This window comes from Oryctolagus cuniculus, chromosome 1 (assembly GCF_964237555.1).
Source record: "Oryctolagus cuniculus chromosome 1, mOryCun1.1, whole genome shotgun sequence".
Classification (NCBI taxonomy): Eukaryota; Metazoa; Chordata; class Mammalia; order Lagomorpha; family Leporidae; genus Oryctolagus; species Oryctolagus cuniculus.
In genome coordinates, this window is record NC_091432.1 from 45,751,780 (window position 1) to 45,873,675 (window position 121,896).

At 46.0% G+C, this 121,896-nt stretch overlaps 1 protein-coding gene and 1 pseudogene across 2 annotated transcripts; both read right to left on the minus strand.

Moving 5' to 3' along the window:
- Positions 1–8,319: 8,319 nt before the first annotated feature.
- Positions 8,320–98,414, minus strand: SLC6A5 (solute carrier family 6 member 5). Of its 2 annotated transcripts, XM_017345563.3 has the most exons (16): positions 68,472–68,947; positions 66,549–67,082; positions 63,880–64,018; positions 61,147–61,278; positions 60,676–60,849; positions 52,245–52,386; positions 50,162–50,294; positions 44,426–44,560; positions 41,715–41,818; positions 37,492–37,616; positions 29,878–29,990; positions 29,013–29,144; positions 27,101–27,200; positions 17,692–17,792; positions 13,519–13,686; positions 8,320–11,333 (listed from the first exon to the last, which is right to left on the minus strand). In XM_017345563.3, the coding sequence occupies exons 1-16, from the start codon at positions 68,472–68,474 to the stop codon at positions 11,178–11,180; spliced, it is 2,391 nt and encodes a 796-aa protein (XP_017201052.2). In that variant the 5' UTR covers positions 68,475–68,947; the 3' UTR covers positions 8,320–11,177. The 2 variants fall into 2 exon arrangements, with proteins under 2 accessions (XP_017201052.2, XP_051680972.1); XM_051825012.2 differs by lacking the exons at positions 63,880–64,018; positions 66,549–67,082; positions 68,472–68,947 and adding exons at positions 78,633–78,697; positions 97,950–98,414.
- Positions 98,415–100,584: 2,170 nt separating this feature from the next.
- Positions 100,585–101,798, minus strand: LOC103351720 (transketolase pseudogene; annotated as a pseudogene).
- Between the last annotated feature and the right edge of the window lie 20,098 nt (positions 101,799–121,896).

The window sequence follows — 121,896 nt, forward strand, 5'->3', positions numbered from 1 at the left end:
AATGCAGCTCTTGTCTTCACAGTTCAATATGGCTGTTTGTACACCAGCCATTAAATCCACATTCCAGAAAGAAAAATGTGCAAGACAATGAAGGGGCGAAGAAGAACATGCCTAGGAATTCACATATCAATTCCACTTATATTTGGGCAAAACCTAGTTACATGGCCGTTCCTTATGTATCCATTAGCTACTGCTGTATAACAAACCACTAAATTTCACTGGCATGCAACATTAAGCATTTTTTTTTCATATATCTTCAGGTGGGCTGGTGTTCAGTTCACCCAGGCTGGTCTCAGATTGCCACTTGAGCTTCAGGCTCCAGTAATGAGATGGGTCCTACTTCTCACTTCAGGTCTGACTTTCAATTGACTGTCTCTGTTCCATGTTCCTTTCAGTTTCCTTGGGCCAGTTGACTAGCCAGGACAAGTTATTCTTGTGGCACAAAGAGGCACCAAAGAGCAAATGGAAATAGATGAGGCCTTTTCAAATCCAGGCTCAATATTGGCACATTGCCACGTCTGCTCATGGGCTACTGGCCAAAGCACAAATGCATGGCAAAGTCCGAAGTCAAGAAACAAGTAGTACAATCCATCCATGATAAAAACACAGCAAGGGTGTGATTCAGTGTAGGGTAAAGAAACAGAACCAAGGCTAGCTACAAAACCTGGCTCCTAGGGAGTATAGAAAAGTCATATTTTGGCTGAGTGGCCTAAATTCAGACAATTACCAGACTCCTCTACACTTCCTCATCTTGTTTTATCTTTGTAAAATACTGAACTGGCCTGGTTCAAGTTCCACCATAATTCTTACCCTCACTTCAAGACCATGGTTATAGAATTAAGAAGAACTCACCAAAAGGCAAGAAAATAGAGGGGTGCACATGGAGACTGTCATGGCTATGCTTCCCAGTGTGCTCTACTTTTGAGCAGGCAGGGCAGGATGGTATTTTAAAATATGGTATACCTCAGGGGCCAGTTCTGTGGCATAGGGGGTAAAACCACCACCTGCGGTGCCAGCATCCCATCTGGGCACTGTTTGAGTCCTGGCAGCTCCATTTCCGATCCAGCTCTCTGCTATGGCCTGGGAAAGCAGTAGAAGACGGCCCAAGTCCTTGGGCCCCTGCACCCACATGGAGACCTGGAGGAAGCTCCTGGGTCCTGGTTTTCAACTGGCACAGCTCCAGCCCTTGTGGCCATCTGGGGAGTGAACCAGTGGATGGAAGGCCTCTCTTTGTATGTGTGTGTGTCTCTCTCTCTGCCTCTGCCTCTCTGAAACTCTGCCTTTCAAATAAACAAATAAATCTTTAAAAAAAAAATATGGTCTATCTCAAAGTCAACACAGATCAAATTCATGCAACCTTAGGAACCTCTCTCTGTGCACCCCTCCAGAACACCAGCGGTGAGTGCCACAGGAAACGGAAATGGCAGGCATCTGGAGGCAATTCATGAAAATAAATATCCTTCACAAAGAATCCCAGAATTCCTCAGCTTGTTTCCTGACCAAAAAAGAGGAGGAGCCAAGATAAGAGATAAAAATATCTAGGTTGTTCTAAGCCCATTTCCAAGACTGCAAGTGCCCCAGCACCTCTCCTGCACTCCCAGACTGCCGTGACCTAGCAACTGGCATGACAATACCTGGCAGAGCACTGTCTTCAGGACAGTGCTCCTGCCTCACAGCCAAATCTGTGCCTACAGATTAGTATCATCTCCATACTGACTGCTTCAGTTTAAAGTTGAACCCCCGATGGTGCCAGGCACAGGAATCAGAGATGATCCCATGTCACAAGACCCTTTGTTGTGTGACCTGGTGTCTTGGTTTCTGAGAGCTGATTTCGTACACTATCACACCACTGTTCTTGCCTCACATCTCTCCCTACTCTGATCCATCGTGATGCTGCAATTGAGTTAATTTTCCAAATACACAAATCAGACTCTCAGGGTAAATATCCCACATTTATGGAAGGTGTTGCTATTTAGAAAACAATTGCATCTACAAATTTTAATTCAATCTCATAGCAGCTTTGTGAGATGACTATAATGATTCCAATTTTACAAATGAGAAAACTGAGATTGCATTAATAAGGGAAACAGCTGATACTCAAACCCCAGACAGTGCTTTGTCTCTGGCATCACAGCGGCCTCTTTCAGGAAATGCCAGCCCGCTCCTCAGCGGCCTCCCATGCTCCCAATGGCCTGCTGGCAACCGTCTTGGACACTCGAGCCCTAAATGACATTTTCTGCCTCAGTTCTTGCTTTCTATCAGCACATGCTGCACTTCCCAAATCTGTCCACCATTTATTCTTTAAGTGGTCGTCTTACAATCACACTGTCACTTACTTGTTTGCACCCACCTAGAAAGATCATGCAGCCACCCTTCTGATGGTCAAACTCTCCCCACACACCAGTACCCCACTTCTTGTTTTAAAAATTTATTTATTTATTTGAAAGGCAGCTACACATAGGCAGAGACTTAGAGAAAGAGAGAGAGAGAGGTCCTCCATCCACTGATTCACTCCCCAGATGACTGCAACGGTTGGAGCTGGGCCAACAAAGCCAGGAGCCACGAGCTTCTTCTGAATCTCCCACGTGGGTGCAGGGGCCCAAGGAATTGGGCCAACTTCTACTGCTTTCCCAGGCCATACCAGAGAGCTGGATCAGAAGTGGAGCAGCCATGACCTGAATTGGCGCATATATGGAATGCTGACACAGCAGGTGGCGGCCCCACTGGCTATGCCACAGCGCCGGCCCCCCTGCTTCTTGAAGAACCAGTCAGAATCCCTCTAGTCAGAAAATTTCCTCCTATTCTCCCCCTCAATATGGTCCTGTCCTAAATGCTTTTGTGGCACTTGATAGTTCCCATAATGTACTGTGGCAATGTGTGTGTGTGTGTGTGTGTGTGTGTGTTAAATTCCAATCCATAGGGTGTAACCTGGAGGGAGAGGCCTAGTCTTATTCATATTTTCTTGTACATTATAACCCTGATCTCTGTTCCTTGTATAAGGCCAATACTCAATATTTGTCTATTCAATTTTTAAAATGTATGTGTAGTATCTACTATGTGCCAATAAATTGTTAGATATTAGAAATAATTAAGATATTGAGTACAGAGTGAATATAAATAAATGAGACTATGAATCAATGAATGATGAAAATTTGTGCCTTTTCTACTCCTGTATGTGTCCATAGGAGGAGGTATCCTCAAAAATGGGACAGAGATGGTTTAAATGACTTGGAATCTCAAAATTCCCATAAATTACAAAAAGAAAGCAAGGGCCCAAAGCACACACTGTCTCTGCTTCACATAGTAGAATGAGTTGATCATAGAAGTAAATCCAGCTTCTGTTAGGTTGAACCATGGTAAAGGCCTGAGAGGTATTTTCTCTTGTGAAGGACCCCACCATGAACTGGACAGCAACTGTTCGTCCCACTTGCATGGCTTTGTAAATCCAATTACCACAAAGCAGGCGGGCATGGAAGAATCTGTGTCTCAGATATACAAGAAGTGACCTTGGAGTTCTGTGCAACGTGAGACTCTGAGTCTCTGGCTGCAGCAGAAACACCTAGAGAAAGGGGGCAAGAAACATGAACAAAGGCAGAGAACAACCCAAGGGAGCAGGAGGTGAGTTGGGTAAGAAAATAGCAGCAAAGCCCAAGGGGAGGACAACTGCCAAGCAAATGCAGAGAAGATGAAAGATCAGACGGAGCAATCCAGGACAGTTCTCAGCATGCGCACCACCTGAGTTCCGGCCAGACCGGTTCCTGCACTGCTTCTTTCCACCAGCCCAAAGTAGATTGGACCTGCTCTGGATGAATGAACTCTAAGCTTCCCACATTTGTTCTTACCTTCTTTAGGGAAAGACTATGTTTAAATGTTATTAAAATACAACAGAGCATTTCCAGCTGAAATCCCATGATATCTGGAATATGCATTGAAACACTCTGGTTAACATACCACTTGGGACACCTGCATCCCACAGCAAAGTGCCTGGGTTCGAGTCCCGGCTCTGCTCCTGATCCCAGCTTCCTGCTATTGAACACCTAGAATGTAACAGGTGATAGATCAAGTGCTTTGGTCCCTTTCACCTACATTGGGGCCCTAGATTGAGTTCCCAGCTCCTGACTTCCACTTAACCTAGCACTGGCTGCTCTGTTGCAGGCATCTGCATAGTGAACCAGCAAATAGACTTCTCTCTTTCTCTCTCTTTACTTTTTTTTAAAAGATTTATTTGTTTACTTGAAACTCAGAGTTACAGAGAGGCAGAGGCAGAGAGAGAGGTCTTCCATCCACTAGTTCACTCCCCAGATGGCTGCAACGCCAGGAGCTGTGTCAATCTGGAGCCAGGAGCCAGGAGCTTCTAGGTCTCCCACACAGGTGCAGGGATCCAAGGACTTGGGCCATCATCTACTGCTTTCCCAAGCCATAGCAGAGAGCTGGATCGAAAGTGGAGCAGCAGGGGATTGAACCAGCGTCCATATGGGATGCTGGCATTGCAGGCGGCAGCTTTACCCACTATGCTACAGCACCAGCCCCTTCTCTCTCTCTTAAATAACAACATTTTTATAGAACTTTTAAAAGATTTATTTATTTATTTGATAGGTAAAGTGAGAGAGAGAGAGAGAGAGAATTTTCCATTCACTGATTAACTCCCCAAATGCCCACGATAACCCAAGCTGGACCAGGTCAAAGCCAGGAGCCAGGACCTTCTTCTGAGTCTCCCACATGGGTGGCAGGGCCCAGGGATTTGGGCCATCTTCAGCTGCTTTTCCCAGGCCATTAGCAGGGAGCCCGTGTGGGATGGCAGCGCTGCGGGCCATAGCTTAACAATGCTACACCATAGCGCCAGTTCCAACAACCTTTTCTTAAATTCATTTATTTATTTGAAAGCCAGAGTTACATAGAGGCAGAGGCAAAGAAAGAGAGAGGTCTTCCATTCGCTAGTTCACTCCCCAGATAGCTGCAATAGCTGGAACTGTGCCTATCTGAAGCCAGGAGTCAGGAGTTTCCTCCGGGTCTCCCACACAGGTGCAGGGGCCCAAGGACTTGGGTCATCTTCCACTGCTATCCCAGGCCATAGCAGAGAGCTGTATCGGAAGTGGAGCAGCCAGGACTCAAACCAGTGCCCATACGGGATGCCAGCACTGCAAGTGGTGGCTTCACCCACTACACCACAGTGCTGACCCTTTAACAACTATCTTTAATATAATATTTCAAGGTTGAGAGAGGGATAAATGAAATAAACTTGGATATAAGTTGTTAATTGTTGAAACTGAGTGATGTGAACAGTTCACCATTCTATTCTCTCCAACTTAGGCATGTGTGAGAATTTTCAAAATAAAGAGTTACAAGACACAAGGAGCAAGTGAATATCAGGAATGAACTAGAGGGTGATGACCCACACCAAACTCTGATCCCACAGAGCCCTCTTATTATCCTTACAAGACAACAATTACTGGCAAGATAAGACCTTAAACTGAGTTTGGTATTTGCTGCTCTATGTACACACTGAAATGTAGATTTATGGAGCCAGCATTGTGGCATAGCGGGAAAAGCTACCAGCTGCTAGTCCAGCTTCCCATATGGGTGCTCATTCAAATCTCAGCTACTCCACTTCTGATCCAGCTCCCTGCTAATGGCCTGAGAAAAGCCATAGAAGACGGCCCAAGTATTTGGACCCCAATAACCATGTGGAAGATCTTGATGAAGCTCCTGGCTCCTGACTTTGGCCTTGCCCAACCCTGGCTGTTGCGGTCATCTGAGGAGTGAACCAGCAGATGGAAGAACTCAGTCTCCCCCTTTCTCTCTCTGTAACTCTAGCTTTCAAATAAATAAGTCAATCTTTATTTTTAAAAATGCAGTATTATGATCAATCCTGAGTGTGTGTGTAAACCTCTCTACCATCTATCTTTCCCATGCTAGATCTGGACCACCCTCTTGGCATGCGGCTTTTGGCATCAGCTTGTGAAGGGATTTGTTTTCCACCGACAGTGATCCACATCAGCCTCCTAGCACTGAAGCTGGTGATGGAGGCAGAGCATGAGTGTGTCATGCCTTCATCTGAGGAGAACAGAGTCAAGTTTCTGAGTTGACCTGACCAGACAGGAGAGATGGTGACACAAGACCTCCGCACCCCATCTCTGGGCAGACAGCACAGGATTCCAGCCACTGAAAAGTAGACAGGAGTGACATTTACTCATTTGTTTGTTTAATCTGGGTGGTCTTCCTACTGGGCTCTGAGTTTCTTGATATCAGGATTGTTTTAGCCTGGGGCCTTGCACACTACAGAAGATACACAAAAGTCTGCCTAACTGAAGAAGATCAAAATCCGAGAAATAATCATGAAAACACACACAAGGAATTAACTTGCTCAGTCTGTCTGTTCAGACTTCAGACCTCCGCATTCATGCGCACTCTCTTCCTCTTGCTCTCTCTCTCCCTCTTCTTCCCTGCCCCTGGTCTCTTTCTCCCTCCCCACTACGGGGGATAGTAAATAATTCATCAAACAATAGTGCGTTCTGATATTTAAGAATATAACAATTTAATTGATATTTGTTTCCACAGCAGCACAATATCTCATTTTCCCAGGAGGGCAATTTTCCATAGCTGTTCCAAGTTCCTCACAATAAAATAGATCAATCCTGGGCATACCTGAAGGCCATTGTTAAGAAAGAAAGATGGTGGGTAATGGATTTGTAGCAGACACAATACTGTAATCATTATATTTTAAACACTGACATTTATTTAGGGTTTTGTGAACTCAGACATTATTAGGATAAATTCTAATTTATATCAGTATATAATAGGCAAATATATAATACAATAAATTGCATTTATACACATAAATACAAAATTTGAGGTAGGGCCTCAAGAATAATGACTTCTTAAATGAATAATGCACAGGATATAATATGTACTCTATAAGATATATATACGGGTATTATTTATAACATAATATATATTCTTCATGTACAATTAATGAAAAAATATAAGGGCCTGATTAGGGAGCACATCTTTATTCATGGGCAACAGTGCCCACGTAAGATGCCTGCATTTAGGACATCAGCCAAGTATACAATTTAAGAATTAACCTATTCCTTGATAGGTCCATAGTAAAGTGCAAAAAAAGACCAACAAATGACACACAAAGCAGTTCTTAGACAATTACTAAGTATCATCCTAACAATAAATACACCTGTAAGGCAAATGGTTACCTGAAGATGTATTTAACCCATGGCAAGCAAATCAAACCACTGCTTCCTTCTCAGAGGTGATAAATATCCAACCTGAAAGACCTTTCTCTTCAGCTGCAGCCTGCTCAGAAGCGATCTTTCTGGAAAACTGAAGCAAAATCTACGAAACATTGGAAGCTTCCCTTTCACAAATTTTAGGGCTACTTCCCGGGGAAACGAGTACCAAGACTAAGTCACCCGCCTTTGCTCCCTGCATTGAAGTGGTCTGCATGGAGTCTCCACAGTGACATAGAGGAAGTGCTCACTTGTTGGCCTCTGTCTTTTGTTGCTGCAGGATAACTCACCACGAAGCATGTCCCAACATGAGTCACCAGTCTCAAAGAAGCAGGCAGGAAACCCAAGTCCAGGGCCAAGAGCAGTGGTACGATCTTGCCATCACACATGTGGAGCAACAGTTATTGTGCTGGCCTCTGGGAAGAGGACCACAACCAATTGACAAGAGAACAAAGAAGAAAGAAAAGTCTTAATTTAAGGCATGGGAAAATCACGGTGACAGATGGAGCACAGGAACCTCTGCAGTACAGGTAGATAAGAACAAAACCTTAAAGGAAAAAAACTCCAGTGCAATGTTAGCATAAAGACAACCCAAGTCTCATCCATTTAAAGGTCATGGTATTCCATTCTTTTTAAAGTGCTGCTGAAATATAAGTCAATTACATTTCTTACACAGTAAACACACATTGGAAATTTCAAAGACACAGAGGTCGGTCGTTGAGATTTTGCATTGACCACAGATTTCATGCAGTACATAAATACAAAGGGAAAAGAAACAGTAGCTACTACAAAGAACCAGAACTGGACACATTGGTATACAACAAACACAGCCCAAAAGAGATCAAAATGTACTGATACACAAGACAAACATTTGCATAAGAAGCCACAACAGTCGTTAAGAAATATACACTTTTTTTCACCTTTAAGGATATTACAGGGTTACTGTTTTTTCACATATGGCTTTTTTTTCTCTGAATGGGTTTCCAGCATTTGTTGGTATCATGAAATAATCTCGCTAGTGGAAAATGTCCCACCATTCAGCACAGAAAACCAATGGAAGTCTTTCCTAAGCAACACGTTGTTTTTGTTTTTGTTTCTTGGTATGAAGGGAAACTTGGGTGGCAGTTTATGACAATACTACTTGTTTCATTTTTATTCATGCATTTTTCCTCCCCACTGACTGTGCATTTTAATTGCATGGAAGCAATCCATCTGGTTGAATACATCTCAGCTCTCAGCGTCCTGGTCAAGCCCAACAGAGCTGTGCACAGGAGATAGATGATGACTAGAAATAGCTGAGATACTGAACACACCCATGCCATGGAAAGCCACAAAGTTAAACTTGGCTATAGAAGTGGACAAAACGAAATTTTCAAGGTAACTGTTTCCAGGGCAGCTCAGAACCTTTCACCTGAGCATGACACTTCAAGAAAATGTTATAGAAAATTTAGAAATTCTTGAGAAAATGAAAAAAATATCCCATTGCTCAGGGAGCAGCTCCTGAGCCTGCCTGCCTTAGATAAAACCTAATTAACACACATGTGGCTGTCCCCACATATGAAACGGACGAGTCTGAGAGGGGGTCTCCATTCTCACCAGTAAGTTAACTTTCACTGTGTACAAAACAAACCTGACAATGTCCATGGGGATTCCCCCGCTTCTTTTCATCAGTACAGCAATGATTAGCAGAAATTTGATTGGCATCCAGCATCAGACTTGAGTTTTAGCCAAGAGGTAAGAGAAAAGCCAAAAACCATTCATTGTGACACAAATTTATCAGTCCCATGAGAGATTGCTAATAGATTTAAGCTCATTTCTTCAACCTTCAAATTGAAAAGGCTGCCAATAATTTTTAAGCCTTACTTATTCCTCCCCACCTCTCTCACTCCACCTGATACCCAATCTAGAGGTTCACTTTTGCTACCACTCTGTGACATCTGCTACAGTAATGGGGATTTCTCATCAGCATGGCTTTCTTGCGGAAATCAGTGTAAATGGCCGACAGGTTGTGACAGCAAACACTGGACTGGTGAGATAGATTCTAGAAAGTTCTAGATTTGGAAACAGGGAAAGAAGGAGAACAAACACAAAGTACAGACAACAGATGTGACAACCTGACATTCAAAATCCATCTTTGCTTCCCTTCCTAAAAGCTTCGACAGGCTACTCTTGAAGACTGGAAGCTCACATCGGTGTTGGCAAGTGGCGATGATGTTTAGTCTAGAAAAGGAAGAGCTCAGTAAAATGAGTCAATGCTTTTCTTACAAATGAAGTCATTTTGTAAAAATGTTACATTAAAGCCTTTTGTTGGGTTTCATAGCTGTTGAACAGGATGAAAATGTCACATCAATATAGGATATTTGAACTTAAAACTTTGCCTGAGACCCTGTAATATGAAGACAAATGGATAAGAAAATGATTGAAATGGTTTCCCCTACAGGAAACACTTTTAGGCTTGGATAGTATTACTGTAAGTAAAAAGAAATCCAGACTACTCTATTCTAAAGTCACCATCTCTACAGTGATTCATAAGATATTTATAAGGACAGAAAACACCACTACTAGTAAACACTACATGAACATATATCACATTTTTAAAATTTCATATATGCATGTTCAGGCTACAGGAAGATAATAAAGGTTACAGCTTTGCCACTCTCTGCAGACATAGGATTTACTCTCATTAGGCTGCAGTTACAGTGAGGACTGTGAATAGGGAACTCTTAAAATTGAATTGGCTAAATGTAGTCTTAAAGGCTATAGTCTTAATTGGCTCACTCACTACTCTACTTACCTAAGCTGTATTTATCAGAAATCTCTGTAAACACAGTGACCTAAAATGTACTGCCAGAGCAGTGAATATTGCGGTTGCTTTCTCCTACGCTCTGCAATTCTTTGATTTCTCTATAACCACAATTGGCATTTACTGTGAATGAAAAAGTTAAGAGTAAAAATTGAGAAGTTACCTCTGTCTTTTAAGAGTTTGTGTCCTACATATAAAATATATACACAGAACCAGGGTTAGCCTTGTTTTCCCAGAGGTTGGAAGATAGGTCTACAGTTTATAGAAAGACATTAAGAGGAGAAGAAACACAAGGCCATGACATTGAACCACTGTGTTCAATGACATGTAGAAACTTGAATGGAGTTCTACTCTGAACATACAAAATCAGGCACAAATTATAAGATGGCTTCTTACACAGAAGAAAATAACCAAAAGGACTCACAAATGTGGCTATTCAACAACAACAAAAAGACAACTGATGGGAGAGAACCCTCAGTTCTCACAGACTTGCAGTGTGCAGAGAGTAAAGCATCTGAATTCATGGTACACTTGAGGCAGTCGGTCCAAATGAAGGAAACAGGTCCCAGTTGTGACTGGGAATATGAATTCAACCATTAAGTGGTTGCTGGATCTGCCAGCCTTGTCTTACATCCAAAACATTTTCTGACTTTTGCTAGCCCACTAAACATACCCTGTCCTGAACTTTTAGTGTCTGAGCAAAAATCCCTACTTTATTCTGCTCAGTTCTACAATGCTGTTGGTTCCAAAGGAATAGTCTTATAGTTCTGTCATTCTATGTGTGCCTTCCTAGCACCCCCCAAAGACAAGACAACACACAGTGGATGCTTCTCTGTTGGTCAAACTACACGTGCCTCTCAGGGCTCTTCTAGTTGATCTGTTCCTGTAGGGTGAAGCACATGCCTAGGAGACCAGCCCTATCAGAAATGCCACCATGGACACAAGCAGACTGCACTCCAAGTGATCTGTCTAGCTCTTCACTGTAGCATGCAACACTAGGTCCTACTTTCCTAGGTAACCACTGTCATGCATGGATGTGAACTGAGATGTAGAGAGAACGAAGAAAAATGGGATGTTAGGGGAAGGCAGAAAAGAAAACCAGGATGGAGTCTGCGCTATCCCACACCGTCGGACTAGCACTGGGTGCCTAGTTCCAAATCTTTCACTGGCAGTTTGAGTCCCAGAGAAGACGTTCCCAAGGGGTCGATCATGTTCTTGTAACGCTCCCCACGGTGTTGAGCTAAGAATGGGCCCCAGTCCGGCTGTGGTGAACACACCAACTTCAGCCTCTGCAAAGAAGTCAAAGACACACATGGTCACAGCAGCAGTGCACCTCCCTCCTGTGCAGACCACCCACCCACCCCTTGAGCTAAGAGGCCCCCTACCAAGAAAGGCAATTAGGATGATCAGCCCCCATTAATTAAGTAGGCCAGACAGATTAAAGAAGAGATGCAGTTTGGTTCACTTGAAATTATTTACCTCACCCTGCAAGCAATATTACAATTGCTCCATGTTTGCCTTGCACAAAATTAATAGAGGATAAAGGGCCCAGATTTTAATTACACAGTTTCCCCCTCCAAATGAAGAGAATCCACAAGCTTCTGTATCCACTGCCAAGTGCAAGGCATAAGAGACATGTGCTCAATTACTTGTTCTGTAGTCTCAACAGTGGGTCGCTACATCAAAATAATTGGATTTTTGTTTAGCATATTTCTCAAATGTATATAAATGACCAGAAAAGAAACTCTCAACCCCAAAGATACATGGCCAAATGTAAGCAAAGACTTTAATTATCTGTTGACAAAAATATATGCTTCTGACTTGGTTCAGCAGTGTGGGTTCTTGCAGGAGAGCTAAAAATAATGGGGATGCCTCTGCCCTTCAACTGAAATTCTTATGGAAAACATAATTTCATCGGAATGTTTTCTAGAAAAAGGAAAAAAACATATTTCTGACTGTATAAGAGGGAACAATTACATGTTTATTACCTATGAAAGTGAAGCGGCTTCTTATAGCTGTTAGTTTAATCTCCCCTCAATCATCAGTGTGCCACCCTTGTGTCTCAAATCAACTATAATAAATTTCTACAGCCAACTCATCAGCTTAGGGAGTCTCAGCCTAGGATTACAGTAGCTGAGGTTATCACAGGTTCTGTTCAGAGGGAAGGAGATTTCTGGGTCAGTTGGTGGGGAGGTTTTCCTAGGTTGGGACTGAAGCATCCCTGGGGGTGATTAGGGCCTCAGTTAGTTCACTTCAAGTGGACAATGAACAGAACTTCCTGAGAGTGAAACCTGGAGAATGGTTTCAGTGAAAGAACACTGTGTTACCTCCCCTTACCAACTCCATTGCATCCTTAATCCAGCAAAAACAAAGCTACCTCCCCTCCAAGTGCACCTTTGTGCTGTGCACCTACTCGTGGGCCTCACCCCCACCCTGCTTCTCCTCTCCTTCGCCTGGCTACCCAACAGCAAAGCCTACACAGCTGTACTCCTGTCCTCTGTCTCAGCAGGCATTTCTTTATCTTCTAGACCACTGCTTCTCAAACTTGTGTGTACGTCAGCATCACCTGGAAGATAGTTAAGCTACATGAGGGTCCTACTTCCCCAAGATTGTGGGTCAATGCAAAAAGCTTGGAGCTTAAAAACCTATATTTAAAGAAAAGGTCCCAGATAAAATGACATATTGTCCCTGATCCAAACCCTGCGTAGCTCTTTTTTCATCCAACATGTCATTCCCCTGCACCTTAAAGACAGAGGCTGGGGCTGACCAATTTCTCGCACACCTAAGCAAGTGACTTCTTATAAACACCAGAAGCCTGGACCCTCGTCCATGGTAACTGGATAAATGGTGGTCTCCCTCCCATCCACTCTGAAGTGAAGCGGGGGGGGGGGGGGGGGGGGCCCTTTGCATTCAAAATGGGGCCAGCCAGGGGTAGATTGGGCAAGACAAGTTCTCACCTCACATCGACAAAGCCCTGGCACTCATGACATTCCAGGGCCACAGTGACATTTTAATCAGCTTGATCCCTCAGCCATCCCTAACACAGGCTTCCACAACAGAGGGGAGTCGTGATTTCAAACTGAATATAAGAGGTGTCTGGGAGGGAGAAGCCTTGGACAGAGAGGAATTTCAAGAAAGTGGGAATCTGATGTGTGGTTAAAAACGAAGCACCAGGCTTTGAACTGTGGATGAGGGGAGAGGAGGAGAAACTCCCGGAAAGAGGACACACTGATCATTGATTCCCCAGAGCTGTCACTGCACTGAGGAATAGCATAATAATAGCCCAGCCTCAGACTGGCTGAGCCCCTCCATTAGAGAAACAATACATAATAAAAATAGGTTTAATAGAAACTGTGGCAACTGTAATCACTTAATCACCAAGTCTCCCTCTCGAATAAGTTTACTGAATATTTTGTCTTTTAATGCACACAGCTTTTAGGGGCTCTCCCTTGGGAGAGGAGCTGACAGAATTACCTCAATAAATCTGCCAGGAGCCAGATGCATTTTTATCACAAACATAATTGGGATCCAGATAACAGAACAGGCGAGCATCAGCCATCCAAGTACCATGGACCAGTTCGGGTAGCGGTAAGAGCCGTAGGTCATGGGTTCCCACTGGTAAAAGCTGAAGCAAAGGATAAACTGGGAAGAAAAGAGAAATACACGTGTTAGGCCATGAAGGGAATTATTCACTCACTCAATGGGCACGTACTGCACCTGTGTTATTATTCTAACATTTTACACTCATGTTGACCTCAAAAAAAGTTTTCCAGATGAAGACACTGAATTGCAAAGAGATGAAGATGACGCACACTTAGCTGCTGACCCTGCATTTACAATCCCACAGGAACTGAGCAAGGTGCACAGGTCTGTGTGCATGCAGAGAAGGCGAGGTGAAAGGATGTGCAACCAAGTAATGAACAGGAGGGGGTGGGAGGGTGTTTTTAAGGAGTTGTGTGTACTTTCTATAGTGGATAATCAAACGTGTCTATAAGATACAGACCCACAGTATTTATTTTCATTTTTTTAACAATGAATCCATTTTGCTTTCTTCTTGAATGGGGAATGGCCCACATCCAGGAACTACTTCTCCAGCTGGCTGAGTGAGAGCCAGAGTGGTCCCCAAGCAGTGACAGAGCCAGGAGCTCAGTCCTATAATTAGCTGTGGGACAAAGATAGTGGATGCACAGCGCCGCCCACCACCCTTGCCCCCAACTGACTCAAGGTGAACAAGGATCATTACCAATCATGAGCCAAGAACCAGAGCCAGCAGGCTGACCTCGGCTTCACCACTTTCTCAGTGGATGGGACTCACATGTCAGGCTTATCTACTATACAATGGGTAGATTCACATCCTGTAAACAACACCAGGTTTCTGGACACAACAGCCTTGCATTTACTCGAAAGTCTCCCCATTTCTCCTATCACTGCACACTCTGGCTGGCAGTGACTGTGAGAACTCGGATGAGTTGGCCAGTGCAGCTGAAGAGAAACAAGGTTTGCTGATGACAGAGGCACCTGGGAAGATGCCACAAGGGCCTCCATGCCAGCCAAGCTTCCAGGGGACATTTCCATGAGCAAATTGTGTGGCTGCCTGAACTCCTTGTGCCTGTGACAGCTTTAGCTTAGAATAATTTACACCCCAGGGCTGGCCCTGTGGTGTACCCCATAGAGCTGTCGCCTGCAGCACCAGCACCCCAACTGGGTGTCGGTTCTAGTCCCAGCTACTCCACTTCTGATCCAGCTCTCTGCTAATGTCCCTGAGAAAGCAGTGGAAGATGGCCCAAGTGCTTAGGCCCCTGCACCCACATGGGAGACCTGGGAGAAGCTCCTGGCTTTGGATTGGAGCCCTGCTCCAGCCATTGCAGCCATTTGGGGAGTGAAAAAGCAGATGAAAGAACTGTGTCTCCTCTCTCTGTAAACTCTGCCTTTCAAATAAATAAATAAATCTTTTAAAAAAGAGAATAATTCACACCCCTGCATCCCTTTCCCCTCCCCATTTCTCTCATCCTGTCTTAAACTATAAAATAACTGCCCAAAAATGAATGGATTGAATTACATCAGGAGAGATAATCCAGAAGTGTCTTTGGAAAAGCATGAAGCACTATACAAATGGAAGGCATCTATATTTTTACTGCAAAGCCCGGGCTGCTGGGCCAAGTCATGATTTCAATGCAACAATAATTCAATATATTGATTCAAAGCAATATAAGCCTGAAGACAACTATTGAAAAAAAAAATGTTCCCATGGAAAGAGATGTCTACCGAGGGCCCCCTTTTAAACATTTGCCCCTAGAGTTATAAGCCTTATTAACCAGTCTATTGGAAGTATGGCCTAATGTAATTACGGCAAGCTGCTCCATTTCATTTACTATATAAATAGCAATACATCTGCTTATGTGTGTGCATAACTCAGTAACGTGATCTGACTGTGTATACAATAATTGCATGGAGAATATTTATAGCTCTATAAATCCACACAGGCACATATAAAAATGATCAATTTTATTTTAGGGGCTCTGAAGTAATTTAAACTCATAATCTTAACCTATTCCAGCACATCACAAAAATACATTTTACAGAAGGGCAAATGGCAAAAAGTAAGTGTTGGACTTGGTCCTTTGATGCCCATTTCCAGTCACACAAATATCATACTAACCTTCTCAGTGCAACTTGTTCTGTGCCATAAATTTCCCTCTGCCAGGTCGGCTTTGATAAAACCCTCTCATGGGCCCAATCAACAGAGATAATAATTTGCCACTGAAGCAGGTGCACCCTGACCATTTGTTGATGACAGCCAAAGAAAAGTCTGTGAACTCAGTGGTTCATAACAATGGAATTGGCCGGTTTTGATCACCCCTAGCTCCTGAACAATGCAGAAAGGGAATGCAGTTCAGGATATGTTCTACAACTTCTACACAACTACCTGATGTGACATATATAATCTAAGTCAATGAAAGCACAGCAGAAGGGTGAAGCCTGGACAGCCCCAGATTCAAATTTTGGCTCTGCCACCTACAAGCCTTGTGGCCTTGGGCAAGTTCCTTCACCTTTACAAGCCTCAGCGCACACATCTGTAAAATGGGGGGAAGAATTATCCACCAGGCAGCGTGGTCCTAAACTTGAGAGACAACAGTCACAAAAAGTGCCTGCCTCATGGCACCACTCAACAAACAGTAGTGCTGATTATCACTAGTGATAGGACTCTCTAAAACAGGATAAAATTCTTCCACACTTAGTCTCTTCTAGGACAGGAAGAAAAGAAGGTAGAATCTAGAATTCATTCTAGCTTTGATTTCAGACAAGCATAAATCATGTGTAGCAGTAACTGGGATTAAATGAAAGGTGAGGCAGAGATGGGGACCGTTCCAGGTCAGTCTCTGCTAACAGAACGTCTCTTCCCACCAATTGGCTAAATCCGAATTCTTCGTAAACATTTCAGCCTTGAACTGAGTAGACCGGTGCTTATCTTCATCCTTTTCAAAAACGCTCATGCCCCAAATCTAGTGAGGCTTCTCAGACAAATTGCAGCCTCTACAATTAGGGATCCAGCTGCTGTTGGAAATGCAGCGGCAGATCAATGAAGAATGGTTTATCTGTCTGAACCTCTAGCTTCTCATAAAGAAACTGAGCCATTTTGATTAAAATTATTTCTATGACTGTTTTTAAAAACAAGAAGAGAATACAGTTTTTCTTTGAAATTGTACTTTCACCCTGTCTTCCTTTAGCAAAGCTGGTACCAGGTAGCAAAACAGGGGTGTTAATCTGGTTTCTAGTGCCACCTACTGGGTCCATCAGGAATTACTGTCACCTTCCTCCAGCCTTGCCAACATGATACCCACAAACCAGAAGGCATGAGAGGAAGGCAAGATCCTCATCAATTACTGTGCTTGAAGGGGGAGAGGGGTAAAACTAGCAGCTTTTGGCACAATGATAAAGGAAGCAAGATGTGATTTTAAGTCCCTGTGCGGGTCTACTGGCACATGAAAGGCTCCAGTTGTTAAAAAGATGAATGACAGGTGCTCCTAAAATGTCATCATCACTCTTGAGAATAACAAGATAGTTCTCAAAAGCAATAAAAATGAATACTAAATGTCCAATTAATTTAATATTAGTTGCTGAGTCCCTAGATTGAGTAGTGTTTAAGAGCATGGGTTCTGGAGTTCTGGAGTGCCTGAGCTCAAATCCAGGCTGCTGCTAATCATTAGGGGTGTGACAGCAGCAAGCCACAAAATCCCTGGGCTTCAGTTTCCTCATTGGTACAGTGGAGATGGTCGCAATGCCAGCCTTGCAGAGCTGCTGTGAAAGAGCCATGAGGGGACACACAAACACACTACAAACAGGCCGGCAATGTGGTCAGCACACGAGAACCATGGGCTGATTTTTCCCCATTTTCAGTACATGAGACAGACAGATACAATAGAAACACTCCAAAGACCTATGTGTGAGTCCCAGCTCTGCATCTGGCCAGCTAGACACCGTTCAGCAAATCATTTCTGTTCTCTGAACCTGTTTCTTCATCTGAAAGACAAAAACAATACTCACCCCCACCTACCTCCCCAGCTCACATTCACGCACACACTGTGTTCAAATGTAAAGCATACACATCCCAGGTGTTATGTGCACAAGAAAGCATGCTTTCCTTACGGTCAGAATTGTTGGAGTTACAAACGCCCAGCAGACTTTCCAGAAAATGTTGGGCTGGAATCCAATCATCATCTCTATATCCTCACAAAATCTTTGCAAGCCTGCAAAGAGACAAGCAGAGTATGAGATGAAGTGGCAGGGGCTGAGGGCAGGGCAGGGGGCAGGCTCTAAAACTCCTCATTCAAGCGCCATTGGCCAGGGATGGCCCCAGCCTGGTGTCAACACGACCCCTATTATGCAGGAACCCATCAGACAAATGACTTGCTGCCAGGAAGAGTAGGGCAAATTGAACATTTAAATAGTTATTAAATACTCTCTGCAGTGAGGTTCAGAAATGTCAGCCTGTGGTGACATCTAAAAAGCTCAGTTCCAGCCAAACCCCTTGTGTGAACTCTGCTGCAGCCTGGCATATTCACAGACACAGCTGTCTTCTGACATGGACTCACACGCTTAGAGACAGCTCTGCAAAACCAGTAAAGATGGAGGTCAACACTCTTTGAGATGCAATGGTTTTGAACATCATCTTGTCTCGATTGTTAAGGAACAGTATTTTTTTCCCTTTATACTATTTGTTGAACTCTTTCCTTAGTGTAGGATTAACCTTATGAGCATAAAGTTAACTGAAGATAGGTCTCTGTAAAAAAATAAGAATGGGAATAGGAGAGGGAGGACATAGAAGGGAGGGGGTATGGGCAAGAGGTAGGGGAAGATGGGAAGAATCACTATGTTCCTAAATTTGTACATATGAAATGCATGAAGTTTGGAAACTTTAAATAACATTTTTTTAAAAAAAGGTGAAAAAGAGGAGGTCACAGCAGAGAATATTACAAAGTCCTTGTGACACAGAGCAAGAGCCACTGTACATTGGTGTCTCCCAAAGACACTCTTCAGTGAGTCCATTGATCTCCACTTCACGTAAGATAACAATGGCAGGCAAAAATGAGCATAAATTCCAAGTGTGCACTGCACACTTTTTGGAACTCAAAGGATGATAGTATTCGAGGACACTCATCAAGTCACTAAAGTAAAATGCAGAGGAGATAGTTACGTAGCTACCATTCCTGCACTCAGTTCATCTAGGGAGGTCTGGAAACCTCTCTTTGAAAGGAAAGGAGGAATGCTTTAGAGCCAGGCAGCTTTTGTATTCTTTCCTGAGCTTATCAGAAGTGTGGCCTTCTCAGAATGATGGGATATCGACCCCTTAAGTCCAAGCTCCTTTGTAGTCAGCAGTTCTGAGTTAAACACAGACTCAGCTTAAATTTTCATCATTCCTTCATGCTCTGAGTGGTTAATGTGAAAAGTGGCACCCTGCCGGTCCAGGGGGTCTGAGGTGCCTCCAGGGAAAGCTGCCATTCCTCTGACAGCTCCTCTATTGCACACATCCTCAGGCTTTCTGTCTACACCTGGGCCTTTTGCTCCTCTTGCTCCTCCCATTCTCTGGCTCTCTCAGCCCCTTGGGTTTCTGGGTTTTTTGCTCTTTGACCCACGAGCAGCAGGTATATTCATTCCTTAGGTGCTCCTCGTCATGCCTTCAGTTGCCACCTCTGACCTTTCTGCTCTCGCCTCCTTGTCCACCTCCACCTGAGAAGTGGCCCTTCACCACCCCCACCCGGGTCCAGACGATCTGTCTCCTGGTCCTGTGTTCTCATGTGGAAGTGGGGAAGGATGGATGCAATGTGAAAAGACAATCTCATACAGAGTAAGACTCAGAGATTGTGGTATTCCCGCCAGGAAGGAGAATAAACAATTCAGTCCTTTAAAAAAAAAAATGGCCCTGTAAAGGTTCTATACATTGACCCTGGTGCTCATTTTTTGGGAAGTGAAAACTCATAGAGCTGTGTACTCCAGACACGTGCTTCTTGTAGAAAAAAAGGAAGCCCTAGGACCCTGCTGGCTGGAATGTAAATCAATGCACCATCATGGGAAATAGAATGGAGATGCCTTGAAAAACTAAAAATAGTTACCTTATGACACAGCAATCCCATTGGGTATGTATCCAAAGGATTTGAAATCAATATTTCCAAGGGATAATCTATACTCCCATGTTTATTGCAGCATTATTCATAATGGCCAAGTTAAGGAGTCAATCTAAGCAGTCACCAATTGATGAACAATAAAGAAAATATGGATTTATACACAATGAATGCTATACTTAGCTTTATAAGAGGGAAATCATGTCGCCTGCAACAACATTGATGGACCTGGAGGGCGTTATGCTAAGTGAAATGCTAAGCACAGAAATGACAAATCCTGCATGTGCTCTCTTATGTGTGGAATCTTAAAAAGTCACTCAGAAAAGCAGAGGGCAGAATGGCAGTCCCAGAGGCTGGGGAGTGGGAGCACAGGTGAAGCTGGGCAGAGGGTGGAATGTTGCAGTTAGGCAGGAGAAATAAACAGCAAGTATTTGAGGTGATAGATACACTAAATAGCTTAATTTAGTCATTCTACATTCTATACATCCATTGTAGCATCATTGTATACATATATATACACACATACACATTTATAATCTTTCACTATCCAATACAAATTTATAATAAAAAGACATATGCTCCTTGTGTATATGTTAAGCCTCAATTTTAAAATTCACCTTGAAAATTCACTCAGCCACTGCTATCAAAATAAAGGATCCTGAGAACCTTCATGGGCCTCAGCTCCTGACATTGGCTTCTACTTCCTCCAAGCTCAGTGCAAGAGCATCAGCCAAGTCTCATTACTATGCACCTCCAGACCACCTCAACGACATCATAGAGAACAGTCAAGATTCATAGCCACAGCAGTATTGTGGCACAGTGGGTAACGCCTACGCTTGCCGAACCAGCATCCCATATGGGAGTGCCAGTTGAGTCCCGGCTGCTCCACTTCCAATCCAGCTCCCTGCTAAAGTGTCTGGGTAGACAACAGAAGATGGCCCAAGTGTCTGGAACCCTGCCACTCACAAAGAAGACCAAGGTGGCGTTCCAGGCTCCTGGCTGTTGCAGCCATTTGGGGAGTGTATCAGTGGATGGAAGAGCTCTCTCTTGCTCGCACTCTCTGCTGCATGCTGTTTTTCAAATAAATAAGTAAACAAACAATTTTTTAAAAAGACTCAGTAGCCTGTGCTGGGAATAAGTCATAGATTCACTAAGGACTTTTCTCAGCTCACTCTAAAATTTCTCTGCGGCGGGCATTGTGGCATAGTAGGTTAGGCCTCTGCCTGATGAGCCAGCACCCCATTTGGGCACCAATTCCTGTCCCACTGTTCCTCTTCCAATCCAGCTCACTGCTATGGCCTGGGAAAGCAGCAGAAGATGGCCCAAGTGATTGGGCCCCTGCACCCACATGGGAGATCCAGAAGAAGTTCCTCACTTCAGATCAGCCCAGCTCCAGCCATTGTGGCCATTTGGGGAGTGAACCAGTGGATGGAAGACCTTCCTCTCTGTCTTTCCCTCTCTGTGTGTCTGTAACTCATAAATAAATAAATAAAATATTTTTAAAAATTAGAACATTTCTCAGGCTACAACTCTAATTTAATTCTATTAGTGGTCAGTCACAGATGTGCAGTGAAAACAGCATAGCACCAGAAGTTAGGATGCAAGAGTTAAACCCTGTTCTGCCTCTAACTCCCTGGGTGATCTCAGGTAAAGTGTTCTCCCTGAGCCTTTATTGGTTTATTGGGGCTGCTGAGCCATATGAGCTCCACGAACGGTCCCAGAGAAATGAATCCATGACATAAGCAGGTTCCCAGTTGGTTCTCTGGGTCTACAAGCAAGAACTGCATGCTTTGAGCAGGAGACTTCCCCATCTTTCCATTGTTTTCCTTGTGTTTTTTTTTTTTCCTTTAGTATCTTATCAAATACTTTCAAATGAATGACCTCTGGAAATTGCATTGCCTGGGGCATAAGTTAGGAGCCCAAACCAAAGAAATAGAAGTCAGTGGCCAGCATCCCATATGGGCACTGATTCAAGTCCTGGATGCTCCTCTTCTGATCCACCACCCTGCTTATGGCCTGGGAAAGCAGTAGAAAATGGCCCAAGTCCTTGGGTCCCTGCACCCACGTGGGAGATCTGGAAGAAGCTCCTGGCTCCTGGCTTTGGATGGTCCCAGCTCTGGCCATTTGCAGCCATTTGAGGAGTGAACCAGTGCATGGGAGATCTCTCTCTCTCTCTCTCTCTCTCTCTCTCTCTGCCTCTGCCTCTGCCTCTGCCTCTCCTTCTCTGTAACTTTGACTTTCAAATAAATAAATAAATAAATCTTAAAAAAAATAGAAGTCAAAGCCGACTCCCTTAAAAACATATCAAAACAATGAGAACAGGCCTCAGTTCTTTTTTAAAAAAGGAAATCTAAGAACTTCCGTTATCAGGATCAATCTTGTTGTCAAGCTGTTCCTCTCCACCAAGCCAACTACAAGACACAGGAGTGTCTAGGTTGACTGGGGGCACTGATATGATAGGACTCAAGGTCAGACCTGGTGAATCCACAGAGACAGGCTCCACTATGAGAAGAGGGATCACATTCTAAGTGCCAACCTTCCCCAGAACAATGAGCTGGACCTCCAGATTTGGGAAGGTATGGATGGCACACATTCAGTTTCCAGCAAGAGCCAGCCTAAATCAGATGAGAAGTCCTGGGATTCACTATGAAAAGACTTGGCTTACAGGGCCAGTTCAGGCTCTGCAAAGTCATCTCCCTCCCTGGACCTTACACAAAGTCTCAGGGCACAGGTCTCTGCCTAGATAGGCTCCAGATCCTATTACTGCTGTGTGTGTTTCGCCAACTTGCAGGTTGGTCCTGTAGATGCACCTCAGAAGCACCAGGTGGGAGCCACTGGGCAACCCTCCTGCTCCCTGAGTTCTCCAATCCCTTGAGTCTCTAGCCTGCTCCAGCTCCCAGTCAGCCCCAGCCTTGCAATTCCCCAGCTCACCTCCAAGTCACCCTCTGAGTCCCTTCCTAGTCAATGGTTATTATCCCTGGCTTTTGTTGACATGGCTTCCCTTGCCTGTTCTGTGCTTTCCACTGATCCAAACCCTTCTTGTGTCCAATGCCTAATTTATGAGAAAAGAAATGTTCAGGGAGTTTTGAGCATGTGCAAGAGACTTGCCTATTTTATGACCTTTAGATTGGAGAAGTAAGACAGCAAGACGTGAGGCCCCAAATAGGATCTGAACATCTGCATCTCAAAGACTAGTCTGAACAAGAAGAAAAACAGCAAGGTAAGGGAAAGACTAAAATGGTGAACGCATGGCTACTCTGCTAGACGCAACAAACACATCTGAGTCTCAGAAAACAGCCTGCGACAATCCCCATATAGCCAGCTGATCCTGAATTAGGCATTCAAGGACTTGCTTCAACCAACCAATCACTGTGCCCGGGCAACTTTGGCTGTTTCCTTTGCAAATCACATGCTTGCCCTTGGTCTGGACATAGTCCTTATAGAGACTGCTCTCCCTCCTTGTGTGTCCAGCCAGGGCTTGCATCCTGGCCATGTGAGCAGTGAAGACACACAGGGTCCCGTGCTCAGAAGAGAAACCAGACTTAATGCTCTCTGGCCATCAACTCGAAATTCTTAATCATTTTTTAACAAGGGACTCAACATTTTCATTTTGTTCTAAATCCTATAAAGTATGTCTCCAATTCTGTATGTACCTATTTACAAGTAAATCACCAAGTTATTCTTTTATATTTCATGTAAAGGCCAGTCCCTGAGAGCCAGATCCTCTGTGTAGACAGGTTTTCCTGCTTTTGGTTGGCAATCAACTCAGTTTAACAAACCCTAGATCTGAGTGTCTGTCTCCTTTATACATTTTTATCTTTGAGATGCCACCTTCTTGAGATTTTCCTAACTACCTTGGCTCTCCTTATCTGTGAGCTGCAAAAGGGCTTATAGCCAGGGATACACAGCTTAGCACTGACCTTCTTCTCTGTGTTTTAAATGTGTTTGCTCTTCCTTGGTAGCCACTTGGCAAGCTCTGTGGCTGCAGGAAAACAATCCTACCATCTGCACATCCTGGTAAGTGGTGTTTAGCTCACATAGCAATGGCTTTCACATGATGGAATATGTCTGTCTTGAGCTCTTGTTGCCTATCTTGCTCACTAAACCCAGCAAAGATTTTTAAATCAAAAAAAAATAAAACAAAATAAACAAAAACTGCCCCCCCCAGAACCCTACAAATTCAAGCTTAATTTTTCCATCAGGAGTACACAGGGCATAAAGTAAGCACTTAATAAATTATTGTCCATTTACTTACACATGTTCATATGTGTGTGTTATAAAAGGTCTCCAAAAAGTTCATGGAAAATGTATACTATGAAAAAGTTATGCATAGAATGAAACATTTTTTTGTACCAAAATACATTTACCTTTTAGTTCCATCTTCCACAAACTGTTTAAAGCACCCTTGTAGGGATGGAGTGGAGCTTCTTACTCCTAATATTTAGTGAGCTGGGAAACTCTACACCCAGAAAAGGGAGAAAAAAAAAAAAAGTAAAAATGGAACTCAGGAATAGGGGTCATGGAGGAAAAAGTAAGCCTGAATATATAGAATTCTGCAGGAACCTTTTGTTTTCTTGCTTGCTTTGCTTTTCTATTTTGTTTTATACCTATGAAAACTTGCCAAGTTCAGCCAGCAGGATGACAAGAACTGGAGACAGACATACGCCATCAAGTAAAGCCATCGCCTGGTGTCCCAAGGATGTGGAGGTCATCTAGGGAGTGGGAGATGAAACAAGCAGCTGCCTGAACTGGAAAATACAGCAAGACCACATCACATAGCAAGATCTTGGGGAAACGTGCAACACAAAGCCAGGAAGTTAGCCAGCAGGAGAGTTCAGTGGTGGCTGTACAATCTCACATTTTCCCCAGCCAGAAGGCCCCTGCATTGGCTCCCAGGGAAAGGAAAATCACTTTTTCAAAGTGACTCTGCCTAGGAAAAATGTGTCCTAAAGGAATTTCTCCTGCACTACAGTGACCCCCACTTTTAAACCTACATGCCTCAAACCCAGCTATTGACCTTTGGGACATGCTGACCTGAGAACCTCAATCTGCTATTTCAGTCTACTGGTAAACTTGAAACTGTACCCAACCCATTGCAAATGTTTGAATGACATCATCTAGAATCTACAGATTATTAGAAACAAGAAGAAAACACAATCCATTTGCTTCTTTATATATTCAAGAAGGTAACACACAAAATCAATCAGGTTCATTTTCATTCTTCACAGGTTCAAAGTTGTCTTTAACCAACTTTACACTGGTTTGGGGCAACATCAACTCAATAAAGAATGGACTGTCCTCTGGGGTATAATTTACATATCTGTCTAAGCTTTTCTTTTCCTTTGTAGCAACTATGTTAGCTTAGCTCAACTATTTCTTCCTGAGATCTACTTAGAATTCCAGCCAGATTCAACTCAGAGTTTCAAACTCACATCTGACACTGCAGAAGTCAAGTTCAACCTGGGCCCCTCACAGAGTCAGACGGATGATTCCAGAGGCTGGCCCAACACCAGCATTCCTAGAGACCAAATTTTCTGGACAGTCTCAGGAAGATTAGAATAGCCCAGGTAGTGAAGCACTCAAGATTTATTTTTTCCTTTAAAAAAGAGACATCTACTACTGGATTTACATGGCGGAGCAGTAATAGAGAAGCTTTTTAAGTTTTAAAAATAGAAATGTTTAAAAAGCTTCTGTATTAATGACCTTTTAAACCACAGCGGACAGCCCTGTTTTACAGCAAAGAACTGTGCAAATATATCTTTCGTGGCAATCAGCAGTTAGGACAGAAGTAACAGAGGAGATAAATGATAACAGCTACCTGTGTTTGGGCCAGTGTGAAAAAGAAGCACATCCCTCACTTTGTGCCAATATACCATCTGCAGACCTCAGCTTCCATGTGAGCCCAGCAGGGGCTGAGTTTTTCTTAGAGACTGCTCCTTGCCTCTCCTTGCAAGGCCTTGGGTACCTGGGCAGGAAGTTAAGACTCGCTGTGGTGGATTTCTGCCGTTCTCTGCTCAGGTAGAAAGTACTTTGAAGCCTCACTCTTACTCTGACATCAGCTCTTCAGTCGCAACATCACCGCAGGGTCCAGGCTCTTACCAGCCAACAGTGCTGACAGCTTGGTCTTTGATCTCAATAGGGAATCTGGCATGGCTGGCCACTCCTCTTGCCAGGAACTAAACTCTCCCTCCAACAGGAATGTGATCTCCAACCTGATACAAATTCCTCTTTCACAAACACTCAAAAATGACTATGGTATTTTGCTGCTTCTGGGTGCTCAAGTTTTCACAGGTGATTTCCTTCTTACACCATGATTCCTGCCAATTACCTTCCACTTTCATGAGGTTTCCAGGAAAGCAAGAAGCCATTGTGAATATGTTGAGTGAGAGGCTAACAACCACACTGGAGTCAAGACATGTGTATCAAGGATACCTGGCAGTCAGGGTAAGCTTTGTTGGCCCCAAGTTTAAATGAAAGAGCTTTGAAGATCCCTCTGGCCTGAACCTTCTTTTGGGTTCCAGATATTGCATGAATTTGCCACTCTAATATTCTGAATTCCAAGGGATAGTCCACATTCCTTTTTAGCATAGAGCATGTTGCTATCTCTTTTGTGTTTGAAGTTCAGTTAGATCACCTGAATTGGAAATGTTCACTTCTCTGATATTTGCTATGGTGGTCCTTAGACTCAGCACAGTCCTGAGCAGACCTCAAGATACAAAGAAGTCAGAAGTGCCTTAAATCCAGTAAGGTTCCCCTGTGCTGAATGGTAGGGCATACTAGGGGCCAGGAACTCCCCTGGTAAACCTCATCACAAACACATCTGCACAGTGGGCAAAGATGGCATCACCATTCCTGGTGTACTTGAAAATGGACCTGCTGATTATAGGACGCAAGTTGCTATAGTGAAGGTAGGAAGATTAACTTGTAAGGGAACTGGAAGTTTATTACTGAGAAAATCTGAGATTGAGATATTATATCACAGGTTTCCTTAGTGATAATAAAGTTTCCTAAGCATCTGTGAGCCAAGTGGTTTCTGTTACACTCTACACCCAAAGACCAGGTGCAAAGGAACCCCTCACCTCAGGCGACATGGAACTGCAGCTATGAAGACCATGAAGCCACTTCAGGTAGCCTTCTTCCCCGCCTCCTCCCTCCCCCGGCCACTGTCCACAGGCATTACCTGTCCCCAAGACAGACCCAACCCGAAGGTGTGCCACTAGGACTTTCTCGTATTCACCATCAGCCTCTTGTCCCTGCGTCGAATCTGGACAAGAGTCCTGAGACAAACTTGGAAGTCCAAGTGCAGCTCTCTCGTGCTTCCTAAGTCACTGCAGTGAAATTCCCTCAGTGTCTCATTAAAATGGGAAATCTGCTTCCCATGAAACTGTTACCAACGTGAAAGTTCTACTCAGCAGCAGCCATGGAGACTCCCTTACCGTACACATAGGAGATTCCCACGAGCTCAAAAATGGCGATGATGACGAGTGCGTAGGAGGCAGCATAGGTGTCCACAAGCTGAAACATGTAAATTCCACCCTAGCGAGAGGGAGAAACAACCAGCAGCACGTGACCCTGGATGCTCAACAGGTACACAGGTGCACTGGGTGGGAAAAAGTACTTCTACATTCTGCAGCACAATCAGCTAACTGTGAATGACAACAATTAGTTGCACTTCCAAATAGCTAGTGGAGAGGATTTTGAAAGTTGCCATAAAGGGACTGGCATTGTAGTGTAGCAGGTTAAGCCACTGCCTATGACACCAACATCTCATATGGGCGCCGGTTCAAGACTGACTGTACCACTTCCGATCCAGCTCCCTGCTAATGCACCTGGGAAGGCAGGGGAGGATGGCCCAAGTACTTGGGCCCTGCACCCACACCGGAGACCCAGAGAAGGTTTCGGGCTCCTGGCTTCAGCCTGGCTCTCTTGCTCTCTCTCTCTCTCCTCCTTCCCTGCCTGTCTCTCTCTGTGTAACTCTGCCTTTCAAATAAATTAAAAATTTTTTAAACACAGGAGAGGCAGAGAGAGAGGTCTTCCATTCACTGGTTCACTCCCCAAATGGCCTCAACAGCTGGAGCTGTGCCAATCCGAAGCCAGGAGCTTCTTCCGGGTCTCCAACACGGGTGCAGGGGCCCAAGGATTTGGGCCATCTTCTACCGCTTTCCCAGGCCATAGTAGAGAGCTGGATAGGAAGTGGAGCAGCCAGGACTTGAACTGGTGCCCATATGGAATGCTGGCTTAACCTGCTACACTACAGTGCCAGCCCCTAAATTTAAATTTTTTAAAAAGTTTCCACATAAAGAAACAACAGAAGTTTGAGATGATGGCTATGCCAATTAACCTAATCTGATCATTACACATCATATGTGTGTGTGTGTCACACTGAACCCCATAAATTTGTATTTTGTATGAATTAAATATTTTTAAATGAAGCAAACAACAAAGCAGCTCCAACAAAAGCCCTGGAGCTGGGCTTGTCTTCCCACTCCAAACAGCCAATCCTCCCATGTCAACAAGACTCAGGTGCAAACAGGAGCCAAAGGGTCTCCTGTGCTGTCAACAGCAGCAACCTACACCTGGTCCTTGTCATGTTAGCAAAGCAGCCTTTGACAGATTCTGAATTAATCAATAGGACAAACACAAAAGTGATTTAACATCTTATTCTTCTAAGGCAAAAGTCGACATCAGAAGATGTATATCTGAAAGCAACCAGGTTTCTTTGTATCCCTTTAAAGAAGGGGAAATTCACCCATGTGTCTGCATTTAACTGACTTTTATATGACCTTTAAATATGTCTGGACATTCCCCACACATCCCCATGTATCTCTACCTTACGTTGTAAGTCTCCCTACAATAGATGAGGCTTAGAGGCCATCTCAGTCCAGTCCCTCATTTTACAGATGAAGAAACCATGACCCAGAGTGGTGACTAGCTGAAGGTCACAGAGAAAACAATGTATATACTAAGAGAGTGAACATTCGATTTACCAAGTCACTTAGGACTAGCAGGAACTCAAGTGGCCTAGACATATGTGGCAAGTAATCACCTGGGAATCTGTCTGGTTAGTTCACTTGGACTTTAACAGTTTCCACATGCTTAAAGTAGGACACATCTGCCTTGTTGGCTCGGGAAGACTACAACTCAATTATGAAGTTGCTAGAAGCATCTACCAGTAGCCAGCTGACATAGTTCCCTCTGTGGTCAAAATCCCTAATGAACTGGTGTCATGCACGTGGAAATGACAGTGATCTGTTGACATTATGAGTTCTGGGAACTAAGGGTAAAGGACAGACGGCCATGCGCCTCCCACCCGCTCCCACTCCCACCTGCACGCAGTAGGCAGCTTACCTGTGTGATCATTGGAAAGCCCATGATGAAGAAACAAATACAACAGCCCAGCGTAAAGACTGGCTTGTGTGTGCGCAGGTACTTGGGGAACTCGTCGGAGATGGAAGTCACTATGGTCTCAATGGTGGCAAACTGGAATGATGTCAGGAAACAGACCGCTGAGTCAAACAGTCCCACCCAGGAGGCAGGAGAAATCCCTTTACTTGTCCCCCCATGGAAAGCTGTATTTGTATTTGACTTTGAGGTTAGAGTGACATTGCCAGGATGGGTCTGAACTGCCTCCCAGTGATCCAACCCAAGCAGGATGTGAGCTTTAGAAACGGTACTGCCAGTCCCCAGAGACGGCACTCATGTTCCTCCATCAAGACATTTTAAGCTTCACTTTGTATTCATGAGATGTAAATTCCTCCCCTCCCGTTTACCTCACATTTGATCTTCTACTTCAGGAAAAGCCTTCTTTACACCCAACGACTAAACTCTGCGCACCTGTCAGCATGATTTGTGGTAGTGTCAGCTCCACAGCAATTTCCCTCAAATTGACTTCATATTATTCTGCCTTATCCAGCCCCAAAGAAGTTGCTTTGCAAAAATGACACCAAAGCAGAAAGCACTAAACCATGACCCAAAGAACACGAGGGAAGGACAGAGAGCATGGCTCCTCTGCTCCATCTCACGAGCCCCCAGAAATGCAAGGTTATCCCGAGTCCTAGGCATGACACTCATCATCCCAGCACCACTCAGGGGAAATGTGGAAATGTTCAGTTACCGCTAAGCCCACCCTTATGCTGCATGCTGGACCCAGGACCCAGGGAAGGAAGTCTTCAGAAGAGTCCTGGGACAGGGATTGAGGGGGAGAGGGGCTCACCATAGTGTCAAGTCCAAGAGTGAGGAGCATCAGGAAAAAGATGATGGCCCAGAATGGAGAGAGGGGCAGCCTGGTTAGGGCCTCTGGGTAAACCACAAATGCAATGCCTGGCCCTGGAAGGGATGAGACAAGAGTTTGCAGACAAGCTCAGGTCAAGGCCTCTCTTCCCAGAGCCCACAAAGCCTTCACTGCCCTGAGTTTCCAGGTTATCACATGGTCTATGTTGCTTCCACTGTTTGTTAGTTTTTTTCCTTATCTCCACTCATTTCCCCAATCAGATCTTCAGCTCTGTGAAGGGAAAGGCCAGAAGAATCAGGTCTACACCTAGAGTAACTTAGAAGAAAGGCACAGAACTAGTGTCAAAACAGACTCAGCACCAACTCAACTCAACTCAGGCCAGGCTGCACCCTGTGCTAATATGAGAAGCTCCATTTTTTATTGGATGAGCTGAGGGAGAACAGAATTCCCCTCCAGAGCAGTGGTTCTCGGCCAAGGTTAACTTTGGCGCCCAGGGATAATTGGCACTGCCTGCAGACATTCTGATCTGCAAAGCTGGGGCAGGGTTGTGTGGTTGCTGGTGCCCAGTGAGTAGAGCCCAGGGCCAATAGTAAACACCCAACAGTGCCTCTCAAAGCAAAGAATGATCCAGAATGTCAACAGTGTGGAGGCTGAGAACCTCTGCTCTAAGGGTGAGAAGACCAGAACGGCATTATGCCTCCCCGTCCTCCTCCTACTCAGCTCTCCAGGAGAAGCCAGTCACACCAAACACGGATCTCCTCAACACTTCCAGGATCTCACCCTGCTTGCTAAACATAAAGCTGTATCAGTCCCCTGGTAATTAGTTGGGTGAGAAAGGGCAAACATGGTGGGAGGTTAAGATGGCTTAAGCCCCAAGAGTCAGACGGATCTGGCCTAAATTCAGACTTCATTAGCTACCAGCTGTGCAACCCTAGATGCGCTGTTTAATTTTGGTAGGCCTCGATTTTGCCCCTCTGTCCAATGGAGATTACATCATTCTTTACCATGTGGTTAGGAGAAAGACGTGAGAAAACACAGGTGAAACACTGAGTCCTGTGCCTCGCATACCATCAGCTCCCACAGAACGTTGGCTTTTATTGTGAGTGGACTTGGATGTTGGAGGTTGGAGCCAGGTTTTCCTAAGGTATATGGCATGTTGTCTTGGTAGGGGCTTCAGAGCTGCAGGTGTCTCTGGTATGAGCCAGCCACTCCAACCTGCCTCACAGCCTCACAGGGAAGGCTGCTACAACCAAAGATGATTAAAGGTGGCAGTTGTGAATTTCCTTATAAGTAGACAACTAAATGGTAATGGGCAGAGACAAGTGAATGCGGGCACAAGGGTAATCCACAGCTGGTGCACGTGTGGAAACCAGAAATCTCGGCACCTGGAGCTTTCATGACTCAAGCATAACAGCACCTTTTAAAACCTGAATTCATCAGGCTGTTAGTTCCTAATGCTGCCTGGGGCCTTGGGGTATTTAAAATGTAAAGCCTAGAATTCCTAAGATGCCCCTGCTTTTGCATTTATTGAACGGAGTGTAGAGACAGCTTCTGAAGGTTCCCTATGTGAGCCATAAAGAGAAAAGTCTGTACTAAACCACAGTTCGAATGGGTCTCCAATGCAGGACAACAAGAAAGCCGGTTCAGAGTTCTGGCGAGAGTCGGGCCCATAAAGCTGACAGGAAGGTCTTGAATGGCTAATACCAGAGGACCGCAGCTGCTCACTTTAACTGCAACTGACACTTCGGGCTTTTTTGCTTTTTTAGAGAAGAGTAATTTCAAAATATTTTGCCTGCTTCGATTTTAGCCGCCTCCCTCAAGTGCCCAGGTGGAAGTATCATTTCAAGCTATGTTACAGCTGACTCTGCCTTAGCCAAGGAGGCTGGGGAGTCAAATCATCAGCGAATAATACTGTGGAATATTGAAAAGAATACGTGGCCTGTCTGATGGAAGCCAACTCCCGTCTCTTCTCCCACTGGGAGGCAGCACAGTCCAGGGCTAGAGTACAGGCTCCATTCCCCAACAAACTGCCTCCTACTAGCTATGGGACTATAGGTGAGTCACTTGTTCTCTTTGGCAAACCTTAGCTTCCTTATGCCTGCAACAGGGGTAATAACAGGTACCTACATTCCTGGAATTCCTATGAGAATTAAGTGTGCTAGTGCAAGTAAAGGGCTTAGAGTGTGCCTGGACCTACTAGGAACCATTATCACTCCTTCCATGCGAGAGCTCCACATGTCAGCAATGTGGGCAGGGCCACCAGAGTGTCCATAGTGAGGGCCTCCCCTATGCTATACACCATTAAAGACATGGCAAGGGGCTCTGGTGAATGCAATATGTAGGTGGGGCAGCCACTCTGCTGAGATACCTATTACAAATGGGATGAGTTCTCTGAGAATACTTGACCTGAATTCCTGTGCTTTGGGGAAGAACAGTTGGGATCCAGGTGATTGGTGGCTGCAAGGAGGTAGGCGGTTGGTCTTGATAGAAAGTGTTCATTTTGCTCTGCTCTGCTCTAACTATTAGGGTGCAAGGGAACCAGGGCAGTACTCCCTAGTGGCCTGATTCATTGAGTTACCAACCTGTACCTTGGAACTCTAAATAACAAACACACATTTGTGTTGATATACCCCTGATCTAAGCCACTCCACCTGCTATTAGAAAAGCAACTTTCCCAAGAAGTCATCACCTACACCAACAGCTTGAAGTGTTTCCCCTATGTTTTCTTCTAGCAAGTCCATACTTTTCAGTCTTTCATTTAGGTCTTTGATCTATCTTGAGTTGATTTGTTTTAAAGATTTATTTATTTATTTGAAAGTCAGAGTTACACAGAGAGAGGAGAGGCAGAGAGAGAGAGAGAGGTCTTCCACCCGCTGGTTCACTCCCCAGATGGCCGCAATGGCCAGAGCTGTGCCAATCCGAAGCCAGAAGCTTCTTCCGGGTCTCCCACGTGGGTGCAGGGGCCAAAGGACTTGGGCCACCTTCTACTGCTTTCCCAGGTCACAGCAGAGAGCTGGGTTGGAAGAGGAGCAGCCGGGACTAGAACCAGCGCCCATATGGGATGCCAGTGCTTCAGCCCAGGGCGTTAACCTGCTGCGCCACAGCGCCAGCCCCTTGAGTTGATTTTTGTAAATGGAGAGAAGTAGGGATCTAATTTCATTCTTCTACATATTTACATCCAGTTTTACCAGAACCATTATTGAAAAGACTATCCTTTCCCCAATGTATGTTCTTGGCATCTTTGCCAAAATTCAGTTGGCTCTAAAATACATGGGTTAATTTCTGGGCTCTCTATTCTGTTCTATTGATGAATGTGCTGTTTTTTATGCCAGTACCATGGGTTTGGGTTTTTTTTTATTTTTTTTTTTTTATTTTTTTGACAGGTAGAGTGGACAGTGAGAGAGAGAGAGAGACAGAGAGAAAGGCCTTCCTTTTCCATTGGTTCACCCCCCAATGGCTGCCATGGCCGGCACACCACGCAGCTCCGAAACCAGGAGCCAGGTGCTTCTCCTGGTCTCCCATGCAGGCGCAGGGCCCAAGCACTTGGGCCATCCTCCACTGCACTCCTGGGCCACAGCAGAGAGCTGGAATGGAAGAGGAGCAACCGGGACAGAATTCGGCGCCCCGACCGGGGCTAGAACCCAGGGTGCCAACGCCACAGGCAGAGGATTAGCCTATTGAGCTGCGGCGCTGGCCACCATGGTTTAATTACTATAGCTTTGTAATAGGGAAAATCAGGTGAGGGATGTATGGGAATTTTTGTATTACCAGCTCAAAATTTTTGTTCTGTAAATTTAAATGTTATTCAGCTGTTATTGTATCTCAGTATATTTTTGTGTTCAGTATATTTTGTACTACTACTTCACAATTTTGTTTCATAAATCTAAAACTGAAATGTTATTCTGAAAAAAAATTTTAAATAAAGAAAAACATCTTTTTAAGGCTTCAGATCAAGTTTTGAAAATGAGCCAGTGATCTACAGATAGCAATACAGACGTTTGGGAAATAGTTCTGAAGACAGATTTCCCAGGAAGCTGCATTTCTGGAGCAGATCTGTGAGAACACCTCTCCTTCCCCAGGCCTACTGTAAAATCAGAGGACAGCTAGCTGCATCTCCAATCCTACCTCAGCCCCTACAAACTCTGATATGGCCAACGGTTGGGGCAATAATTCTGACAGAAATGCTTCCCTAGAAGGAGTGGCACACTAAATAGAACAGGCATAGGTCATGAAATAGAACCTCTTTTTGACTAAAGGTCAAACTTTAATTACCAACGTTGGGTCATCAAAATGTACTGTACGTCTGGGGTGGGCATTTTGTAGTCTAAGTACTTGGGATGCCCTCCTCCCATATGGGAGTACCTGCGTCCAAGTCCTGGCTCTACTTTTGCCTCCAACTTTCTGCTAATGTAGACCCTGAGGGACAGCAGGTGTTGGCTCAAGTACTCAGGACCCTGGCACCCAAGGGGAGACCTGGGTTGAGCCCTGGCTGCTTTGGGCATTTGGAAAGTAAACCAGCAGATGAACAATCTCTGTCTCTCCACCTCAATATCTACTCCCTCTCTCTGTCTCTCTCTTTTTGCTTGCTGTGTGTCTCTGTCTCTTTGCCTTTAAATTAAAAAAATTAAATGTAATGTACTATATGATTATGTGTTAATGTTGCAAGGAGGAGATGGGCCTGGGATTTAATGCAAGCCTGACCCCAAATCTCTATCCTGTATTCTGCAGAGCCTCTATTAGACAGAAAGAAACAAGACTATGAAGCTCATATAAGAACATACATGGGGCCAGCGCTGTGGCACAGCAGGTTAATGCCCTGGCCTGCAGTGCTGGCATCCCATATGGGCACCGGTTCAAGACCCAGCTGCCCTACTTCCAATCCAGCTCTTTGCTACAGCCTGGGAAAGCAGCAAAAGATGGCCTAAGTCCTTGGGCCCCTGCACCCACATGGGAGACCAGGAAAAAAATCCTGGCTCCTGGCTTCAGATCAGCGCAGCTCCAGCAGTTGTGGCCAATTGGAGAGTGAACCAGCAGATTAAAGACTCTCTCTCTCTCTCTCTCTCTCTCTCTCTGCCTCTCCTCTGTGTAACTCTGATTTTCAAATAAATAAATAAATATTTTTTAAAAATGTGTGTTAAGTAAAAACTCTGGATTTAAAAAACTTAAAAAAAAAAAAGAAAAAGAAAAAGGGGCCAGCACTGTGGTGTAGTGGGTAAAGCCGCCACCTTCGGTGCTGGCATCCCATATGGGCGCCAGTTCAAGACCTGGCTGTTCCACTTCCAATCCAGCTGTCTACTATGGCCTGGGAGAGCTGTAGAGGATGGTCCAAGTCCTTGGGCCCCTGCACCCACGTGGGAGACCCGGAAGAAGCTCCTGGCTCCTGGCTTTGGATCTGCACAGCTCTGGCCATTGCGGCCATCTGGGGAATGAACCAGCAGGTAGACGACCCCCCCCCCCCTTCTCTCTCTTTGCCTCTCCTCTCTCCATGTAACTCTGACTTTCAAGCAAAATAAATAAATCTTTTTAAAAAAAAAAAAAAAAAAAGAACATACGTGAGGGGTGGGCATTGTGGCACAGTGGGTTAAGAAGCAGCTGTATCACCTGAATCCCACCTCAGATTGCCAGTTCAAGTTCCAGCTACTTTGCTTTTGATCCAGCTTCCTGCTAATGCATCCTGGGAGGTAGGGAATGATGGCTCAGAAACTTGGGCCTCTGCCACCCACAATGGAGACCTCTGGATAGGGTTCCAGGCTCCTGGCTTCAGCCTGGTCCAGCCCTGGCCTTTCAAATATATGAAATATAGACAAGCATTTATTTTTTAAAAAAGGAATATATGTGAGTTTAGATGAGCAAGAGAACCTTTCCCCAGGTTCTACAAGGTCTCCTGGACCAGGCTGTCTCTCCTTGGGGAAAGAAGCCTAGTGTCCCTGTGCCAAGGCCAATATTAAGCAGTTAGAACCTGTGAGGTATCCTCTTCTGTTAAATCAAAGAAAGAGAAAGAAATACTAGACAAGGGAAATTTCAGAGCGAATCCCAGGCAATCGGTGGCTGCTTTTTACATACAAAATAAACAAAATTCTGTTTACATTTCAGGACCATCTCCCCTGAAGCCCCCTCCTGGGGCAGGAAGGCGTTCAGAGCAGTCACCTACGTGATCTGCTCTCAGGAATCCCTGTCCCTGGCAGCTTGGCCACTGGTCCCCAACATGCTCAGGAACATTACGAAAAGCAGCGGGCGCCTCCCATCTGCTGGAAAGTAGGGCAGAACCTGCGTGCTTCAGCTACCGCCCTGGAGAAAACCAGGTTACAGGACACCTGGAGGTGGCTGGGGCACCCAGAGGACAAAGTCTTCTCACCCTCTCTTTCCCTCGCTGCCTCCCAGGGTGTTGAGAATTCTCAACCAGGGAAAAACATTCGCTCAGCTCCTGGGCTCTCTAATTTAGTGCACTGCTGCAGAACCAAATCTCCCTCAGGGCTTCGCACTCTCTCCAGGGAGAGATAATTACACCCCTGGAACATGGTGGCTCTTTAACTCTTTGGGGTCCTATCTGCACAAGCTGCAGCAGCAATTAATTATCCCTGGGGAGATCGGCAGTCCACTAAAAGGTGACATTTCTAGGGCTCAATTCTCTCAGCCATTATCTGAATGAGCTCCTTAAAGGAAGATACATTCCAGACAAGCCCTTCCCAGATAGACTTCTGGGCGTCTAGGGCCCACCGTCACGTCCCACGGTACCTGGCTCAGTCCCCGCACCCCGGCATCCCAGAAATGTCAGATTAGAGAATGAGATTATAATGATAAGCCATGATCACAACGAAGACCCTCGGTCAGCAAACCAGGCTGGGTGGAAATCAAGACTGCAGTAAAAATCTCGAAAACTCTCCCTGCCGATGCTGTTCCGGCAGTGTGGATTAAATGAAATAAAAATGAAAGCCCTTTTTAACAGAAAAGGACCCTACAAGTGGTAGCCAGTAATACAGGGATCACTGGGTAGAGAGTAAACATTTACTGCATGTGCCCCCTCCCATCCACCAACCTCCAAGCTTTCCCCCCACTGGAGAGAAAACTGCAGGTTGGCACTGCTAAGTAAGCAGAAGGCCCTGCGCACATTTGACCTAACAATCAAGAAAGTGCTTTGCAAGGAAAACGCCTCGCTTAAGTCAGTGCTCATTAAGCAGTCGTGCTCGGTTTCTACAGGGTCTTCTGTGAGGACTGCCGTCCCCCAGCAGGCTGTGCCGACATCAGCTCCACCGGCACTGGCTTGCCTAATGAATCCTCCACTCACACCTAACAGGAGTAGTGGGTATAGACCTTTCTCGGGCTGGAGCAGAATTAAGAGGAGCAAGGAGAGAGGAAGAAAAGAAGGAAGAAGAAAGGGAACTTTCAAAGGGCTCCGTCTGGCTAGGGAAGGGCCATCTCTAACCCTGCAGTGAGCTTTCCACCTGAGCCGTCCTGGACCCCCTCTGTAAAGGGGCAGCTGGGCTCCTGCCTCCCCCATCCTGTTCCGAAGACCAACTTCCCACCGAAACATAAATTAGGAACTTGGCAGACGAGCCCAAACCTGCCTGGCAACAGCAGGTGACAACTGCCCCATACCTTGGTCTGCCACGTTCTCAATGTTGACTTTGCGTTCGTTGGCCATGAAGCCGATAACGGAAAAGATGACGAAGCCAGCAAAAATGCTCGTGGCACTGTTGGTGCAGGTGACAATCAGAGTGTCCCTGCAAGGAAAGACCAGAGTTTGCTATTAGATGCATTTTATATGAGCAGGAAGGAAAAGGGGAAGGACACCCAGGCGTGCTCGTGTGTATCCAAGTACAAAGATGTATACCCCCCAAAAAAAGATGTGTACCTCCATTTCTTTATTTTTTTTCAGATTTTATTCCACCCTTTTATTTTTTTTCCTAAAGAACCTTTTATTTAAGGAATATAAACTTCATGTGTTTCATAAGTACAACTTTAGGAATACAGTGATTCTTCCCACCATACCCACACTCCCACCCCTCCTCCTCTTCCCTCTCCCATTCCCAGTCCCATTCTCCGCTAAGATCCATTTTCAATTAACTGCATACAGAAGACTAACTCTATACTAAGTAAAGAGTTCAACAATTTGCACACACACACACACACACAAAAACTGTTCAACAGTGGAGACAAGGGCTGTTCAAAGTCATTGCATCTTGAAATTAATTTCACTTCTTTTTTTTAGAAACTTAATTAACTTTAAAGAAGCACCCAAGAATGATACATCGTTTGCGAGCACTTAGACATAATTATAATACAACTCTTTGAGGACAGAGGTCCTGCATGGGAGGTTAGTGCACAGTAACTCTTGTTGTTAATTTAACAATTAACACTCTTATGTATGTCATCAGTGATCCATAGGCTCTTGACATTAGCTGTCTAGGCTATGGAAGTGTTTGGAATCCACAAACTCTGTCAGTATTTAGACAAGGCCATAAACAAAGTGGGAGTTCACTCCTCCCTTCAGAGAAAAGTACCTCCTTCTTTGATGACCACTTCTTTCCACTGGACACCTCCATTTCTAAACATATGTCCACCCAAGGGAAGAAACAGCAGTCCTAACCACAGATGTCCCTGGGCTTTTACAAAGCACCAAAAGGCTCAAAAACCTCCCCTAAATGTCCTGATCCAGGGCCACTGGATCCAAGCTCTGGCACCAATGTTACCAAAATGGTTCCCCACTCATCCACTATGGTCTGAATGTGTCCCCCAAAATTCCCATGCTGAAACATAATCCCCATCTGTCCTCATGAGTGGGATCAGTGCCCTTCTAAGAGCGGCTAAGTGAACAAGCTCGCCTCTTCCAGCACCTGAAGACACAGCAACACAGCACCAAGGTATCACTGTGTCTTTTTCTGAGACAGACAGAGTCAGAGAACTGCCATGTACTAGTTCACTCCCACAATGGCCAGGGCTGGGCCAGGCTGAAACTGAGAGCCAGGAACTCAATCCAGGTCTCCTAAGTGGGTGGCAGTGACCTAACTACTTGAGCCATTACCACTGACTCTCGGTGTGCACATTAGCAGGAAGCTGGAGGTGCACGCAGAGCCAGGACTCCAAGTCAGGCACTCTGATATGGGATGCCAGTGTCCCGGAGGGAGTCTTAGCACCAGGCCAAACGCACATCCCGTTTTTAATTCTGTTTATTTGCAAGACACAGAGATAGACAGAGAAGGCACTATCTTTGAAGCAAAGTGAGGCCTCACCAGACACTGAGCACGCTGGCACCTCTATCTTGGGCTTCCCAGCCTCCAGAGCTGTGAGCAATGCACTTCTGTTGTTTATAGCTTACCCAGTCTAAAGAAAGTTTTTTATAGCAACCCAGAGGGACTAAGTCATCATCCAGAACTGGGGAAAATCTGTCTCTCAGAGCAGAAATTAAGAAGGTGGGGTCTGAAGGTGCATGTGAGAGGAACCATGTGTAGGGACAGGGAAATGCCACCAAGGTATGAGGGCAGCCTAAGGTTAAGGCTGGAATCTCCCAGGCTGGCCCTGAACAGCCATCCTGGACTCAGATGTAATGTGACAGCTGGGTGGGGGGCTGCAGGTCTACACAGAGTCTTGGTTTTCTCCTCCTGGTTAGCAGCACAACCCTGAGCAGGTCATTTCCTCTGCACTGTGGTTTAAAATGGCCACAACAGCCCTACCTGCCTCACAGGTTGTTGTGAGGACAGAGGAGCTGGTGCCTGCAAGCCCAGGGCCCAGCACACAGCAAATCCGCAGTGAACCACCCGCCCTGTCTGACTCCCTAGTTTACTGACAAGGAAGCTGTGGCCCAGAGAAGGTGCATGCTAATAAGGGGTCAGAACGGCTTCCCTCTGCCATGCTACACAGCCTCATTTCGGATAAAGCACGTGGCAAAGCTTCACCTTTGGACAGCATTCACAATGATTCAGGTCAACAGTTAATGAGCAGCTGGGATCAAGAATTCAAAAAATACCTTTTCCTGGCACTCAAGGCTGTTAATAGCTGAACGGTGGGTCTCCTCCCAACACTTGCGCCCCCTAAAAATTCATGGGCTGAAGTTCTAATTCCTAGTATTTCGGGGTATATTTGGAAATCAGGTATTTTTAAAGGCAATTAAGTTAAAACAAGGCCATTAGTTTGGGTTCTAATCCAACATAATTGGTGTCTTTTATAAGAGGAGGAGATTAGGATACAGCTACCTACAGAGAGATGACCACGTGAGACACAGGGAGAAGGCAACACCTTGAGCTTGGACCTGTGGCCTGAATTGTGAAACGATGAATTTCCACTACTGAAAGCAGCCAGTTTGTGTACTTGTTAGGGCAGCCAGCGAAAACTAATAAAAAGACTCTTTCCCGTCGGGTATCCGTGGGTCCATTTCCACCCAGCCCCACATGCACACACCTTCTGCTCCAATCCCACCCACCTGTTCCTTCCACATATGCCTACCACACTCATCCCCACTCATCCCCGCCTGCAGCTCTGTCTGCCACCTGAACCATGCTCCCTTCTCCACTGCACCTCCTGGCGTATGGCCCAGGACCACTGTCCCCCGGAGGCCACCCAGACGCCCCGGGTCATAGCTAACTGAGTCTCTTCCTCAGTTGCAGAGATGTGTGAGGAAAGTTTGAACCTTAGTCCAAGTTCCTTGAATACCAAGTAAACAAACAGATTCTTGTGTGGCGACTACAGTCACATCGACTCAAGCATGACCCTGAGCTCACTTTATATGCATGACCTGTAACGTATGAGCAACTGTGACCCTGAAAATAGTAGCTTGGCTGAACCCTTCTAGCTTCCAGGTGACCAGAGGTACTGAAGCCAAGGGGCTTCTCCTGCTAGGATATGAGCAGCACCCACAGTGGCCCTCAGCACTCAGGCTTTAGTCCCCACTGGGCAACGTGAAGAGCTCGGGTCCCAGGTGAGTTTAGGTGACAGACGTCTCCACTGCCCTATTGCTGTGTTTGGGTCTCTGCTCCCTTTCCCATATCCTTTCTTAAAGGGGAGTACATTTGTGTTCACTAAGCCTATAGTGCTTTGTGAGGGTGACTGACAACCTGAACCAGAAACCACCCCAGGGATCCTATACCTCTTCACCTCCATTCTAAGTAACTGAGGACAGGGGTGGGTTTTGAATCTTTCTGTCTCTCCCTTTGTTCACAAAATATTTCACTCACTTTCAATAATAATTAATAATAATAATGGCATCTGCCATTGTTGAGTAATAAATGTGCAAAATATCTCTCTGAGGACCTCGCATACATCCTCTCTTACCCCTCACAAAATATCATAATCTGCATTTTACAGATGAGAAAACAGAGGCTCAGAGAACTGAAATATCTTGCCTATGTCTGGGTTTCAGGAAATAGTAAGGTCACGATCAAATGCAAGTGTAGCTAAATCTAAGGTGCTGTTTGCACTGTACTACTCAGCCTTGATTACAAACTATCTCTAGAAAAATGTGTCAAGTGACAGATGACCACACTTTATAAATGACTGCCAGGTGATGGCATCCATGGAGTAGGTGGCTCACAAGTGACCCCCTGGAGGATTCAGATGGCTGCACAGTGATCTTCAGAGAGTCTCAAGTCCATGCTGGAAACATCCCTGAGTCCCCACCATGTGCCAGAGTCAGCAGCGTATGCGGGGGGCCAGAAGCCAGTGGCTGGTCCTTAACAGGTGACATCTCCTAGGCCAGGGGCAAATCCCTACTCTTCCTTGGGAGAAGTCTGGATCTGACCTCAGATATCTGATAATTCAGTTCTCTGTCCTCTGACCAAGTTTCTGCTCACCAGCGACCTCTGGGTCTTGGAAATGCCTCCGCATACCTGTAACAGTTGTTGTGGAATTTGTTGTAAGAGGAAAGAGTGATCAGACCTCCCCAGGCAGCAGATAAGGAGAAGAAAATCTGAGTGGCAGCATCTTTCCACACCTAAGAGGAGAAAGGAGGAGAGTCAAGGTTACTGAAGGAGACGGAAAGGGGCGTGTCACCTGTCCATCATCTTCCCAGGTGAATGACAGTCAGGGCAAGGTGACTATGGGCACCCAGAGAAATCAGAGACACACCTCACTTGTGCTAAAGAGGCAGTACCTGAAGATTCCTTCATTCCCTCTAACCACAGGTGCAGAACTTGATCAACTGTACACACACCTCATGCTTACACTTCCTCACATGTAAAACCAAACAGGCTGATATAGTCTAAAGAAAAGTGTACAACAGCAAAATAAATTCGTGGATACAAAATTAAAACGTTTTAGCTGACATCCTAGGGACTCCAACAATGCTATGAAAAATCTGAAATTCTTTAGCCCCTGAAATCCTTTAGCTCCAGCAGCAGGGACCAGCACCACATCCTGATTTTTTTAGGTGACTCCTTTTGATTGGCTTTTTTAAAAAAGATTTATTTATTTATTTGAGAGTCAAAGTTACACAGAGAGAGGAGAAGCAGAGAAAGAGATAGAGAGAGAGAGGACTTCTATCCGCTGGTTCACACCCCAACTAGCCACAATGGCCGGAGCTGCGCCGATCCGAAGTCAAGAGCCAGGAGCTTCTTCTGGGTCTCTCATATGGGTATAGAGGCCCAAGAACTTGGGCCATCTTCTACTGCTTTCCCAGGCCATAGCAGAGAGCTGGATTGGAAGTTGAGCAGCCAGGACCTGAACAGACGTCCATATGGAATGCTGGAACTGCAGGCGGCAGCTTTACCTGCTATGCCACAGCACCAACCCCTTGATTGGGCTATAGTCTGATATGATTTATGTGGTAGATCTCCCATCCCCTTTACAAATTAAATCTTGTGTTCAAATTGTGCTTAGCATTTGCAGAGAAAAGCTTCAAGTGTGTACTAGAAAAGTCTGTGCCGGGCTCAACATTAAAACAGGCATCTAGGGGTTGGCACTATGGTACAGAAGGTTAAAACCAGGCCTGCAGTGTCAGCATCCCATATGGGTGCCCACTTGAGTCCTGGCTGCTCCACTTCCGATCCAGCTCCCTGCTGGTGTGCCTGGGAAAGCAGCAGAGGATGGGGCCCAAATCCTTGGGCCCCTGAACCCACGTGGGAAACCCAGAGGGGGCTTCTGGCTCCTGACTTTGGATCAGCTCAGCTCCAGCCATTGCGGCCATTTGGGGAGTGAACCAGCAGATGGAAGACCTCTCTGTCTCTACCTCTTTATAACTCTTTCAAATAAATAAAATAAATCTAAAAAAAAAAAAAAAAAAAAGGCAGCCACCTCCAGGGGAGATACAGCTAAGGGAGGATAATCACATGACTTCATTTCTGGCTGACTGTGTGAAAATAAAATGTTACATACTACATACTACTTCTGATGTTTCTCCTTTTTAAAAGGGAGTAAGGGTGGATGGTGTTGTGGCTCAGTGGATCCAGCCTGGGCCAACATCCCATACTGGAGCACTGGTTTCAGTCCTGGCTACTCCACTTCCAACACAGCTCCCCTGCTAATACACCTGGAAGATATAGGCCCTGGAAGATGACCCAAGTATTAGGGCCCCTGCTACCCATGTGGGAGACCTAGACAGAGTTCCTGGCTCCTGGCTTTGGATTGGCCGGGCCACAGGCATTGCAGGCATTTGAGGAGTAAACCAGTAAGTGAAAGATCTCTCTTTCTCTCTCTCTCTCTCTCTCTCCTTTCCTCCCTCCTTCCTTCCCTCCCCCGCCCCATCACACTACCTTTCAAATAAATCAAATAATTTTTTAAAAAAAGAGGTGGGGTGTGTGCCTAGATCTGCCTCCACCCTCACATCTTTGTGCCACCTGGAATACGGGTGTGATGGCTAGAGCTCCAGGAGCTATTTGAGAGCTATTCCTTGACAATGTCAGACAGAAGCCTGGGTCACGATGACATTATCAGGCCACTCAGCTGGTTTTTGACTGAGTAAAATAACTTATCTTTTTTTTTTAAGGTGCTGTTATTTGAAAATTGTAATGTGCAATCAAACTCAATCCTACATATTCTTAAATGCCCTGGAAAGTCTGTTTTCTTTATGATGAGAAAATTTACTTCTCATTAAATAATGATCCCCGCATTGGAAGGTTGTTGGATTGTGGATTTCAGAGTAAGATATAACAGGGGCAGAATCTGCAAAGACAAAGCCCATGTGTGTGCTGGGGCTCTGTGGGTGTGCAAGAAGTAAGTGAGCTTGCTTGTGGTTTATCTGAGTACTGTCATTTTCCAACCAGCAAAACTCCACTTCCGACGCTCTATAACTTGTAACAGATAAGTGGGGTGAGATGGCCAAAAGCTATTGGAGGGATTTCATCCTTCATTCTCAGTCTTCCTGAGACAATTATTCCAGGAATCTGAAAACCCTCAGCTACTCCCTTCTCATTCTATGTTTCCTGAGTGCTTCATGAACCGAGGCCACCAGGACCCTATAAAAGCAAACAGAGAGTCTCCCTGGGGAGGAGGTCTCACCCCTCCTGCTGAACAATGTTCCAGCGTGGGGCCCACCCCTGAGAGCTGACAAACCAGCTCCACCCCCATCACATGAGGCCCATCACAAATGCAATAATAAGCCCACCGTGGCATCCGTGAGTTTCTCCCACTTGGGTGTGATGAAGTACCAGATCCCAGCTCCAGCTCCGGGCAGGGTGACTCCTCGGATGAGCAGTATCACGAGCACGACGTACGGGAATGTGGCCGTGAAGTACACCACCTAGGAAGCCATAGGCAGAAGGCTGAGTGAGCAGACCTGCGGGACAGGCCTGTGCCAGAGAGAGTCACTCGGAGCGGGGCAGGGGGAGGGCAGGGGGGATTGTCCCCTGCACCTGCTCTTGATGGTGAGCCCATCAAGCTGCCAGGCCTGGAGACACAGACAGGGCTCTGGGTCCAAAGGCAAGACTGAGAGAGCAAGAAATAAAACTCTGAGGAGGAGATCTGCAGTTGTGGAACAAGTCAGCCTACAGCCAGAGGGCTGGAGGAGATGCCACCTTCCCCATCACTGCAAGGACAAGTCCTGGAGGAACCACAGGGTGGGGGAGGCTTCATGCTGCTCTCCTCCCCCCCAACTCCAACCCCTGACGGATACCCCACGTCCCACCACTAGAAATTAATCTTTTTAGCTTAAGCTCCCATCCTTGCTTATACAGACACCCTAAGTGAGGATGCGGGATGACATAAAAAGGCCATGATGTTCAATACATTTGAATTCAAATAACACTGAACCCCTGGCACTGAGTAACTGTGTGACCTTGGACAGCACTTATACTCTCAGAACAGAAATTTCTGCATCTGTGACCTAGGGACAAAGGCACCCTTCTTATAAACAATCATGAAGATTAAATGAGCTAATGTATGGACAACACCTAGCACAGTTGCCATATATGCTGCTATGTTCACTAAGCATTTTTCAAAGGCCTCCGGTGAGCTGGGTGCTATGCCAGGCAATAAATAGATGAAGATGAAGGGAACCCATAGTCTAGAATACCCAGAGATGATGCTGAATAGTGGGCCAAGCACAATCACACACAGAATACAGCCAAAGTCCCGGGAGGGGCATTGTGCCCAACCTGAGAGCTTCCTAAGAGATTCATGCAGATGGCATGTGGACTAAATCTTAAGGGACAAGTACAATGTAAAGGAGGTGAAACGAAGTGGGAATGAAGGAATAAGGTGAATAACAGAGGTACACTCACTGAAACAGAGGAGTGCCTTCTGCCTCTAAGCCCTAACACTCAACACCAAACTCCTTCTTTCTGGTGGCATCCTCAAGGATGGGCTTGCCTCCTTTCCTCTCCATGGACCAGGGTGCTGCTTCCCTGCCCTGGGGGGCCAGCAGCCTCTCCTCTCTCCTGGTCCCAAAGAACTTGCCTCTGCAGAGACTGCAGGAAGAGGAGGGATAACCAGCTGCCTCCTATTTCTGCCCTGTCTGCTTCTCTCTTTCCCTTAAAACCTGAAGGGAAAATTCAGCCCCACCACGGAGAGCCAAGGTCATCTGACATCTCGGGGGAAAATCATTTCACTCTGGGCTGGCCTCTCAGCTGTGGGCTGGGGCAGAGAGACAGGCATGCTACAAGGGCAGAGCGTGACCTAAACATTCGACTTCCCCACTAAGATAGCAGGAGGTGGGGGAGACTAAGGAACAGCCTTGCTCACCCCTGACCATCGGAGCTTTCTCACTCCAAAGCCATTCAATCTATGAATACTGAATCTATGGGCTGAACAATCAAAAACGTTTGTGGGAAGGCCAGAATGAGGGTGAGGCAAATGAAGCACCAAGGGTGCAAAATTTAAGGAGACACCCACTTTCACGTACTGCTCCTTCACTCACAGGGACGTGAGAGTGAGTGTCTCCTTAAATTTTGTACCTTAAACACTTGCTTGTGCTGGCCCCAGTGTGCAGCTGATGCATTCACTTTGTAGACGGTGACTCTGGTGAACTGAGAGGGCTGACAGTTTGGTTCATAAATCCTGGTGAGGCCTCAAATGTCAGTCAGGAGTGCACCGAGGCTCCCTGCACAGCTAGTCCCCCTATGTCAGGAAAGCTTCAGAATGCCCCTGTTTCAGAATGTACTGTCAGAAGAATTAAACTTGAACAGTAATGAATTATACTTGGCAGGAGTGACAATGACTAGCTGATCTGAGCCTCTTGGCCTGACACCTCGCAGCATCTTCCTCACAACAGGAGACCTGAACAGGTGGCAGTGCCCCGCCAGCCCGTGCTAGCTAATTAGGTTAGCTTTGCTTTGTCGCCATAACTCTCAGGCAGAGCAGTCCCTGCGGTCAGGTGAGCTACATCTGACCTTAAGGCTGCCTGCTGGTCCCCCTACTTCTGGAATTCTAGCTGCTCAAAAGCCTCAGTCTCAGAAGAAGCTACAGGGCATTCTGTGTCCTTGGGACCTAAACAAGAGGAGGTACTCTATTGCATGGAAAGCAGTGTTCCCGGAATCTCAATCACCACGGCGTTTGTCATAACGATCAACTTTAGTTATGCCTTCACCTTGGCTCCCAAATAATGTTCCATGATTAAGACCTATACAGCCCAGGGCAGGATAATAAATTGTGATTTATTATTTATGGTGGTATTCTTCATTTAAAAAAATTGATTTCTGGTTGAAAACTGTTCTCAATGAAGCCAAGAGCTAAACGAGCAGAAGGGCTACTCAAAACTTTGATTTCAGAAAGCCTGTAAAATCGAGCTGCAAGGATTAAATTCTAATTCTAAATCAGAGGAAAGAACTGGATATAATGCCATTCCAAAAAGTATAGACTAATAGTGCTAAACGGAATCTTAAAGAATATTTATTCTAACACCTGATTTTGCAAACGAGGAAAACAAATCTCTGAAGCATCTTGTGACTTGCTCCAAGTCATGCAGCTAAAGACAGCAGAGACCCAGCAGGAGGGCAGGAGTCCGAAGTCACTATCCACATGATGTATGAGTGATGACTCAGCAATTCCGCATTCCCATCTATTCCTGAGAGCCGCTCCTTAGCTAATTATGAATTAAGAATGTCATGGAGTGGAAAGAGTCTAGACTTTAAAGCAAGACAGACCTGGGATAGAATCCCACCACTGCCAGCTAAAAGCTTTGTGATGTCAGGCAGTTTACTCTACTGTAAGGAGCCTCAGCTCTCAGTCTGTAAAAGGAAAGTAAATGTTACTATCTATCCTGTGCTGGTGAAGATTAAATGACCTAACGTCCTGTGAAAGCAATTAGTACAGTGTCTGGCACAACATATTCAACAAAGCTTCCTTTCTCTTCACATCTCCCCAACAAAGTCAATGCCTTTAAAATGTCAGAGTGGCACAATACCCACTCAACACATCAGGCATTCCTTATAATGAGAATTAAAAGTTATTAGTAATTAAGAACTGATCATAGGCCATGTATTTTACATGCATCGCCTAATCCTTGTAGCAACCCTATAAGGTATTTATTATTACCCAAATTTACAGATTAAAAAATAAGAGTCAAGGTTAAATAGCTTGGTCAGAGTTGCACAATTAGAAAGTGACAAAGCTAAAATTTAAGCTCAGATCGGTCCAACTCTGAAACCACCAGGGCATTCTTCCTTTGTCATCAACAAGGCTGCATTCTCACCCTCCATGCTTGCCTCTTCCCCTGCCTGTCACACCCCCTAGCCTGTCCACCAGATCACAGTTGAAGTCACCTCTTCTCCAACCCTAGCCATAGGGAACAGTCCTGCCAGTGAGATTTAGCTGAGCAAACACCTAACTCATCTTGCTAAGCAATGACTTAGCTGGGCCTCATGAAGACAATGCAATGTCCATCCAGAATGAGTTCCAAGTCATAGAAGGCAGGAACTCCAGAAAACCTCAGGCCACACTAGCCATCAACGTAAGTCACATTAACAGTTTCCTATCTCCCTATGAACCTAGAGAAACAGTTGATCCAGGAGCAAGCATTTGGCGCAGTGCTTAAGATACTGCTTAGGACACCTGCATCCCATATTGAAGAGTCTGGGTTTGAGGCCCTCCTCCATTTATGCTCCAGCCTCTTCCAATGCACATTCTGAGATACCAGGTAATGACTCAAGAACTTGGATCCCTGCCACCCACATGGGAAGTCCAGAGCTCCAGGCTCCTGATTTCATCCTGGGCGGGCCCTCACTGTTGTGGACACTTGGTGGAATGAACCAGCAGGTGAAAGATATCTGTGTGTGTGTGTGTGTGTGCCTGCTTTTCAAATAATAAATAAAATCTAAAAAAATAAGAAAAGCAATCATTGCAGTCTCACAGTACTCATTCTGAGCCAGCAAAATTGTTGGGGGGGGTCACTTAAACCCAGCTTTCATTTTAGAGAAGGGGAAACTTGGATCAGAGAGTGAAAGCAAACCCCCAGCTCTCCCAGCGAGTGCTCCAACAGAATAAAGCTGGAAGCTGACGGCCTCAATACGATACAGCCGCCCTCCCTTTAGAAGTGCAGGAGCTGAGGACTCCCGAAATAGCTAAGAGAAGAAAATCGACTGTTCATTTATCACCCAAAAACAAGTAAAAGCTAAGAGAAAACCAGATGCTCGGCCAAATTCCATGGCCCAAGTAGAGATGGATGTCCTTCTACCGCAAACCCCGTGACAGGTCCCCTCAGTCAAGAATCCAGGTGTCCCAGCTCCCAGTCTGGCTCTCTCTATATGGCTGCTCCTGCTCACATGGTATGACTTAAGGTGCGTACTAATCCTGACAGCTCTGCAGAGGCCACCATCCAAGTCCCGGTGGCATCAGATGACATGGATAGACAGAAATAGCTGCAACCGAAAGGCATCCATGAGCACCCCCAGGTGCCCGCAGAGAAAACAGATTGGTCTCTGTGGCTAACGGGTGCCAGATTTGGGTGCCTTGTGGGGGATGGGCAGCACGCCGGGATGGGAGGTACACAGATAAGCCTCCTCAGGGGACCAGATCCTTCTGAAGTTGGGTGGTAGCAATGTAACCCCCAGGAAGCCCTGGCTGGAACACCTGGACCAGACCTCAACTCCATAGCCTACGGCCTCAGAGTCCACCATTACATCCTCTTCCTAATTTTTACCCTGAAACATGCAAAATGCCTGTTGCCATGATGACATAGCCTAGGTCATCATCACAGTGTTTGGTTAGCTCTTCAGTGGGTTTTTCCCTAAGGCAGCAGGAGACAGGGACAAGTCAGCAAGACCCTTTCAACCATGCCCAGTGTGGCGTGACACTTCCTGGACCCCTTGCTTTCTGAGGCTTGGATCTGGGCATGGAGAGGGAGTCCCATCGTCCCCACAGGGCCCAGCTGAATGATGGCTCCGCAAGAGGAGCCAAGTATGCTCTCAGCCAAAGTCTCACTGGCAGGAGCCGGCTTCCTTTAGTGCCAGGAGTTCCTGGGATGGAAGAATGTTGGACTGGGGGCTGGAAGAGGGCCACAGATGGCCAAGAACATCATAATCAGGAGTGAGAAGAAATCCACTTCAAACTTTTGATCCTTATCCAGCTCCATAGCAGAAGCCAGAACTGACCTGGTAGCCAGAACAGGAGGCAAAAGTCAGCAAGCCTCTGGGAGGAAAAGAGAGAAAGTGACCCCAGAACAGCACTCCCACCACATCTCAGGAGCTCTGCTTACATTTGCGTCACTCAGTCCTTAAAACAGCCCTGTAGGGAAGGCATGCTTATCCCCATTTTACAGATAAGACTAAAGGCACTCGCTCACGGCTCCACAGCTACGGGGAGCAGATCGGAATTAGCACCCACGGCCCCTGGCTCTCTTCCAGGTGCTCTTTTTGCCTGCTCCACGATTTAGCCGCGTGTCCCAGAGCTTCCTCTTCCAAGTGCTTACTTTTCCCGAAGTCTTGATTCCTTTAGCCAGGGACGCGTACACAATGACCCACGCCAGGAACAAGCAGAAGGCTAGTGGCCACCTGATCTCGCCAGGGTATTCAATGCCTGCAGAAATCTTCAGCACAAAGTACCTAAGAACGTGGAAAGAGAGGGAGGGAGAGGGGAGGAAAACAAGGAAGGAGACAGACAGACAGGTGTCACTCTGCAGGCTTCATCTCCCAGCAGAGCCAGGAGCCTTGAACAAACCATCCCCTCCCCACGCCATCAGGGACCTACTCAGATGAGGTTGCTAGCAATGTGCGATCTGCACTCTCCACAACAGCTGTCTTCAGAGACACCAGCTGGATCTACTCTGCTCTTAATGATGTGCTGGGGGCCACTCACAGCCCTGCACAGGGTTCCAGGCAAGGCTCCACCCCTGCCTGGAGCTGCCCCCTAAGAAGGGCCACAGAATCCTAAAGCGGCAGGATGATGTCTGTGTGCTTTCCAGGGTCTGAGTCTTTCGTGAGGATGCATTCTGATCGGGTCTGCCTAATTCTACACTTAGCAAATTAGTACACAGCAGAAACTGCTTCTGCTAGGAGACCTAGAATGCTGCCCTGCATTTCAGTTCCAGTTGCACTGAGTATGTCCTGGAGCAGCAGCTCACTACAAGGTGAAAATGGGGCTGGCTAGATTTTATTCAAGGAATGCATCCAAAGACAGAGACATAGCTGCAAGCAAAGGGGGCGGTGGTCACCGGCAACCCCTTCTTCTAAAGGACAAAGCCACAGCCTAACTGACCACCCCCATCTCCTCTCCCTTGCAGGCAAATAAATGGTGAGAGGCAAACAATCCCTTGAACTCAGCACCAACCTAGCTGCTTCGGATCAGCTCAGCTCCAGCCACTGTGGCCATTTGGGGAGCGAACCAGCAGATGGAAGACCTCTCTCTCTCTCTCTCTCTCTGCCTCTGTAACTCCATCTTTCAAATAAATAAAATAAATCTTTAAAGAAAAACTTATCCTGCTATAGGTTAATTGCATTTAGAATCCCACCTGTGGTTGCCTGGGCCTGCCAGACCAAATGATTTTGTAGGCCTTATATGGCCCCTGGGCCAGATGTCACCCAATCCTGGGGACAGGCTATAAGCTGGGAGGCCACTGACAGGTGCATTTTTTTGGCACCAGTGTTTTATTTGAATTATTTTGCTGACATTTACAATGGGAGAGATCACATTTAAAACTCCTGTCATTATGTTCAACACCCCTTGTGGGATGGAAGCTCTCCACACTGCCCCCTATTCCCGCAAGGCAGTCACCAGCCAGAGCCGAGCATCGCCAGCCTCCCTTACACACAGCAGGAAGCTCTTGAGTTTGCCACAGTCCCCACCATTCTCTATCGCATCACTGGTTTAGACTCACCCCACTGAAGGCCCTAAGTGAACCTGAGTCTACAGCCCCTGACTTAAAGCCAGGCTAGAGCTGTTCTTCACACACCCTCCCTTGAACTCTGTGTGCACTGACCTTTCTTCAGAAATAACTTCATGAACATCACTAAATCTTCCTATAGGAACTGAGGATGCCCCATTATCCTTATACTTCCATCTTGAAGGTACAGACACATAAACATGGAAAGTACAAAACTAAAGTGAAGCTGTAAAATGAAAATAGTTCTAAACTAAAACGTTAACCACGGTTTTTTTTTTTTCTTTTCTCTATTTATTTGAGAAGCAGAGAGATAGAAGCAGACAGACAGTCTCTGAAAGTCAAATAAAGATGGGAAAAAGGATTTGGTGAACTGAAGGCCTGCTTGGATCCCACTAGGCCAAGGCTTTGAAACATTTTTCTTCGCCATCATGTCCTACGCTGGTCCTGATTCTGTTCCACTGGCCATCATTCAGCCAACCCTCCTCTCCAGGCCCACAGGCTCCTGGAGGAAATTTCAGAGAACAAGCCTCCTCCATGATCACTCAAGCAGGAGGAGGATGGGGAGGGAGGGGTGGGAGGTACCCCCCTCCAGGCACCCACCCAGACCTCCGCTCTGCCCACGGGGTGTTGGTGAATTCCCTGAGTTTCCCTTAGAATGCTCAAGCCCTCTTACTTGAAATATTCTTCACTGCCACTGACGAAAGTCTTGTTGGCCTGGCTGGTGAAGTTAACCATTGTCAGGTTGGGGTAGGCAGTCATGCAGAATGTCGAGTTCTTGATCTGTATTTTGGGGTGGTCACTGATAACACAGGAATCTGTTGAAGTGAGGACAGAACAGAAACGTAGTGAACTCTGAACAGAAAACATACACAAGTCTCCCTCTCTGGCAGTTTAAAAAGAAAAGCCAAAATCACTTGCCAAAGATTGACCAGTAACTTGGAAAAAGAATGAACTAAGCACATTCTGCGATGTGGAAAGAGGCTTAAAGAAGTTAGATAACTCTATTGAAGTCACACGACCGATGAACATAATCAGGCTTCAAACCCAAATCTTTATGACGTTACAGAAAACAAGTGAATGGCAGGGCTGAATGCATCAGAGATACACAAACCTGTTGATGGGCTACTGCCAGAGAAAGCTTACAAACACTCCTGAGTCTGCCCTGCGCCCTGAGTCAGCCTGGCACACGGCTGATGCACACATGTAAGAGCTCCAAGATACCTATGCATGTGCTTTCCCCTCTCACATGGCTTAGCAGTGGCCATACCAACCACCAGTGGGTGGGCACCAAGATTTAACACAAGGATTCTCAACTAGAGACAAACTGTCTCCCCAGGAGGCATTTGGCAATGGCTGGAGAGACATTTGTAGTTGTCACATCTGGGTGCCACTGGCATCGAATGGGTAAAAGCAAGGAGTGCTGCTAAATATCCTACAATGCACAGGCCAACCCCTTACAACAAAGAGTTATCCAGTCCAAAATGTCAACTGTGCTGAGGTTGAGAAGGCCTGGTCTAGGGCAGGATAGGGAGGGACTTAACCATGTGGGTCTTAGTTTGTCAGGCACTGTGCTTAGGTAACCTCATGAAATCCTCATATGACCCATGCTGTTTTCATTCTAAATAGGGTGAATCTGCAGTCTTTCTAACATATTACAAAGCCTCCTTAATGCTTTATCAATACAGATAAATTGACAGATATTGTAAACAAAGAATCCACTGGAACCAATCCCAAAGGACATAATTTTGTAAAGAAGCAAAGAGTAAAACTATCAACAGAACATGTATATGGCCTTTCCCATGTCTCAAGTTCTGTAATAAAAGCTTTATATGCACTGACTTACATACAGTTCTCTCACCCCTCCATGAGACAGGCTCTGTTGGTCACTCTAGGTTACAGGTAAAGAATAGGGCACATGGAGAGGAGCAGTTGCTTGCCAAGGTCATGCATCAAGCCAGGAGGCAAATGGGCATTGTCTCTTGGGAGTCCATGCTCTTAACCACTCCATGGTGAAACAGAGAGCAGGGAACATGAACACAAGCACTCACAGGGCCTGACTGGTGACACAATGAAGAAGGCAGACAGTGGGGAATAACTGGGAGAAGTGGAAACCGTGGCCAACCAGGGAGTACCTGTCAGTCAGAGCCATACTTTCCCAGATGTCCTGGCAAAAGATGCAGAAAATCTGGATATTTACATGAGACCCTTCCATTTTAAAGAACTAGAAATAGGCTCAAGCTGTTTTTAAATACTGTGGACAACAACAGAAAAACAAATGCAGCATAGATGCTGCGCATGGACTTCCAACTGATGCCCTCCGTGGAAGGCAAAGTGGGCAAGAGGACAGGCTCGGGAGTCCCCCCTGGCCCTGAGAGCTTGGATCTGCCCAAGCCCCCATCTTCTGGCAATAGCATTATCTAGTGCACAGGGTCACTCCAAGGACCAAATTAAATGAGGTCATAAATCAGAAAATGTCACACCATGCCCGGCCCTCCAGTCTTAGCCATTACCCAATCCTCGTCTTTGTGCCTTTTCATGGGTTGAGTTTCCCAGTCCTCAGCATTATCTCCTACAGCCCACTTGCCTGCCATAAATTCCCTGCTGCCTCCCACACGTCCCTAGAATATGGAGCAAAGATTAAAACAACCATGGAAAGAGCCCCTTCCCTCTGATGAGTTCTTTAGACCGGGGCTTTCCAACAGTTGTGCTAATGATGTTTGAGGTCAGCTAATTCTCTGTGGGGGGAGGCTGTCCTGTGTATTGCAGGATGCCCAGTGGCATCTCTGGCCTCCACGCAGAGTGCCAGGAGCACCCACCCCATTCCTAGCTACAACTAAAAACACGGCCCCATGGAGCTGCCCTGCGTGAAAACGTCTTAGTCCTTGAAGGATCTTCCCACTCAGTATTATTATTATTGACAGGCAGAGTGGATAGTGAGAGAGAGAGAGAGAGAGACAGAGAAAGGTCTTCCTTTTGCCATTGATTCACCCTCCAATGGCCGCCACGGCTGGCGCGCTGCGGCCGGCGCACCGCGCTGATCCGATGGCAGGAGCCAGGTGCTTCTCCTGGTCTCCCATGAGGGTGCAGGGCCCAAGCACTTGGGCCATCCTCCACTGCACTCCCTGGCCATAGCAGAGAGCTGGCCTGGGAGGGGGGCAACCGGGACAGAATCCGACGCCCCGACGGGGACTAGAACCCAGTGTGCCAGCGCCGCTAAGTGGAGGATTAGCCTATTGAGCCGCGGCGCCGGCCCCCACTCAGTATTATCTTCTTCGGTCACATAACAGAGGTTCAGAACGGTTCTCATGTACTAACTCTGAGAGATTTACAGGGCAAGCTGTTCTCTCCCGCAGCAGCAACCTGAACGAAAGCAACTAAGGCATCACCCAGATCCCTTTTTAATTCCGTAAGTAAGCGCAGAAGGTATTTCTCCGCCTGCTGCCAAAACAGTGCCTCCATTCCCTAAGACTGGAGAGATCACCAGCACGCGGGCAAGTGCCAAATCCTTGGTTTCCAAAACCGCCGCCACTGGGAAGCAGGCAGGCAGCTTCCCTAGAGAGCGTCTTGCGATGTCTGTGGATCGCTGCCCGCCGCAGCCGCACAAGGTCATGGTTCCTGCGGCAATGCAGCAGGGCTCACGGGTTCTCCAGGCTCTCGCTGCAGGCAGCCTCCGGCCTCCTGCCATATCGCTTCCCACCACTGGGCGGCAGGAGCACGCTTCTCAGCGCCGCAGCCCGTGGGTCTGCACGCGAAGGAATAATGGGCCGTCTCATCGGAGAGCTCCGCGGCCCAGCAACCCCGAACAAAGAACAGCGATAATGATCGCGCTAAATTGGAAGCTGTTGGAATGGGATTCTCTTTACTCAGGCAATTATTAATAAATGAAAGCACATGGAAGGCCAGGGAGAAAAGGAATCATTTAATTAAAGTTCTAATGAAAATTAAGCCATTCCCGAAATAGAAATGGTATTTATGTTGTTCCCATTCGAAGTGACCCAGCTAGCTCCTATTTTCACAAAACTGTCGCTGGTCTCACTTGGCAGGGCACAGCCTACTGGTTCTGCATTACAGACGCCTGGAGGTCGTTACCCTAGAAAAACAGCCTCTGCTACCCCCTGCACCTTAGAATCCCCCAAAGACGCGGCCTCCACACACAAGCAAGAGCCAGGACTTTTCTCGGGGGCTAGAGTGGGTACAGTGCCCTGGCATCCTCACGGGGAATCAGGCACCCCAGAGCGCATGTCCCTAGCAGCACAAAGAGGGGAGAGGGACGAACATCTCCCCACCGTGGCTGAAGGTCACGATGGAGGGCTGCTCATCCTCCCTCTCCTGAAACGAGTCCCTTTGCCCGGTTGCCACAGGATGCGTGTAGCTACGGCGGCTGCGTTGTAGGGGAGAGGGTGAGCCTGGGAGGTCATCTGGGGGACAGTGCTGGGGGAAGGAGTTTTTCCATCTCCTAAAATAGCCTTGCTCAGCATGGCCACTTGGGATTCAGCCTGGGCTACCCATTATCTGGGCTCCTGGTCTGGCCAGCAGAGCGGGAAGGCTCCAGAGCCACCCATGTCTCTTCAAGTCAGGTCACCACCACCTTCCGCAAGTTACTCTAGAATCTGAAGGGACCAAGACTCTCACGAAAGGGAGAGCCTGGCCCCAGGAACAGCACACATTCAAGTACAGAGAACATAGAGAATGACAGATGGAAGGGCTGTATGAAGAGACTGGATACTGACACTTTGTTTCTTTGACCAAAAAATGAAAGAAAGAAAAGGAAATCACTGGCTAAGGAGGAGATAGGATCTGGCCAACCTGTCCACATGCTCACAGGGAGTAATCAGAGTGAGAGATGTCCATTGGCTCCCTGTGCTGAGAGCGTGCATAGCATTTATGGTTTGCACCAGTCTAAAGGAGCTTAGCTGTGGGAGGTCTTCATTCTGCCCTTCCTGTGCCCTGGGTTATTGTGAGCCAGACTGGAAATGCCACAACACCAGCCCAGAGGCAGGGTCTTCTCTACCACATGGGCCCCCATCCATGTGCCTGGCCCATTCAGCCAGCCTGGTGTGCTTTAAAAAACACATACATACAGACTATGCAATAAATACACATCCATGCTAGAAAATGCAGAAAAGTGTGGCTCCCAATTCACCATTGTTAATATTTTCCTGTCACTTTCCTATGTTTTATACCCCTTCACATACTGCAAGTAAAGATAACATTATACTATAAATCTATATCCTGCTTTTGCAATTAACATGCTATGATATGGATATTCCTGTGTTTTATGATGATTCACTTTGAGTGACAATAGAATACTTAATTCTTTGAATGAACCATAATTTACTGGCACTGTGGAATGAACAATGACATGGGTTTTGGTCACATGTTTAAATGCTTCTGGTGTGCACCAGTATTGTAAATACAGCTGCATTTAATAACCTGGTATGTTCCTTACTTCCATCTCTAATTTCTCCCTTAAGATAGATTTCAGAAGTAAAAGTACTAGCCGGCGCCGTGGCTCAATAGGCTAATCCTCCACCATGCGGCGCCGGCACACCGGGTTCTAGTCCCGGTTGGGGCGCCGGATTCTGTCCCGGTTGCCCCTCTTCCAGGCCAGCTCTCTGCTATGGCCAGGGAGTGCAGTGGAGGATGGCCCAGGTGCTTGGGCCCTGCACCCCATGGGAGACCAGGAAAAGCACCTGGATCCTGGCTCCTGCCATTGGATCAGCACGGTGCGCCGGCTGCAGCGGCGGCCATTGGAGGGTGATCCAACGGCAAAGGAAGACCTTTCTCTCTCTGTCTCTCTATCTCTCACTGTCCACTCTGCCTGTCAAAAAAAAAAAAAAAAAAAAAAAAAAAAAAAAAAGAAGTAAAAGTACTAAATTTAACCACTGTTCACACAAGCTTACTTTTTATTCCATAGAATCACAACCATAAACATCAGCTAGGAAACACCTAGAATGACATCATTGTTCGGGAACTGACGGTATAGAATCTATTGTAGGAAGACTCTAAGAACTCTGGGTGAGCAGAGGCTCTTGGGTCATGAGACCCAAATTCCAGGAATGGCTCTACCTTACAACATACAGCTTGAGCCTTAGAGTCCACTTTGTCACCTGCAAAATAGCAATTGTGTCACCTGGCATTTGGCACACACAGCATTCTCGCTAAGAATAACAGAACTATTATTTATAAAGCTGCTTCATAGGTTGGAAAGCAATTTAGAATGGTGGCTAGGATCATGGCCTTGAGAGGCAGGCAAACCTGGCTCAAATCTCAAGTCTACAAGTGAGCTAACTGTAACTTTGAGCTGCAGATTTTCACACCTGTTCATTGGTGATACAATGAAAGGGCTCAACATGGTGCTTGTTGTGAGGTCAGCTATTCTACACTACCACAGTGCTGCACAAGAGTGGGTATTGTTGGTAGAGGAGAACAATGTTTCTCTCCTGATGATGCTATCTCTCCTAAAGATCAGCAAGCTCCCTGAGAAGCAACCCTTGGAATGCCAATCAAAGAAACAGCCCTCCTCCAACAGCACTCCCCTGGAAAGTGACTTCCCTCCCCCGACCCGCCTACAATCCAGAAAGGACAAACCGAGCTCTAGGATGACCTATGACCTTCAGGTATTTCTTCATTCTGGACCCTATACCCTACATGGCAACCACCTTCAGGAAGTCATTCTGGCAGGGATTGTTGGTTGTGAATCTAACAGCCACCCGGGTTGGATTCTTTCAGATGGCAGCTTTGCAGACCTGACCACTGGATAAGGGGACAGCAGGGCAAAAAAGGTAGGCCTCTCCATCCCAAAGCTGGATAAGGGCAGCCTAACTAAGGGAGGTGGGCAATCTCCAGCCTAGTGGTTCCCACCCTGGGTTAACCTGAGGAAGATTCTGAGGCTCCACACCCATAGCCTGATTTTCTTGGTCTGGGGCAGATGCTAATGATGTTTTTGATTCTTTAATTCCCCTGGATGTTCTAATGTACAGCAGCTGGACTTGAGAACCATTGTTCTAACCTAAGGAACCATTAATGAGAAAATTGTAGAAATACGGACACCATGGCCCAGAGGCTAAGGGACTATGACTCTTGTGTCCCTTATAACACTAGTATACCACTAATGAACCACACACCTAGGGACCTCCACAAATCCTCATTCCCTACCACTGAGCACTTCCAAGTACACAGGGTTTGAACTGAATGAGCAAGTGTCTCTAGGTTGAGTTCCCCTGCAGTCTCATTCAACGTCTCTAGGTGGAGGCTGAACATGGCATTTATGTATAGGCATGCATATGGAAAAACACCCCAGTATGAACTACCTACCGTCTTTAGGTATATGCATCTCTCTTGGGGTGGTAAGAGGATAGAAAATCATATTTTTGCTCTTAATGGACTCAACAAGTTAAATAATGTCCTCATTCTGTAATGCACAGATTACAAGGGCGAAAGAGTGGATTGTACCTGTACAGCAATCACAGGACACTGTCCTCAGCACAGACCGAGGGAAAGGAGAAGCTCCTTGCTCATACATTCCCGTTAAAAGTGACTGATACTACCACCTTCTATGTGGAGAGTTTTACCCTGTTATACAGCACTTACCTCTCCCAAATCTTTTCTCCCAACAGCAATCCCATAAGGTAGGTGGGGTGAAGAATGGTATTATTATTTCCATCTTTCAGATGGGCAAAGTGAGTCCAGAGAGAAATTATCTGACCCAGACATGCACAGTCAGTGGGGGAGATGTCTGGCAGGTCACAAGCCTTTTTGACACATCTGTCTTGCTCCTCCTCAAATCTACTCTTGCCCTTAATCCAAAAGGCTGGCATTTCCCTCAAGTCCTCACATCCCAGGCAATCTCACATCTGCAATGGTCTTCCAAGAACACTCCCCCGCAGACCTGCCCTCATCTAGGTCCTACAGCAGGCATGTTTCCATTGGAGGGCTAAGTCAAAGGCTCTGCTCTCACATTCACCTTGCGACCCGGGCCGTATTTTGTGAAGAGTGACCGGGGGTTGCTTCTATCACCCCTCTCCTCGACTTTAGGACCTTCAGCATTGCTTTTCAAATTGTGCCATACAGACGAGTCACCTGGGCATTAGGCAGGCAAGGGTGGGGCTTCTAATCACCCTCGAAGTGCTGTTACCAGCCTGACAGATGCACTTTGGGACATAAGATCCTGGAAGACCTTGTAAAACTGCAAATTACATGACTCCACCAAAATCTAATGAGCCAGACTATTTGGCAGGCCTATGGAGTTGCATTTTTTTAATGTTCTTGCTTTCGAATATTTAAATTGGGGAATCGCCACCAGATGGTCAAGATTAGGGTATTTAATAAAGTAACTCATATGGAAATTGGTACCTGAGGTTCACCAGGCCTGAATTACAGCAGCGGCTGTTTGAGCTGCAACAGTGGGTCTCAAACTAGCACCAGAACCACCCGGAGGGCTTTTTAAATCACAACACTGGCCCCTCCCCCAACTTTCTGATTCCCTGTGTTTGAGGATGTGTGCTTGCTGATTTCCCAGGTGATGCTTATCCTCTGGTCCAGAGACCACACTCTGAGAACCACTAAGTTGAAGTACAGACTAGGCAGGGATACAATTCATGGAAAGAAATGTACTATGTTTTAAGATACGGTTAATAATGTGAAGGCAGAGCAAACTTTTATAATGACTACTACAATGGATTATGCACCTGACCCAAATCCATGGCTTTGAATAAATCACCACAGATAATTGGCATTGAGTTTGAAGTACAATACAGAAACAGGGCTAGCTCTGTACCTGGTTACTAGGTATCTGCCTATAGGAAACTGGTAAGCATCACCTCACTGTTGAGACAGATTTGGACACATAACTTTAAGCCTCATTGTTGAAGTGAGTCTGCATTTTTAAAACTATTCATGAGCAAAGAGGAATTTGACTATCCCACCCCTGAGCCATGAGCTCCTTAAATGTTAGAACTAAACATGTTTAGTTGTTTGATTTAATCTCTGTGTCCCCAGCACCTAGTACAGAGGCTGACAAACATGTGTTCAATTAATCTCTTTTGAATGACCACATAATAGTTCAAACCACACACAGCTAAAGCAGGTATATCCAAACTTACCTAATAAAAGTTTGGTTTTATCTTTGCATTCTGGCGTGTTCCAAGGGTTGTTGCAGGAACCCCAGGGCAGCACAGACACAAAGGAGGCAAACAGGTAGAAAAGTGTGTAGCAAATAATCACATTGTAGTATATGGCTATTAGGACAGAGATGATCAGCATTGCGATGCCACAACCTGCAGAAGCAAAAGTTCTAGAGTTCATTCTTATCCCAATTCCCATGGAATTCTCAGAGTTGACTACAGGGTCATGATCTAGTACAGAGGGATGTCCCAAGTCGGGTGGACTCAATGTCTACCAGGGACACCGAGGCACCCTGCCAGGAACTCAACACCGTCAGAGAGGATCTTTGACTATCCTCCAGAAAGAGTCAGTAAATGAAGGAAGGAGTGGGGGCTACTGATCACAGTTCTACTGGAGCCAGAGAGGGCAGTGTAAGGGCCCGGAGAGGCTGGGAGGCAGGTGGGACTCACCTTGTAGGGCTGGGATGGCCTTCCACACAGACACTGGCCCTTGACTGGCAAACTGGCCCAGCGACACCTCCAGGAAGAAGATGGGTAACCCAGCCAGAGCCAGCATCATCAGGTAAGGGATGAGGAAAGCACCTTGGAAAGAGAGAGTGGGAAGTGAGAGCTCTGGGAGGGAAAGGCAGGGCTCTGGGCCACCTTAACCCTCTGGGTTGGGGTGGGGCTCCCTTTTAATGAGCTAAAGGACAATTAAGCTCCTTTTCCAAAGAAGCTTTTGACATCCTGGCTCAATAACAGGTAACCCCAGTTCATTTAAAAGCCCTCCTCCAATAGTGTAAGGGAACTTATACAAATTCACTCCTTGTCTCAAAGCTCCATCAAACAGAATGTCTGGGGTGATGTGCGGTTTTGCAGTTTCATTTTTGGTAGCACTTTAATGTCTCCAAATTAAGTCCCTCTAGGGATCAGCAAATCCATGCCTTTGGCTGAAAGCAAACTGGGTGAAATCGCATCAGAGTCCCAGCCTTCCCAGGATCTAAAACCTGCTAAGCTAATCCTGGGGAGCCATTTTCCACAATGACCCAGGTACACCTTGTGCCAACCAGGGTTGTGTCTGCTCTGTGGGACAGGCAGCCAGCGTGAGAATCCCTCCCCCACAACCACCACCTCCATCACACACTATTCACCCTCCTTTTCCATAAGAGAATTCCCTTGCAGCCTTCAAGGTCAATGCAAATGGTTCATCCTCAGAAAGTCTCCCTGCTCTGTCTTCCCACAGCACCTTGCCCCAGGCTCTGATCCTTCCCTAACGTTGATATGGGTGTCTGGACAGGGTGGTGAGCCGCCTGAGTCAGTTACTGCCATCTCTCCATTCCCCAGAATGCCCACCCTAGTGCAGTATCTGGGAGCCTCACAGGCTTGCTGAGGGTGGTCTGGGCTTCTTCCCTCTAAGGATTCTTTGAGGTTGTGTGGGAGGGGTTTGGGGAATTGCCATGATTTTTAGGAAGTTTCAACCAGGAAGCACTCTTCCATGATCAATCTGAGGGGTAGAAATTCCATAGCCCAGAACACTATTCAGCAAAGAGAAAGCTGATTTTTCTCTGATGCGGCAGTGGTCCCTCTCCCGGCCCGTGTTCCACGGAAGGGCCTTTCCAGCCAGAGGCTCTCCCGGGAGCAACCGTGGGCCGCCGGGGAGACAACCGGGGGACCCTGCTTTGTCCTCCTCTCCTAACAGCTTTGAGAAAGGAGGGGATTGTGCGAGGAGAAGGAGGGGCCGGACTCTGCACCCTGCGCTAGGGTTTGCGGGCCCCGGGCGCAGTCGCAGTGCGGGAGAAGTCCGCCTTCCCGCTCCTGACACCTGGCTCCGCCCGCATCCCCGGTCACCTCGTGGCCGGGCGCCCGCAGCCCCGCACTCCACGGATCTCGGGCCAGCAAAGCGCAGGCACTTGTGTCCCTAAACTTCCTTGGCTGAATTCCCTCTCCACTCCCTTCCCGGGTCCCCACCTCTTCTGGTCCTGGAAGCCTTATTCTGGCCCCGGCAGCCCAGCTCAAGCCTGCGGGAAACCCTGCTGGGCGCCTATCTATCTCCGTGAGGCCAGCGCTGGTCCTTTTCTTTCCAGGACACTCCTGATTACAAAAGCTCTGCGAGCCTCATGAGTACTTGTCCACGTGTTCTAATCTGGAACCGGTCGAGGGCAGGAGGTCACCCATTTTGCCGTTTTAGCCGTCCCGTGTTGGCCCACCTGTCCGTCTCACAGCGCCAGACTCCGCCTGGTGCGGAACCAAGAGGCAAATGCAAAATGAAACCACCTTGAAGCTGCTCTCTGGGGAGCGGGAGCGCGCACCTCGTCCCTTTGACCGCAGCTGCGACGATGCGGGAAAGGAGCAAACTCCTATTTATTCTTAGAGGGCGCCTGGTTCGCGGACGTGGGAACGAACGTCTGGTCCGCGGCGCCTGAGCGTCGCGTGGCGAGGGGGAAGCAAATGGGACCCTGCACGCGTCGGTTCCCTCCCCGCGGGGATGGAAGTGCTGGATTGTGGTGGCCCTGCAGCTGGCGCGGGCCTATCCCGTGTTCTCGCCATCTCCGCTCTTCAGAGGCAGTTAGGACAATGGAAAGAAAACTGCGATTGCTCATCCATTTTACCAAAATCGAAATATAGCCGGTGTCTGCCCGAGAGGGGCTGTGTGGGAGGCTGGAGAAGGGGACTTCTGCTGGGGGTTCAAAGGGCAGCCCCTCCCCCCTCGCGCCTTCCGGGCAGCCTGCGTGCTGCGTTCCTCCGCGCGCATTCTTAGTCTGTCCTAGAAGCTTAGATTTCCTCGTTATCGTCTTAGAATGTTCTTAATTCAGACCTCCAGGACTGCACAGCATCTGGCTGTAAAATCGATTAGGTTCGCGTCACTGCCCAGATACGCGACGGCTACACTACAGTCTGCACTCCCATGCGTCGATGCTCTCTTGGGTCGCGACCCAAGGCCCGCCAGACTGGATCGGGCGCAGGTGCGGGGGCCTCTCTGGCTCTCCATCTCCAGGTAAAAGCCTCCTGGATGCAGCGCACACCGCCTACTGTTGCTTTTGCCCTCCAGCTCTACGCAGCAGCTTCCAGGGGATGAGGCTGGGGACTGCCGAGGCTGCCCTGAGCCTCCCACCTCGGACCCTGCCCGAGGGCTCTGCGTACCCCCCACGCCCCTCAAGAGCCCGCCCCGCCGCGCCGCAGGCGGAAAGAGCGGAAAAGCCATACCTCCCCCGTTCTGGAAGGCCAGGTAGGGAAACCTCCAGACATTGCCCAGCCCCACTGCATACCCCACCATGGACAGGATGAAGTCCAGTTTGCTGGACCAGTTCCCTCGGGCCTTATTCTCATCCCCTTGCTCGTCCTCCTGGGGGCGGAAAAGCACATGGTCGGATAACAGCCCCTGCTAGGTCGCAAGCAGGTCCCACTCCACCCCGCCCTCCGGCCGAGGGTCCTTCCCAGCAAGCAGACCCGCAGTTTTCAACCGAGGATGCATCGGCAAGCAGGACCCCAATTCTAAAGAACGAATGCATCTACAAGCAAGGACGTCACCCTTCAACCTGGCCCTGCGAGTCTTTCAACAAGCAGGCCCCGACTTCTTATCTGAAGATCCACCTTAAACAGATCCCAGAATCCCCTTTGCCAAATCCTGCAGTCCGAACCCACTGGCAAGCAGCTGTCCCCAAACCTTGAAACTAGAGGTTGGTTGCAAGCAGATCCCTCCATCCCCAAGAATTTATTTGGCAAGCAGGCTCCCAACATCATGCCCAAAGTTCCCAGCAAGCAGATTCCTAACCAATCCCTCCCTCTCCTCCCGAAGTGCCCTCACCACACCACCCCTTCTCCTGCCTGCCCTTTCTGTGGATTGTGTGCAAAGGCCAGAAAGAGAGCTGCAATGCCTGAAGCCAGCCAGAGCCTTTGCCTCACCAACGCCTACAGGAAACCTGCCTGGTCAGCTAATTTAAATTAGGGGAAGGGGAAATGAATTTAGGGGAAGGGGAGGCTACTTCTGCCCTGGGGCAAAGGAGAAATGCAGGAGGGGGGTGGGGTGAAAATAAAAAGCTGGCAAACGGAAAAGGTACATATGGTAAGAGACAGAGTGTATAAAACTTTGGGTTCTGGTCTAAATTTTACTGCTGATCAGCTAGATTACCCCAAGCAACCACTTGCACTCTCTGAACCTCTGTGTCCACATCTGTAAAACAAGGGGCTTGAAATAACTGTCCCTTGAGGCACTGGCCAGCTCCAGCAATCTATGTATCTTTCATGGCTCACTTCTCCAAGCTCCCACTACGATGCTTTCTTGGGGCTGAACCCGGTTCTGGAATGCCTGACTGCTCACCAGGAAAAGCTGTGGGATGAGGTCACATAAGGTGCACTCTGAACATGTTCAGGACACTTGGACTCTGCACAAAGCTTCCAGAGACTCGGGCCACTGCCATCCTCAGTCACCCTCCTCCTCCCATTGTAGTAACCTGGTGAGCCTTGTACTATTCCCCCCACCACACACACACACACACCCAGAGGGTAAAACAGAAGTCCTGGGGAGGAGCAGGGTGAGTGTCAGAAAACCACAATCAGCAAGATGGGCGGGGCTGAAAAAAGTACTTGCAAGAACAGGAACATCCTCCCTGTACTCCTCCCACCCACACACCACCCCCACCTCTAACCCCACCTCCCAGGCTTCCAGGCTGTAAAGGCGGGGGAGATGGGGAGCTCCAGTCCCTCTTGCCGCAGTGCAGAGGTTAAGCAAGGCATGTGAAATGAATTTTCTTCCACATTCAGGGTCACACTATGGGGTTCATGCTGTCATAGACAGCTAATACACATAGACAGAGGTGAACCCCCCCAAAGCAAGGGTGAGTGGGAAAGTCCAAGTTCATGTCCATTTCTAGTTACTCTAGCAGCTGGGTGTAGGTCTATGGATAAATGTGAGAGTGTGTGTGTGTGTGTGTGTGTGTGGTGCAAACACTGAAGTGACTAAGGACAGAAGGGCTCTATAAACCCTGCATTGCACACAGGCAGATATTCTGGTCTGAGAGCCCTATTGCTGGACAAAAACCTAGCTCCTGAGCCCAGAAGAGGAGAGGAAACAGCAGAAAGGCAGGCAATGGGAGAGCTGCAGTAGGTGAAACAGGACTCACACAGAAGATGAGAGAAGGGAAATTGGAGGGAAATGGCAGAAAACAAAAGCTTACATGGAAGAAAGAGAGCTGCCTCTGTCCTTAACCAGGGGCAGAGATTAGCTCAGTGGGTTTTTCTACCACTCTGAGTGGTAAGGGGGCAAATGCAGGGACAGATCCAGTTTGGTGGGGCCTGAAGCTTACAAAATTGAAGAAAGTTTGTTTTGGGAGTTGAGGAGCAAAATTATGATGAGAATATTGGATAGCAGGTTTTGGAAGGGTCAGGGCAAAAGATGGGCCCCAAAGCTTGAAGCTTCAGTAGCCTCATGCAAACCCACCTTGCATCCAATGAATCCTCATTTGATATTAAACCATTAGCCACCACCACCACAGAGTTTACTCCGTGTTTTTGTTTTTTTAATTTAAGGAAAACAAATAAAGAGGTAAGAGGCAGGAGAGGAATTGTGTCTGAACAAAGCAGGTAATCTGTCGGATCTGCGCCCCAATCCCTGGTCCTACCACCGTCCTGGGCTGACAAGTGGCAAGTTGTGGCCCCTCTGGCATGGTCACTGCAGCCCTCATGCCCTAAACCGGCCACCTCAGCGCAGTGCGAGCTTCTGAAGCCACAAAGCCGTGTCCCGCATCCATCACTTGACACTGCCAATCGGTCTCCCCATCAGCACACGTGCACCCGCCACGGCCTGGCTCGCCTTGTCTCGCCCCGTGCGCGGCTGGAGAGCAGAAGGCGGCGCGGGCCCCACGCGACTTGCTTACCTGGGTATCGGTGGCCACGCTTCCCGGGAGCACTGACGCGATTCCATCCGTGCCCAGCACCACGGTGCTCTGGCTCATGTTCAACCAGCCCACGGCCGGAGTATTGTTCCGCTCCAGGGTGCCCTTGCCCACACTCACGTTCGCATCCCCCTCCGGACCTCGCAGAGCCGGGATCTTACAGTGCAGCGCGTTGCCTGGCCCGGCGCCCGCCGAAGCCGAGACCGCCTGCGCGCGGTGCGCTTCGCTCAAGTCCGGCAGAGCAGCCGAGGCTGCCTGAGCCCGAGGGCTACTGAGTTTGCACGACCCCATTCCAGACCGATCGGCCTCACAGGCCCGCGCGTCGGCTGAGTGGAAAGTTTGGGCGCCGGTTGAAGCCGACCTGGGCACACGTGGCAGCGGCGTGGCGGTGGCCGCGGGCAGCTCCTGCTCAGGGCTGGTCCTGGGTGCACACCGGCCATCCGAGTGGCCTGGCACCGCCGCCGCCTCCAGGCTGTTGGCCGGTTGCTTATTCATTTCCTTGGGGGCACTGCAATCCTGCAAACACAACGTTAAATTCGTGCAAAAAAATTTAAGTCGCGGCAGCGTTAAAAATACCTGTATCTACACATGGAGACTTCACAGCTCACGTCCAGACGCATTATCTGGGGGCGCAAATCGGAATTTGGATTTTTCCCTTGCCCCAAGAAAAATTGCAGTCAGTATTTCTCAACTCTGCAGTCTCTGAGTAACCCGATGACAGAAGCAAGCTGATATGCCCTTCCCGATGGAGGACGAAGTAAGAAAAGAGGGAGAAGTGGTTTTTGGAGGGGGCAAACTGGGAGGGTGTAAATAGCCCTACAGCCCAGAGCTCCCCGCCTGTTCTGGATTTCACATCACGGCTGTGGGGTGTGGGCGCCCCCGTCACCATTGTAGAAAGATTCTTTAATTTTCCGCCCCATTTCCTTTGTCATTCAACAATGCACATTGCCTTTTTTTTTTTCTTTCCCATAGACAAGCTGTGGCCACAAAGCTGATGCCTTGGCACCAGTGAGCGCTTGAGGCCAAATTGGTTGTGCAAATCCCAGCGCCCCCAAACTCACCCCAGCCTGCTGGGTAGCAGAGGCAAAGATAAAGATCTCGATCAAAACACCACCACCAATAGCAAAATCCCACAACAACAATAATTAACCAGGCTTAAAACACAGGTAGTAACATGGTCTATCTCCCACAATCTACATTCACCTTCAGATTTCCAGAAATGTAAACGAACCTGAAAATTTTTTTGTATTGTATTCGTTTTGTAGGCATTGACTGTTCACAGGAATCTAATATCCTTCACACCCGTACCCTTGCGTGAAGACCAAAACTCACAATTAATTTATAATGCTTCCTCCCAATTGGATTTCATAGGAGAACAACTGTCAGTTGTGCTCCTTTGGGCTTCTTATGCCCCTCATCTTAGCTTTGGGGCTTCCTAAATATTAGCATCAATAGTTATTGCTATATTGTAAGAATAATCAGAACACCTTTGCCTCAATCACCTGTCCCCCCCTCCAGCTCCCTTTCACAAAATGCATAGATCAAAACTCCTTAATTTGCGTCCAGTCTAAGCGCCTTTACCCCAGCCAGCCTTGCTGTCTCAATAGCCTCTAGGACCCAGGGCAACGCGCCTGTGTAGCGGCATCTGGTTTTTCAGCACCGAGGACAGCGCTCAGAATCCCGCCTTGGAGAGCCACCCGCCACCGACCCCCTCAGCCCTACAGTATAGCAAACCTCTTTCCGACTGCAGGTGCTGTTCACCAATACAAATACCTATGGTTGCAATAATTGCTCACCCTCCTCCCGCCCAACGCACAGGTCTTTCAAAAGGAAATATTCAAAACGAATCTGGCTTCCTATCCCCTCAGACCACTTTCCTACGAAAAGAACAAAAGGAACACTCACCATGTCGGACACAGGCAACAGATTGAACCGGTAGAGAGCAAAGCCCGCTATTAACTGGGTTTGGCTCCGCAGGAGAAGCGTTTCTATATCTCCTTGGGAAAGGCCAGGTTTGCGTCAGTGCAAAGCAAGGTGCCCTTCGTTTGACATCTTCTTGATAATACAAGTTTGATAAATCATTACCCCCTTGGATTCCAATTTTAAAGGGACAACAGCCTAGAGTACGCTTGCTAGTTGTCAGTCGGGCAGGAGGGGGTTGTGTGTTTGGCGTGACTCATGTGGGTCTGATTACTAAACCAAAGCCGGTGGGAGGGGAAGACAGAAGTTTGCCTCCTCCTAATTAATGGAAACATGGGAGGGACACGTCCCACTGCACCCAAAGCCAGGCGCAGCCGCCAGCAGAGTGGAGTGGGCTGTCGAGGTAGGAGCGGGGGAGGGGTTCAACCTCTATGGTGTTTTTATCTTCCAGCAGATTCCAGGAGCAGAGCTGTCTCTCTGAACCTTCAGCAAGCTCCATAACACTAGCCAGAAAGCAATAGAAGGTCTGCTCCTAGTCTCACAGCTGTGCCGTGGCTGATACAGACACAGGTTCTGCATTCCCTTGGGTGCACCCACCTTGCCTGCACGCAGACTTCAGATTCCCGCATCCCTACCATCCCAGATAAAGGTTCTTGGAGGGATCCTGGGTTTTCGAATTGAGGTCCTATTATAACACAATGAAGAGAAAATGCTGAGCAATTGATTGTACTCAATGTACTTTTTAAAGTTCTTTCGAAAATGTTTTAGAGAAATAAAAAGGATTTCATTTTCACCACTGACCTGGGTCTCAGACCACTTTCAAAGGACACCCGTTTGGTTTTTTTGTTTGTTTGTTTTTTTGTCTTTTTTTTCCCATATTCCTTTCAGGAAAAAAACAACCAGAGCCAGGCCTGATTTGTAAGCGAGCGGAGTCTTAGAGACACCCCCCCCAAAAAAAAAAAAAAAAAAAAAAAAAAAAAAAAAACTCGATCCCCAGCAACCGGGGTCAGCACAGACCCCAGGAAGCCAAGTCCGTTGGAGAGGATAGGAGGGGAGGGGCAGTGGCCGCAGCAATTAAATGGACTTTCCAAGGCAGGGGTTACTATCATAAGAAAGGGGAAACGCTTTCACAAAGAGGTAGTTTGCAAACTAGAGGGGGATGCTCAGCAAAAAGACTTCTCTTCTCTCCACCCCTGCCAGCCTCACTCAGGGAACTCCTGGCCTCGGGGTTGGAGAGCTGTGGACAGCACTTCCCTTCCGTGCTGCCCGCCGCCCGGCCCACTGCCTCGGGTCCTCACCGTCGCACTCGGCTGGGCAGCCCCCTTGCGATTGGAGGATAACGCCGAGGCGGCCGCAGGCAGAGGCTGCGGCGGCAGATTGCGGCGGGCGCCGGGGGCACTGCAGGGCTGCCCCCTCCCGAGATGCCCACCGCGCTCCGACGCCTCGGTTGCTGGGTTCTCCCACCTGGGCCCTCGGAGGGCGGCCAGCTGGAGCCCACAGCCTGCATTTCTTGTACTTTAGGTTCCCTAAGAGCTTCCGTTGGTTTCAGGGCGCTTTTTACTGTAGTCTGAGTTAACATTTATCGAGGTCTCAGTACTGAATTTTGTGCTCTCCATGAATGGTCCCACTAAGCCTTGGCAGCAGTCTTTGAGAAACTCTGCCAATTTTAAAAAGCTGGGAAAGCTGAGGCTCAGAACATCTTTGTCGAATCCCGGAGAAACCCCCTACCACCTCCTAGAGGGCGGTCGCTGGCGCCACACGCGCTCTCTCCCCAGGGCCCGCTCAGAGGGAACCCGGCAAGGCCCGGGAGGACGCTAAGGAGCCAGAGGTGAGCCCCTGTGAACTCAGGCTGGAAGAGGGTCGGGCGAGCCTGCTAGCCGAGAATCCTGCAAGGGCCGGTCCATTCTCCCGCCTTGGCTGGCGCTGGGAAACATCTTAGGTTCTTGGTGCCACGAGGGAAGTTTAGGGGGGAACCTGCCTGGCGCTTATTCCAAAACAACCCCAATTTCCAAGAAGGACCCAGACTGGGATGCCGGGATGTAGAGGACAGGCCAGATAAGCGCTGGTGCGCGGCCGGTAGCTTGCGTAAGCCTCCCTCTGCAGTCTGGACTGACTTCCATGAGGGACAATCACGACTTGGAAAAGTTCGGGCCAGTTTCGCAATTTGCATTTGAGCAGCCTCCGCACAGGGCCACGAGTGAGTGAAGCCTCCACCCGGTACGAGACGCTCCAGGGCGCACGAGGTTCCTGGCTCCAGGAGGAGCAGGAGGGCGGCGCAACGGCGCGGGAGCTCTGCCGGCCTTCTCGCCTTCCCTAGTCGCGGCCCTGGGCGTGAGTGACGCCTGCGCCCCCGCTCAGCCCCCTGCCCTGACGCGTCGCCCGCCGGCCCTCCCCGGCCAAGTGCGCACTCGGGTTCCCGCGTGGGGCCCGCCGCGCGTCAGCACCTGCAGAGGCGGGTGACGCGCAGGCAAAGCTGCGGGTGTTGAGGGGATGGGGAGGGTGGTGGAGGCGCTGCTAGGGCTTCCCACCCCTCCCCCTTTAGCCGCAAGATTCTGGAAAGGAGGGGCCTTGTGGCGGGTGGAGGGGCAGTCCAGAACCCAGGGGCCTAGAGGGGTCGCTCTGAGGCCAGCGCGGGGGTGGAGTGGCCGGGAACTAGCCGGGCAGGAAGGTTTGGGTGCGAAGGCGGGAGAGAGCGTGCGGGGAGGGGCGGGAGGCCAGGCCCCGGGGCAGCTTGTGCGTCCTGGCGTGTATCAGCGCCTGCGAAACGCAGAGAATGGATCCGCTGTGGTTTTGTAAATTTATTTATTTATTTATTTTTACGGCGGGGGGGGGGGTGGTGGAATAAAAAGAGGTAAAGGCTCACGTCTTCTGGACACGGGCCTCTGCCCGCGCCCTCCGCAGCCGCCTGTTTGGAGTGATAATCTGACCTGCGCCGCAGCCAAGGAGCCCACAAATCCGCATCCATCATCGCGCAGCCATTCGGTCGGAATTAGCCAGTCACTACGGCCTTAATTACTTTGTCAAAGATGAAAAATAGTAATTGATTTTGTCCTCGATCACTTTGTTCCCACCCTCCTTCCATGCAGATAAGCAAATAAATAGCTATTTTTGCAAATCCGTGTCCACCCAACTGTATGGCGGTAGCCTGCTGAAAGAGACCTCAGGTGACTGCCCTGACGCCAGTGTTTGTGCCAAGACCAGGGCACTAGCCTTCGCTGCTCTTCAGGGCAGTGTGCTGGAAAAAGCTGCCAGTGCGCTTAGCCAGGAGGACGGAGAAAGTGGCCCAGCTCAGCGGGCAGAGGCAGGATTTGAACCCAGGCCCGTGTGGCTTCCTGGCCACCCCCCATAACACTGGGAAATACAATGTGAGCACTGTGATTTTAAAATGAGAGCCATGACACCTGAAGCTGCTATAGATGATAGATGTTAGGGCCAGGGTGGATTTCCAGTGGCCCTACTGGTAGGGGAGAAGCCATGAGATATTTTTGTCCCACTTGTCTGCCATCACCCAGCTGCATTGCAGTGTTGTTTGGTGCCAAGAACGTGGGTTCTGCCGACACACTGCACTACCTCCTAGCTCTGGACCTTGGAGAGTCCTGATGGCAAAAATAAAGATAAGAAGAATGAACCTACCTCAGGGTGGTTGAGGATTAAATGATAATGTGCATGTGAGGTACCTAAACGGAGACTCCACAGATTTAGCAAATAAGACAGTTTTCTCTACCCAGCCCAGAAGGTTTCATGTGGGTAGATAGACCCAAATTGGAAAGTCTGACAAAGTAACTCATCATCGTGCCACATTTGCCTCTCCTCATTCAGTGGTTCAGTTAACCGATAATCAAGTATTTTTCTTTACGAAAAGAAAATTATTGGAAAGGTGCTCAAACACAGAGACATTTTGCTTAGACTAAGGTAAATCTCAACATAAATAGCAGAAGCCTGGAGTCCTTGCAGTCAGCCTCCTTGTCTTCTCCATTCTCATGGGACTCCAGGTGTCAGGGAGACACAGACTACTCCAGGTGAACTTCCCTCAGCACAGCATTGCAAAGGAGTCCAGATTTAGAAGTGAGTGATCAGCTAAGGGACCAGTCCCTGCAGAGTGTAGGTCCTGTCTCCAAACCGAGAGAGAGGCAGCACACTTGCTTCTGATTCAGCAGAAGTGATGATTCCCGCGTCACTGCAGCACAACACAAGGCTGAAGCAGAGAAGTTCAGAACAAACCGAGGACACTCAAGGTCATCTGTGATTCCACACGCCTGCTACACCACGGAGAAAACCAGGCGTGCTCAAGGTCACTTAGCAAATTAGAAACAAAAGCTGAAAGCATCTCTCCTTTAAATAGCAAAACACAGTTGAACCATTTTTTTTTTTTTTTGATCCAGCAATCACACACTTAGGGAGATTCCAAAGGGGGAAAAAGCCACAATGCAAAAATGTCAATTATAGCATAGATCTGTAAAGTAAAAACTGAAAAAAATCTGCAGTAGATCATTAGTATATTTGCAATATAGAATGATACATAGCTGTTAAATGAATTAGAACCATGCAAGGGTATTCAAAAAGTGCTTAGCAAATAGAATCAAAAGTTTATGAAGTACTAAAAAACTTTAAATTCATGCATAAAAAGGCTCTTCAAAAAGTTAGTGGAAATGCATAATATATTAAAAATGGATTTCAATTTTTTTGCAACAAAATAAACTTATGGTTTAATTCCATTGCCCACAAGCTTTTTGAAGTATCATCACACAGATATTGGAAAGATTTCCATGAGGTATTTAGAAAAGCCAGATACATTAAAGTATATATAATATGATCCAACTTTTGTAAGATGAACAGTACCTAAAGCCGTGTGTGTGTGTGTGTGTGTGTGTTCAGTAAAATGTGGAAACTCTAGGATTACATAGGCAATCTGGGCATTGATGTGAGTGGAGTGGAGAGGTGATGGGGAGAGAACCAAGCTAAAAGGGAAAAAAGAAGAAAAGACTACACTTTCTAAAATGGCTGTATTAGTCATATTTTATATTTATATGGAAGTATGTACAAAATTTTTCAAAGAAAAAAATTCAGCACTAGAATTTACTGCCTTCATTAATGAGAATTAATATTCACTAAACTGACTACTTTCATTTGGAAATATTAACCCTACATCTATTTTACTGTCTTTCTCTGAGGAGTACAGCTCAGAAAAATGAATTCAGTTAATTAAGGATCCCAGCTACCAATATTTGGCTAATCCTCCTTCCTAAAGTCCTTGTGTCTCTATCTCCTAGCTCTGCTGAGGTGGAACCAGGATATAATTAAGACCTTCAGAGGACAGAGTCTTGGAAAATATCATGGTGTTCTGTTCACCCCACCCCCACCCTTGAAACATACACTAAACTATAAAATGACTTAAACTAAAATCACACCAAGCTGAACATTTCTGATTTCTAATTTTTCCATAATGACAGCATTAATGCATATATATATATATATACATATATATATATATATGCTGCCTCTTCTTATTATTCTGGTAGCCTTGCTTTCCTCCATGCCTATGATATAAACAACTTAGTGACCTCCTCCAGGTGTTAAGTCTGTTTATTCATCTGCTCAAATTTCCCAAACCCAGAAATGGGAGACACCAGACTGGTAATACAGGGAAGGTCTCAAATATATTCATTATTGGAAATAGGAGGTTTCTGATACATGGAATACAAGAAAATTAATGATTTGTGTCTGCAATGTTGCAGTGTTGGTAAGATTCTCTTTTCTTTCCTCCTTCTCTCTTCTCTTGCTGTCCTAGTTAGCAGGGGGGAAAATTGAGTTCAACATCAAGCAAACCTAGTAGGAATTCCTACAAGTAGAGCAGAACAGATGTATAGGCAGTTTATGGTGTGAACCAAGGCTATTGAGTGGACTCTGAAGAGGGTTCAGAAAAGTAGAGTGGTGAGGACCACGGTTTGAAGCAGGGCCTGGGCAATTCGAGATACTTTACACCAGTAGAAACTCCCAGCATTGATTAAGCACTAAAACCTTGTGATTTTTGTCAATGGGTGGAACCCTTGTAAATTGGGCCCAGGGGTCATAGAAATTTAGAGCTATAGGTTCTAGTAATTTGCAGCATTCAAATATAGAATGAAACTATAACAGAACAACAGCCTAGACGCACGGGTCCAGCTCGGTCTACCATGGTGGACATATAACCCATAGTCAGGGAGCAGTGATGGTAGTTGTCTCCTGGTATGTCACCACTAGATCCCAGAAATGATCTATGAAATCTTTTGTTGTGGTTGAGTTTTAGAAAAACACTTTTTAAAATTTGTTTGTTTGAGAGAGAGAAAGAGAGACACACAGAACTCGCATCTGTTGGTTCACTCCCAAAATGCCCACAATGGCTGGGGCTTGGCTGGGCTGAAATTGGGAGTCAGGAACTCAATCCAAGCCTCCCATCTGGGCGGCAGGAACCAACTCTGTGTATCATCACCACTGCCTCCCAGGAACTGCATTAGCAGGAAGCTGGAATCAGGAGCCAGAATCAGGAAACAAACCCAGGTTAGTGTGTGGGTCTGGGGTAGGCGGGGAATGGAGTCAGGGGGTATACATCTTAAATACTAAGCTAAATGCCCAGTCTGATCCCTGAAATCTTTTCTTTAAGATTTATTTATTTATTTCAAAGACAGAGTTACAGAGAGGGAGAGAGAGAGATCTATCTTCTGGTTCGCTCCCCAAATGGCTGCAACAGCCAGAGCTGGGCCAATCCAAAGCCAAGAGCCAGGAGCTTCTTCCAGGTCTCCTACATGGGTGTGGGGGCCCGAGGACTTGGGCCATCCTCCACTCTGCTCCCCCAGGTGCATTAGCAGGGAGCTGGATTAGATGTGGAGCAGCTGGGACTCAAAGCAGCACCCATATGGGATGCTGGCCACAGATTTACCTCCTATGCCACAGAGCGGGCCCCCCTGACATCTTTTTAAATGATTTCGTAGTGTATGCATTCTATTTTGAGTGCCCCTATTTCAGTCTAAACATCTTTGGAAGGTAAGATAATACAGTGAAAACGGGGCTTTAGATATGAGTGATGGGTTTTTTAAATCAAATTCATCCACTGATTTACCTGTATATTCTTGGGCAATTATTTATCCTTAGAGCTTCACTCTTATTTCCCATAAAATGGGGTCTTTGTGGGTATTACATAAGATCACGTGTACAAAATCCTTTAGCACAGTGCTTGGTACAGCAAGAGCTCATACTGCCTCAAGACCCTGGATTTGCAAGTTACTGCTAGAGTCTGGAGCTATCCCTTACAACTGCATCCAAATGACTCCTTTCTACACATCATATTCCTGGTTTTTTTGGCCATGTCTTTATTTTTTCTGCACCTATTTCTTGATGGGATGTGAGCCTTGCTTCTTTTGAGTGTGCGTGTGGAGGGAGAGGGTTGGGTCATTTTTTCCACCTGAAAACGCCTGGCCCCATCATAACTCCATATGTTTGCACCTACAATGCCCTCTCCTGACATGGCCTTTCCTCCACACTGACTTCCTAGCTGCTCCTTAAGACTTATTGCCGAAAACATGTCTCTTCAGAGACTTACACAGAGTTAACGTATCTATCCTCTATGCTTCCTTATCACTTAGTCCTTTATAATTATTTCTATGTGTGTCTTCTCTCTTTGCAGTAGTCACTAGCCACTACTACATTTGGCTGCTGAGACATGGCTGCTTATGTTTAAATTAATTAAAATAAAGTTAAATATAAAATGTCATTCTTAGTGCCCAACAGTCGCTTACTTTGGATGCTACAGAGAGCATTTCCATCACTTTGAAACTGTGAGCTCTTCAAAGGCAGAGGGCATGCTTTATCTTTAAGACTTTGCATTTCCAACTTGCACCGACACATAATAGTCCCTTAGTATTTTTGAATGTGTGACATAAAAATCATAGAATAGCTTCTTGGTTTCTTATTTAAGTCCCCATACTGCTTTCTCTTAACCATGTTTTTGTGTTTTTATTGGTTTTCATTTTTAAATTTTGTTTTTCTGATCATAAAAGTATTGCATATTTGTCACAGAAAATTTGGGAAACCCTAAAGAAGAACATAAAAATATACATTACATTCTTCTCCAAAATATATACATTTTGGTGTAAGGCCTTCTAAATGTTCAAATGTATTGAAATATAACTGAGATACTGTTACTCATAATCTTTTGTAACCTGCCTTTTTTCACCTATGATATATTGTTAATTAAAGCTCTGTTACATTGCCATGAAGTCTAAATTATCATTATTTATTGCTGCATGGGTTTTCACGATATGAATGCACCATAATTTAACTAATAAATAATTGTTGTGCATTTGAATTGCTTCTGATGTTTTTATAAATAGAACTTATTAGATATATGTATCTTTCTGTCTATAAATATCTTTGATAATATCTCTAATTTGGATTTTAATGTAGGTTCCTAAAATTGGAATTATTATGGAAAGGAATTGCATAGTTTTGAGAATTGGATCCATTTTATCTGGACCAGTGTCTGTGATGTCTGGCTCAAGGTGCAGACAGAGCTGTTTAGGAAGAGGTATCCAAGCTCTGAGCAGGGAGTGATAGCACTCTGTGGTTTGTCTCCATTCCTCTTCCCAGTGATACCCAGCGTTCTGTGAATACCCCTGCCTCTTCAAAGCCATGGGAATAAGAAGCCATGGCATGATTCTGCAAAGAATAAATCAATTTCCTCTTCAGCATAAGGGAATTTTTAGTGGAAACAATATTATTTGGTAAATACAAATATTTGTAATTGTCAGCATGCTCAATATCCAAATTTTACAACTATTAAGTTCAAACAAATAAGCCCATCTGTTTACACAGGATTTAATTAAACAGTTGTGAGAAATAAGGCAAACACTGTCAAAATGTGCAGGATTTGTGAACACTCCCTCTTCAGTGGAAATGTCTGGTTGCAGGCTGCCTCTGGTTTCTGCAGATTATATGGATGATGATATGTTTTTCCAAGTCATTAACTTGGGCACAGCTTTGGGGCCAAATTAGGAGCTACAGCCAAACCATTCTAGGGTTTGGGTGATTGGTGGAGCTGACAAAGGAAAGACCCTGTGTCATTCACCACTGTGGGAGCATTTGTGGAGAGTGATTGCCTGGGAGGACACATGGTTCAATGATTCCATTGTTTCAGGAAGGCCTGGTTTCACTGATACTAAGAGCGAAAGGTGCACTGTGCCCCAATGTGGGCTATTCAAGGGAACACTGTCAAAGACGTTTCAAATGGTATTTTTTCCTTAGAGCTCCATTCCTTCAATTTTGGCATTATGGTATCTTTTGTATTATATTATACAAGAAAATAAACAAAAAGAAGAAAATAAATTTCATTTCACCAGCACTTTTTCCTTCACAAGGGACAGAAACCCAACTTAAAGCTAGTTGAAGCTCAAGGAGCCAAGTACTGGATAGGTCAAAGTCAAAATGAAGCTGACATGAAGAATGGCAAGTTTCCAGGCTGCCAACAGCCCCAAGAGTCTTTCTGTGAGTCCTGGCATCTGTTGGTCCATCTGTCATGTGCTGTCAGACCCTCATGCCCTGGAAGTCATGCCACTCAGAGTTCCGAATTCCTGTGCTCATGGATTGTAACCCAAGGGAAAATGGATAGTAAATCTCTATTCCAGTTGGGGCCAGTTTTAGGAGGACCTTGAGAGAGGGCCTTTGATGTAGGTAAATTATTAGAGGGGGATGGAGGGGTCTCAGAAAGCACTGGTGAAGGAGCAGGTGAAATGAGGAATCAATAAAGAGCGCTTTGATGGGCGTCAGCATCGTGGTGCAGTGGGGTAAGCAGCAGCTTGTGATGCCAGCATCCAGTGTCAGACAGAGCACTGCCTCAATCCAGGCTGCTCCACTTCTGATCCAGCTTCCTGTTAATACACACCCTGGGAAAGCAGTGGGAGGTGTGGAAAACCAGGCTCGACTGACTGATCTAACTAGGTCTCTCTCTCTCTCTCTCTCTTTCTCTCTTTCTCTCTTTCTCTCTCTCCTGTATGCCTTTCAAACAAAAACAAATTAAAAAATTTAAAGAGTGTTTCAGTGAGTAAGTTATCTGTGTGAACAATTGGGGTCAGGATATCCTAGGCTATGATTTATCCCCAGATTCTTTTCCCTTACCGGCTGAGGATTGTCCGTGGAGGTGATAAGCGCTCTGTAGCTGGGCTGAGCAAGTTTCCACAGCACTGGAGAGAAGAGAAATAGGGACATGGTGATTAAGGTAGGAAGCTAGCAGTGTGCCAGAAGTCACCAAACACGGCTGCTGGGCAACTCGGAAGGGTGGAGAAAGCGCTGCTCACTCGTTTTTTCCCTGAGACCAGTCACATGGGACCTGAATCAGCCCAAGCTTAGTGCCAAGCTTCGTGTCTGTCTCTTGGGCATGGTAGGTCGGTATTCTAGGAGTTGAGGTTCCATCAGAACCGCAGAAAGGGGAAGCAACTTCCCGAATAAAGGGTGGACTAGTAAACCGTAGTTATCAGAAGAAGTACAGGAGGGATATTAGACAAATTAATAATATATAATAACAAACATAATATTCACTTCTGAGCTTTAATCCTATTATAAGGTTATAACTACTGAATACTTTGGTAAATATCTTTTCAAACTATATTTATGTATGTTTCCTTGTCTACTGGGATCCACATATTTTGCACCTTCATTGTTAATGCAACAATATTTTGTAAAAAGTTAATATAGAATGAACACTTTACTATATGAACATTTATATATCATAAAACATAAAATATGTCATCAATATGTTTTTCATCTTTTGTTTGTAAGAATCACTAAGTGACTTTTTTAAAAACATTTATTTATTTACTTGAAAGGCAGAATCACAGAGAGGCGGAGGCAGAGAGAGACAGATCTGCCACCTGCTGGTTCACTCCCCAGGTGACCACAGTGGCCAGAGATCTGCCAATCTGAAGCCAGGAACCAGGAGCTTCTTCTAGGTCTCCCATGCAGGAGCCCAAGGACTTGGCCCATCTTCTACTGCTTTCCCAGGCCATAGCAGAGAGCCGGATTAGAAGTAGAGCTGCCAGGACTTGAACCAGCGCCCATATGGGATGTTGGCCCAGCAGGTGGTGGCTTTACCCGCTACACCACAGCACAGGTCCCCAACTAAGTGACTATTGACTGAAAGGGGGATGGATGGATACATGAAATCCCAGCAGTGCCTCTATCCAGAGGGAAAGATTTTAGGGGATTATATATTTCAGCTACAAAGGAAAGCTAGGTTAAAAAATAGCACCTATTTTGAAGTCATATACCTCAGGGCTATAATTCAATTCCTTCTTATTAAATATGTGATCTTGGTCATTTTATTCAATCTTGCATCTCATCTTACACATAATCAATGCTAAATGTAGTGTCAGTTTTTATTATTATTTGGAAAATGAAGACCACATGACTCTTTACCGATAACATTGTTACCAGGCTTGAATTAGGTCATGCAGGTAATATTCCCAGGAGAGAGCCTGAGACATAGTAGATGCTCAATTAAAGGCAGCCCGCTACTATGATTCCTTAACTTTATTTTAAGGCATACCTTGCTGCCCGGCAAGGCAGGTAAGCACCACAGCAATGGAAGGAGTGCCATATACTAAAAGAAACTCCCAAAGATTTTTACTCTGCCATAGTCACCTAAAAATTTCACCAAAATTCCTTTAGTATTATAACCAAGATTTTAAAAATTTAATCTACTCCTATGATAACTAATTATAGTGTTTGTTACATCATGGTGTCCACTCTATTATGTTGCTTTCTTCTTACACCTCTTTGCAGTATCTATAAGTGAAAAGTCTAGTGAGTGAAGATAGAATTGGAGAGGCAGCTTTGTATCACAGGGCACTTGACTGAAACCTCCAGCAGCAGAGAGACTTAGGCTACAAGAAGAGGACATACTATTCCCAGGCTTCAGAGGGGATCAGGAAATAAGAAGGTGCCTGAGACTCACTTTCTTTCCTGGTTTTCAGCTGCATCCCCCCTTCCTTACAGTCACTGATAAGAATGGATGGCTTTGGGGCTGACACTGGCCTAGTGGGTAAATCTGCTGCCTGCAGTGCTGGCATCCTATTTGGGTACCAGTTCGAGTCCCAGCTGCTCCACTTCTGATCCAGCTCTCTGCCATGGCCTTGGAAAGCATTGGAAGGTGGCCCGAGTCCTTGGGCCCTTGCACCTGCATGGGAGACTCAGAAGAAGCTCCTGGCTCCTGGCTTCGGATAGGCCCAGCTCCAGCCCTTGCAGCCATTTGGAGAGTGAACCAGTGGATAGAAGATTTCTCTCTCTCTCTCTCTCTCTCTCTCTCTCTCTCTCTCTCTGCCTCTCTGTAACTCTAACTTTCAAATAAATAAATATATTTTTTTAAATAAATGGCTTTGGCCAGCGCCACGGCTCACTAGGCTAATCCTCCGCCTGTGGCGCTGGCACACCAGGTTCTAGTCCCGGTTGGGGTGCCGGTTCTGTCCCAGTTGCCCCTCTTCCAGGCCAGCTCTCTGCTGTGGCCTGGGAAGGCAGTGGAGGATGGCTCAAGTGCTTGGGCCCCACACCCACATGGGAGACCAGGAGGAAGCACCTGGTTCCTGGCTTTGGATCGGCGCAGCCCGCCGGCCACAGCGGCCATTTAGGGGGTGAACCAGAGGAAGGAAGACCTTTCTCTCTGTCTCTCTCTCTCTCACTGTCTAAACTCTGCCTGTCAAAAAAAAAAAAAAAAAAAAAAAAAGACAGAATGGCTTTGTTCCAATTAGGTTCCAATTTCCAGTCTCTTTCCTGGGCTTTGATGGAAACAGCCCTAAATTAGGTATCAAGGCCCTGAGTCTAGCACTGAGTGACTATGTGACCGCGGACAAATCCCTGACTCCTCTGAGACTCAGTTTCTGCAGCTGTAAAACATAAAGGATAGATTTTGTTGTGTCCAAGGCTCAAAGATGAGGTGAAGATGAAATAAGATACTGGGGTGGAGAGACCTAGGTAAGTTGCGAAATGCCCCATAATCATAAGAACCCAGATCTCTGCTGTCTTACTGTTCACAGATCTGAGAACTGTGAAGCATTCAGGTGTGTTTGGAAGCATTCAGGTGTGTGAATGTGTGCACGTTTGTGTGTGTGTTGGGAAACAGAAGTGTTTTTTGAAAATGAGCGTAATCAAAAATGTCACTTGCCTAAAGATAGGGACTTAGAAAGACCCAGAACGAGAAAAGAAAAAAAAAAAGATCCCTTGAGTTGGAAGTAGCGGTCTGCTAACTGTATTTCCACCATTTGTTCTCTTCTTTTTCCATAGAAACTGAATGTAGCTGGGCACATGGCAAGCCAGAGAAAGACAATACATCTAACCCTTCCTCACAGCCGGGGAAGCCTGGTCACTAAGTCCTGGCCAATGGGATGTGAATGCACGTGATGTGTGCTCTCATGGCCTGGCCCTTGAAAAGCTTGAGCATAGCATCTCTGTCTCCTGTTAAGTATGTCTCTCCCTCTTCCTGTTGGCTGAGGGATGATGGAAGCTGAAGAGTGCCAGGCGTTGAAAATGGCAAGATGCCTCCAGACTGGCGCATCTAACCTATTTTTTATTATTATTATTATGTTAGTATCTGAGTTTTTATTTCTCCTTCATCTTTTTTGTATTTTTTAAGATTTATTTATTTATTTTAAATTCAGAGTTACACAGAGAGAGGAGAGGCAGAGAGTGAGAGAGAGAGAGAGAGATCTTCCATCTGCTGGTTCACTCCCCAGATGGCTGCAATGGCCAGAGCTGTGCCGATCCAAAGCCAGGAGCCAGGAGCTTCCTCCAGGTCTCCCACATGGGTGCAGGGGCCCAAGGGCTTGGGCCATTTTCTGCTGCATTCCCAGGCCATAGCAGAGAGCTGGATCAGAAGTGGAGCAGCCAGGTCTCTGAACCAGCGCCCATATGGGATACCAGCACTTCAGGCCAGGGTGTTAACCCACTGTGCCACAGCACCAGCTCCAACATCTAACCTCTTAGCTGTGACATGAACTTACTCAGTTTGAGCTCCTGTCATCTGGGGCCTCTTTTTCTTTTTTTCCAAAGAAACCTTTTATTTAAGGAATACAAACTTCATGCATTTTGTAAGTACAACTTTAGGAATATAGTGATTCTTCCCACCATACCTACCCTCCCACCCCTCCTCCTCCTCCCTCTCCCATTCCCAGTCCATTCTCCACTAAGATTCATTTTCAATTATCTTTATATACAGAAAAATTTAGACAAGTTGGTCTTATATACAGAAGACCAACTCTATACTATGTAAAGATTTCAACAATTTGCATACACACACACACAAAACTTTTGAGAACTAGTTTTATCATTAACTCTCATAATACAACTTACTGAGGACAGAGGTCCTGCATGGGGAGTTAGTGCACTGTAGCTGTTGTTAATTTAACAAGTAACACTCTTATATATGACACCAGTGACCACCCAAGGCTCTTGGCACAAGCTGCCTAGGCTATGGAAGCCTTTTAAGTCCACAAACTCTGTAAGTATTTGGACAAGATCATAAGCAAAGTAGAAGTTCTCTACTCCCCTTAGAGAAAAAGAACATCCTTCTTTGATGGCCATTTCTTTTTGCTGGGGTCTCACTCACAGAGATCCTTCATGTAGAACATTTTTTGCCAAAGTACCTTGGTTTTCCATGCCTGAAATTCTCTCACAGGCTTTTCAGCCAGACCAGGAAGACTTAAGGGCTGAATCTGTGGTCAGAGTGTTATCTGCCTTTGGCATCCAAAAATTCACATTTACTGCACATGCAAAGTAATTTTCATGTATCTCACCCCAATGTTCCCCAAAATTTCAATTATTTTAATTAATTAATTTGAGAGGTAGAGTTACAGACAGACAGAAAGAAACGTCTCCCACCTACTGGCTCATTCCCCAAATGGCTGCAATAGCTGGAGCTGGGATGAATTGAAGTCAGGAGCCAGGAGCTTCTTCTGAGTTTCCCATATTGGTATAGGGACCCAAGAACTTAGGCCATCTTCTACTGCTTTCCCAGGCCATAGAACATAACTGGATGGGAAGAGGAGCAGCCAGGTCTCAAATCAGCACTAATATGGCATGCTGGTACCACAGGTTGAAGCTTTACCTGTCATGCCACAGTCCCGGCCCCCAAAATTTTGATATTTTATAACATCAACTCTAGTTCCCAAATCTCATCTAAATATCATCAGCTTGAAAGTTATGTCTTTTTTAAAATAGAGTTCATGGAATAGTTTTGAGTGACAGATGGCTAAGAAACCTGGACTGGAATCTCCAACACATCCCCTTGGAATGGAAGGATTGTAGGTATATAGAAAAGGAAAAGTGGGGACTGACTCCTTTGACTAGCTCTGCACCTAAAGTCCAAGAACTATTCCCCACCTTACTCCAACCATTAAATTGTGGGCCCTGAGGCCTGGAGGACAATGTAACTTAATTTAGAAACCTTTAGCACTTTGGCAACATCTTGGAAGATGCCATTGGCCACATGGCATCCATACCACCACCATAATATCCTAGACCAGGTCAGACTGTATTCATATAGATATTCTAAACCTCAAATTGCATCAGCTTCTTAGGTTACCTTCCGCCAAGGTCATGCCCCTCTCAACTCAGCACACAGCAACTCACGTCCACGTGATGGAGGTGAGCAGTGTTCTGGAGAATCATTGCTTGCCCTGTGTGATGGTTAATTTTATTTGTCAATTTGACTGGTCTAAGGGATGCCCAGATAGCGAATAAAGTATTATTTCTGGGTGCTTCTGTTGGTATTTCCAGAAGAGATTAGCATTTGAAGATCACTCTCATCCATGGAGTGGGCATCATCCAGGTCACTGAGGGCCTGAGTAGAAAGACAGAGGGACAAAAGGTGATTTTCCCTTTGTCTGCACGAGCAGAGTCATCCCTCTCCTGCCCTCACACGAGGAGACTGCTGGTTCTCAGCCTTCAGGTTTGGGAATTACTTCATTGACTTTCCCAGGCCTCTGACTTGCAGAAGATGGATCACAGGACTTCTCAGCCTCCATGATCATGTGAGCTGCTCTCTCATAAGAAATCCCTTCCTCCATCTCTCTACATGTCCTGTCGGTTCCGTCTCACTGGAGAACTCTAATATATTCTGAGAGTTTTATATTGTCTTTAATATTCCAAATAAGCCATCACATTGACCCCTTCAGGCAAAACCTAAAATCTCTTTAAAAGAAGATTTCATATTCCAAAAACACCACAGTGAGAAACTAGACTTTCTTTACTTTTTCTTCTGAGGGGCTGTACCTGAGTTCAGGGCCTAGAAGCATATTTGTTTGTTGAGGAAGTTAGAACTCAATTATTTTGGAAGTTTAGGAATGAGAATAATCAGGCGTGAAGAGAAATTTAAGGTATAGAGATATAGAGTGAAATATTATAAAGTCATTTTTAATGGTGTAGGAAAATACTTAAGACTCAAGGAAAATGAAAACCTACAGTTTGACCTTAAGTAGAAGTATGTAAAGAAAAAACAAACTTAAATAAGGACTGGAAAGAAATGTGTGAATATTAATAAGAGTTGCCTGTGAAGGTAAGGGATAGACTAAATTTTGTTTTATCTCTTTACAAGTTCTCTACCACTGCATTTTTTATAATGTACTAAATAATCAGGAAAAACAATAACACTTTCCTAAAAAGACCAGAAGGACATACATTCAGAAATCATTTGACTTGTTTAAACTCTTAGCTGTCCTTCCACAGGCCTTCCTGCCTCTGGAGAATGATAGGCCATATATCACTGACACCCAGCTTGGCTGTTTTCTTTGTCCAATAAAATGTAACTGGAAGCAGTAACTCTGAGGTAACAAAGGCATTGCAAGGCATCAAATCATTCTTCCATCTCTCCTTTCCTTCTGCCATGAGACCACATGGCCCACACAGAGGCTCCCCCTTTATCCTAAACTCCCACATGAAAGAGGACACGGAGCAGGGTCACGGTCAACCCACAAGGGAAATGTAATCTAAGCAAAAAATAAATGTGTCCCGTTGGCTACTAAAACTAAGGGTTGCTTGTTCTTGAAGTAAAATTTAGGGAAAGCTAGCTGATACATAGACACTCAAATGCAAAACGTACAAGAAAGCAATAGTAAGCCATATAAATAAGCCAACAAATAAACACTAACGAAATGAAAATATTAGCCTGAAGGATCTCTATATTTTCCATCCAGCTCTGAAATAGGAGCTACAAATCAAAATGTCTACATGGGAACAGATGGGAAAAATAAATGCACGGAGCATCCCCCAAACAAGTGCTGGGAAGTATCATACCCCTCTGATTCTACTGTTTATAAAAATACTTCTGGGGCAAGCATAGTGCATGGGCCTGTTGAGCTCCATACCCCCTGCCTGTACTCTGTGTGACCATCTCTTGGATCAAAAGTGGATTTCTCAACTCCTGAGCACTTAGATGAGAGAAGCCCTGAGAAAATTGAAGGCAGTTTCGAAATGGGTCCAGATCACTGCTCAAGGCTTCACACAGGTCCCGTGAGCTCCCACTATGGTGAAGAGTGTGGATGTTGTGGTCAGACCTAGTGTGGAGTACTAGCTCCTCCACTTACTAGTTCCATGATCTTGGGGCAAGTTGGTTTTAATCACTCTCAGCTTCAGTTTCCTCTTTATGAAAATGAGACGATAAAAGAACCTAACCATGGAAATAAAATAACATGCTTAGCATATCCTTAATAAATATGAGCTGTTACTAATATTATTACTGTTTTTATTGTTATTCTTTCTCTTTGTTATGGTGTGATCTCTGAAGCTGATTTCATCCCACAAAGATATTTTAAAATCAATACTTGGGCTTAGTAGGTTAAGCCTCCGCCTGCAGTGCTGGCATCCCATATGGGAGCCAGTTTGAGTCCCAGCTGCTCCACTTCCAGTCCAGTTCCCTGCTGATGCACCTGAGAAAGCAGTGGATTATGGCCCCCGCCCCATGAGGGAGATCTGGAAGAAGCTCCTGGCTTCCGGCTTCAGATCAGCCCAGCTCTGGCCATTGTGCCCACTTGGGGAGTGAACCAGAGGATGGAAGACCTCTCTCTTTGTCTCTCCCTCTTTCCATCTGTAACTCTTCCTCTCAAATAAATAAATAAATAAATAAATCTTTTTAAAAAAATCAACACAGATGCTACAAGTCTTTTTAAAGGACATTTGAAAAGGAGAATCACTAATGTGGCTTCAGCCCCGTATTATCCCTGTGCCCTTCCTCAAGTTCTTCTTGAAATGTATTAAGTAGGAATAGTAAATAAATTCCATCTTCATCTTTCTGGATATCATTAAAACGCGTACTTTTTTTCCTCTTTCTCTTCTATTTCTCTCTGTTCTGTGTGAGATGAAAAAAAAAAAAAAAGGAAAGAAAGAGTTCCCAGATTCATAAGCCAGTTTTCCAATTACTGAGAGCCTGCAAAGAAAGATGCTGTAATTGCTCAAGGTGAAGGGAGAGGAAGAGATAAGAAAGTAAATTATCGAGAAGATCAATGGAGACTTCTGAGGACCCAGGGAGCATCCTCTGCTGTCCTACCTGTCCGGCGTGAGGGATAAAACTGCACATCACCAGAAAATCTATGCGTGCAATGACTTGTGGGCTACTTGCCCTCCCCCCCTCATCTCCCTTCCACACACACACACACACACACTGCAAAGAATAACTTTGTCATGAGATTCCAGCCAACTAAGGAATAGAGGAGTTGAAAGTCCAGGGAGGGGAACTTGCTCTGCTGACTGTGAGCACAGTAAATCAAAACAGAGCAAGAGGCCACTGGAGGAAAGTTATCTGGCGTCAGTTCTCTGTGATTCATTGTTATTTCCCAATCCTCGCCTTGATTGCAGACTCTGTCATTAGAAGGCCAGATTTGGACAAGGCCAAGGTGAAACACTTACAGACAATTGGCCCAGCACTAACTGTTGAATATCTTTTTGCTGATCTGGTGATGTTTTCTTTTTTTCCTAATCAAGTGAAATTCCCTTGCCTGGGACCATCTGAACACTGGAGTATCCTGTCCTTTGAGCCAACATGGGGATTGTCCCTCGAGTAACCTCCAAGGACTCACTAAATTGCACTAAATTTTTACTCCATTCAGTGGCCACATGTGGAAAAAAAAATGCTTTCCTAAGTGGGTTAACTTGGTTTGCTCTTGATATACTGCTCACATTATTGGATAATCTATTTATTTATCTAATACACATCTACTGGGCCGTATCTCTAGGCCAGGTTTCTCTGAGGATACAGCAAAGAACTAGACAGATGCAGCCTCTGCTTCATTATGTTTCTGATCTCCCAGGGGAAAGGATTATCAAGCTATTGCACTAAGAATATGATGAAGCTTGTGTTAAAATAGCTAACATTCACTGAAGGGTAATTGCGAGCCAGGTACAAAGTACATTACATACATTAAACCACCTAATCCCTATAACAATGAGATAAGGATGCTAATGTCCTTATCTCCATTTAAAAGATGAGCAAATCAAGGCACAGAGAGTGCAGAAACTTGCCCCAGATCACTAAGTAGCAGTAGTAGAGTTGGCTGTGAACCTAAGTCACCGGCTTCCAAGCTGGTGCTTTTAGCCATTCTGCTACAACTGAACCAGCTCTAGGTACATAGGGCGGAAGGATAGAGTTGATCCATGAGTGCAGGTGGTGCAAGCGGTGATCTTGTCATTCCTACAGGACAAGGAATTTAGCTTGGAAGGGCGGTGTATCCAGCATAAATGCTTACAGCTGCAAGCAAAGGAACCCAGCCAACAGAGTTCTTATGTAAAGAGTGGGTTATCTTCCTACACAGCAAAATGTCTGGGGATAAGTGATTTTAAAAAAATCATTTATTTGAAAGGCAGAGTTAGAGAGAAAGGGAGAGAAAGAATGAATCTCCCATCTGCTGGCTCATCCCCCAGATGGCCACAACAGCCAGGTCTGGGCTAGGCCGAACCCAGGAGCCAGGAACTCCATCTGGTTCTCCTACATGGGTGGCAGGGGCACAAGTGCATGGGCCATCCTCTGATGCTTTCCCAGGTGCATTAGCAAGGAGCCAGTCTGGAAATGGAGGCGCTAGGACTCGAACCAACACTTCAACACGGGACGTCATTGTCAGAGGCAGTTTAACCTGCTGAGCCACAATGCCATTCCCAAGGTACATGTTTCTTAATGGTGGTTCAGAGGACCTAGGAAATCAGAGTTCTGGTTGGAAACATTTTCCTTTCTTCTACTGATTTATCACAGATCTAGGTCCCACAACAAATTACTGGGGATAAAGCTAGGGGTTGGGAGTTTTGCTCTCATAACTTCCTCTGTAAGAGGAAGGAGAAATCTTCCCATATGTCCCATGAAGAGTTTCTTTTACAAATCATTAGCCACATTGACATGATATGCCCACCTCTAGATCAGGGTTTGTGCCCACCTTTCTTGAGACCAAAGAATTTCCAGGATTCTGTTGGCAAAAAAAAAAAAAAAAAAAAATGTGAATTTTGAGTAGGCAAGCCATAGTGTCAACCAGAAAAGAGAACTATGTTTTAGCTAGAAAATCATACATGCAAAAACTTGGCGAAAACCAGAGCATGACAAAAAATGAGGAATGGGGAGAGGCTCAGTATGGCTGGAGACGAGCTTAACAGATGGCAAGAGATTAGGCTGGAATGGGACAAAAGTACAGAGCATGAAGAGCTGTCCGGCCATCCTAAAGGGTTTACACTGAAGACAAAAGGAAACCACTAAAGGATTTTAGGTAGGGCAATGGCCAGAGATGACTTGTTCAGAAAAAATTATTCTGCAGCTCTGTGAAAAATGTTTGAAGGGACCAAGAAAGATGAGAGGCAGGGAAACTAGCTGGGAAGATGGTCCAAGTGAAGAATAATGGTGCCTTGAACTGTGAGAGGGGTGTGGTGATAGAGAGAGGGGACTGCCATTTCAAGAGACAGAACCAAAGACCTGACTGGATTTGAAACCAAGAGGCCAAGCAACTTGATGAGAATTGCTGAAGGAGAAATGTTTGCGTTTCCACTGCTACAAATAGCTTCATGGAGAGACACGACTGCTGAAATCAAGCTTTTGGGTTTAAGTTCACAATAGCAATTACTACTGAAGGAAATCCATATAGTCCATTCAATTCTTGAAATTTGCTTTATATTTCTGTTTGTTATATATGTTCAGATATTCTGAGAGTTACAAGTTCCCCATAAACCCATTTTAAGATGAAAATGTAATTAAATAGAAAGGGCATTAGGTACCTAAATTACTGAACGTCATAGCTGAGCAACCCAGTAAACTAGATTGATCACATATATCATACCACATATTGCTATTCCAGGAAAAGATCAAAATTCAAAATTTGAAATATGGTTTCTACTTAGAGTATAGCATTTGCATACTACTGTAAAGTTAAAACATTGTCAGGTAGAGCCATCCTAGGTCAGGGACCACCTGTACATAGGTCACACTAGGCTTACAATAAGAATCCGCTATTCTTTGCTCCAACACACTCCAAGGACAATTACTACTCCACAGAGCCATCTACTTAACCTTTTAGCTGTTCTTTTCTGATGTGTGTCTTCATATCTCCAACATGGCTATTCTGCTGTTTCTTGACTTTTAGTTACAGAGATAGAATTTAAGATTTTCTTGTTTCACTATTTCACCTGAACACACAAGTCCCTTCCTCTGAGCCCCCTCATACCATTATTTGGGGTGAAAATATTTGGTGTTTCCTTCAGTATGGCAATGTGAATATTACTTGTTGATGAGACATTTAGTATAATATATTTTCATTCTTAAACAACTTTATGATAACAAATTGTCTAGCTTTCTGTGAATCTAAAAGCAAATTATGACTTTGCTCTTCAGTAGAAATATAAATATTCTTTCAATATACTCAAACACATGTTTTGATAGGAGAATCTGAAAGTCACTTTGCAGGAACATGGATAATAGGAGTATCACCAACTGGAGCTATCAGTGCAAACAGTCTACCAGTAGGGTGCACACAACCGCCCTGGCTCTCTTCTCACCAGCATCCTTGGAGATGCCAAATTGAATCCCCTACAAGTCAGCTCTCAGAAGCCATGCCACTTAATTTAATAGACCAGAGGGTGGGAAGTGGCTCAGCTGATCTCTCTGATAGACACAAGAAGTGAACTGCAAGCTGGACTCAACTGTTTCTATGGGAAGGCAGCATTTCCGCCAGGTGAAGGAGAGTTGCCAGTGTGACGCTCTCAGGAAACCAAGTAGACAGGATGCAAACCGGGAAGAGCAAGTCCCTCTTCCTTCTCCAGCCCCTATTCTCTCCCTAGCAATCCTCCTCCCCATGAGCAGGGCTTAGCAGGGAGCCAGCTGGCCCAGGCGACAGGTAGTTTTAGAGTCTCTGCCCCAGCATCTCAAAGCAGAGCACAGAAGTGTTCGTTTGCAGCTGCAAGACAGTAACTGACCCTTGCTATTTCTTGGTTTCTACATATTCCTATTTTGGGGCATTTGTTAACCTTCTAAGGATCATACAAAGCAAACTTCTCCAGATATTTAATGTCTGATAAATGCTCAGACTACCATCACGATTATAGTTTGGCTGAGTATGGCTTTCCCATATGGAAATCATTTCCCTTCGTTATTTGGAAGGCATCGCTCCAGCATCCAGTGTGGCTGCTAAGTCTGAGGCCATGGGAGTTTCTGAACCTTTGCAGCATCCCTATTTTTGCTGTTTTCTATTTGTTTGATTCCCACCACCACCACCCCACCCCACCCCCCGAGTTGCTTTTCTCTTTATCCACATTAACCTTAACTTTCACAATGAATTGTCCTATGTCTGTTTTTCTTCTTTTAAAAAATTTGTTCTGCAAAGTACACAGTGGGTTCTTTTCAGTCTGGAAACTCATCTTCCTTCAGGTGTAGGAAGTTTTATTGGAATTTGTTGACATCTTTGGGGATTTTTTTTTTTCCTCCTTTCTTTTGGGGAATTCCTATTAGTCATGGACGCATCTCATTTCCTCACCATTATCCTCTTCCCCTCAGTTGTGTGACCTGCCTGTTCTCAGTGTGGTGCCCCACATTTAGCAGTGCCTGGTATCTCCAGGAAAGAGTAAAGATGTGAAGATTGGTCTAGCCGCTCCACAGAATATAATTCCAGGTGCTGGGAAAGAAGAATGTATTTCCTTGGGGCTGGCGCTGTGGCACAGCTGGTTAGGGCCCCAGCCTGCAGCACCCGCATCCCACATGGGCGCCGGTTCAAGTCCCGGCTGCTCCTCTTCCTATCCAGCTCTCTGCTGTTGCCTGGGAAAGCAGTAGAGGATAGCCTAAGTGTGGGAGAACTGAGGAACCAGAGGAATGAAAGACCTTTCTCTCTTTCACTCTCTCTGGCTCTACTTCTCTCTGTAACTCCTCTGTCTTTTAAATAAATAAAATAATTCTTTTAAAAAATCATGGAAAATAAAAAAAAAAGAATGTATTTCCTTAATTGTGTGGGGCAGGAGCAAATATGCAGAAGGTCTCTATTTTAAACAGATTTTCAGCCCAGTCTTCTGTTTTAGCATACACATCCCACATGGCAGCCATACCCTGAATTTAGAATGTTCTTCATTCCTTCAGTTTTCAGTCTGTAGGGCTCCATAGCATGAACCAGCTTCTTCCTTGGTGCCCCACCCCTTTGGCTTTGGTTTCTATTTTCCTGTCTGCTAAGCGGCTTGCACTTGTCGATCTGCTTTTATCTCTTTTGATCTAACTTTGATCCTATCAGCATAGCTAGAAAGCTTCTCAATCAGTAAGAGGCCACAGAGATATGGCCATCTTCACATGGAAAGATGGTAAAATTGGAAAATGCGCTTCAGAGGTTGAGATAAATTGGTGCAGTCCCCCATGTCCCCCAAAGTGCTAAAATTGGGATGGATATAAGACCCATCAGAGGGGCTGGTGCTGTGGCGTAGTGGGTGAAGCTGCCACCTGTGGTGCCGGCATCCCACATGGGTGCCAATTCGAGTCCCGGTTGCTCCACTTCCAATCCAGCTTCCTGGTAATGTGCCTGGAAAAGCAACAAAAGATGGCCTAAGTGCTTGGGTCCCTATACCCACGTGGGAGATCTTGCTTTGGCCTGGCCCAGCCCTGGCTGTTGCAGGAGTGAACCAGCAATGGAAGATTTCTCTCTCTCTCTCTCTCTCTCTCCCTCTCCCTCTCTGTAACTCTGCCTTTCAAATAAATAAATAAATCTTTAAAAAAGACCCATTAGAATAGATCTGACTTGACAGTTGGTCTGCCCTTGACCCCATGATTGCTAATGGACACCACCACTGGCAAAAGGAAAACTGACATTAAAGGAGTGGAGAACTTAATCAGGAAAGTCAGAAAATTTGCTTACAAGGGACTTTACTGCATCTTTCTCTTCTTCTCATCTGCATCTACAGATCAAGATTCTGCAGAGCTCAATTAGCATTGCTTGCAGTCTGCTTTTATTGGGGAAGATTGGTTGGTGCTACTTACAGGACATTGTACCAGGGTAAATGGTGGCTCTGATTGGACTCCTCAGGGGTGGGTGGGGAGCTGAGCCCTGTAAGACTCAATATGGTTAATGGATGTCGAATGGTAAAACTCCAGGCATTACTTGGGAAGTATTCCCTCAAGGCTTTTTGTTCCTTGTGTAAAGGAAATTAAGTGCAGAGAAAAGTGTATTCAATTTAGATCCATCTGGCCTGTGTTGCTTCTTTGCCTTCCTTTACTCTGGGAGAGAAGACTATTCAAATATAAGCACTTCGTGGTCACTGTGACCCTGTAGGAAGTGTTGCCAACCAAGTGTGTTGTAAAGCAGAAAGAAAAATTACTCTAGTTCTAGTTAGTAGTAAGCTCAGCTCAGAGAATAGGTAATTATCTAGAGTGCTGGGTACCTGGGACACAGAACTTGGGAGGAAAGCAAGGTTTCCTGGTTCGAGAACATTATATCTAGAAGAATGAAGAAGTGAAACTTGTTAGAAAATTGTCTTTTAAGGTACCTTCTGGCCAGGATATGGACACTTGGAATCTTTAATGAGCAATGGATTCCAAATAAGCAAACCAAATCCATTCAGTCTTGTTTTTCCACATGGCTCCAATTTCAAATACTCATTTTGGATCACGAGTTGGAGTAGCTGGCCAATGAATATACAAACCATATAGGTTATAAGTAAGAAATATCCATCCAATGGGAACACTAAACCGCTATAAAGACAATAATTTTTTACTTTCATTAAACATTTAACTGTGCCCATCACTATTCTAAGTACTTGACTTGAAACTTTTCATTTTTCCCTCCCAGTGACTCCTTGAGGAGAGCTTATTATTTATCCTATTTTTAGAGACAAATATACTAAGACATATAGAGGTTGCCTAAACTATTAAAAGTCTACAGCTAATAAATGGTAGAGCTGGGATTTGAACCTAGGTATCCAATAATTAGAGCCTATATGGAGGTTGGAGGCTACACAGTCAGCTAGTAACATGGTTGTCTCTGGAGAGAGGGGCTGAGAGAGAGCAAATGCAAGGCATTTACTTTCTACTTTAGCAAATGCTGTACTGTTTGACTTTTCCCCTTAAGCATACTTTATTTGTTTGCTTTAAATTTCTCTATATATAACAAAACAAAAAGCAAGGCTGGAGAAGATGAGACAGCAATGTAGCATTTTTTTTTTTTTTTACTGTTTTGCAATGAAGATTTTGAGGGAAGAGAAGGCATCCTCTCCATTATGCTAATAGTAGAAATGTATTTAGGTACCAGGTGAGTCTAGGCTATGGGCCAAGAACTAACTGAATTTCATTTAGAAACCCTATAAGCCACCTGTGGGCAAGTGGGACCATGGGCAGGTATAAAGTGGGCCCTTAGGATAAAGTACTGCATTAGGAATCCTGGAAGTAAATACAAACTACAGCATCTCCAGGCCTAGAGAGCAAGATGATAGTCAGCTGGAAGAGGTGGTAGTTGGGAAACAGTAGACCCAGAGAAATTAAAGGAGCAGAACAAGGTAAGTTATAGAGAAAACAGTTGTGATGTCCTAGAAGGAAGAAAGTAAACGTTTACCTTGGCCAAAGAGCCTCTTAAGTAGTATCTTGTAGATGAAGAAGAGGTAGACAGAGGTAAAGAAGGTACACTTGCCTGAAGTGTAGTGTGTGGAAGCAAAAGAAAGAATAAGCATGCATCCTGACAGCCCCACACTGAGAACCTGATGGCTTTTGCTGCATTATCAAGTTGCAAGGTTTGCCCATGGTTATGAGAGAGGGTGCAGACCTCCCCTTCAGCTCCAGGAGTAAACCCCTCAAAGGGCAGAGAAGGAGTGAAGTTTCTGGGCAGTGGGCCCACACATGCAGCCACTGCTGATAGAATTCCCTGTGTGAACATTTATATTTGTTTTTTTTTTTTCAAAGATGTATTTATTTATTTGAAAGGCAGAGTTAGAGAGAGAGAGAGAGAGAGAGAGAGAGAGAGAGAGATAGAATTTCCATCCACTGGTTCAAATGACCACAATCGCCAGGGCTGGGCCAGACCAAAGCCAGGAGCTTTTTCTGGGTTTCCCATGTGGGTGTAGAAGCCCAAGCACTTGGATCATCTTCTGCTGCTTTCCCCAGACCATTAGGAGGAGCTGGATTGGAAGCAGAGTAGCTAGGACTTGAACTGGCACCCATCTGGGATGCCAGCACTACAGGCCATGGCTTTAACCTGCTGTACCACAGCACAGGCCCTGAACATTTTTTTTTTTCCACAGGCAGAGTGGACAGTGAGACAGACAGAGAGAAAGGTCTTCCTTTGCCATCGGTTCACCCTCCAATGGCCGCCGCGGCCGGCACGCTGCGGCCGGCACACTACGCTGATCCGAAGGCAGGAGCCAGGTACTTATCCTGGTCTCCCATGGGGTGCAGGGCCCAATTGCTTGGGTCATCCTCCACTGCACTCCCGGGCCACAGCAGAGAGCTGGCCTGGAAGAGGGGCAACCGGGACAGAATCCGGCGCCCAGACCGGGACTAGAACCTGGTGTGCCAGCACCGCAAGGCGGAGGATTAGCCTAGTGAACCATGGTGCTGGCCTGAACATTTATACTTGACTTTAAATACATTCCTAATTTCTGGATGAGGAACTGAGGGGGCAGCGTCATGTCCATCTTGTTCGCCACTGTAACCCTTCACCTAGCAACAAGCTGATCACATGGTAGAAGCTCAATAATTTGTTTAATTCGTGCAATAGATTTGTCAAATAAATGTTTACTACTGGGAAAATTGTTGCTGTATCATGTGCTGAAAATGTCAAATGCTTTTGGCAGCTTCAATAAGTAATCCTTTTGAGTATAGTACTAACAATTTTGATTTCGAGCATTCATTGAACATTTGTATGTACTAACCCTGTTTTAAGCAAGAAGAAGCACAGCTTAAGTTTTGCTTAAAATAAAAAAGTGCAGGTACAGGATAAAATTTGATCAGTGCTCATGGCCATGTCCAAATACCAATGGAGTCTGTGGTCACAAAAGGCTTCCATAGCCTTGGCAGCCCATGACAAGAGCTTCGGATGATCACTGATGTCATAAAAAAGAGTGTTAATTGTTAAAGGAACAACAGTAGTCACTGTGCACTTGCTCCCCAGGTAGGACCTCTGTCCCTATTGAATTATGATATGAGAATCGACTGCAAATTCTCTCACCAAACTGTACTCTATATGTTGTGTGTGGGTGTGGGGGCAAATTGTTGAAGTCTATGATTAGCATAGAGCTGGTCGTCTGTATATAAAGTCATACTAAAAATGATGCATAATGAAGAAGGAGATGGAAGAGAGAATGGGAGGTGGTTTGGGAGCAGGGGTTGGGGATGGGGGAAAGAACCACTATATTCCTAAAGTTGTATCTATGTAAAAATGTATTCATTAAATAAAAATTTAAAAAATGAAAAAGATTTGACCAGTGCTCTTGATACAGGTGGTAGGAGAAAGCAAGCTAGGTTAGATTAGATGTAGGCAGTTAGCTAAGCATTGGGGGAGCTACATGGTCAGAACAGCCCCTGGTTACTAAGTAACACAAGGACAGGACACTTAGGAGACACATTTTGCAAAACTCAATAAGGAACTTAAAAAGCAAAAGCCTAGCGACTAAAAGCCAACAGGATAAGAGAGAAAAACCTGTACTTGTAAGCTAATGAGCCTGGACCATGAACAGCAAGAGAAGCAAATCAGCTAACCCGCAGATAACTCACCTGGGACCAGCGACGCCTAACTAGGAGCAATGGGAGATAAGAAGGCAGGTTGAGCTCAGCACATAATGAACACTTTTCTTAAAGGACCTGTCCAAACTTTCCAGAGGATACAAAACCCCAGATCACTTCCTTTGAACAGCTTTCTTCTCTCTGAAAAAATCCCCTCCCAGCTGCTTTCCCAGAAGTCTTCTCTCTGCTCACGTCAATAAGGTCTTTCTATTTCAAAAGACCCCTTTGCTGAGCCACTTGACTGCAAGAGCTACCCCTGTTCTTTCAAAAGAACTTTGCTAAAAAAAATCGCCCTTTCATTTCGGCCATCAGCCCCAGACTTCGTCCTGGTTAGAACAAGTTCCCTGGGGTCACTCTCAGTTGTAACACTCTGGCTTGGCTCTGTTCCACGCTCTGGTCTCTCTCCGGCCAGACTTACTCACGGATGCAAACTGGCTGCTGCAGAATCTGGGACCACATATTCCGTCACTGAGAAAGAGCAGAGAAACAGAAAAAAGAGTGTGTATTTTGCCATCAAACAGAATTTCTGAGCTTTTCCGTGACCGAATGAAGCTGAACTAACCAGGAGAAATTCACATGTTGATTGGCATAGCCAAGGTAACTCATCCCTGAGCAGGAATTAATCCTGACTGATTGGATCAACCATGGACTAGCTCTGGAATTTGGGATGCAGCTCATTGTAACTATTTGGATATTTTATTTTTTTATATTTATATTTTATTTTATTTAATGAACATAAATTTCCAAAGTACAGCTTATGGATTACAATAGCTTCTCCCCCCAAAACTTCCCTCCCACCCACAACACTCCCCTCTCCCACTTCCTCTCCCCTTCCATTCACATCAAGATTAATTTTCAATTATCTTTATATACAGAAGATCAATTTAGCATATATTAAGTAAAGATTTCAACAGTTTGCACCCACACAGAAACACAAAGTGTAAAATACTATTTGAGTACTAGTTATAGCATTAATTAAACACCTAAGAGTAATTGTGTATTAATTACAGAGTTCATCCAATAGTTTTAAGTAGAACATAAAAAATACTAAAAGGGTAAAGTATTAAGTTTTTTTCTGTTTCTTTTTTTTGTTTGTTATATAGTTTTTTTTATTTAATAAATGTGAATTTACAAAGTGCAGCTTTGTATTGTTGTGGCTTTCCCCCCACCAACCTCCCTCCCTCCTGTGGCCCTCCCTTCTCCCACTCCTTCTCCCATCCCGCCCTTCATCGAGTTTCATTTTCAATTACCTTCATATACTGAAGATCAACTTAGTATATACTAGGCAAGGATTTCAACAGGCTGCACTCACACAACCACACAAGGTATAGGGTATTGTTCGACTAGTAGTGTTGTTTTTAAGTTTCATAGTAGAACACATTAAGGACAGAGATCCTACGTGGGGAGCATGTACCCAGTGACTCCTGTTGCTGATTTAACAATTGGCACTCTTATTTATGACGTCAGCAATCACCCGAGACTCTTGCTATGAGCTGTCTAGGCTATGGAAGCCCCTTGAGTTCACCAACTCTGAACTTGTTTAGTCAAGGCCGTATCACAGTGGAGGTTCCTTCCTCCCTTCAGAGAAAGGTGCCTCTCTTCTTGATGGCCTGTTCCTTCTGCTGGGGTCTTGTTCACCAGGATCTTTCAGTTAGATTGTTTTTTTGCCACCGTGTCATGGCTTTCCATGCCTGTGAGACTCTCATGGACCTTTTAGCCAGATCCGAATGTCCCAAGGGTTGATTCCGAGGCAGGAGTGCTCCCATTCTATGAGTCTGCTGTGTGTCCTGTTTCCCCCGCAGGATCATTCTCTCCCTTTTAATTCTGTCCTTCATTAGTTGCTTACACTGGTCTTATTTGTGAAATCTCATCGACACATACCCTATCTTTTTGATCGGTTGTGTATTTATACTTATCACTTTACCAAGTGTGCTGGCATTGGTACCTGCCTCTTGGTAAGATTGAGTTGAAATCCCCTGGCACATTTCTAGTTCCACCATTGGAGGTAAGTCCGAGTGAGCATGTGCCAACCTATATATCACCTCCCTCTCTTATTCCCACTCCTATGTTTCACAGAGATCACTTTTCTGTTAATTTTAAATGCCTAAGAATGATTGTGCATTGATTACAGAGTTCAACCAGTGGTCTTGTGTAGAGCAAACCGAGCAATTTGGGATGCAGCTCATTGTAACTATTTGGCTATTTTCAAATGGAAAAATTGACGAATGGACATTGAAGAGCCATTTCATCCATATAACACCTTGTGAGTTAGATCCTCTGGAGAGATGAGGGGAAAAAATGACCTTGGAGTAAACTTCTCAAGACCACAAGGTACTAGTTGACAACACTGGGGTTTACACCTAGATCTGATTCCATGTACTTAACCACTAGACTCTACAGCCCCAAATGCTGGACACTGTATGAGTCTCTCTGGGTGGTCTTAGAAAAACCTGTTCCTGTGGTCATTGAAGCTGTGGGGTGGAGGCCAGAATGAACTCCTTCCACGAGGGCTGAGGACTTCCCAGACAGCACAAGCTGTGCCGATTACCTTCAGAGGCATGAATTCCAGTCTCACTTTGGGGAGCAGCATACACCTGCTTCAGCCCTGACCAAGAAGTTGCTGTAAAAACAGGACAGACGGTCCCTGTTCTTCTGTAGCGGTCATTCATCAAGCACTTACTGAGCATCTGCTCTCTAAGGGCCCATCTGTCTAAACCCAAGCCTGAAACTCTGGATCCAGTGTCCTTGTCTGGTCTTTCATTTTTGTCTGCTCCTGTGTTTATCACACCCAGACGCCTTCTCCTCTCCTTTGAACTTCCTGAACTGATGTTGGTTCTTTGTCTCTGACCTACACTCAGCACGTATTCTTTCTTTGGATGCATCACTTCAGGATAGTAACTTGGCCTCTTCTGCAAATTTCAGTTAATTGACAATGGCTACCTTGAGAAGGATGGGAGTCAGCATCCAGCCTCGGAAGGGAAATGTACCATCATTAATTATCAGCGTCTTCCACGGGTGAGGGACCGGAGCTGTGGTATGCATGCTAGAAATTTGACATCCCTGGACTCATTCGCTCACCACCGCTGCTTCTTACTGGACTCATAGAACCAGTTGACCTGGTTGAATTCCCTGAGAGTGACTTTCAAGCATCAGCATAATACCCACAAGTTCTGGCCCCCTGCCTGCCTTCCGGAACTCTGAGTGAGATTGAGCTGTTTACATGTTAGGTACCAGAATGATGGAAAAGTCTGGAGAGAGAAAAAAGCAAGAGTGAAAAGACCGAGTGTAGACCCAGGAGCTCTGAACTGTGATTTAAGATGTCTGGGCTCACTGCAGATAAACAAACACTAAGCCACTCTGCAACCCTGAGCAAGTGTCTGCCCCTCCCTCGGCCTCAGTTTCCTCCTGTGATGTTGGTCTACACCAGGGATTCTCAGCAGAGGAGAAACCACTTCCTGGCAGGTGATTTGCAAGTGTCTGGGGGGCATTTTCAGTGTCTCATTGAGTGGAGGTTGCTTCTGGCATTTAGTGGGTAGAAGACAAAGATGTTAGATATTCAACAATACACAGGATAGTCCCTCACATTGCAGAACTACACCCCGTACTGCACAACAGTCACACAGACAAGGAACTTGCTCACAATTACCTGGCTCTGGAAGTGAGTTCTGTCCTAAACATGAACACAAGTCATTTCTGCACAGTACAGTGTACATTGAATTTTTTTCCATTTTTACTTAAAACATATTTACTACTCCTCTCAGTACATCTTTGAGAACCTTTGCTTGGAGGGTATGTGTAGACCTCCCTCCCCCTTGCTCCACACCCTCCCTTGATGATGAGGCCCCTCATGGTTTATATCCTTGTCAATGCAGACTGGCCTCCTTGTCAATGCCAGATGTCTTCCTGCTTCTTGGCCAACAGCCAAGTGATGACAGTGACACCAGGCTCACCTTCTATGGCAACGGGCACTTCCTCTCCTGTGCCACCTTCGTAATAGTGGCCCTCCACTGTGGGATTCCTTCCCTTGGTAGCATAGGCACTGTCAGGAATGAGCTTCCTGTCTAGAGACTTCTACAGCAGCTCATCAGTGGCTGAAACCCCATGCAGCATCACTTAAGCCTTGATCATGGTCACCTGGTTATCTTTGCGCCCCAGGACCACTGCGGCTTGGCCACCCTATGTAGCCTCATTGTTACTATAGATGATGGAATTTTCCAGGCAGCTGGTCTGGTTGAAGCAGATGATTTCCATATTGGCTGCTGATCTCACCCCCTTCTCTGTAGCAACTGCCTTACCTGGGTAAAAGAGAGTTCACATGAGGATTGATCGAAACATGGGCAGATCTACCTGATGGTCACACAGCAGTGGGAGCCACAGAGGTTGATGACGTTGCTCTCAGAGATGGCTGCCTTGTATATGTGGTCTGAGGTACAAATGAGGAAGGCCACAGGAGTGCTGAGGAGGGCACTATGCTGTTGCATGTGGCACAGTCTGTGGCAACGCTCACCATGTTAGGCTTGCAATGAAATCCTCAATGAAGTGACCTAGGCACTCCTTTTTGAAGGTCTCCAAGAAGGTAGACTTCTCAGTGCCCTGATTCAGGGTGATGATATGGTCCCTGGCAAGGCCCAGCTCCGCTATGGACCTGTGCATAGGCCTTGCAGGTAGTTATCTTGTCTCTAACTTTGTAGCTGGGCAGGGTGGGGATGTTGATATTGGCCATGTCCACCACGGGGGCATCATCCCTTGGAGGAGTCACCAGAACCTTTTTCATGTGGATCTGGCTGTAGATTTCCTGAATGATCTGATCCAACAAATTTCTGGAGAGGGGCTCCCCATCAAGACTCCTTATCTTACATCCCTGAAATCCCTCAGCCCTTGAAGATTTGGGAATGGTGGCTGCTGGCTGATTCTTGGTCCGGTCTAAGCCTTGCACAGCTCCTCTGTGCTTCATCCACCCACAATGGTGATGTGCCAGCAAAAGCCACCCAGCATTTCCGATAGACATCCTCCTGCTACTGCTGTGGGACTGCTTCACTCTGGCCCCGGTCATTGATGGCATCAAGGTCGTCCAGCTTGTAGAAGTTGATGCATGCCATGATCTCACCTGGAACCCTTGGACAGTTCCCTGTCCCCAGCATGCATAGACTCAGTAGCTGGTTTTGTTGAAGCATTTGCCTGTGTAGGCCATGCCACAGGCAGGCCCAAGGTCTGAGCACAGGGGACCAGTGGCCACATCACGAAACCCTGGTTCAGAATAGAGTACTTGTTCAATTCAGACTGATCTTCCTCAAGTTCAGCAGTTCTGTTTCAGGCAAGAAGCCAACTTCAGCCTAGATTTCCTACAGGATGTGAGCTTCTTGACCCTTGGAGAGCACTAAGAGGTGGTTGTGAGGGCTCCGTGTATTCAGGGCCTTTGTGGCACATGGTGTAGAACAAGGTAGTAGCCACAATGCCATTGACACTGCAGCATGGTGTGGGGTGGCCTGGATGGAGCTTCTTCAGGCCAGGCTTGTGGTAGCCCCTCCCTGGGTACGTTGGCAAGGGGAAGATGCAGATGGTCAGATACCGAGAGATGGCTGTGTTGAATGTTTGATGATGGAATTACCACATAAAGCAAGGGCAAACTACATATTTCAAAAATAGGTTTATTGAGGTCTGATGTGCATCCCATAAAACCCACTCCATTTTAAGTGTTTTCAATTCATTTAAATGTGTAATCAACTCAATGATTTTGGTAAATTTGATGGAGTTGGGCAACTGTCACCAGAATCCAGTTTAAGAATTTACCCATCATCATCCTAAGAAGTTGCCCCTGGTCTTGTTTGCAATCAATTCCTGCTCTCAACTCAGTCCCAGGCAGCCTCTACCCTGCTTGCTGTCTCTCTAGATTTGTCTTTTCTAGAAATTTGACATAAATCAAGTCATTTGGTTTAGAGTCTTTTGAATTTCTCTTCTTTCACTGTTTTTTTTTTTTTATTGATTCATTCCTGTTGCACTGTGGATCATTAGTTTGTTCTTTTATTCCTGAATATCATCTCACAGCAGTGTTTCACATTTTAACAATTTACCAGTTGATGGACATTTGAATTGTTTCCAGGTTTGGGCTCTTAGGAATAATACTGCTGTGAACATTCCTACACAAGTCTTTGCGTGACTAGGATTTTATTTCCCTTTGGCAAATGCCTAGGGGTGAAATTGCTGCATTACTTAATTTATCCTTTTTAATTCAAGAGTTGTTTAAACTCTTTTAGAATTGATTTTGGAAAAACACCACTGCTAATGAGATCTGAGACATAAAAACAGCATCCCTATATATCTGAAATTTTAGCTCTTGTAGTCACAGTGGTATATATAAAATCAAGAATATACATATAACACATACATGATTCAATGTATAGGTATGTTATGCATATGATTCTATGTATAGAAAAATAAATGATTCTATGTGTAGGTGTAGTTTCTGACTATTTCATTATGTATCCAATTGGATTGTACTAAAATATTTCATATTAGTATATCATTATAATAAATTTCTTTTATGTCTCCAAGATAAGATCATTGTAATGACTTTTCAAATCCTGTGCTTATGTGGCTTATATTACTTTTGAATTTAATTTCAGGATGATAAAAAGGATGTTATGAAATATTTTTTATAGATTGAGATTCTTTTTTTGTTTGTTTGTTTTTTACAGGCAGAGTGGACAGTGAGAGAGAGAGACAGAGAGAAAGGTCTTCCTTTGCCGTTGGTTCACCCTCCAATGGCCGCCGCAGCCGGCGTGCTGCGGCCGGCGCACCACACTGATCCAATGGCAGGAGCCAGGTACTTATCCTGGTCCCCCATGGGGTGCAGGGCCCAAGCACCTGGGCCATTCTCCACTGCACTCCCTGGCCACAGCAGAGAGCTGGCCTGGAAGAGGGGCAACCGGGACAGAATCCGGCGCCCCAACCGGGACTAGAACCCCATGTGCCAGCGCTGCAAGGTGGAGGATTAGCCTAGTGAGCTGCGGTGCCGGCCTTAGATTGAGATTCTTGAGATGGATTGGGAAGCGCTGGTGATTTTAAGGCCATTGATACCCATGAGTTCTTAAAGCTTCTGCTCAGAGAGGTTTATCTGGAAAAGGCAATTGGCAATGCAAAGTTGAAGCCAACAGCAAATCAAAGCACCAGTCTTGCACCAATAGTTTTGATCATGGCCCAGTTCTTTCAGGCAACAGAGAGTGCAAAGGAAAAAAACGAACCCAAGAGAACGATCATGACAATGTTCAGGGAGAGCTTTCAGTTCTGTTACTCAGCCTTGGCTTCAGGGTGAATCACAGCACTAACTCACAGACTGACCACGCAGGCTGGGCCTTGGGAGACTCCTAGAGTTCAGCTGCACATTTGTCAACTGCAGAAAGGGGAGGGCAGGAAATCCAGCCAGACTAGGTCTGGGGGAGCCTGGGAGCTAGATAATTAGATGCCTCCTTAATCAGACATTCTGTAGTCATTTGGAAAGAAGAGAGAGTCCTGCGAGAAAGGCTGGAAAGGAGAGCAGAAGGTGTCACTTGACTTTCCACCTCCCTTGCCCAAACTGTCGGCTGCGGTCCAGACTTAGCTCCCTCCCATTAGCCTGACCCACCTCCCGGTGAGGCAGCAGCACCTGTTGTTACTCCAGGGAATGTGTCTGGCTGGTCTCACCCCCTGCACCTACTTCAAGTGGTTCATCAGAGTTCGCCCGTGTTACTTTCACCCAGGGGAGTCCTGGCCAAAGAAATGATCTCAAGCCCCTTACACGTCACGTGTTTTCTTGCCCCTCCTTATAAGATTGAACACCGCTCATTTGCCCCTTGGTCTGGTTCCACGCAAGTCAGGTTCTTCCCACCCTCTGGCTTGCCTGGCAGTAAAGGAAGACAGGAGCATTTCCTGGAGTGGATCTGAGCCCGGGAGATCCGGCCCTGCTGGTAGGTGTGGTGTGTTGGCCCAGCGTGGCCCTGGGGCCCTCAGTTAAACATCTGTGAATTGTATGTGGCCAGGGAACCCCAAGGTTGCACCCAGTACTCCCCATGTGGCCCCTGTGGGAGACAAAGAATGCGTGTTGGAGAACAAGGTGGGAGTCAGTACTGGGGCTGGCGTGTCGCCACCCCAGGGGAGGTTATCCTACGATTCTGATGTTTAGGTTTGAATCTCTCACTCACTCTGTTTAGACCCTGGAAATTCTGTCATGCAAGTGCTAGTTATCTGCAAAGGAAATATCTAAAGCAGTTGCTGGAGCTCCCAGGAATCCCCGGAGCTCTAGTGACTGGTGACAGTGCCACTGGCTCCAAGCAGGGACTGGGGTAGGACGGCAGGCTTTTCTCACTGGGGTTGCTCCAAGCTCAAGTGGCCAAGTGAACAGGTCCTGTGTGTGCTCTTGGCCCTGGTGGGCAGCCCTGAGAGTAGCCCCCATAGGTGTGAAAGGAGGTAGGCTTAGAGAAAGAGAGAGGGACCCAGGAGGGAAAAGAGACAAAAGGGGAAAGCAGAGACCAGAAGACACAGAAATCAAGGAAAGACACAGAGAACGGAGTGAAGCCAGGACTGAAGAGAAGGAGCAGGAGAGGAAAGACAAGACGGGGGAGGGGAAGCCGATGGAGAAGGCTGAGCGGCAGGGCGGAGGCGCATGCGCAGGGCAGTGGAACAGAAAGGGCTGCTTTGCTGAGGCCTGGGCCCCTGTAGAAAAGGTCACCTTTCCAGAAAAGAAAGCTGAGTTGGCCCTGTGCAAATCCCATCCTCGGCCTGCCTCCAAGTGCCGGGCCAGCCGTCCTCCCAAGACCGGACAGTCTGAGGGCTGGGAGGCACATTCTTCCCTAGCACTGTGGAAATTGAAGGCCTTGGGAAGTGGGAGCCCAGACTGAGGCCCCAGGTTCCTCTTGCCGACTCAGGGGTTATTAGGAGGGACATGGAGACCCAGTGTGCCCTGCGGCCAATGTGTCCATACCAAGGTCAAATGCATGAGCCCAGGTGGCCACACAGGACTCCAGAGGCTACCTGGCTGTCTTCAGAGTTCATGCAGGGTCCCAGGTGCCTCTGTGGAGACAATCCTAGCCCAGGGCTGGGCACTGACCCCTATCTCCACGGCACACACAGAAGCTGGGCTGAGGTTCCTGTATTATCAGCAGACGTTTGGGTGTTGGTATGCGGCGTCCGCTGGATTTGGGCTTCTGCCTGGTCCCTGCTTGACTGTATGATAAAGGCCAGACCTCCAGCGTGGGCAGAAAGAGAAGGGTTGTGCAGAGGTTCTGACCATCAGGGCCAGCTTGCAGCAAAGGCCACGCCTGAATAATTTGCCTTCGCCCACAGCTTGCAACATTCTCAGAGTGGTGTTCTCCTATTTATGATAGAGGAGTCACTGGCTGTGAATAATTGCCGGTTGCAGACAAAGCATTATGGCTGAAGGTGAGAGGAAAAAACAAGTAACAGGCCCTTTGAAATCTGGCTCCTGCAGGCTTCTTGTAGCAAACCTCTCTGGTGCAGAGCAATGCACAGCTTCAGGGACCTGCTGGGAAGCTGCTGGATTCCAGACATCTCCTAAAGAAGAAGAAAAAAGCCAGTCAGTGTGGCTTAGATAAGAGGAGCACACCTAGCCCCGGGAAGCCAGAAGGATGTGCCTTGCAAGCAAATGACAGTGCCTGCCTGAGCGCCCAGAAAGGCCCGAATTTGGGGAGTTTAAAAAAATGAAACGATCACACCCCCTGCTTTTACGAAATAGAGCAAGAAGCGATGAGGCTATTTTTAACTTGGTTATTTGCTCAGTGCTGATGAAGCACATAGTGCCTGCACCCAGGTAGCAGTACAGAGAAAGCAGTGGAGTACAGAGGAAGGCAAGCAGTACAGAGGCTGTGCGCAGTGGCCTTGGAGTCTAGCTGCCTGCATTGGCATCTGGCCTCCCACCTCTGTGAACCTCTGAGTCTCGCAGACATGATTTCAGGATTCAATGAGATGCATGGGAAGTGCTAAGAACAGGACCAGCAGTGCACGCTCAATAGTCCATCAAACACAGGTTGGTCTTAGAGACTGAAAAGGGAAAGCAGGATCAGAACAAAAAAATAGATTCATTCAAATTCCTTTTCTTATAGGGTAAAGCAGAGGCAACTTCTTTGTTGTGCCAGCTCAGGCCAAGGGTGTAAGGCCGCCACAAAACACACCAAACACCTGAGTTAGAGGGAAGTTTTATTGTTGGGTGGGGGAAGGCTGAGGGGCTGGTGGGGAGAAAGTGAGAGAATAAGAGAGTAAGAGAATCAGGAGGGAGAGAGCACCTGTGCTGGAAGCAGGTCCTGTTAAACCTTTGCCTGTGGGCAGGGAAGTAGGAGCAGCAAATCCCATTAGGGTGGGAGTGGAGCCGACACCTGTGGTTGGGCCATCTGGTCACCTGGCGTCCAGCAATGGTGGTGGGGTCTAGAGCCTTGGACGATGTCCAGGGCGTAGATCAAGCCACAGATAAGACTGCTCCATTTTAGTAAGAAAGGGGGCCCCCTTTGACTGGCTGCTATGAATCTTCTACTTGGCTTTTATTTTGTTTTCCAGCCAACGTGTTTCAGAGTTCAGTTTAAGTAGCTCCCAGTCTGAGCGGTTCCTCTGGTTTAATCTAGTCTGCTGGGGCCTAAAGCAGATGTGCAGTGCCAATCAGGCTTCTATAAATGTTATTGCGTACTGTAGACTGACAAGGGTGTCCACCTCCTTCCCCTGCCCCGCGCACAATGTGGACAGAGCCCTTCTAGCCCTGTACAGCCCAGCTGCATTTCAAGATGCACACCTATCTTATAAAGGATGTAATCTAGCAAGATCCAAATAAATCAGCTGGAACAGACCCTTCACAGTAAGCCTACAATGTACGGCTTTTTAAAAACACATTGACCAACCATCACCACAATCTAATTTTAAGGCTTCTCCTTACGCCAAAAGGAAATCCTGTCATTCCCCATTTCTCCACAGTCTTTCCTCTCCATCCTTAGGCAATTACTAGTCTACTCTCAGGCTCCATGGATCTGCCAATTCTGAACATTTTGCAAACATGTAATCGCATAACATGTCCCAGTGTGTGGTGGGCCGTTTTACTCAGCCCAGTGTCTTCAAAGTTCATCAAAATCTGGCATAGCTTTGGGTTGTTGGTATTTTTTGTATTAGGAATCCTGTTCCCCTGAACAATGATATACACGTACAAGCTTTTTCAGGAACATGTTTTCAATTCTCTTGGTTACCTGCAGTGGAATTTCTGGATTATATGGTAACTGTTTGTCCTTGATGAGCTGTCAGACTGGTCAACACAGAATGTGCCTCATTTATTTGCACTACCAATGTATGAGGGTTCCAAGAGCTCTGTGTCCTCACAAACACTTGTCATTGTCTTTTTTTTATTATTATTATTAGAGCCATTCCAGTGAGTGTAAAGTGTGATTTCATTATGGTTCTGATTTGTTTTTTGCTGATAATAACGTCAAGCATTTTTCATGTACTTATTAGCTATTTGTGTATCTTCTGTGGTGAAATAGCTATTCAAATCTGTTGTCCATTTTCATTCTTTTGTTGTTGTAAGTATTCTTCGTGCATTCTAGGTTCAAGTTCCTTAGAGGGTCTTCAAAAAGTTCGTGGAACATGCATATCAGGAAAAAAACAATGCATATATTTCAAAAAACTTTTTGGGGCAAAAGAGACAAATTTAAAAAATTATTTATTAAAATTTTATTTGAAAGGCAGAAACACACACATGCATACACACACATACACACACACAGATATCTTCCATCTACTGGTTCATTCCCCAAATGCCTACAACAGCTAGGGCTGGGTCAGGCCAAAAGCCAAGAGCCCAGAACTCTATCTAGTTCTTGTGGCTGGCAAGGATTCAAGTACTTGAGCTCTCACTTGGTTCCTCCAAGAAGGCACATTAACAGGAAGCTAGGCTGGACTTGAACCAGGGATGCCAATATGGGATGCAAGTATCCCATGTGGTGACTTAAGCTGCTGCACCGAACGCCCATCCCTAAATTTAGCTTTTTAAGTCCATATCTCCATGAACTTTCTGAAGTAACCTCATTTGATTTTCAAATATTTTCTACTATCACATGGATTTTTTGACAGTCCTTTGAAACATAACATTGTAAATTCTGATAAAGTCCAACGGATCAATTTTCTTTTATCACTCACATGTGTTTGCTGTCATGTGTAAAATCATTGGCTAATTAATGACTTGCTCCTTTTGTGAGGAGTCAGATGGGTTCATAGGCAAGGTGAGCCCAGTGGAAATCTGGGGCGTAGGTACTTGCTCTCCCCCAAGGGTTATCTTAACAAGATCAAAAGTGCATGCCTGCACACGCCTTGAAAGCTTCCACTTTTACCCTAAGAATAGCAAGGAAGTGGCAATTGCATCCTCCTGCGCTCACAGTTTACTGTAAACAAATTAGGCATCCCACCCTTCGGTTTTATCAGGAGCAAGCCAGACAGGATAAAGGATCGCAAATCGCCTGGTAACTGCACGTCAATCAAAACTGTGCTTAAAAACTGCCAGGAACCACTTCAGGTTTTTCCTCTCTTGGAAGCCCCCTCTACGCCACTCTGCCTGGAGGTCTTTAACTCTGATAAATCTTTTTAAATCTCTCTGCTTGTGCTCTTGGAAATTCTTATTCCATGTGAGACAAAAAGTGGAAATAATAGTAATAATCTCACCACTGTCATTTTCCCATAATGCTTTGTTTTCTTTTGATAGTCTTAAAGTTTTAGCTCAGACTACTTAATTTACAGCAACAAAGAAACTGACTCAGTGAAGGTAGGATTTGCTTCAAATTACACTGCTAGTAAGTGGGAGAAAAGTAATTTTTTTTCAACACCAAATGAATTTTATACAACCTAAAATCAATATGAGCCTGAGATCAAAGAGGGTCTCGAGTCCTATTTAGAAAATCAGAGTCTGGCTAGCAGTCAAGGTACCAGCTGAGATGTGTGTGTCCCACACTGGAGTGCCTGGCTTCTTTCCCTGGGTGCAGCTCCTGATTCGTTTGCCAGCAGTGCAGACCCCGGGAGGCAGTGGTGATAGAGCAGGTAGTTAGTTAGGTCTCTGACACCCGTGTGGCAGACCTGAGTTAAGTTTTCAGCCCTAACCCCGGCCATAGTGGACATTTGGGGAGTGAACCTGAAGACGAAAGATTCTCTCTTTCTCTCTCTCCCTCCCTCTGCCTCTCCACCCTCCTCACCCCTCCATCTCCAGAACTCTGCCTTTCAAATAAATAAATCTTAAAAAATAAATAAATAAAGAGGACATTGGTGGTCAGAAAGCGTTTTAAATAACACATTCCCAAAACATCCAGTTAATATGAGGCAAAGGCTGGGATGCAGCTTGGTGGTACAGCAAGTTAAGCTGCCACCTGTGATGGCACAGCTGGCATCCCATTTGAGAATTCTAGTTTGAGTCTCTGCTGTCCAGCTTCCAATCCAGCTCCTTGCTAATGCCCCTGGGAAGGCAACAGAAGATGGTCCAAGTGCTGTGCTCTTGCTACCCATGTGGGAAACCCGGATGGAGTGCCAGGCTCCTGACCAGCTTGGCACAAACCTGGCATTCAGCCATTTAAGGAGTGAACCAGCAAATGGAATCTCTCTCCCTGTCCCTCTCCCTCTAATGCTCTGCCTTTCAAATAATAAATAATTTTGTTTTTGTTTTTAATGGAGCAAAGCTAGGTTTCAAACTCGGGCTGTCAAAGCTCTTTGTAGGGTATTGTATTAGAAAAACTGATTGTCTCCAAACCCCTATGAGAGGGCTTCTGGCCAGACAAGAAGCTGATGTGTGCTGGACCCCTGGGCTGTTTCTTGTCACATCTGTTGGTAATTTCCCTCGGTGAGGTTGGGCTGAGCTGTGGTGGTCAGAATCCGACACCACAAAGCCTCCAGGTTGTAATGAAGTCCTGATTCTTTGTCTTTCGATCCAATTTTCCACTTGGTTTGGCGAGGGCAGGAGGGTGTCAGAGTCTGTGGCAGAGGTCAGTGCTATAAGGTGTCTGTCTCTGTTTGCATCACTCATCACGGGGCCATGACACAGGGGACATTCATCTTCATGGACGCCAGCCTGGGGATGCGCTACCTGGGATCAGAGGGGAACCAGCTCTGGCTTAGGTTTCCGTGCTCCTCACATGGGAGTTTGCATTTTCAATCAGCCGTGTTTATTTCCACGTGGAAATTCTCGGGGGAAGCTGGAGAACGCAACTTAGGAGGAGCCCCCAAGTGGGAAATTGAGCAGTACACTGGGCTCTTTTTATTTCCATTTAATTTACCGTTGGTACCATTACCATTATTTTGTTAATCATTTCACCAGCAATGATGTAACTGGGGACCAAGGTAATTGCCGATGAATGGGGAAGATGCTTATCTTCAGTATTTAGTAAGCAAAGACTTTTTCATTCACCTTTTTAAGGCTTGGTGTGAGTTCTTTTCCTCCAACTCAGGGAGCATAGCGTCTCCCTGAAATACTGAAGATATTAAGAGCTCCCTGCAGCTTAATGAGTTCCACACTTGGTTGAAGAGAGAGGGCTCTGCAATTTTCAGCTCGAAGCTGCCTGAAAGTATCATTGCACAGAGTGAAGCGACTTCCTGAGATTCTACCAGGACTGTGCCTTGTCTGTGACCTGCTCACTAGGGAGTGAGTGATGAGGGCTTTGAGCTCAGAGCCCTGCCCTCACTCTTGCAGAGCTATGTGACTTTGGGCAAATGACTTGTGCTCTCTGAGTCTCTGTTAATTATCCAACAGAAAGCAGTTACTACTTACCTCGTAGGTTGTTGGGCAGTAAATGAAGTAGGATGGGTAAGAGGCTCAGGACATTACTGGCCCATAATAGGTGTTCAGTGAATACTGTGGATTTTTTTTTCTGACAAAAGTGCTGATACAAAAGACTTTTTCTCTGAGTATAAAGATTGGAGCCAAGTCCAAGGATGGTGTTAAGGAACTACTAAGTGGAAGAGAAGCACTTTTTTTTTTTTAATTTATTTATTTGAAAGTCAGAGTTACATAGAGAGAAGGAGAGGCAGAGAGAGGGAGAGAGAGGGAGGGGGAAAGAAGAAGGGAGAGAGAGAGAGTAGGAGAGAGGGAGGGGGAGAAAGAGAGAGAGAGATCTTCCATCTGCTGGTTCACTCCCCAATTGGCCGCAATGGCCAGAGCTGTGCCATTCCAAAGCCAGGAGCCTCCTCTGAGTCTTCTCATGCAAGTGCGGGGGTCCAAGGACTTGAGCCATCTTCTACTGCTTCCCCAGGCCATAGCAGAAGGATGTATCAGAAGTGGAGCAGCCAGGACTCGAACCAGCGCCCACACGGGCTGCAGGCGGCAGCTTTATCCACTATACCACAGCACCGGCCCCGAAAAGCACTTTTTTTCTTAAAGTCCTGTTACAACTAAAAACAACAAACAATTTTTAACAATGTATTTGAAAGGCACTGAGAGACAATGAGGGAGAGGTCTTCCATCCACTGACTCACTCCCTAAAAGCCCAGGACAACCAGAGCGGAGCCAGGCTGAAGCTAGGAACGCAGAACTCAATCTGAGTTTCCCACCTAGGAGTCATCGCCTGCTGTCTCCCAGGGGAGGCATCCTGTGGTCACCGAAATGAAGACCTCGGAGGGGCCACAGAGGTATCGGTGGTGGGCGTTGGTCTCCAATTCACCTTAGACTGCAAGGCTCATCTTCACCAGCTGGAGTCCCACGCGACACAGCCACTGCCTACTGCTGTGCTTCGCCCTGTGCCCTCTGCCCTCCCTGTGCAGTGGCCCTCTTCCGTTTCCTCCCTGTGCTAAACGTCCCCTCCTTGGGTTCTCTCCCTCTGCCTGGGTTGCTCTCCGCTCCCTCGCCCCTTGCCCTGGAGGAAGCTTCCGTGTCTATCACCTGCTCCCGAGTCTCGGCTTCCTTGTCACTTTGTCATGTCCTCTCTGGACACGGCCCTGATAGACTGTCACACATCTCCTTGTGCTCCATACACAGCACACATGGGTTCGAACCTGGTTGGGCTGTTTGTTTCCAGGGATTTCAAATTTAAAACATCTCCCACTTGCCCTGGGTCTGAATCCGCTTTGCTTAGTGCCATCTGTAGTTGGCAAAACTCAGTCATGGGTTAAGACTTCTGAGTTGGGCCAGGGTGGTGGCACGGCAGGTTAAGCGGCCACCTGAGACGCCAGCCTCCCCTAAGTGCCAGCTCGAGCTCTGGCTGCTTTACCTCCGATCCTGCTCCCTGCTAATGCAACTGGGAAAGCGACGGAGGATGGCTCAAGTACTTGGACTCTGTACCCACATGGGAGACCCGATGGAGTTCCAGGTTCCTGGCTTTGGCCTGGCCCAGTTCTGGCCTTTGCAGCCATTTGGGGAGTGAACCAGCAGATGGAAAATCTCTGTCTCTCTCTCCCTCTGTTTCAAACACTTTAATAAAAAAAAAAAAGTTTAAGTGCAGACAGGAAAACAAAGCAGGAGCTGTTCTGAGCAGTTCTGTGCACTAACCCAAACGATCGTCATCATAAGCCTATCTGACTATGATCCCCGAAGTAAAGGGGGGGCACCTGAGCCCTAGAGCAGGGATTCTAAGGTACTCGGTGGCAGGACGTACTCTGGACCTGGATGCTCAGGCTCTGGGACGTGGGTCTGTAGCCACTGTACCCTACTCTGCCTTACACATTCCTCTCCTGAGAACACACTTTTCCTCCCATCCTTCCCTTTCCACTCACTCACCCAGGATTAGGGCCCCCGGGTTCCAGATAAAACAGCATCTCCTTGAGGAGACCTTCCCAGTCTCCTGCCTTAAATTAGACCCCCAGTGTTCAGGCAGTCCCCAGATCGGAACTTTGTATTCCAAAGTCCTTGGTTGTAGTTCCTCCCTCGTTGCAGAGCAAGTCTTATCTGGCTCTGGCTCCTTTACAGCAACTAGCAAAAGGCTCTGTATATATCAGATGCTCAAAAGCACTTGCATTAAAATGGAGCAAGAGTCCCCCGAAGCTAGCTATTTGTCCAGCCTGCAATATATCATTCCGTGTCCAGTATGCCTAAGTTTGTTCCTGCTCTTCCACATCCAGAAACTTACACTAAGGGATAATCGTACAAGTACAAAATGATGTTGATAATGGCAAAAAAATTAACAAGCTATGATGGTGATGAATTGTGAGTTAATTATGTTCTTTTTTACATAATAGAGCCCTATGCTAAGCCCTTCAATATGCTTTAGTTCATTCAATCCTCATAATAATCCTATGAAATAGGTTTGTTCTGTACCACTCCTAATTAACAGACAAGTAAACGAAGAGTGAGTTACTAAGCCAGACTTGAACCCATAATGAACTCCAGAGCTTGTCATCTTTTTATTACATTATTTCTGAGATCCTCCTATGTATGATTACAAACCACTGGTGAACACTGCTAGTCCTCCCTGGGTGTTCATTCCTCCCTTCTTACATGGTAATAGGATTTTCACCCAGGCACTTGGCTACCAGAAGAATTCTGTTTCCCAAATCTCTTGCAGCTGGGTATAGCCAGGCAATTTAATTCAGGTCAATGGGATGTAAGAGAAAATATTATATGGAAACTTCTTTAAGAGCAACATGCATTTCTTTTAACTGTTCCTTCCACATCCCCCACCCTGTTTTATTTGTTCCTCCTTCTTTCTCTGTTTTTTAGAATGCAAATGCTGTCCTTTGGACCATGAGGTGGAAGCCACATACAACATAGTAACACATGACTGGACTGTGGAGAACCATGCTAATCTGGAGCCACCTACCAGCACGTCTTTTTTTTTTTTTTTTTTTTTTTTTTTTTTAAGATTTACTTATTTGAAAGGCAGAGTTACAGAGAGAAAGGTGGAGAGACCGAGATCATCTTCCATCCACTGGTTCACTCCCCAAATGGCCACAGGGCCTGGACTGGGCCAGGCTGAAGCCAGGAGCCAGGGGTTTAATCCAGGTCTCCCACGTGGGTACAGGGGCCCATGGATTTGGGCCATCTTCTGCTGCTTTCCCAGGCTCATTAGCAGGGAGCTGGATCGGAAGTGGATCAGCTGGGACTCAAACCAGTGCCCATATGGGATGTCAGCACTGCAGGTAGTAGCTTAACTCCTCACGCCACAGCGCCAACCCCCACCCATACCTGCGTTTCTATGTGGGAGAGAAAAGAGCTGGAGCTCCAATCCTGGCTACAGCATTATTCTTAGGGTTCTCTGTGATCTGGATCTAAACCTAACTCCAGCACACACATGTGTGCATGTGCATGCATAGAGAACAGTCTGCAGGGTGTCAAGATCACGTTAAGAGTGGCTGGCTCAGGATTGCAGGATTTGTGGTGATTTTACCTTCAGATTTCTCTGTGTATCTGGGGCACTTATTTCAAAAGCAATAATCTGGAAGAAAAGCATCAGGATGCCCTTCACCTTCTGCCCTGGCCTTGCAGTTCCTTGGCCACATTCCTGCCTACAGTCCATTCATAGCTTCATAGCACTCTGACTTTTTTTTTTTTGGACAGGCATAGTTAGACAGTGAGAGAGAAAGACAGAGAGAAAGGTCTTCCTTCCATTGGTTCACCCCCAAAATGGCCGCTACGGCCAGCGTGCTGCACCGATCCAAAGCCAGGAGCCAGGTGCTTCCTCCTGGTCTCCCATATGGGTGCAGGGCCCAAGGACCTGGGCCATCCTCCACTGCCTTCCCGGGCCACAGCACAGAACTGGACTGGAAGAGGAGCAACCGGGACAGAACTGGCGCCCCAACCTGGACTAGAACCTGGAGTACCAGTGCCGCAGGCAGAGGATTAACCTAGTGAGTCGCAGCACCTGCCAACACTCTGGCTCTTAATAACGGTTCACCCTGGTTCTCCAGTTTTCCTGATGTTGATGTCCAAGCTTACAGATCCGAAAATGCACCCACGAGGGGCCATTCTGTTGGGAGGAGGGAGGAAGATGAGCTCCATGCCTTCCTCTTCCCGGGAGGGGGAAAAAAAAAAACAGAATATGAAAACAGTTAGTGTCTCCTGGGAGAAGACCTGTATTTAATTCAGTTAATCAATAAATATTGATCAGACCTTTGTGTTCCAAGCGCTGTTCTAGGCAGGGAGACAGAGCAAGGAAAAGAGTCCTTGTTGTCATGAAGCATAAATTCTACTAGAAGGGACAGCACTCTACATGCACTTTTTTAAAAAAGATTTTAAGAGGTAAATTACAGAGGGAGAGAGAGAGAAGAAGGTCTTCCATTCACTGGTTCACTCCCCAAAGGGCTGCAACAGGCTGGAGCTGGCCCGATCAGGAGCCAGGAGCTTATTCTGGGTCACCCACATGGGTGCAGGGACCCAGGGACTTGGGTCATCTTCTGCTTTCCCATGCCATAGCAGAGAACTGGATTAGAAGACCAGCAGCCAGCCCCTATATAGGATGCCGGCCCCAAGATGCACACTTGATTTACTTTCATCTTTAATGGACACCTAAGTGTATAAATGTATGGAGTACATGATGTTTTGATATAGTTATACATTTCATAACAGTGAAATCGAGGTAATCGGCATATCAACCACCTGAAACATCATTTCTTTGTAGTGAAACAATGAAATCAAAATATTTTCAAGTATGGAATATATTTTTAAGATACATCTTTATTTTCCATAGACAGTTATTATCAACAGTTTATGGGATATGGAGTGATATTTTAATACTTGTAAACAATGTTCAATGATGAGATCAGGGTAACTGGTCTGTCACCACAGATATTTTGAAATACTCAGTTAACTGTTGTCAACCATAGTTACCCTACTGTGCTATAGAACATTACAAGTTATTCCTCTCATCCAACTGCACCCATTAATCATCCCTTCCCCATAGCTTCCCAGGCTCTGAGAGTCACTGTTAAAATCTTTTTGTTATTGTTGTTTTTCGGTTGTCTGAGACATTTTTTGCCCAGAAACCTTTTATTAAGGAGTACAAACATGATGTATTTCATAATTACAATTTTAGGAACACAGTGATTCTTTCTACTTACCCGCCCTCCCACCCTTCTTCCTCCTCCCTCTGCTACTCCCATTCTTGTTTTTTACTAAGGTCTATTTTCAATTAAATTTATACATGTATGATTAACTCTAAGTTAAATAAAAAATTCAGCAGATAGTATGGAAAGAAAAAAACTGTTCCTCAACAGTTAAGACAAAGGTTATTCAAAGTTATTGCTTCTCAAAGTGTCAATGTCACTTCAGATTTCCTTTTAGGTGCTCTATTAGTTACCAGAGGTCAGGGACAACATAAGGTATTTGTCCTTTTGAGACTGGTTTATTTCACTCAGTATGATGTTTTCCAGTTTCATCCATTTTGTTGCAAATGACCTGATTTCATTTTTTTTTAACTGCTGTGAAGTATTCCATGGTGTATATAACCCATAGTTTATCCAGTCTTCAGTTAATGGGCATTGGGTTGATTCCATATCTTAGCTATTGTGAATTGAACTGCAATAAACAAGGGGATGCAGATAACTCTTTCATATGCTGATTTCATTTCCCTTGGGTAAATTCCCAGGAGTGGGATGGCTGGGTCATATGGTAGGTCTGTATTCAGATTTCTGAGGTATCTCTATACTGTCTTCCATAGTGGCTTTACCAGTTTACATTCCCACTAACAGTGGATAGGGTAACTTTTTCCCCACATCCTCATCAGCATTAATTTTTGTTGATTTGTGCATGAAAGCCATTCTAACTGGGGTGAAGTGAAACCTCATTGAGGTTTTAGTTTGCAATTCTCTGATGGCTAGTGGTTGTGAGCATTTTTCCATGTGTCTGTTGGCCATTTGGATTTCCTCTTTTGAAAAATGCCCGTTTAAGTCCTTTTCCATTTATTTATTTTTATTTTTTTTAAAGATTTTATTTATTTGAGAAGCAGAGTTAAAGATAGAGAGGGAAGGCCGGCGCCACGGCTCAATAAGACAATCCTCCACCTGCGGCGCCGGCACACCAGCTTCTAGTTCCTGTCGGGGCGCCAGATTCTGTCCCGGTTGCTCCTCTTCCAGTCCAGCTCTCTGCTGTGGCCCGGGAAGGCAGTGGAGGATGGCCCGGGTCCTTGGGCCCTGCACCCGCATGGGAGACCAGGAGAAGAACCTGGCTCCTGGCTTTGGATCAGCGTGGTGCACCGGCGGCAGAGGCCATTGGAGGGTGAACCAATGGTAAAAGAAGACCTTTCTCTCAGTCTCTCTCTCTCACTGTCCACTCTGCCTGTCAAAAAAAAAAAAAAAAAAAAAAAAAAAAAAAAAAAAGAGAGGGAGAGACAGAGAAAGGTCACTGGTTCATTCTCCACAATGGCTGGAGCTGGGCCAACACAGAACCACGAGCTTCTCCTAGCTCTTCTATGTGGGTGGAGGGGCCCGAGCACTTGGGCCATCCACCACTGCTCTCCCAGGCCAAGCAGAGAGCTGGATTGGAAGAGGAGGAGCTGGAACTCGAACTGACACCATATGGGATGCCTATACTGCAGACAGAAGCTTAGCTTAGCCTACTATGCTACGGCACCAACCCCCTTTGACCATTTCTTAACCAGATTGCTTGTTTTGTTGTTGTTGAGTTTCCTGAGCTCTTTATATATTCTGGTTATTAATCCTTTATCAGTTGTACAGTTTGCATATAATTTCTCCAATTCTGTAAGTTGCCTCTTCACTTTGTTGAGTGTTTCTTTTGCAGTACAGAGCTTCTCAATTTGATGTAATTCCAATTGTCAATTTTGGCTTTGATTGCTTGTGCCTTTGGGTCTTTCCCAAGAACTCTTTGCCTATGCCAATGTCTTTCAGGATTTCCCCAGTGTTCTTGAATAATTTGGTGGTATTGGTTCATGGATTTAGGTCTTTATTCCATTCTTTAAAAGACTTATTTATTTGAAAGTCAGTATTACACAGAGAGAGAAGGTGAGGCAGAGAAAGAAAAAGGTCTTCTATCTGCTGGTTCACTCCCCAGTTGGTTGCAACACCTGGAGCTGTGCCGATCCAAAGCCAGGAGTTTCTTCCAGGTCTCCCACATGAGTGCAGGGGCCCAAGCACTTGGGCCATCCTCCACTGCTTTCCCAGGCTATGGCAGAGAGATGGATTGGAAGTGGAGCAGCCAGGTCTCGAACCAGTGCCCATATGGGATGCCAGCACTGCAGGCAGTGTCTTCACCCACTACGCCACAACGCCAGCCCCTCTTTAATCCAATTTGAGTGGACTTTTGTGTAGAGGTCTCACTTATACTTCTGCATGCAAAGATCTAGTTTTCCTAAAACCATTTGTTGAAGAGACTGTCCTTGCTCCAGGGGTTGATTTTAGCTCCTTTGTCAAAAATAAGTTGGTTGTAGATGCATGAATTGATTTCTGGTGTTTTCATTCTGTTCTATTAGTCTATCCATCTGGTTTTTTTTTTTTTGAAAGCTTTTATGTAATGAATACAAATTTCATAGGTACAGCTTTAGGAATATAGCAGTTCTTCCTCCCCACCCCTCATACCTACCCTCCAACCCTCACTCCCATCCCAAACCTACACCTTCTCCCATCCCACTCATTAAGATTCACTTTTAATTAACTTTATAAACAGAACAACTCTATTCTAAGTAGAAATTTCAATAATTTGCACCCACACATATGAAGCATAAAATACTATTTGAAAACAAGCTTTACCATTAATTCTCATAGTATAGCTCATTAAGAACAGAGGTCCAACAGGGGGCATAAGTGCACAGTGACACCTGTTGTTGATTTAACAATTAACACACTTATAATATCAGAGGCTCTTGACATGAGCTGCCAAGACTATGGAAGACTTTTGAGTTCACAAACGCTGTCAGTATTTAGACAGGGCCATAAGAGAAGTGGAAGTTCTCTACTCCCTCTAGAGAAAAGAACATCCTTCTTTGATGGCCACTTCTTTCACTGGGATCTCACTCACAGAGATCCATCATGTAGAACATTTTTTGCCACAGGCTTTCCATGCCTGAAATGCTCTTATGGGCTTTTCAGCCAGATCTGAATGCCTTAATGGCTGATTCTGAGGTCAGAGTGCTGTTTAGGGCATTTGTCATTCTATGAGTCTGCTGTGTGGACTGCTTCCCATGTTGGAACATTCTCTCCTTTTGAATTCTATCTATTTTTATTAGCAGATACTTGGTCTTATTTATGTGATCCCTTTGGCACTTAATCCTATCTATGTGATCAACTACACACTTAATATCACTTTAACACATAAGATGGCATTAGTGCCACCCAGCTTATTGGGATTTGGATGCCCATGGCAAGTTTTTAGCTTTACCTATAGGGGTAAGGGCGTAGGAATGTGTGCCGAACTGTACAGCTCCTCCCTCTTATTCCCACTCTTATTTTTTATTGGGATCTATTTTCTTTTTCTTTTTCTTTTTTAAGATTGATTTATTTATTTGAAAGTCAGAGTTACAGAGAGAGAACGAGAGGCAGAGAGAGAGAGAGAGAGAGAAGTCTTCCATCCGCTGGTTCACTCCTCAGATGGCTGCAACAGCCAGAGCTGTGCTGATCCGAAGCCAGAAGCCAGATTATTCCAGGTCTCCCACATGGGTGCAGGGACCCAAGGACTTGGGCCATCTTCTACTGCTCTCCCAGGCCACAGCAGAGAGCTGGATCGGAAGTGGAGCAGCCAGGACTTGAACAGGCGCCGATATGGGATGCTGGTACTGCAGGTGGTGGCTTTACCCACTATGCCACAGCGTCGGACCCTACTGGGATCTATTTTCAATTCACTTTATACACCTATAAATAATTCTGTGTTAAGTAAAGAGTTCAACCAATGATGTTAAGTAGAAAAAAATAATAAACTGTTCCTCGACAGTCAAGAAAAGGGCTGTTCAAATCAGTGCTTCTCATAGCGTCAATTTCACTTCTATAGGTTTCCTTTTTGGTGCTCTGTTAGTTGTCACAAATCAAGGAGAACATATGGTATTTGTCCTTTTGGGATTGGCTTATTTCACTAAGTATGCTTTCTTTTTTTATTTATTTTTTATTATTTATTTATTTATTTATTTTTTATTTTTTGACAGGCAGAGTGGACAGTGAGAGAGAGAGACAGAGAGAAAGGTCTTCTTTTACCATTGGTTCACCCTCCAATGGCCGCAGCGGCCAGCGCTGCGGCCGGCGCACCGCGCTGATCTGATGGCAGGAGCCAGGTGCTTCTCCTGGTCTCCCATGCGGGTGCAGGGCCCAAGCACTTGGGCCATCCTCCAATCCTCCACTGCACTCCCTGGCCACAGCAGAGAGCTGGCCTGGAAGAGGGGCAACCGGGACAGAATCCGGCGCCCCGACCGGGACTAGAACCCGGGGTGCCGGAGCCGCAAGGTGGAGGATTAGCCTAGTGAGCCGTGGCGCCGGCCTAAGTATGCTTTCCAGATTCATCCATTTTGTTGCAAATGACCGGATTTCATTTTTTTTTTTAACCATTGTGTAGTATTCCATAGAATAGATATCCCATAATTTCTGTACCCAGTCTTCCATTGGTGGGCATTTAGGTTGATTCTATGTTCTAGCTATTGTAAATCGAGCTGCAATAAACACAGAGGTGCAAATAACTTTTATTTGCTAATTTCATTTGCCTTGGGTAAATTCCCAGGAGTGGGATGGATGGGTCACAGGGTAGGACTACATTCAGATTTCTGAGGTATCTCCGAAGTGTCTTCCATAGTGGTTTTACCAGTTTACATTCCTACCAACAGTGGATTAGGGTACCTTTTTCCTACATCCTCACCAGCATTTGTTGATTTCTGTATGAAAGCCATTCTAACTGGGGTGAGGTAAAACTTCATTGAGGTTTTGATTTTTCATCTCCCTAATGGCTAGTGGTCCTGAGCGTTTTTTCATGTGTCTGTTGGCTGTTTGGATTTCCTCTTTTGAAAATGTCTATTTAGATCCTTGGCCCATTTCTTAGCTGTGTTGTTTGTTTTGTTGTTGTGGACTTTCTTGATCTCTGGTTATTAATTGATTATTAAATTGATACTGGTTATTAATCCTTCATCAGTTGCATAGTTTACAAATAATTCCTCCCATTCTGTTGTTTGCCTCTTCACTTTCGTGACTGTTTTTTTGCCATACAGAAAGTTCTCAATTTGAAGTAATCCCAGTTGTTAATTTTGGCTTTGACTGCCTGTGCCTCTCAGGTCTTTTCAAAGAACTCTTTGCCTGTGACAATGTCTTGCAGGATTTCCTCAATGTTCTCTAATAATTTGATGGTTT

Coding starts and splice junctions, on each gene's coding strand:
- SLC6A5 (XM_017345563.3), bottom strand. Junction 52,387..60,675: donor TAAAACCAAACTTTTATTAG/GTAAGTTTGGAT, acceptor TCACTTCAACAG/ATTCCTGTGTTATCAGTGAC. Junction 50,295..52,244: donor GGCAGTGAAGAATATTTCAA/GTAAGAGGGCTT, acceptor CCACGTTCTTAG/GTACTTTGTGCTGAAGATTT.